Source organism: Coffea arabica, chromosome 3e (assembly GCF_036785885.1).
Source record: "Coffea arabica cultivar ET-39 chromosome 3e, Coffea Arabica ET-39 HiFi, whole genome shotgun sequence".
NCBI classification, from domain to species: domain Eukaryota; kingdom Viridiplantae; phylum Streptophyta; class Magnoliopsida; order Gentianales; family Rubiaceae; genus Coffea; species Coffea arabica.
In genome coordinates this window covers 43,674,145-43,818,323 of record NC_092315.1, presented here as the reverse complement: position 1 = coordinate 43,818,323, position 144,179 = coordinate 43,674,145, and the positions used below count along the sequence as shown (strand labels likewise).

General features: G+C 33.5%; 7 protein-coding genes, 1 long non-coding RNA gene and 1 other non-coding gene across 22 annotated transcripts in view; 3 read left to right on the top strand and 6 right to left on the bottom strand.

The window, feature by feature from the left end:
* Window positions 1-1,995, bottom strand: part of LOC113737825 (cytochrome P450 705A5-like) — a 2,133-nt gene extending 138 nt beyond the window's left edge. The window contains exons 1-2 of the mRNA XM_027264992.2: window positions 1,093-1,995; window positions 1-625 (exon numbers count right to left, since the gene is read on the bottom strand). The exon at window positions 1-625 is cut by the window's left edge and continues 138 nt beyond it. Of these exons, the coding sequence (XP_027120793.2) occupies window positions 1-625; window positions 1,093-1,995 (1,528 nt within the window). The remainder of the gene's footprint in view (window positions 626-1,092) is intronic.
* An 8,423-nt stretch (window positions 1,996-10,418) lies between these two features.
* LOC113737146 (uncharacterized) lies at window positions 10,419-13,583 on the bottom strand. 2 transcript variants are annotated; one of them, XM_027264407.2, is made up of 3 exons: window positions 13,422-13,583; window positions 12,844-12,903; window positions 10,419-11,287 (listed from the first exon to the last, which is right to left on the bottom strand). In XM_027264407.2, the coding sequence occupies exon 3, from the start codon at window positions 11,192-11,194 to the stop codon at window positions 10,589-10,591; it is 606 nt and encodes a 201-aa protein (XP_027120208.1). In that variant the 5' UTR covers window positions 11,195-11,287; window positions 12,844-12,903; window positions 13,422-13,583; the 3' UTR covers window positions 10,419-10,588. The 2 variants fall into 2 exon arrangements, with proteins under 2 accessions (XP_027120208.1, XP_027120207.1); XM_027264406.2 differs by having other exon boundaries at window positions 10,419-11,265; window positions 13,422-13,582.
* Window positions 13,584-18,676: 5,093 nt separating this feature from the next.
* LOC113737674 (uncharacterized) lies at window positions 18,677-19,689 on the top strand. The gene is made up of 2 exons (XM_027264867.2): window positions 18,677-18,704; window positions 18,821-19,689. The coding sequence occupies exons 1-2, from the start codon at window positions 18,677-18,679 to the stop codon at window positions 19,687-19,689; spliced, it is 897 nt and encodes a 298-aa protein (XP_027120668.1).
* A 915-nt stretch (window positions 19,690-20,604) lies between these two features.
* On the top strand, window positions 20,605-21,632 carry LOC113736463 (uncharacterized). Its single transcript, XM_072084014.1, has 5 exons — window positions 20,605-20,715; window positions 20,814-20,861; window positions 21,030-21,059; window positions 21,174-21,284; window positions 21,384-21,632. The coding sequence occupies exons 1-5, from the start codon at window positions 20,645-20,647 to the stop codon at window positions 21,577-21,579; spliced, it is 456 nt and encodes a 151-aa protein (XP_071940115.1). The 5' UTR covers window positions 20,605-20,644; the 3' UTR covers window positions 21,580-21,632.
* Window positions 21,633-26,497: 4,865 nt separating this feature from the next.
* On the bottom strand, window positions 26,498-32,741 carry LOC113736867 (disease resistance protein RGA2-like). 7 transcript variants are annotated; one of them, XM_072083503.1, is made up of 5 exons: window positions 27,907-32,741; window positions 27,581-27,648; window positions 27,281-27,383; window positions 26,852-26,916; window positions 26,498-26,761 (listed from the first exon to the last, which is right to left on the bottom strand). In XM_072083503.1, the coding sequence occupies exon 1, from the start codon at window positions 32,430-32,432 to the stop codon at window positions 29,034-29,036; it is 3,399 nt and encodes a 1,132-aa protein (XP_071939604.1). In that variant the 5' UTR covers window positions 32,433-32,741; the 3' UTR covers window positions 26,498-26,761; window positions 26,852-26,916; window positions 27,281-27,383; window positions 27,581-27,648; window positions 27,907-29,033. The 7 variants fall into 7 exon arrangements, with proteins under 7 accessions (XP_071939604.1, XP_071939603.1, XP_071939606.1 ...); XM_072083502.1 differs by lacking the exon at window positions 27,281-27,383 and having other exon boundaries at window positions 27,907-27,992; window positions 28,619-32,741; XM_072083505.1 differs by lacking the exon at window positions 27,281-27,383 and having other exon boundaries at window positions 27,915-27,992; window positions 28,619-32,741.
* An 8,878-nt stretch (window positions 32,742-41,619) lies between these two features.
* On the bottom strand, window positions 41,620-43,493 carry LOC140038740 (uncharacterized). The gene is made up of 3 exons (XR_011842314.1): window positions 43,320-43,493; window positions 42,253-42,406; window positions 41,620-42,073 (listed from the first exon to the last, which is right to left on the bottom strand). It is a non-coding gene; the product is annotated as an uncharacterized lncRNA (long non-coding RNA).
* Window positions 43,494-61,501: 18,008 nt separating this feature from the next.
* Window positions 61,502-92,810, bottom strand: LOC113736865 (uncharacterized). Of its 5 annotated transcripts, none has more exons than XM_027264041.2 (6): window positions 92,426-92,804; window positions 88,368-88,546; window positions 70,679-70,723; window positions 64,191-66,693; window positions 61,992-62,195; window positions 61,502-61,909 (listed from the first exon to the last, which is right to left on the bottom strand). In XM_027264041.2, exons 3-6 carry the CDS (start codon window positions 70,699-70,701, stop codon window positions 61,838-61,840), a joined length of 2,802 nt encoding a protein of 933 aa, XP_027119842.2. In that variant the 5' UTR covers window positions 70,702-70,723; window positions 88,368-88,546; window positions 92,426-92,804; the 3' UTR covers window positions 61,502-61,837. The 5 variants fall into 5 exon arrangements, with proteins under 5 accessions (XP_027119842.2, XP_027119843.2, XP_027119844.2 ...); XM_027264042.2 differs by having other exon boundaries at window positions 88,368-88,488; XM_027264043.2 differs by having other exon boundaries at window positions 62,007-62,195; window positions 92,426-92,796.
* A 5,127-nt stretch (window positions 92,811-97,937) lies between these two features.
* Window positions 97,938-98,044, bottom strand: LOC113738306 (small nucleolar RNA R71). The gene has a single exon (XR_003460092.1). It is a non-coding gene; the product is annotated as a small nucleolar RNA R71 (small nucleolar RNA).
* A 13,164-nt stretch (window positions 98,045-111,208) lies between these two features.
* LOC113736864 (uncharacterized) lies at window positions 111,209-117,793 on the top strand. 3 transcript variants are annotated; one of them, XM_027264039.2, is made up of 2 exons: window positions 111,209-111,444; window positions 114,591-117,793. In XM_027264039.2, the coding sequence occupies exon 2, from the start codon at window positions 114,610-114,612 to the stop codon at window positions 117,526-117,528; it is 2,919 nt and encodes a 972-aa protein (XP_027119840.2). In that variant the 5' UTR covers window positions 111,209-111,444; window positions 114,591-114,609; the 3' UTR covers window positions 117,529-117,793. The 3 variants fall into 3 exon arrangements, with proteins under 3 accessions (XP_027119840.2, XP_071939600.1, XP_027119839.2); XM_072083499.1 differs by having other exon boundaries at window positions 111,677-117,793; XM_027264038.2 differs by having other exon boundaries at window positions 111,209-113,340.
* Window positions 117,794-144,179: the final 26,386 nt, after the last annotated feature.

Below are 144,179 nucleotides of genomic sequence, written 5' to 3'. Positions count from 1 at the left end.
CTCGAGGAGTGCATACAAGTGATTGTTCCATAACATGAATAAACCCTTTTCTGACTTCCATATTCACTGCATCAGCTTCCCTTCCCTCTTCAATCGGCGTCCAGTCGAAGCACTGAACCATGGCAGCAACTGTAGGGCTCATTGTGTGGAAAGCCAGCATCATTCCTGGACACCTTCTCCTCCCACCTCCAAAAGTTAAGAGATCCAGCAATTGTCCTTCCATTTGATCTTGCCGAGCTAAGGTTTTCTGTGTATCCTTGGAAATCAAGAATCTTTCGGGCTTAAATTCGTTAGGATCATCCCAAAGGTTAGGATCCCTCATGGCTGCATATGTATTGATCAGTATGGTTGTGTTCTTAGGTATATCAAAGACATCAATCTTGCAATGTTCGCGGCATTTTCTTGGTATGAGAGAACCCAGAGGATGTAATCGGAGTATTTCCTTCATTACAGCTTGGAGATAGGGTAGACTTGAGACGTCTGATTCCTCAACAAGTCTTGAGTTGCCAACAAGTGAATCTATCTCTTCTCTAACTTTCTTGAAAACTTTAGGATGGTTTATGAGCTCAGCTAAAGTCCATTGCATTGTATTCGCAGAAGTATCAGTGCCTGCCACAAATATGTCCTAATTGACGAAGAACACAATCCAAATTTAGATATAATAATTGCATCAAAAGAATATGAGGAAGTTCCATATTTGGTCTTCTTCTCAATCATTTTTTTTTTAATTTTTTGTTGCGAGCACAAACTAGCAAAGGATATAAAGAAATTCTAATCTCATTTTGAGAAATGAATATCAGAAATAGATTCATAGACTAACAGTACGTATTTATGTATACCTTCGTGCTTTTTCTTTTTTTTTTTTCCCTTATTTTCTTCCTCATATTTTTTCTTTGTCATTCAGAGAAACCTTTTAAGTTAGTTTAAGAATTAACTATCCATGACTTGGTCGACTTGCCAAATCATATTCTAGATACAAATAACAATAGTAAATAACAAAAAAAAATAATAAATAACAAAATTGCTGAAGATCTGGATATCTGAAAGCAAAACAGAAAAAAGAAAGAAAAGCAAGTACTTAAAATCACATACCAGGAGGAAAGACTTGATTTGAGTTCTAGTCAGTTTAAACTCAGCTTGGTTATCATAATGCATCTCCAAAAGAACATCTATCAGATCTTTATATTGGCTAGTTTTGCTGTTTTCTTCTCTTTTTTCTTCATGCTGCTTCAATATATTCTCTAGCATGCCATCAAACCTTCTTTCCACATCCACGGCCTGCTTCCCATAAATCCAGAAGCCTAACCATTTGAATGGCCCCAAAACATCTCCAATACTCAACTTGAGAGCATGTTCAAACGTCTCCTGCACTAATTTTCTACACTTTTCAGCTTCATCATCGTTGCTCGAACAATTAGTGTTCATTGCCATCGTACAGATTATGTTATTTGTTAGCTTTGAGAGCTCAAGTCCAACGTCGACGGGCTTTAGAAGAGATGCACTCTCCACAATCTTTCGCAAGAAACTGCGTAATTCTTGTCTGCGAACCCCACTTGAGGCCTCTAATGCTTGGGGACTAAGCAACTTAGTTATGCAAAGCTTCTTCATGAACTTCCAGTAATCTCCATACTCAGAATTGAGAAAACTAGAGGCAACAAAAGTTAACCTATTTTCAACAGCAAAAGGCGGCCGAGAAGCGAATGCAAGATCTTGGGTTTTGAAGATTTCTGTTGCCAAAGAAGCAGATGATATGATAATCTGCTTTGAAGCACCAAATTGCAGGTAAATAATGGGGCCATATTTGGTTGATAGCTTCTGGAAAAACTGGTCCAAAGGAAAAGTTATGAGTTGGAGGTGACCGATGATGGGCAGCGGGCGCGGGCCAGGCGGGAGGTGGAAACGAGGGCGATTGGTTTTCTTTGAAAAGGATCGAATTACAAGTGTTGAGATGAAGGAGATGATAAAGAACGTGGAGTAGTATTGGATGTCAGTCATTTTGGGCATCTGAATTTTCTGAATTGTTTGCTTCGCTACGTCATTTATATTTCAGAGCAAGTATGAGATAAGAAAGGAAAAAGGGAATTGACATCGGCACTTTCATATTTGTTGAAAATACTCTTTTTCTTTTTTAAATTTTGAATCATATGAAAGGACAAAAATATTGCAAATTATCCGGTTGGCCATTAAACTTTTACAATCATCGAGTTTTTGTCACTCAACTATTAAAAATCTGATTTTGACCACTAAAATGTATAAAATTAAGACGGGAGGCCGTTCTGTTAGATTTAGCCTTAAGGTCGTCGATCTGTCCGTCCACGCGATTTTCAAGACAAAAGACAGGGTCAATTTAGGAAGTTCAACACTGGCCATCCTCTTACACAACTTCATCTTCTCTCCATAGGATGTTCGAGTTGTACATCTAACCACCTGCTCCTCAATTCCCAGTCAGAATAAAAACCTCTAAAAAAATCAAGAGGGGTCGATTATCAAAAATGAAATTGCTAATGTCGCGTTATAGATGGTAGAAAACAAATAATCTCGTTACATATGTTCATTTTACATTTTTACTAGGAGTTTTAGTCTAAAGTGTCGTTGATTACAAAAAGATATGTAGTAGTTGATTACATATTTATCGCTACACAACATTTCAAAGCAGTAAAATTATGCAAAGCAAGAAGTTAGGCCATGTATATTGGCTTAAAGAATTTTCAAGTTCAAAATTTGTTTGAGCAAGCAAAAGGTTTGAAATTTTCCATAATCCAAAAGCAGAGAGGATTACTACTTTTCAACAATAGCTCTCAAAATCTATTGGGCTTACACTGGAGCTCCATAAAGTTGGCGGCGCAAATGAACACCGCCGCCCTCCATTTATAAGTAGCATTACTGCTTACCATATCCTCGGGGAACTAGCTTGCCCCCTCCAAAAGAGGCCAAATACTAGCGGAGACCACATTCGCATGATAAATGGACCGGTACAAATTGGTTCAATCAGTAAGAGCAGACAACTTTTTTATAAAAAGTTGTACATTCAAATTTCGCCGTAAATGTGAGAATTATGTTGAAAGGAAATTTATAATAAACTCTGTAAGTGATCTATAATTCTAAGAAAATATCCTGTTTGTAATGATGATCGGAACTGAATACACTCAAATGTTTAATTATCAAAACAAAGTAAGAAAATGAAGGCAGTATTAATGAGGAAAAAATGAAACGTTATTAATGAGAGTCAAGAAATAGGATGCGTTAACATCTCTATTAATTACATCTAAATAAAGGCTGCGGTGGCTTTGGAAAGAGCCAACACCTATATTGTGGGCTTACGGCACCTGAAGGACACAGGACAGGGGCAGTTATACTTTTGGGTTTTGGCAGGATTGTGTTTAATTGTCGTACTTTTTACAAGTTTTGATGTATACTTATGTAGTTTGTTATATTTGGGATACAGAAACATAATTTATACTTTTAACTAATATACAATAAAATTACATGTACAATACCATAACATATGTGTACACCAATAAAATATAATAATTACAAAAATCGTATAAAATTGCAACTACGCAGTCCTACCTATACCCTGCCATTTTTCCAACTGTACTTATGGCTGTTGAAATACTTCCGACGCAAAATCTTCGAGTTACGGTTCAAAAATTGTAAAAGAAAAAGATAGCATGTACCATAGGCAATAGTTATTAAACTCTAAATCCAGATTTTATGATCTGAGGATTATATAATTATACAATTCAAGTTTGTGAATTCAATCTCAATCCTATCAAGATCTTATAGTTTGTAACATTGTTGTTGGATCACTTGAATTTCGTGGATTTAAGTACATATTATATAAAGTAAGAGATGCCTTAATAATTTAGATACAAAATCTTAAATTTCACGAATTTAGATCAATGATATTTATTTTCAAATTTTTAGCCAAAAAATAAAATAAATTCAGAAGTAATTTAAACCTTTATCTATTAGTACGTAATGCTAGAAATTATACATTTTAGTCAAATAAATTTACATTTTCAGCTGGCATTGCATTCTCAACATATATTTATACATGTTTTTATGAACAATAAAGTTATAAATAAATAAAATATTTTTTTTTTTACTTTTTTTTAAGTAGAATCGTACGATTCCACAATCCTACCTATGATTTGATCTTATGACTTCCAAAACAACCCAAGCTAGGATCTTGATTTTAAAATCTTACTATACAGCCCTGTGGTTTAGACACAAAACCCCCTTTTTTTTTGAATTCTACGTAATACCCCTGCGTTTTGGGTAAAAGTGCAAGATGGATGAAATTTGTCAGTTCAAATGTTTTTTGAGGATCAAACAGCTACGGCGTGGGTTGTAAGATGGATGAAATTTGTCAGTTCAATTGTCTTACCATTTGTCACTTGTTTTGACCCAAAAAACCCTCTAGTGGGTTAAGAAAAAAACGAAGAAAAGTTTAGAGGTCAAACTGAAATTTATACAATCTCTTTTCTTTTTCATGGATAACAAAAAGTATCTATCAACTCCACATATAATTGCATAATTGGTGGAATTGATTAAGAAAACTGGAAAGTGTAGGTGAAATTTAATGTCTTACTACAAGTCAGAAAAATCATTTTGGCAAGGGTTGTCTATTAAAGAGTTTTCCATCTATTTTGCAATTTTATCCAAAACATAAGAGGGTAGTAAGTAGGTTTTAATTTTAAAAGCAGAGAGGGAGTCTTTTGTCTAATTGCTGAATTACATGGTGCATTTACATTTACTGAATTCTACGTATACTACGGTTTTACATTGATTGATTTCTCCTTTCTTTACATTTCGATATGGAATCCATGTAAGACGCAGACCCCAACTTCCTATGCATGGGGCTGCTAGCTTCTTAAAGGTTTTAAGACACAAAAATCAGAAGTTCAACTTTCTTAACTACTGTATGAATGCACATTTGCTAACTTACGCATTCATTTGATGTAATGATATACAACATATAAGATGCTTATATAAGACGATTCTCGGGTTCGTGGTTAGGAAAAGTATAGTTAATTCGAAAAATTATCACAATTCAGGGTTCAATAAATGTGAGTGTGTGTAGTTACACAGTAATTTATGTGTGATTTTGATATTTTAACAAGTGCTCAATAGACATTCAGTAAAAAAAAAAATTCTTGATCGAACTGTATGAATCATGAAGGAATGTCAAAATCCAATGGAATCATAGAGAGTTTCTTATTTTTGACGTTTGGTTAAGTTTAACTTCCTGTATTTTGATAATTTATTGCCAAAAAAAATAAGAATTTTAAAAATATGTTGTCCGTTAATATCGTGTACATAAATTATTCAAGACATAGTTTCACAGATAACCCTTTAGGTTTATGACAATTTCACATAGGTCCGTTCAAGTTCTTAAACTTACAATTACATCCCTGATGTTCAGATTTCCTTGCCATATATGGTTCATGCCAATTAAATATTAGCTTTCAATAGGCACATGCTGAATTTTGTTTCAAAACTTACTCTCGCCATGCTACAAAAAATTTGTAACTTCATTTTGTGTCTTTTTCATGCCTTTTTTAGCTATATAATTAAATTTTTTTTTTGCTCAATGCACTTGTTAAAAAGTCTAATTTTTGAAAGGATTTTTCTAAAAAGTGCCCCAGGGGAACCTACTTCAACTTAATTGTTATTTTGAGCAAGTAAAAGCACTTGTTAAGACGCTTAAATTACACCTAACTTACCTTATGAATACACATGCTTGTATTATTTGTCTCTCCTGCATTTAGACCATGTTTGATAACCCAATTCAGCACTTAGATATAATGAATTCAGATCTTAATATGTTTAGATGCATTTGATAACCAAAAATTTAACATCTGAATTAATTAAGTAGCACTGAATTTTCTAGGCAAAACTTGTTTTCAAAAATAAATGATAAACTATTCACTTATCATTGAATGTGATATACTATTTGATTTAATACTTAATAATTCAATAAATTAATGGATTCAGATTTCAGATTTCAATTTTTAAATTTCAAACTTCAGTTTTATCAATCGCACCCTTAGATACTTTTCTAAATTAGTTTCACTCTTATCAAAAAATTAATACCTAAACATATAGGACACTCGTTAGATAAATCCATTTCAAAAACTTGAGGAGAATTATTGAATTTTTCATAAACCTCAAGAATGGTTTGTGAAATTTTTCCAGTTATAATCTTGTCGCAACTACCTGAAAGAGCTAAAAGGTAAAGTTTAAAAAGCATGTCCAATAGATCCCATTCTCATCCATGGCAACATGAAAATATCAATTCTAGTTAGTCTCGCTCAACCATGCATGAAACAACTAGTCTAATTATTCTATTGTTTACCCAAGGTATGCACCTATACAGATACTTCAAGTTAACAACATTAACTGCACTTAAATTATTGTATGTTGCAGCTGTAAAGTGCATTTAAAATATGGTTTAGTTTTATTTTTTCAACGTTTTAGGTATAGTAGCTTACACTTAACAAGAATTCTGCGACAGTGCTCATGGATTAATCTACACGAATTTGAACACCTCAACTTCTGAATTTTCAGTTAGTAGTGAAACGTTACAAGTTCAATCTCTTGTACTTTGAGGCATATTCTCACGTTTGCAAAATCATTTTTGCATATAATTATTTTAACCAGTGTAATTTGTTTAATTCACCTATAAGCTCCCATTTTAGCCCCATTCTTCATGGATCTCAACACTTCATTGTCCCATATATAGTTATTGATTTAGTTACTACAAGAATTTTGGCTTTACGGGGCACGTAAATTATGGCGTAAAATGCCAAGATATATACCGCCATAAAAAGTATTCACACTGGATTTGCGGCAGTATACCACCATCTATATGTTACATTTTAGTTTTTATTGTCATTTATACATCAACATAATGTCACATTTTGGTTAGCTTTTTTTTAAAAAATGTTTGTTTAACATGTGACCATTGGACACTCGATAAAATATATTTCAAATGCCATATTTTTAAAAATGTAAGATTAATTACAAAAAGTAAATAAATACATAAGAGGGTAGATAAAATTAAATAGGAAAATTATATAAATGTAAGGGAGGATAATAATTATAGTATATATATATAATAGATTAGATGAATTTTAGATGTATTAACGGGTGCCCATTAAAAACCCTTTTTTTAATTTATTATTGTTATTACTATTATTTTTTACCTCTCATCCCTCTCCACACTCTTTTTAATCCCAACTGTCAAGTCTGTGATTCAAATTCTGAACCTAATAGTGAAGAGCATTTCAAGAACCCTTCCCTAGTTAGCTTGTAAAGGAATAAGCCACCAAAATCTAATGATACATGTATAACTGAGAAAGAAGTAATACTACATATATGCTTAAATTTTAAATGAGATAGATATTGGCTTAGTCCCCTAGAGTGTACTGGACTAAAGTGGCCTCCAGTTAAAGGAGAACAAATTTGAGCCTTAGAGTTTATAGTATAAACTTAAAGAAAAAATTTGACAAGATCTGCATAGTTGCTGATAGTTAGAGTCACGTAAAAGTAACTTTTCTAGACAATCTTGGCTCTTTTGGTATATTTTAACGGCCATATCATTCTTACCCTAGCTAGCAACTGACCAAATTTATCAGTTGTATTTTTTTCCCCTTAAATCAGAATTGAAAACATTGGGACCATTTTCTAGGAGTAGTTGATCGTCTCGTGACATATTGCTTGAGGACACCTTTAAAAACTTACAAATGCTTCTAGAATTTCTCAATATGATTTTTACTTTGGAGGCTTTTGTGTATAAAGTGTTGAGGAATTTATGAAAGAGAAGGTGAGATAGAGAGAAAGCAACTTTGGTTGTAGTTTCTTTCCAAGTGTATGGTATTTTTATGTTTAAAATTTTTGTTCATGACTTGCAGATGACTTATTTTGCTAGGAATCTCTGAATTTCTCAATTGTCTACTTGGTCGAAAACCAAATTGGGAAAATGTTTGGAACCAAAATTGGAATTGTTGCCCACTCCATGAATCACCCTCTAGGGTCGGTGTCATAAACTCTTAAACCAACCAAATAGGGCCGAGCTTCACATGTTTTAGGATTGGGTCGAGAATGGGCTTAAACCTTGGGCCCGATTAAAATATTACCGAGTTTTGGGCTATACAAGGTTTCGGCCTAGATATTGCATACTGCATTTAATAATTCTGAAAAGAATAACCTATATGCCAAACATTTCTCAACGTTTAAACATAATAATTTTTTTAAATAATTATGCATTTGTTACCTATGATTTTATGCTTATGCACTAAACTTTGTTCAAAATAACTACATGAACATGTTTCTTTTTCATTTTATATATTCATTAAAAACACTATAATAAAAGACATCCTGTAGTCTTTAAAACATGATGGGTGGCCCGATCTTGACCTGAGGCTCATGGGCATGAATGACCCAAGATTGGGCCTGTTGCCCAACACGTGAGCAAATTGCTGGGCCAGCAAATGTAACGTTTTTACTGGTCCAAAATAACTCTCATGCTTCGAGAAAGCAACTGCAGTTGCGAATAGGGAACTTGCTCTTTAATGGGCCTTTGAGGCCCCATTTCCATTTCTTGTCTGTTGGCAACACTAGTTTGTTGGGGGCATCACGCGATGCTTGATGTTGTCAGATGAAAGCTATAAAAAAAAATGTATCAATATAAAATATGGAAGAGAGTAATGACAAATGATCAAAACTTGGATAGATTCGATTTTTAAATATTTAATGGTCCAGATTGTATAATACAATTTCACCAAATGGTTATTAGATGTATTAAAACTGAATTTACCTAAGTGCGAGCCTTAAAAAATTAGTGAAATTTGTAAAGCAATAACTAAGATAACCGCATTTAAAAGTTAGCCGGAAGTTTTGAAAACTAAAAGGCATGAGGAACAAACATACCTTTATTGTATTTCACAAAAGATGATTCCAAATTTTATGAAAGAATTTAACCTGCATGCACAAGACTCGTACATGGATTTTTTTAAAAGACTCATTGAATAGTGAGTGTGTTAAAATATACTTTTAAAGACTGAAAATCATACTTAGTGAATGCACTGTTTGTTAAAACTCTACAACTTCTACAGTGATCTACAGTAAAGTTTTAGACAAACTTCTAAAAAACTCAGGTTCAAACGGGCCTACATTCATGAAGTGCATTCTTTCAGGTGAATCATTGGTCGAGACCCATTGGAAAAAGTATCACTATTTGAATAATAACTTGGAAAACCAACGTGATTCCAAAACTAAACAATTAAACAATCAAGGTATTGAACCTAACCACCATGAATAATTAAAATGGCATCTCATATTTCAACAGCAATTACCACCCAAACTAACTAATTTATTAGCAAACCAAACAGGAAAAACGCTATTGACACATGGTCTCACATGATTAGAGTTGAAACTAATCTTGACCAGTAACATATAAAATTGAATTCACAAAATTGTCCACCCACTCAAGGTCTCCTAACACCATTCCTAACCTCAACTCCCTCTTTTTATATGCAAGACTAGATTTTATGAATGTAAAAAATACATGACATAAGTTTGAACTTGTCCGATTCAAATCCAATACCTAAGGTGTTACGGGGCGGGTGTCTGCATGCGGGTGGGTCATTGGGCCCGAGGTGGGGCGGGGGCGAGGGGAATTTTTTCGCCCTGTTTAGAAACGGGGTAGGGGTATACTCCCCCCGCCCCAACCCCCACCCCGCCACCCATTTGAAAATATATATATATATGTACATAATTATATATATATAATGATATTATCAATTATACTACTAATTATACATGTCTATTAATAAATTTTATTAATTATTTATACCAAATTTATTAATACATTTATATTAAATTCCTAACTACACTTAATACAATAACATTTTTTTTTGCAAAAAACATAATAATAATTTAGTGATTGTATTTGTATCAAATGTGAAAACTTGATTATTTTAGTTATATTTGTTTTATCATATTAAATTGTATTCAAATAACCTTTGTTTAATTATTTTTATGAGTTTCAATTTGAAGTTACAATGAATAATAATTTGGTGATGTGTTGAGTTTTAGTACTTGATTATTTGCTCAAATTTAATTATAATGAAATTATATAATACAATTTTTTTAATCTCACGGGGGAAGCTGGGCAGGGCGGGGCCGAGCAGGAGCAGGGGCGGGGCAGGGGGAATTAAAATGCAACAGGGCGGGGGTTGGGGGAGGTATCCCCTGCCCCATTGCCACTCCTACCAATACCCGAGTTTAAATTGAGTTTATATTAGACTCAAAAGAATGAAAATTTTATATGGGACGAGTTTGAGCATATCAAAAGCCAATTCACTTAATCCACTTAACAAGCCTAATCCACTCATCATTGCACTTTGGAATAGGAAATTCAGCATTTTGTATTTTATTACATCGGAGTCAATACATGAAATCCCACAAAGAAAATGCTAAAACAGAAGTTCAAGACTGATTTTCTTGCAAAGGCAGAGTGACTAACATGATTGGGTCAATCCAAAGTGTCCTGGCACTTAAGTTTTAGAACTCATACATTCTACTCAAGATTAGTATGGCGAGCACGAATGACCTCTGAACTCTGACCCAAAACCTCAGCCAATTTGAAGACTACCATCTCAAATAGCACAAACATGGCCCCTTCATACAGACTTCCCATTGGAAGCAATGGCTTAGATTTGGGATCAGCAGCAACCTGATCATCCGCCATAGTCTGAGCTGGGATATGAGCAACCACGCTCGCATGCTTGACACAAGAAGATTTTGACTCAGGCTGAGCGGTCAGCAACACTACCCTTGCCCCGTTGGATCTTGCTACCTCGCAAATTGCATCGACGGTGGAGAAACCCCCCGGTCCGGCCGAAGCAATCAAGAGGTCAGGAGAAGCGATTGGCGGGGTGGTCATGTCGAAGACGCAGTGGGCGGAGAGACCCAGATGGAAGAGCCTCATGCACAAAGCCTTCAGCATTAAACCTTCTCGTCCTACGCCGTAGACGAAGATTTGGCCGTTGCCCTTGGCTGTCGCCGCCACTTCTTCCACAATCACTTCCAGGGCGGTGGGTCCGGAGATGGGTTGTTTGAAAACAGAGCTAATCTGATTGCATATTTGAGAGGCTAGAGTTGACACTGGTGTGGGCTCTGCCATTGAAGCTCTCAGCCACTATTCCCCTCAAAACTATTTTCTCTAACTTTTATTGCACTCAAGAAACACCTTATCTGGAGAGATTGAGGGTAGGTACTGTTGGTATGTTGGCATCAGGATTCAATAATTTGGCGTACACTTACAGAAATAGTTGTACTTATATATTAACTAGAAAAAGAGAATGAAATTGATAATTTAACATGGTTGTAGCAATGAGAAATTTATTCCCTATTGAATTTCTGTCTCTCTATTGATGTTGCTTTTTGTTTTTGGGCAAATTCCACTTTACCTCCCTGTGATTTAGTATTTTTTGTATAATTCCCTATAGTTTTAAAAACTATACATAACCCTTTCATGGTTTGGATTAAAGTGTCAATGGGACGGAAATGATTATTCATAATGGAGTCATCTAAAATATCAAAAATACCCTTATGTAAAGTTGAAAATTATTTATTAACCAAGGGGGGGTTGTGTATATTTTGAAAACTAAAAAGGGTTATATGATAAAATATTAAACCATAAGGGGATTATATAATAAAACATAAACATCATACGGGGTTAGTGTATCATGTATTTATAAGGGTAATTTCGACATTTTTAGAAGTTCTGTTACGAATGACTATTTTCGTCACTTTGACACTTTAATCCAAACCATGAGGGAGTTATGTATAACTTTTGAAACCATAGGAGGATTATATAAAAAAGCGCTAAACTACATGGGGTAAAATGTAATTTGCCCTTTGTTTTTTAGTAGTAGAGTGTAGCAATCAATCTATTTGCTTATTGACAAACTCTATCTCTAATTAATGGGTAGCATAAGAAAGTATTGATTTCTTTAGGGGAACAAAAAAAAGACCAAATCATTTGAATCAATTCACTTAGGCATTGATCAACTGGCTTATTCCCCTTCCCAACTCCTTCAAGAATTGTTCTAATGTACAAATCACTAACTTCATGATGATTTTTTGTTGAAGTGTAAGGACAGCTGATATAAATGACAATTTTTATGCTCATGTCTGGAGATACTGGGAGAATTACTGGGAGAATGAGAAAGTTAATCTAGATTAAAGATCAGTCCACTTCAATATACTGGACGATGAGGTCGAGTCTTTCCCACCAAAGGCTCGAGTTTTCAAGTCAAATACTTTGTAATACATTAAATTTATAGTTGAATAGATGAATGGCAGCTGGAAAAGAAATAAAAGTTCACAAAACATAAGATGGTTAAGAGTCATTAATATTATTCTAGTCAGCATAAAATACAAGTTAGAGATTTCTTTTCCTAATTCCCTTCCTTAATACAAGCCTCTGCATCTCCTATCTACTATCTTGCCACATTTCACAATTTCAATTTGCATTAATAATTAAAGTTAAACTAAAACAACTGATATACCACTTGTAATACTTGCTAGAGTTATCAAACAAAGAACATATTTCAATTAGTACCAACACAAGTATCTAACCCAAGAAACAGATTAAATTGAAAGTATGCTTCAATAAGTAGCTCATTCCAGCCTCATTAGATAGATTAAGCCCAGTCACAATCATCTAGATTAAGGACATATTGGATAACCACTGAGTTTTTTTAAAAAATAAAAAAAAGCTGAGATACTACTATTAGCAATATACAGTAACCTGCAGATAGAAAGTACCTTTAAGTTGTACTCCACCATAGAACCTGCCTTCTTACTCAGCAAAGCCAATGCCTTTGTCTGAACAAAACTCTAGAAATCAGTCCATGCTCTAAGTTTATGCTTTTTAATGTGCCGCTTAACAACAAACATCAAATCCCAGTGTAGTTAACAGCAAAATACACCAAAAAAACTCCAGTTAACAATCTAAACTCTACAAGAATGAGCCTAAACTGGAGAACTAATCAGTGATCAGTTGCTTCCCTATTTTGTATTTAACTACCATGGGAATAACGGGTAATCATTTGCTTCTTCTTCTTCTTCTTCTTTTAATGATCAGTTCTAAGATAAGAAGAAAGATTATCCAGCTAGAAAAATCTGCTAAGCAAGAAAAATCTGCAAGCCAAATACTATATAAAGAAACCAGAAATTTAATACTATCTATCACTTGCTTGCGATTTTGACATACTGCAGGTCAAAGCCTCATGTATTTTTCATCCAAGTACAGTTTAATTTCCTAATCATGCAAGTACCACAAAAACTTTGAGAAAAAAAATACGAAAAAGTGGCAAAAGATTAAAAGAAACCAAAAGACATACCTCAGACAGTGAATAAGCACTCTGAATTCCAAATCTTTTCAGGAATAAGATGAATAAGTAGTCTCCTTGAAAAAAAAAAAAAAAAAACCTGTGAGATAGAAAGCTGTGAAGAGGAGCGATTTGGTTTGTTGGATAATTTTTTTTTTCGGTTTGATGGATAATTGGTGGAGGGGAATCGGTAGTTATGGAACGAGTAAAATTCCCATGGAGTGACGATATTGCCCTGAATTTCTTGCAATCTCACATTGTAAAAGCCACAGGAGTTGCTAAAAATTACGCTGTAACCGGTCCACCTCTGTATGATATGATATGGTATGTATCTAATAATGCATTTCAAATATAGGACGTTGCTGCAGTATGTTTAGTAATCAAAGAAGAGGTGTGGAAAGTAAAGCATATGGCAAAGAAGCAGGCACGTGGAAAGGTAAAGAATATGTCAAAGAAACTGACATGTACCGATCAAGAAGGGTTATTTTTACAAAAGTAAGTGGTGACCTATAACCGGTTGTGTTGGGATGTCACGGAATTAACATAAATATAAAGGGTCTAAGAATAAAACATTTGTGAAGAAGCGTAAGCAGTACTAATTACTAAACAAAGCCATCCTGGGGCCACCGATTATGGGCATTACATCAACAAAATACTATCTATTTATTGGTATTTTACTCTGAATCATTATATTTATGTAAAATACATAAATATTTTGGATAGCACGGATATTCACACTAGCTATCCTTGTACTAAGTTTTATGAGCAATTTACTCTGAATCATTACATTTTGGATACTACTTTGATTAGAATTTAGTTTAAAGACATTCACTGGAGTTTGGACGCATCCAAAGAGCACCGATCGATGTATGTTCAAGCGTAAATTGAAATAAATATGCAACTTAAATTTTTTAAAAATAAATTACTACTGCATATCAGAAATTTACTTTTTGGAGAGTAGGTTTAGTTCATACTATTTTTCATAGTATTTTAAAATATATAAGTACAACAAATTTTAAATTATACCTATAATAATGTATTATACGAGTATATTATGAGTACTTACTAACTAAGGTACTAACTTTTAATCATTGATAAAACATCTTATCGTTATTTCAAATAAACTTCCTAATATTAGTTTGAAATAAGTTTTAAAGTAAAATAGTACATGCGTCCCATAAATCAATAAATCTTGATTATTAATCAAATTTGCTATGTTATCAGTAATAATTACTATTTATGTATAAAAACTTACTATTACTTGAATTAAACTTACTAAGGTATATTATGAGTGCTTACTAACTAAGGTACTAAGTTTTAATCATTAATAAAAACATCTTATCATTATTTCAAATAAGCTTTCTATTACTACTTTGAGATAAGGTTTTAATGTAAAAATTGTACATGCATTCCAAAAAATGGTAAATTTTGATCCTTAATCATTTTTATTGCCATGTTATTAGTAAGAATTACTATTGATGTATAAAAACTTACTGTTATTTGAACTAAACTTACTCTTTTAAAAGTAAGTTTGGGATATCAAGTAGTAATCTATTTATTTAAAAATTAAGTTTAATATTTATTCCAATTTACCTTTTGAGGTATAAAAGTTACTAATCTATTACACTTAACTTACTATTTTAGATAGGAAACTTACTTCCATAATTTTAGGTGTTATTTTATTTAGGCGAATATGTCCAACAATAAATCAAATGATGGCTAAAAGTGTAACAACGTGTTATATCAGGTAAAAACTATTGCGCTATCATAACTATCGCTTAGTATCTATATCTAAATGTATTGCTGAGGAGGTTTTGGATAAGGAGCTTTCAAAATTATCAAAAGTCTGAATGCTATTTTAATAGAATTTTACATTTTTTAATTAAAAAATATTTATCTCTTAACTAATCATGTAACCGGCCCTACAAATCCTATAATCATACTTATATTTTTTTCACATTTCCCTTATGTTTTTTCCACTACCCCATAAAATTCAAACTCCTAAACTTTAACTAACGGATAATAACCACCCCTGTAAAATGATATCTGCAAATTCCAATTCACATCTCACATTTATTACTGACACTTACCATATCACTTAGAGTAATAACTAACCGTTAATTTAAGAAATTCGCAACTACGAAAGTCAAATATCCAAAATTTAGGAGTCTGTTTAAATTACAATTTTCACAATTCAACGTATCTTATTGTCATAATATATTTTATTCTCACAATCATTCACAAATTATAAAGGCATTAAAAATAAATAATTTTTTTAAAAAAATTAATTCAAAGGTAGTTAATTCACACACACACAGATATATACATACATATATATATATTCTCATAATGCATATATATATAAGATTATCAAATCGAATGCATAATATTGGTAAGTATTTCATTTTAAAATAAAAAAACATGAAATTACATTTATTTCTATCCATATATCATTCATTTTCTAATGTAAATTATTATTATTATTTTAAGATCCATCTTTTGCAAAAACACAATTCTTGAATGATTTACAGTTTTTGTCATATTTTGAACTATTGTTAGACAAATCTTAAATTTGAATTATGTTGGTATAATTTTTTTAACTTTTTTCAAATTAAAATGGTATAATTTTTTAATTTATTTTAATAATGTAAGTACCGTGCGTAGCACGGATATTCACACTAGTTGTCCTTGTATGATCAAGCCTGAGAGTTTGAGCATGTTTTGGTTGAATGTTATAATTCAAAATTTGGGGTTTGGAGGGAATAGGTTATATCCATTGTAATCAAAACTCAAACAAAAGTGGGGATAAGCCTGGTTGTCACAACGAACCATATAAAGTGAATTTTTTTTTATTTATTTGCAGAATGCTACCTTATTTTTTCATGCATCAGAATGGATTGATTACAAGTTGCATTTGCTTGCCTTTTGCTAGAATTTTGGCTAATTAACAAATTATACTAATTGTAGAATAGTAAGTTTGTAATCATTTTCAATTTTTGAAAAATTTGAAAGTTTGGATAACAATAACAACAAATCTTCCTAGTTACATGTAGAATATCACTTGTTTCTATATCACAATTTTTATAACTTAAAACCTATGAATATAATAAGATAAAATTATTATTTTATAATACGATAAAATTTTATTATTTTCTAAGGTTATGTGAAAGGTCAAAATATTTTTCACAAAATATTTTAAAATATATAAGTACAAAAGAATATTAAATTATACATATAATCATGCATTATACAAGTATGTTACAAGTACTTACTAACTAATGTACTAAATTTTAATCATTTATAGAATATTTTTATTGTTATTTCAAATAAGCTTCCTAGTATTCATTCGGTATAAGCCATAAAGGATTGAGTAATTTGAGTCAGTTGCTTCTGTGTTAATTTTGACTGTGGTTAACAAACTCAATGATTTAGTCCGTCTAACTTAGGTTAATGGGAAAATGGGTCACAGTTGGCTGGAATAAAATAGTAATAAACCCGTTTTTCAATAAAAAAATAAACTCTTTATGACTTTTCTCTATTATAAGAACAGAGTACCCATTTTCTTAAAAAAAATTATTTATCAGATAAAATAAAAATAAACCCATTTTTCAATAAAATCCTAACTCTTTATGCCTTTCCTCTATTATAAGAACCGTGTACCCATTTTGCCATAAACAAATTTATTTATCGGATAAAAAAAATTTTATTTATCGAAAAAATAAAAATGAACCCATTTCTCAATAAAACATCAGCTCTTTATGGCTTCCCTCCCTTATAAGAAAAGAGTATCCATTTTGCCATAAACAAATTTGTTTATCGAATAAAATAAAAATAAACTCTTTTTTCAATAAAAAACCAGTTCTTTATGAATTTCCTCCATTATAAGAATATAGTACCCATTTTTCTAAAAAAAAATATTATTTATCGAATAAAATAAAAATGAACCCGTTTTTCAATAAAACACAAGCTCTTTATAGTTTTCATCTATTATAAGAACAGACTACCCATTTTTTCATAAATAAATTTATTTATCGGATGAAAAAATAAATATATTTTTCAATAAAACATCAGTTTTTTATAGTTTTCCTCCCTTCACTACAACAAAAAAGGGTATTAGCGACAACAACTTTAGGAAGAAGTAGAAAGCTTGACGCTCTTAAGAGGCTTATAGCAAGGAAAAGGGCAATACCTCACCAAAAATTGGAGCTAGGGGTGTGCATCGAATTCGAATTCGGTAATTCGGAAGTTTGAATTCGGAATTTTTAGAAATTTTGGTACCTGATAAACCGAATTCGATTTCGAATTCACCAATTCCGAATTCGAATTCGTACCGAATTCAATTCGGAATTCGGTAAATTCCGATTTCACCGATTTCACCGAATTCGGAAAAATTTATATATTATTATATAATATAAAATTTATAATATTATATAATATTATATAAATTTTATAAATTTTATATTATATTATATTATATTATATAAATTTTATAAATTTTATATAATATTATATAGTATAAATTTTATATTACATGTATAAAAAATATATTTATATATTAAAAACGAATTTGAAATCGAAATCGGAATTCGAATTCCGATTTCGAATTGTGAATTCGAAATCGGAAATTCCGATTTGAAAAACTCCATTACCGAATTCGAACCAAATTCGAAATATATGAAGAAAATCCGAATTCGATTCCGATTTCCGATTTACCGATTTCGAAAATTCCGAATTCAATTCGAATTCGGTCGGTAAATCGGAATTTTTCGATTTTGCACACCCCTAATTGGAGCCATCATATACTCTGCGAGGGTGGCAAGGACTTTTCTCGCTTAAAATTCTCGCCAAAAGGAGAGCGGGAAAGCTTCCCTCCAAATACTGATTCTAGTGGGCCAAAGTTTCTATGTTATTGGTGAGAAATCATGGGTGCTTTTTTGTGAAAATTTCAAAATTTTGCTCCCTTTCAATTTTTAGCAGAGCCGCGCATTGAAAATTTTTTAAGCATTCTCGGCACAGCACTTGTCAAGCCTAGCACCACATGAATTTCAAGCCTTCCACACTTGCAAGGCTACTTTCCCAAATATTGTTCTCAGATCAGAGCGCTCGAAAGTTCAATTGCAACCTCCCTGCACCTTTCTCCTTCTATCTCTCTTTCCCTCTCTATCAATTTTCAGTTTCCCATAGACATATGGTTCCCCTCTTCCTCTCTAGCATCCAGATCTGAATTTATACAATCATGGACACACTTTAAAGACCCTTCCGATGCAATGGCAGACTTCAAGGAAAAGCGATGGTGTAGGTTTTTTAATATGTTATTTTAGAAAATGGGTCCGTGATCCCGATTTTGTTAGGAATTGTTGGGGTATGTAGATTGTTAATTTTGATTGCCAAGCTTTCATTTGAGCGATCAGCTTCTAAAAGGTCAGAGAGGCTGTTGAGTCTTGTATTTGGGGTTCTTGGGTTTTTCTGGGGCCTCGCGATTGTTTTGGAGATGGTTCCCGGTTGGGGTCTTGATTTTGATTTTGAATCGTTGGACGGATTTGGGAAGTTCTTTATTGCTGTTCTAATGGGCTGCATTGTGGGTCTCTTTTACATCCCAGCTACGAGGAATGCTCGTGCCTTTTGGCTTGGAACTGATCAGATTCGTTCTAATTTGTCCATAATTTCCTGTGGATGGTTTGGAAGAATGCTTCTTTATGGCAATTACTTGTTAGTTGTATTCACTTCCACGCTTTGGGTTGGCCCGTTTATTGAACTCCTCGTCTGCGATAAATCTGATGGAATCAAAGGGCTTCATTCCAATGGTAGGAACAGATATACTGAGGAGTTGATAGGTAGATTGGGCATGTTGCGATCAGATTTCTACAAGTTCAGGGTTTGGTGCATGTTCAGTTCTGGTATTTTGCAAATTTTGTCTTTGCGGCCAAATGTGCAGATGTTTTTAAATGAAGCGGTACTGTGTTGGTACCAGAGATTGCATGCCAGTAAGGTCCCTGACTTGGATTATAGCAGGGCAAAAGTTTTCTTGCACAACCATTACATGTTTCTTGTAGTTCTGCAGTTCTTTGCGCCTGCCGCGATTGCACTTCTCCTTCTTGGATTATCCCATATTGATGTTAACTTGCTGGCAGATTTCAAGTTGCCATGTAATCTACTGCCTTGCTCTGCTTTGGTCAAAGAAATGGCCTTGTTTCTGGCTTGGTGGATAACTTTTGTTTGGGCTATATTTACGTCAGTGAGCCTTACTCTTTATAGGCGTGGTTTCCTGTTCGTTTCTTGACAATCCCTGCTCTTCATTGGTGTGCTTTGTGTCTGTTCCTTCAGGACAGAGTTGATTGTTTTCTGGTTTCATATGCAGCCATGTGATTGGTCGACTAAGGAGAGTTTGTAGCAACAATTGTTATATGAAAACCATGGCCCTCTCATTCTGCGTTGACTAGTTACAATTTTCCAATGAGCATTAACATTTCTAACAGGTTTTATTCATAATCTTACTTATTTTTAGATTGAGGACAGCTTTGTAGAAACATGTATTGTATTAAAACCATGGCCTTGTCATTCTGCATTGATGAGTTGCAATTTTCTGGCAAGCTGTAACATTTTTCACAGGTTTTATTTGCAACATTCTTCATAATGCCAGTTTGTATTTTATTTCACTCCGCTTGGGTAATTCAATGAGGCAAGACATCTTTGACAATGCATAATTTTCTTAAATAATTTAGGATTGAAAATTTGCTTGCTTCTGATATTCTTCTTCATGTTAATGTTCAAGTGATAACTAATTATGGTTGATTTGGGGTTATGATCTCGGCATTGTGAGGGTAAATTTTTTATAGTCCTACTATGGTAATGCTTTAGCAAGCTAGAGGTTCTTGAATCTGATCCTTATCTGACTTACAGTAATATATTTACGTAATGTTTGTTAATGGCAACATGGGCTTAGAAGTAGGTTTTTCAACTGTTTTAGCTTTAAGAAGTTGACCGGTGAGTGGAAGAAACAATTATTCTTAGCTGTGTTGAAGTCATTAAGGGGAAATGTAGAGTGTTGGCCTTTGAATAATGTACCATTACAGGTTAAAGTACCTCTTTTTTTTTCTCTTCTTCTGGTTATTTTCATCTCTGTTTTGTCAATTGCCTTTTTCTTGCATTTTTGGTCAATTTAACAATCGCAAGAAAAACTCTATTTGACAATATATTGGTATCTCTTCAGGTGAAATCTGGAACTCTATTTGACAATGTATTGGTATCTGATGATCTTGAATATGCTAAGAAGTTGGCTGAAGAGACATGGGGCAAGCATAAGGATGTATGTGGAATTTTTTTTCCCCAAGCGATGCACAAAAAATAAAAAGGTTTAAATTACTTTCGTCTGCTTGTTGACACATGAAAATGTTCATGTTGTAGGCTGAAAAAGTTGCTTTTGATGAGGCAGAAAAGAAGAGAGAGGAGGAGGTACTTTTCATTAATTCTCCTCTGTTGCATGATGTCTTGAGTACATTTGAATTCCATTTCTGTATAGTTTGGACTTTGGACTTCCTTTATACTGCATTATTTGAACAGTGATCATTTGATTATGAAGAGACAACTTATATCTCAAACTCCTGTCTGATTTTGTTTCAGGAAGCAAAGGATGACCCAGTCGATTCTGATGTAAGTTCCTGACTAAAATGTTGTTCTCAAAAGAGACTCTTTTTGCTCCAGATTTTATCTGTGATATGTTCTTATTACGTGCACTTTCTTAATGGAAAAAACTTGTTCTTTTAGGCTGAGGAAGGCGATGATGATGATGCTGCTGATGAAGCAGATAGTGATGATGCAGACGCCAAATCAGAAACAAAGGAAGATGTTACTGCCGCAGCTGAGGAAAATGTTAAAGTAAGGGCTTTGTCTGATCCTTCAGTGCTGAGTTAACCATGATGATTTGTTATCAGAAATTTCAATTGTTTTAACTCTCTTACTTCCACCCTTTTGCAGGACGAGCTGTAGGAAAATACGTGCGAGTGCTGTGGTTGGCCCAACATGCTGCTGCGAAGAAGAGCTTTGTTGGCAATTGAGCTCTCGACATTTTTCATTTTTCTTTTGGCTTTTAGCTGTAGAATTGCTGTTTAGGGAAAAAAGATATTGGCTTTTGGCTTTTGGCTTTGAGTATCTTTGTGCTTTGTACCGTTGAAAAATGGTTGAAAAAAAAAGTAGCAACTACAGTCACAAAGCTGCTTTTGGCAACTTTCTTGTAAGAAAATCATTTAGTTGCATTTGATCGTCTTTGGTAAGGGGTCGATGGTTTCTAATTAAAGAAGTTACTTGTTTATGACAAAATGGGCACTTTTTTCTTATAATGGAAAAAAGTCATAAAGAGTTGGTGTTTTATTGAAAAATGAGTTTATTTTTATTTTATCCGATAAATAAATTCCTTTTTACTTTCAAAATGGGTACTCTGTTCTTATGATGGAGGAAAGTCATAAAGACTTGGTGTTTTATTGAAAAAATGGGTTTATTTTTATTTTATTTGATAAATAAATTTGTTTATGGAAAAATGGGTGCTCTGTTCTTAAAATGGAGGAAAGTCATAAAGAGCCAGTCTTTTATTGAAAAACGGGTTTATTTTTATTTTATCCGATAAATAAATTTATTTATGGAAAAATGGGTACTCTGTTCTTATAATGGAGGAAAGTCATAAAGAGCTGGTCTTTTATTAAAAAATAGATTTATTTGTATTTTATCTGATAAATAAATTTATTTATGAGAAAATGGGTACTCTGTTCTTATAATGGAGGAAAATCATAAAGAGTTGGTCTTTTATTAGAAAATAAATTTATTTTTATTTTATTTGATAAATAAATTTAGTTATAAAAAAATATGTACCCTGTTCTAATAATGGAGGAAAATCATAAAGAGCTGGTCTTTTATGGGAAAGTGATACTTTACACAAAGTGACCGCAATTTGGTTTATGAAATAATCCCAAATAAAAATTTAGAATGAATTTATTTGTTTTGAAAGTTGTATAACGGTCGTTAAAACTCCAGAGATTGGCAAAAAAATTTTGGGGCTGCATAAAGGCAGAGCGAAGAAGGAGAAGAATTGAGCTTTTTGTCCGTTACAATTGTTCCATTAAAAATGGCTCTATTCGATTTTACCCATTTTTTGTTGGGTAAAATCGTTGGTTCTAACGATCAATTCTTCATTTCCCGTCAATTGTCCTTAATTGGCCAAAATTACGAAACTTTGAGAATGCTATATGTTTGGGGTGAAACTTTGAGGATGAAAAGTGCATTTTTTCCTATAAAATATTTAATCAAATGTTATTTCTTGTCTTAATTTTTGTTATGACTATATTACATATTTATTAAATAGACATACCTTTATAATTAAAGTTAATATTTGATATTTTAGGATGCCATATATTTAAATAGATGAAAATTATTTTGAATATAACATATTAAAATAATTTTATTTGTCAATCATTTTGGCCCCCCCTCCAAGGAAAAAATCTTGATTTCGTCACTGCTTAGGAAGAAATTGGGGTCTATTGCTAATAAAAGATTGTGAAAATTTACCTTTATATCCTAATTATTTGAAAATATCTAATGAACAAATTTTGCAAAAAAAAAAAATCCTTGTTTCTTACCAACAAATTAAGTAACTAATAAAATCACCTGTAATGTTGTTTTAACATATTTAATTTATGTTAAATACAAATTTTACCAGTTTCTCTTTCGTAAAAATATAAGTATAACACCTTTTCAATTTTAGTTACAAACATTTATTTATTTTACATAAATATAGTGATTCAGAATAAAATACCCATAAATAGCTAGTATTTTGTTAATGTAATGCAAAAAATTCATAAAGAGCTGGTATGTTATGGATGCAATCTTTTTTACTTTCACATATTTAAATTTTGTTAAATACAAAATCTACCAGTTTCCCTTTGGTAAAAATATAAGTATAATACTTTGTCAATTTTAGTTACAAACATTTATGTATTTTACATAAATATAATGATTCAGAGTAAAATACCCATAAATAGTTAGTATTTTGTTGATGTAATGCAAAAAACTCATAAAGAGCTGGTATGTTATGGGCAAAAACTTTTTTACTTTCACATATTTAAAAATTGTTAAATACAAAATTTACTAGTTTCCTTTTTGTAAAAATATTAGTGTAACACTTTTTCAATTTTAGTTACAAACATTTATGTATTTTACATAAATGTAATGATTCAGAGTTAAATGTCCATAAATAGCTAGTATTTTGTTGATATAATGCAAAAAAAATTATAAAGAGCAAGTATGTTATGGGCAATTTATTTTTTACTTTCAAAATCAGTTTATGCTAAATACAGGACAATCAGTTTACCTTTCACAAAAATATTAGTGTAACAGTTTTTCAATTTTAGTTATAAACATTTATTTATTTTACATAATTGTAATTATTCAGAGTAAAATGCCCATAAATAGATAGTATTTTGTTGATGTAATACCCATAATCGGGAGAATTAATTGGAATCCATTATTTCTCAGTCTTGGACGCTTTATGTAAAGTAGAGATATTTGTATTCAATTAAATATGAAACATGCAACAATCTGTCTTCCCATGAACCCAGTTAGAAAAATGAGAAACCAAAAGAAAAATAACTCAAATTTATTAAAAGTCCAAAAAGAATTTAGTACTTCAGCTCTAGAAATCCTCCAAATGACTATATATTAGAACAGCGATAATCAAAATAGATTACATAATTAAAAAACTTAATGTTTCAAACATTTATTTTCTTAAGTTTCACTTTTTAAAGGCTCTCAACTCGTTATTCAATAATATCCATATGTTGCTTCAAAACCAAGCATGGCTGTGTTTAGTACTGCTTACGCTTCCTCTTCGGTGTTTTATTTCTAGACCCATTATATATATGTTAATTCCGTGACACCCCAATACATTTTCAGCTTCTGCCATACACAACATTTCCAAACCGGCCCGTGCCTGTTATAGGTCACCATTTGCTTTTGTAAACATATTCCTTTCATCATCCGTACATGTCAGTTTCTTTGACATATTCTTTACCTTTCCACGTGCCTGCTTCTTTGCCATATAATTTACTTTCCACACCTGTCTTTGAAATATGTGAATACACTACAGAATTTACCTTCAAATATAAAACGCACTTTATTCATGTTACGAATTGATTTACTAATTTCAATTTCCACATACACTTGCCGTTCCTAAAGAATGTTTAAAAATTCAATCTTTCTCCCAAATGATATACAAATTCTTGCAAGTGAAATTATTCAATAAAATTCTGGAAACAATTTATAATTCAATAAAATAAATAAAGAGAGTTTAATACTACAGTGTTCGACTTTTTTAAACTCATTTATTTTCCTGCTGCCATGCTTGTCCATGTGCCTGTTTACATGTCTTATATATGTACAATTCTTAGAATGTTGCCGGTTATTGAGCTTGTCTTTAATTTGTGTCTTAAATAGTTTGAAATGAGCATTCCATTTCTCCAAACCAATGGGGAGGTCAGAGGGATTTACAGTATAACATGAACAGATGCAAGAACACTATTAACATGTTCTTCAAATGAGCATGTTTAAACATTGTTTGAAAGTAGTTTTAGGTATGGGTAGAGCTGTTAATCGAACCGGGTAACTCGAGAGCCGAGCTCAACCTGGCTCGATAAGGGTTCGACTCAGCTCATTTATTGAGAGAAACGAGCCGAGCTAGAGTTCAACTTAATGCCCGTTTAATAGACGAGCCGAGCTATGCTCGACTCGTTTAAGCTCGACAGGCTCGAATAGTAGGGGTATTAGCGTCATTTCATTGTGTATTTGATACTCTACAGGCTCGAGTTTGAACTCGAAACTACTATAAATAGTAGGGGTATTAGCGTCATTTTTATTATGTATTTGATACTCTACAGGCTCTAGTTCGAGCTCGATAAGTTCGACTCGATTTTGAACTCGAGTTCAAGCTCGAGCTCGAGTTTTCTATCGATCATATCGAGTCGATCTCGAATAGTTTGTAAAGCTCGAATTACTAATCGAGCGAGCTCGAACTGACTCGATTAGGGGTTCGAGTCGAGCTCGATTATCACATGCTCGAGCTCGGCTCGGCTCGTTAACAGCTATAGGTATGGGCTTTGTTGTAATGATCAAGAAATAAGTTTTCATACCATTAAGCATTCAACTTTTAGGTAGATTAATACTTTGAAGTTGTAAGTGGACAGTCCATTGCTTTTACGGGCAGAGTCCATTCCTTTCCCCTTCTACTCCACTCAGTTGCTGTAAAATGAAACTCAATGATTACTGCAAAGTGAAACTCTACTCGGTTAACTTCTGCTCATTTCTCCTTCCTGTCAAAAGGACTTGTAATTCATTTTTCCTCGTGCCGTCTTGAAACCGCTGCAATCGATAATTCAACATAGCTTCAACCTTGTACCTCAAAATAGGCTTTCCTCTTAATGCTTCATATCAGAAATGGTCCAAGGACCTCATAAGTGTAGTACTGTGATACAAATCATTGTGATTAAATGCATAAATTTTTGCTTTTATTTGTTTCAAGAGATCTATCGATCAATTCCGATTCTTTCTTTCTTTTTTTCCTGATTCTTTTCCGATCGAGATGTATAAATCATGTTCATAGATTACGGAAAATGTGCAAAAGTTCTATTTGCCTTTGCCGTTCTTTGAGTCTCTTCCCTTTTACATATGGCATTGCCACACCTTTTGGCAGCAACATTCACTAATTCGGAACTTAAATTGAAAGCCATATTTTGACCCGGACATTTTCGGGATACTGTTAATAACATACTGCTATCAGCTTCAAGCCTGCTCTATCTCCACCTAAATCACATTCTCACGAAAGTGTATACCAGATTTCCATGAGGATATCTATTTGACATCCTCACCAAAAATCAGAAATGAAATGGTTTTGGTGTAAACACTAACTAACAATTTTGACTTCTGAATCACCCGTAAAGCGACGTTACTTATCACCTCTAAAACTGCGTTTTTACAGCGTTAAGTTGCCACCTTAAGAGCAAGACTCAGCTTCCAAGCTGGATTAGGTCTTAGGGCAGTAGTTCTTGCAATTTTGGAGGTCCAGATCAATATCCTAAACTGAAAACCATGCAACATGCACATTGGTACAAATCAGAGTCCCATTGAATTGAATAACCATATTTACACTGAATATACTGGCGCTGTCTGAGAGAGAGGATGAAAGACTCAACAGAAGGGAGTTGAATTTGTTTCAAGAGAAATGTCAGCTGTTCATGCCAGACACCTTGTACTTCTTCCTTGGACTTTTCCTGTAAGCTTCTTCTGAGCACATTCAACCCTCTGTTCTTCTCCATCTGAGATTAAAAGCAGAAGTTCTTCACGCATTAAACATGATACTTTAAATTGAAAACCTTTCAAAGTAGGTCAAAATAAGATGTTCTGACCTAAGAAGAATCTTGGCATTTGCCATCTACAATATTCCCTGGCAAAAGATGCGACTATTCTGGTTCTGAATAAAGTAACAGATGCAAAGAATCAGCAATCTACGTCTCCTGAATCCTGACACAATTAATATGAACAAACTAAGACTAACTTAGCCCAACTAACAGGAACTTTTTCACATGCCCGGACCATGCCAAACTTTGTATGGCACAAATACAGGAAAAGAAAAAATCTGCATATCACTTGAATACAACACAGCCAGGAAGTTATTGGCTATTGTCAGGTTTTAAACATTAAACTTTAGGCGTTGGTTTTTCCTTTACTTCAGTAAACAAAAATATTCCACCTCCTACCAGTATTAGCGACTCACAGAAAGTCACGTTTTCTGTCACATAGAGAAAGAAAAGCACTGTGACATTTGTATGACTTACCAAAGATTGAAAACTGAATAGATCAACACCTTACTAGTGAAAAAAAAAACCATGCTCATCTAAACTCTGGACTCTGGACAAATCTTGTTCCATAATTTAATTTCTGCAGAGGGATAAAGACAATGGCACTAGTTCAGGTGCGCACATATGATGGAGGAAGAATACACTTTAATACAGGGCAAACGTTTTGACCAGTACATCTGTCTCAAATTATAGGTGAATTGACTCACAGAGATAAAGGACTTTTACAGGCAAAACTACAAGAAAGCCAGTCCAAGGCAGTAGAAGTAGTCTACTTACTGAGAATCTCAGGGAGTTGCAGTGCCAATCCAACAAAAGCTTCAGGAATTCCTGGTCTATGTAATAACCTTCACAAAGAGAGCTTGAACATCAGTATTTAGTACTCTATATCTAAGTAGAAGAAATACAAGGAATGAAAACAATCAACAAAATCTTGTTCCAACAAAGTGCTAGAGCAGAGCCCTTTGATTTGTATGTTTCGAAATTGCTTGATTTTGGCGACATATAGTAATAAAGTGCCAGTCCACTAATTCTGAATGGAAAGTTCTTCAGGAATGCTTATAAAGTGTAAGATGCATAATAATTTTGTGGCAGAAGCTTCGTACCTTATTACCTCTTGTTATGATTCAAAGCTCAGGACTAATTCAGCTCCTTTACCTCAGTCTCTTTGAAAGCAAACGTAGCCCTCCTTCTGCTTATTGGGCATAAAATAGTCATTACACAGTCAAAAGTGAAAATACAACTCAAGTTCTGAATTAAGGAAAGATTATGTTTATTGATTCTGTGGGGACATCTTCTCAGTGCGTAGCACCGAAGGTTAAACAGTTAGTAGGATAGCCATCAAAGCCTCAAGGGAATATGTCATCCAAGCATCAAGGAAAGTATGAAGTTGGAAGCTGGGCAAGGCAAGGAACTTCAGTGAGACAAGTAGATTTTAAGAAGAAAGTGCCAAAAAATTGAATCATGGGAATGATTATGGATTTATAACTGTGAAAATATTGAAAAAACAGAAATGCAGTCGACCTGGCAAATGTCTTTGGAGTTGGAAATTTATGTAATTGCACACTTATCAAATTGACATTGAAGAGAAGTTTCATTATCATGAGATTCAACCCAAGGCATTCATGGGAATATATATAAATGCTTAAAACAAACAAATTCAAGGTCAAGGGACCAGCAAAAGATTCCCAAGTTAAATCATGAGATGGCAGTAGAAGGAACAGTAACAGTTTGACAAACAGTGTAGTCAAAACAACAAATTGTTGCATTCATTTTTTGGAAGACAAAAATTTTATCATATTCAAAGGAGCACTAAACCTGGTGTGGTAACCTCTGAATGATGAGGGTTCAGCCTGGCAAGTTTTGGACTTAGGAAAGGCAGAATTAACTGGAAGAAAAATCAGATTTCCATAATTCTAATTGTAGATCTTTGACCCCAACCAGAAACAGGGAAATACTCCCCCCAAAAAAAAAAAATGTTGGCCTGAACAACCGCTCTTCCCTTGGTATCATCAGCAAGGCTATCCGTTTCAAATAATCTACTCCTCTGTATCTTTTAATCATAAAGAACAAAAAGTAAAATCCCAAGCAAAACCAGAACAAAAACAAGAGTCGAATCTAACATTAAACATGATAAAAAAATGTTTTTTTATTGCAAATTTGATATTCGGAAATAAATTCAAGGTAGATACTTGGAGACATAAAGTCACATCATGGTTGGATATGAAGAAGTCTAGAGATAAATATTAGGAATATGGGCTATCTTGGGCCACTCTTCGCCAGTTCCTCTGGTGCATCTCTCCTTCAAATGGGGACATCTATTGATTCTCAAAGTGTGTAAATCTGCAAGACATTCCATCGCTGTTGAAGGTAAGTACTTCAGGTTCTTGCATGCAAAAAGCTCCAACGTTTGGAGAGATTGTAATTTCCCCAGCCACTCTGGAAGAGCCTCCAACCCATCAAACCTGATTATTGTTAAATTAGTCAACTTGGAGAGGTACTGCATTTGCTCAGGCAGAGATTTGATCATTGGCCACCCGTACAATTGAAGGGACCTTAAAGAGGCACAATGTTCTTTTATTCCATCAACAGATCCCGAGAAGGTGTCGGGCAAAGGAAAATAATCAATGTTCTCGGAGAAGCCACCAAGGTGCAAGGTCGTGAGGCTTGTCAATTCATAGATGTCCTGTGGCCATGTGGCAGGGTCGGAATAAATGTCTAGGAACTCGAGGGATCGAAATTTCCCAACATTTTTTAACGATAAATTCAACGACTCGCAACTTTCAATTTGCAGTTTACGCAGGGATTGGAGGTTTTGAGTGGCTGGAATAGCTTCAAGATTGGGGCAATTGCTTATGCATAGATTCTCAAGAGATAGAATGCCATCTTGCCATGTGGAATCCTCCCATAGATGGGTCAAATTAGGGCAACCGATCATCTCCAGCTCCTGAAGAGTTGCAAGGCTATTCAGATTTGGTAAACTTGTCAAACTATGGCAACAAGAAATTTCCAATCTCCGAAGACAGGTAAGATTGCTCGTATCCTCTGGTACACTTTCCAACTTTGGAAGCCAATGCAGACGCAGTTTCTCTAGTTTAGGGAACCTCTTGGTTGGAGGGAGATCTTCAAGCTCATCCAAATGCTCCAATTGAAGCTGCACTAGATTATGCAATGACAGTAGATTTTGTCGAACCATCCACTGAGGGAATCTTGACCCTTGGAAACCAACAATCTTTAGACTTCTCAAATTGCTATGAGGTTTGAGACCCTCGAGCACATCTTTATCATTGCTATTCTTGTTTGGACCTTCCCAGTAGAGTTCCAAACTTTGGACTCGAAACTTCCTTGACAAATTTGCCTTCAAAGCAGATTCATAGCTGTTCACGTTTTCAAGGCCATAGATTGTTAATTTACCTCCAAGATTGTCCAAGTATTCCAACTCTTCAATTTGACATCCCTTTTCTTGGCTCACCGAAAAGAAAGGCAATGTTTGAAGATTAGTCAAATGCCCTATCCTTGGAAGCAAAAGATTCTGTGGAGGACTACGACGATATTGCTGAATGTAAAAGTGCCTCAAGTTAATGAGTTTGCCGAACCCCTCTGGAAGCATTACCAGATCAAAGACCCTTAATGTCTGCAAATTGTAGAGCTTTGTAAAGGACTGCGGCAGAAATCTGATTCTGGTTCTTGAGATGTCAAGATACCTTAAATGTTTCAATCTATCAGCAGTCTTCGGTAAGTTCTTGACAGCCTGGTCTTCAACTATCAAGACACGAAGACCTGTGAAGTTTGTGAAGACATCTTCAAGGTCTACACAGCCCCCTACAACACAAAATGTTCGCAAATTGTTGAGACGTCGATCAGGAATCTTGCACAGCGTCCATGTAGCTGAATTATTAAATGACAAATGTACAGCCTCAGCATCATCATTTATACTCATGTCCGCTGTAGAATTACTTTCGAGCCCATCGAAAACAGAGGAAAAATTATGTGACACATATAACGAAAGGTCATGCACAATATTATGCATCCCACAATGTGTGATATTATCATAGTCATCCTCTTGAGTGTCTTGCAACAGAGAACTGTGTAGCAATATATTGATATAGCTGCTACCAACGTCCTCCAATGTCAAATTTTTTTCATTAGGAGAACTAATGAGTCCTAGTGCCATCCAAATTTGTTTCAGCTTCTCCTTTTCTATGAGGGTGTCCTTGGGAAATATGGAACAGCATGCAAAACATTTTTTCAACCACGGTGATGGTAAATTATAATAACTGAGCCGCAATACAGAAAGGACTCCATTTTTATACCAACTACCGTTCCCATACGGATGACCTGCAGATCGAAAATTCCAAATTTCACTTTCTTCAATCCTGGACCACTCAGATTGATCTTTCTGGGGATACATCCAACCGGCTATTTTTGTTATAGCTAATGGAAGACCCCCACACTTTTTAACCATCCTTCGACCAATGTCTACCAATTCCGGATACTTTCCTGCACTCCCATGTCTAAATGCTATTTTCTCAAACAACTCCCAGCTGAGGTCCTCTGGGAGAGGCTGTAGCACGTAGGGACAAACATGAGATGTTCGCATCATTGCAGCAACTCTATGACTGCGTGTAGTTATCAGTATCTTGCTCCCTCCACCAGACATTGCATATAGCAAACAACTCTTCAATTCATACAATTTTTCTTCACTCTCGGTCCAGACATCATCGAGCACAAGGAAACTTCTTCTCCTGGGAATGATTTCTCGAAGCCTCGACACTGGTGATTCTTTACTAGTTGTCTCAACGCGGGCTTCCCCTAGAGATTGCAGTATGTCATTCAAGACTCTGTTCACTTCAAATTTCTCAGATACGTGTACCCACATTCTCTTGTAAAAGCAATACTCTACCCGGGGATGGTCGTACACTAGCCGAGCAAGGGTCGTCTTACCAACACCACCCATTCCCACTATGCTAATGACCTCTAAGTCGTCTACAGAGTCGTCCAACATGCTTGTCAGCACAGAGATATCATTCTCCCTTCGTACAATTGCTTGGTCATCCAGAAAGGAAGCCATGGAGCGTGTTTCTTCCAGCTGAGTAGGCCTGCTCATCAAATCCACTCTAGTAGCCCGGATACCTGAGAATTCTTCATATGCCACCTCTAAAGATAATATAGTATTTTTTATCATACGAGCCATCTTTCCACGATATGAAAAGGGAAAGAAGCTGAGCACCTTATTATCCGAATCGTGGATCTCACTCTGTTGGCGAAGACATTCAATTATCGAGGAAAAAACAAGTGGAGAAATGGGAGCAACAAAGCCGCTTACCTTGTCGCCCCAATTTCTGATCCCAAACTTTCTGATCCCAAACTTTCGGCGAAGAACTTCATATGCAATCTCGTCCACCAAGGTCTCAGTGTCGGATAATATCTGTTGGAGCATTTTCAGCCAAAGCTCAGTTTGTCTGCTGTGATATCCATCGCTGCTTTGAAGATCAAAGAGAACAGCTTGCAACTTAAGTAGCATAGTTGCCATTTTTTCAAGTTCTTTGTGTAAACCCAGTCTCCGATCGTCAGATATCGGAGGTATCTTGCTCAAGGTTCCAGAAAAAAGCACGATCAAAGTTTCAGCCATTGTCGTTGACCTTTGTGTGTCCGAGGAAAGAAACGCTTGCAGGTGTTGAGGGAATCCGAGGAGTTGTTCAGGCACTAAAAAAGGTCTCTCTACTTATGAGTTATGATCGAGAGCCCTTGATCATTCCAATCTGAAATCCTGACCATTAAGACAATTCACTAGAAGACAACAACGGGTCCCAGACAAGCTGGGAATTTCGTCGGTTGGGGCAAGTGCACCAGTTTGATGCGAATTTCTTGGGAAGTAGGCAGTGCTGGAGCAAGTGGATGGGCCTCACGAGTTCATTTCAAATAAGTTTTGCTCCGGATGTATCATGTAAGTGAGTTGCAATAATAAATTGGCGTTAAATACATGATGGAGATAGGACGGGGATGATCATCAGAAGGACCGTTTTGAACAGTTTACGATCAGAATTTGATTCATAAAAATTATATGGTTTAGATTACTTTTTATATCTCATTTTTAATAATATATGTGGGACTCATAAAAATTTGTTCTAAAATTACACGTTATACAAACAAAGTTACACGGTGTGTAAAATGCATAAAACCAACCGTTCCTGCTCGTGGTACATACATGATACACCCAGGATACATACTAACAAACAAAGACGCATGTTATTTAATTTAAATTTAAATTTAATTTTCAAATTTTATACATGTAACACGCATTCGTATTCATGTACACAAGTTTAATTGAATAAGTTATGAACAGAGTGTGGATTAGTTACAGGGTAATGTAAAATAATTTGAAATGACCATTTTACCTTGAAATGTAATGTAATGGAAGTTGTGAGGCCCCTAACCAACTGAAAGCAACCACGTTTCGGCTAATTTCTTAGATTATACGTAAAAAAAAAAAACAATCCATCAAATGCACCTCTGACATTGGGTGTTTCTTGTTCTATAGCGGCCGTGCTGAATCAGCACGGTCGCATAATAAAAAATTCCACCGTCTGCAAAAAATTCAGTTGCGCAGCAGTGTCAGGTGCGGACGTGCTGACTGGGCACGTCCGCACCTGAGCAAACAGACTGCTGGTCTGCGCAAATGTCAGGCGCGGACGTGCTGACTGGGCACGTCCGCGTCTGAGGAAACAGACTGCGCTTGTCTCTGTGTAACTTGCAGCATTACTTGCGCTGAAAGGTTTCGTAGAGTTATTAATTGATGTCAATTGCGATACCTTTTTTATTTTTATTTTTATCCTATTGTTTGTTTGGTATTTTCCCTTTATCCATCCAAATTCAAAGGCTTAAATTTTTTTTTTGTCAAAAATGACATATCTATTTTATTTTTTACAAGATTACTGGCATAAGATTTTGTTTACACATTTATCCTTTTACTAATCTAGTTTGTACGTAATGGCAATTTAGAAAGACATTATTTGAATTGTCATTTTTAAAATATTTTTATATTTTTTGTGAATATACTTTTTCAATTACCTTTTTACTTTACATATATCATGTCGTTATGATAAATTTATTTTTTCCCAAAAATCCTAGAAAATAGCAACCTAAACGGCTCTTATATATGTTGATTTGATGTTGTCATAGTAAGTCGATTTTGAGACTAGTCATATTATTGGGTCGGATCTTACCCAAATCCAATATAATTGGATTGCATTTTGATTTAATTTCTTAAACTCAGACCCAGATCCCTGTAATTCCATACCAAAATCCAAACCCATGTATATATAATTAAATACTAGTGTGTGTGTGTATCTATACATATATACTAGTAAATATATAAAATAATATTGGACATTGATATAAAACTTTGAAAATAAATAGAAGTAGTTAATTTAGTTCATAATATTGCACTTCACTTCTTGAATATTAATTTTATTATTTGAAAGTAAAAATTGGATGATATTTATATTATTTTTGAACTCTACATGTTTTAATAATTTTTTATTTTAGTATGTTTAGAAAAACATAACGAATATCCGTTGGATATTATAAGGTTTGAGTCTGAATTTGCTTTTTAGACCCATAACAGTTTGGATTTGGGTTTGGATTTAATCAAATTTAATAGATCTAGATTTGGATAAAAGAGATTACACTCAGCTTGTACCTATTAACATGCCTAATCAAAAGAGAGAGTAGTTTCTTCAAAAAAAGAAAAAAGAGAGAGAGAGATAGAGTAGTTAAAAGAGAAGAGTAATTATGGGAGAGTGCCAATTTGTAGTCTGGCGTCTTCAATAAACAATAATAATGTCATACAACGTAAATTAAGTCAACGTAGCTTCCAAGATACTACTTAACCCCCCAAAAAAAAAAAGACTCCTTTTAATACACTCCTAAGTCATGAATGGTAGCATATGTACAAGTATAATCCCTTTACTATTTAGAAGGGAATTATAATCCCGCAGACCGGAAGTCTGTTTCCTCAGGCGCGGACGGATACGGGGCAGCCTGAGCGGTCCTCTCACAAAAAAAAATGAGAGGACTGCAATAGGCCACGTATAATGGGAGCAACAACAAAGGAAAACGACGTTGTTTTAGTAAGTGAGTAGGAAAAAAAATAAAAAAACATCTGAGGGGCTAACGGGCTCCGTTAAAATACCTCAGCTGTTCCGTTCCAAAAATTCCCGCTCAAATTAATGAGGCACGACTCTTCATCTGAAATTTTCAAATGAAATAGAATTTTGGTCTCCCTCCAAAAACATATCTTGTGAACATTCATTCACAATTCCAGAGTATCAGCAAAATAATATCCCTACCCCAAATTGGGAAGTTTTAGATGAGAGGTTTTTGGAGAAAGTGTATAGTGTTGCAGAAGTAACTGTTGCGGGACAAAAATTTTTCATGAAGGCTGCAACAAGACGGAAGTTGGTGAGATCTAAAGCAAAGATAGGCTCAATCGAATTGGACTAAACCCCAAAGGTAAGAATATTGCAAACTCATTGCACTATTTGGCTTGTTTTGCGACAGAAGAGGGATGAATTTACTTGCATGATTTTGTTTGTACAACTCGTTTAAGACAGTGTGACATGAATAATGAAATTGAAATTCTGGCGAAAACTCCTAAACAAGGAAATCATATGGGTAGCATAAATTAGATACATTGAGAGCCAACTTAAAGAACGTATGCACAGGGAACTTATGCATGCCAAGTGTTTGTAAATTTGACTCAATTGATGAATTAAAGTTCTCACCTTTTAAAATCTGGTTGCATAGTATACATATATCTTGGCTAAAAGAGGTTGAATGGGGTGGCTTGCGTAGCAAAAACTATCAGGGTAGTTGATAAGTACATGTCTATCAAAATTTATAACCGCATGGCGAGAAATTTACATAACTTAGTTGTTTCTTTGAATTTGCAATTGGGTGTTGGTTCATCGGTAATGTTGTCTACATGGCACATAATATGATATTAAAATTGCTATACAGATGGTTAGTAATTATGTTGACTTCATCGTAGTGTGTATGTGTTGAAATGGGCCAAACGTGTACATAATTAATGACTTATGTGCAATCTTTTTGTTGATGGAATGAGTAAGTGCAATGGTTCACATTGTGATGACTGATGTACACGTGGTAATTGACAGAAAATGCAGTTGTTGATAGCAACAAGTTGACAGAGGATGGGATTCCTAAAACAGGAATGGGGTTTGATGCAGAAGATGAGGCTTATAAATTTTACAATACATATGGTTTTGTCATGAGTTTCAACATCCAAAAAGACTACTTGAACAAGGACTAGGATGGCTTGACAACATCAAGAAGGTACACTTGTTGTAAGGTATCCCATAATACTTGTGTATGCTTACATGGTCATAAATTATAGAAGTTAGCTTATTGTTTAAATTTGCAATTAATTATTGGCCCTTACATACTATCACGTACATACACATAATGTGAAAATGAATTTGGGTTAATATCAGAAACCTCCCTTGAGGTTTCTTCTAATCACATCTAGCACCCCCATGTTTTTGAAATCACACTTAGCACCCCTGGAATGACAACTTTGGTTTCTTGTCAGCCCCTCTATTTGAAAATGGTAGTAAAAAATGAATTGTAGGAGAGAGACTTTATTTTTGTTCCACTTTTACCCAAAGCCCAAAATGATTAGTGAATTTTAGAAGATAAAAATAGAAATAAATAGGCATATGATATTAATTTAGAAGCTGAGGGTGTAAAAGTGTAATAAAAAGAATGTTATAACTAATTATCAGAGATTTTGGCGATATAGAGATGCATAACTAATTATGGACCTGGGGCCGGAACGGTTGCACTCCGGAAGCTTGTGTGCATTTTGCACACGGTGTAACATCATTTGTACACGTTGTAACACTAGAATAACAGTGAGTAATTATACTACCTTTAACAGCAGTAACCGTCCCTGCCCCTTCTCCACTAATTACATAGTCCATGATACTACATTGGATCAATCTAGTAACATGATACGTAAGCCTTATATTGCAATCCAATTCTGAACAAAAACACCATCTACAACTAGTTGTTTAGATGGTGAGGATTGCAATGCACAAAACTATACACAAGTAGTTCTAAGATTAGTCAAACAGCACCATAAGTGGCAGGAAATATAAATCAGATGCACATTGCACCACTTATCAAAAAATTGTCCACAAAAGCTAACATTGCTTCAGTATTGCTGGGAGCTAAGAAGACTAGTACCTAAACTACTTCAGATACCACAAGCAAGGATTGCGGGGAACCTTTAGCACTCTCAAAACATCATAGAGAAACTGCTGGTTATAGTGTTAGAGGCCACTATTGCTGCAGTATTAATGCTAACAGAAGCTTCGGCTTGAGATCCACCATTTAGAGTAGCTTGAGCATTTGGTACAAAGGGAATTATACCTTGCTTGTTTACAGCAGCATTGGTTTTCATTGAAGACCTTCCTCTCTGCATCAGAAAAGAACAAATTTAAACTTTTTTGCTGCAAAACTTTAAATTACTCCAATAGTGCACTAGTTCTGAATTTTGCAGCAGCAATGTATGACATTATAATGCTTACCCTCTTAGTAGAAGTGCTTGTGCTAGCCTGCAAATTAACTTGCACATTGACAACTGCATCTTGTTGGCGAAAACTTGGATTACTCCCCTGACTTGAAACAACCACTGGCACATTTCCTTGTACCTGATCCTAGATCACAGAAGACATGATAAACAAGTTAATAATATGTGCAACGTATATACTTTGGTACATGATCAGATGATCAGATTGAACTTAGTTACCCAAAGCACAGCCCCTGCCAATCCCGTGTTAGCTATGCCTCTACCAGGCTTTCCTCTCCTTAGAGCACCCTGCATTGTAACAACTTCAAAATTGAGCATATAATTATCTAGCTCCTACAAGTTAGCTAATATTTTGTGATTATCAGGACAAATTTGGTCCCTTTTACATGTATACATAGTCAAGTAACTAACACCTAACGTGATGTATATTTTTGTAAACTGATTGTACCTCATAAATTATCCTGTGTAAAGTACTCACAGATAAGCAAGAACTACTCATACAAGTAAAATTACATATCTACTATAGGGAGATGCACAAATTGATCAAAGGGCTAAATAACCATTCGAAATTTATGCGTATACATGCACTACCTTTTATAGATATACACAGTCAAGTAACTAACATCTAACATAATGTACATTTTTGTAAACTGATCGTACATCATACATCACCCCTTGTAAAGTACTCATAAATAAGCAAGGACTACTCATACAAGCAAAATTACACATCTACTATAGGGAGATGCATAAATTGATCAAAGGGCTAAATAACCATTCCAAATTATGCGTACCATTACACTACCTTTTATAGATATACATAATCAAGTAACTAAGATCTAACATAGTGTACATATTTGTAAACTGATTGTACCTCATAAATCACCCGTGTAAGGTGTTTATAGGCAAATTGTGCGCCAAAACAATGGCATTTTTGTTATTTTCTGGTTTCCAATAATTTTTCTTATTCATTATTTTTTTCCAGCATTTCCCCGCTTAAAACTTTGCCTGGTGTTGGTGGTTTTTGGGTAATTTCTCACCTTTTGATTAGGACAACCTGTCACATCCTATTGCCAGGGGTGCTAAGTGTGATTTCAAAAACATGGGGGGTACTAGATGTGATTAGAAGAAACCTCAGGGGAGGTTTCTGATATTAACCCAATGAATTTACTATATAGTTGTTCGCTGGTTATATAGAATCGATATAAGCGTACAAATTGGGATCTAATATGTTATACCCTGCATGCAATTGTTAATACATTATATCTTGTTCAATTTATTTTACAGCATACCAAGGATAAATACAGCTTCTTTTCACAAATTAATGGATATCAATCAAAGGTGGTAGAGCAAAGAAGTTAGATTGGATAATTAGATAGTTTTTTTTTTATTTTGCCAAACTCATAACACTCATTAGAATATATTTACACTTAGTTCTTAGTGCATTACCACATGTTCAATCTATTTTATAATGTACTAGGGGAAAGAAAGGTTAAATTGCTAATTTTAGATTTTGTTTATTGATATTGCTAATTTGCAGTTATTTGTCCACATGTATATCGCAACCACATGCATAGTGCAATGGTATGCATACATTTGGAATGATTATTGGTGCTTTAATCCACCTGTGCATCTCTTTGCAGGCTACAGTGGGTGTGTAATTATATTTGTATGACTAATACTAATTTGTCTATAAGCAAATTACATGGGATGATCTATCAGTACAATCAGTTTACAAAAATGTACATCATATTAGATGTTAGTTACTTGACTGTGTATATCTATGAAAGGTAGTGCAATGGTATGCATAACTTTGGAATGGTTATTAGCCATTTGATCAACTTGTGCATCTCTCTACAATTGATGCATAATTTTACTTGTATGAGTAATACTAGTTTGTCTGTGAGTATCTTACACGGGGTGATCTATGAGGTACAATCAGTTTATAAAAATGTACATCATGTTAGGTGTTTGTTACTTGACTATGTATATCTGTAACAGTGAGATTAGATATAGTGCAATAAAAAGTAGCCACCTGAGTTGGAATGTATTTTAGAAACTTTGGTATAATGCTATTAGTATTTTTTTGTGAAGTGTACACGTTGTTAGTAGGTACGGAGTAGTGCTATATGTTATGTATGCTTACATGGTCATAAATTTATAAAAAGTTAGTCTATTATTTAAATTTGTAATTGGTTGTTAACTCTTACACATTGTCACGTACATATACATAATGTAAGAATGAATTTACCATATAATTGTTTGCTGGTTACATAGAGTTCATATAAGCATACAAATTGGGGTTTGATTAGCTATACCGTGTATGTAATTGTTAACACATTATATCTTTTTCTCCTTATTTTGTAGCATGTGAAGGGCAAAGATAGCTTCTTTGACAAATCAATGGATTTCAATCAATGCTGGTGGAGCAAAGAAATTATATTGGATAATTAGATAGTTTCATTATGCTAGACTCATAACACTCACTAGAATGTACTTACATTTAGTTCTTAATGCATTATCACATGTTCAATCTATTTTACAATGTACTAGAGGAAAAAAAGTTAAATTGCTAATTTTAGATTCTATTTATCAGTATTGTACATCTAGTTAGTATTTAAGTAGTATTTGTTGTTAATTTTTTTTATTGTTAGCTCGATTTGTTTTACAATATATCCAAAGTAGTAACTTCGATTCTATGAATTGGTAAAAAAAAATTTCTATTGCTAATTAGTAACATCCCGATGTTGTACCCCATGTTAGTATTTATTGACTTTTTGTTGCTATCATCTTACAAACGGTTTAGTCCATTTTATGATATGTTTTAGGAAATAAAAATTTTTGTTTTACAAATTGGTGAAAACTAGTTACATTTAGTTATTTATAAGTTACATACATGTTGATTAAACACAAATTTAACTAGTCATATACCACTATTATGGAAATAGTAGCTTTAGGTAAAATTTTAGTTGTCAATATATTATAATCTCAAAAAGTAGTAATTGCCCATCAGTAAATTTGTTACACTCAATCATAGTGTCACTCGTTTCTGTTTTTATCAAACCCCAAACTAAAAACCTTAAAAACGTGGTTGGAATATCAATTTTGGCATACTTCTATCATTTAATTGATCTTTGAACAAATATCCTTAAGTTTATTAACTGTGATGCATATAAAAATAAACCAAATGAATACTCTAGTTATAACATTATGGACAACAATTCTAATGGATATATACAATGCTTCAAACAAATCTACAAATTGAACAAAAATCTACGATGATTACAATGATATCTACAAGGATTCTTACCTATCACTACATAACATTTTGTATAAATCGAAATTGAAAATTTACAAATATTGTGCTAACAAAAATCTATAAAAATAAATTAAAAGAGTTATACAATGCTGTTAACTGAGTTTCACTTGCTCCATTTCTTCTTCTCAAGTTGATTTCTTCTTTTTCTTTCTAATTATAAATGGTGGGATTGGTTCTGCAAGGTCAATAGTTCCCACTTTTTATATTTCTTCCTTTTCATTTGGATTCTTTTTTATCCTTTTCCGTGCCATCTTGCCACTGCTCATGCAAATTGTAAAGGCTATTTACTTTGTTCAATACATATCAGTTTGACTATTAGTGATAGATGACTAATTAAATTTTTATTCAATCAGCGTGTATGTAACTTATAAGTAACTAAGGGTCCGTTTGGTTGGATCAAAATGGAAAATATTTTCCTAGGGACAAGGGAAAATATTTTCCATTGAAGTCATTTTCCTGAAAAATCACTTCTTTCTCCATAATTTTCCAGTGTTTGGTTATTAAGTGAAAATATTTTCCAAATTCCTTTTTTCATAATTTTCCAATGTTTGGTTTATCAATGAAAATATTTTCTAATATGTTTGTTGATATGTTGCAAATATTTTTCTACTCTTAAAACTTTCATTTCGTTAGAAGTTAATTTTAGTTTCTATCCATTATAATCATATTATCATTTCTATAAAATATTTATTCATATTACACCATGAATTCTTAAATGGAATTATTAATGATACTAATGAATTGGTTGGGAAAGAAGAGTTAAAAACCAAACAAAAACCTAGCTGAACACTATTCTTTATTGGTATAGTATCATGTCATTATGTTGTTCCTTTGAAAAGGGAGAAGAACCTAAATGCAGAGAATCCTATATTGGAATATAAACCAAGATTTCAGCTCCAGAATCAAAAATCTTATTCATGGTACAGAGTTAGAACCATTGGTACATACAAGCACCCTAATCAAGCCTAGAGTGATTCAAATCCCTGCTTTAAATGTTGTTGGCCTCAGTTGGATCAAAAATCTGGAACAATTCAATACATACAAAGGCAAATATAAGCCAAAATATAAAATATTGCTCAACAAAAAGGAAAATCACATCTCCAAATGGAAAATGGTCCCAAAAATATCAGTTGCCTAGGTAGTAAATCATGGATACAAAAGGAAACATCTATACAACACGTCACCAATGTTCATGTGAACGTTTTACAGGAAAAAATTTAGTGACCAGAGCTTTGAACAAATCCAGTTGGCCTGCACCTACAAATTCCCAAGGCCAAGGCAAGTGGCAAGGTACTCAGTCAGCCCTCCTTTTTTCCACTTGTAGATCACCTCCAAGGTGATGCTGAAACACAACAGGAAAAATAAATATCTTAATACGTGATAGGATCTAGTTCTTTCTTAACTAACTGATGCTTTCTTTTTATTTTAACCTGCCACATGCGTTGATAACTTAGCAATGACACAATGGACATTGTGAATAGCCAGTAAATAAACCCTCAACAAGGATTTATAATGACTTACCTTACTATCTATGTGACATACATATGGGCATGTTGGACAAAAGAATCTGGCAGGGCGGTCCATATGCGGCAATTCATACTGCAATAACATCCCACAAGTCCGGCAAAATTCCATTGCAGTCTCTTTTAGGATAATCCACTATTTATGTATGTCTCTACAAAATTAAAACAAGGGGAAAAAGCATCAGAGTAACATAATATTAGCACACAAACTTAATCTTCACTTGATTGTTTCATTCACAATTTAAAATAAATAAGTAATACATATGCAAGATGCGCAAAAATGAAGCACTAACACAGTGGCCATAAAGAAAGGAAAACAGAAGTATCTAGATGATTAGAAAAGAAAACAAACTCTTTGATTTGACTCAAAATGATGAGCATTTCATTCCTTTCTATTGTTTACCTTTCGACACACACGCTCTCTCCTTTCTCTTCTTTCTTCTCCCTAATCCCAGAAGAGTATATGCGCAACTGAATGAATATTTAAGATACTAGAGAACCTCACCTTGCGAACGTCTTAACAACTTAACCTTTACCCCAATCCCAAAACATAAATCCTAAAATTTAAATTCTCTAGACAAGAAATCCCAACATTCAGTATTCATATCGCTCAGAGAAATCAATAACAGCCATATACATTTAACAACAAATTTCTCAATAGAAAGACAAAATCAAACTCTAAGGACACCAATTGATTGATAATTTACAAAAAAACTACTGAAGTTTCTTAATCTATCAATCAATTGATACAAAAACAATCATGCAAGCTCAAGCCCTTACCTCAATAAGAATCGTCAGAAAATGGGAGTGGAGCAATAAATTTTACCAGAATTCCTAGAGCTTCATATAATTATAGAAAAAGAAAACTGAAAACTAAAGATAAAAGAAACATCTTTAAAAAAAATCCAAATTCCTCTGTGAAACTAGTGCCACAATTCTCAAGAATTATAGCAACAAAATTAAAAAAAAATCGATAGAATCCTAGATTGGAACAACCGATTTTATCAGATTTTTTTGGAAAAAATAAAAAGATATTCAAGACAAAGCCCTAAATAAGAATCTCACCCAAGGCACCTTGCCAGAGTTGGAGATGGCTGCCATCAGAAATGATCATATTGTTGGTGATTTCTGAGTCTCTCCAATCTTCATTGCCCACTCTCTGTATCTTTAGCCGCAAAGTCTTTGTTTGTTTTTGTTAGAATGTGGGTAGGGAGCTCTATTGTGAAGTGCAAGAGCCGCTCGTTTTAATGAAGGAAAATAACTTCAGTAAGTCAAAAGATGAAGTTATTTTCCACCAAGTGAAGTAAAATATATTCCCCGCATAAATCTTTTTCCAAGATAAAATGATTACCAAACACAGGAAAATTTGGAAAACATTTTCAGGAAAACATTTTACATTCAAACAAACACACCCCAAATGTAACTAATTTTCACCAATTTGTGAAATAAAAATCTTTATTTCCTTAAACATATCGTAAAATAGGCTAAACATACCTAATGTCTTTGCTTCACCAGTATTGATTGATATCCATTAATTTGTCAAAAGACGCTATCTTTGCCCATGACATGCTGCAAAATAAGGTGAATACGATATAATGTGTTAACAATTATATACAGAGTATAGCTAATCAAACCCCAATTTGTATGCCTATATGAACTCTATGTAACCAATTAACAACTATATATTAAATTCATTCTTACATTATGTGTATGCATGTGACAGTGTGTAAGGGCTAACAACCAATTACAAATTTAAACGATGGACTAACTTCTGTAAATTTATGACCATGTAAGCGTACATAACATATAGCACTACTCCATATCCACTAACAACGTGTACCCTCAACAGAGAAATTTTAATATCAACTATACCAAAGTTTGTATAATACATTCCAACTCATGTAATTACTTTTTTCTGCGTTATATCTAATCTCTCTTTTATATATATACATAGTCAAGTAACTAACACCTAACATGATGTACATTTTTGTAAACTGATTGTATCTCGTAGATCACCTTGTGTAAGATACTCACAGACAAACAAAGAGTATTCATACAAGTAAAATTACACATCTACTATAGGAAGATGTACAAATTGATCAAATGGCTAAATAACTGCTTCAAATTTATGTATACAATTGCACTATCTTTTATAGATATACGCATTGAAGTAACTAACATCTAACATAATGTACATTTTTGTAAACTGATTGTACCTCATAGATCACCCTGTGTAAGGTGTTTATAAGCAAATTAGTATTATTCACCTAGATAAAATTACACGCGCACTGCAGCCTGCAAGGAGATGCACAAGTGGGTCAAAACATCAATAACCATTCCAAATGTATGCATACCATTGCACTATGCATATTGCTGTGATGACTAATTGCAATATGCATGTGAACAAATAACTGTATATTTAACAATTTCTATGCATCGTATTGATGAATAACATATTGTACATTCTGATAAATATGGTGTACATCACACACCTTATCTAGGCTAATAACCATTTCAAAGTTATAGATACCATTGCAGTACCTTTCACAGATATACACAGTCAAGTAACTAATACCTAACATGATGTACATTTTTATAAACTGATTGTACCTTTTAGATTACCCAGTATAAGGTACTTATAGGCAAATTAGTATTACTCATACAAGTAATATTACACATCTACTGCAGCTTGTAAGGAGATGCCTAAGTTGGTCGAAACACCAATAACATTTCCAAAGGTATGCATACCATTGTACTATCTTTTATAGATATATACATTTAAATAACTAATACCTAAGATGATGTACATTTTCGTAAACTAATTGTATTTATACATCACACTGTATAAAGTGTTTACAGACAAATCAGTACTACTCATACAAGTAAAAAAATTTACTAAAAATCAGTACAAGTTGTGGCTGCAACGGCTAATTGCAATATGCATGTGGACAACTAACCGCATATTCAAAAATTTGTACACATTGTATTTGGTCGGTTACACGGTGTACATTATTTCAACCAGATTGTACATTCACTAAGTATGTATGTACTGGCCATTCATTGAAGTAAACTATCTATCTAATTTAATGCACTCTCATAAGCACTAATTGTCAATTTCATAGACAATTGGAACAAATAACCATCTAATAAAAACATCTGATATAAATGTTATTAATGACTAACATGCTATATGTTCCAATAAACATGGTGTACATCACATACGTTGTCTAGGCAAAATCTTACAAGTTATCAAAATTTTCACCATACTTTAAAAGCAATTACAAGTAGTAAAATTTATACCATGCAACAAGTTACACCATACTTTAAAAGCAATTACGAGTAGGCAAATATTATTGTAATCATGTTATGGGATACCTTGCAACAAGTGTACCTTCTTGATGTTGTCAAGCCATCCTAATCCTTGTTTAGTTAGACTTTTCGGATGCTGAAATCTATGACAAAATCATATATGTGAGTGATGGTCACATAGTGTCACAATTGTGCACAATAGGTTTCCGATAATATACATGTTGTTAGATGACAGTTACGGTTTATAGTCATAAATGTACGCATTGTGAGTCAGGCATTGCAGTGTTGTACTCCCTATTTCATTAGTGTAACTCGCTTTACTTAACTTTTATCTTTGTCTACTGTGATGTAAGCGTCCATACACGGTCGGTAATACAGTTTAAACTATACGGTGTCACTGCTATTCTGCAACAAGAATAAAAAAAAAAGCAAGTAACAATTACCTTCACACTCTCCCTGTTATTTTATATACCTGTAAATATTCTAAGTCATTTAATTCGTCTATTGAGTCAAATTTACAAACACTTGGCATGCATAAGTTCCCTGTGCATACGTTCTTTAAGTTGGCTCTCAATGTATCTAATTTATGCTACCCATATGATTTCCTTGTTTAGGAGTTTTCGCCAGAATTTCAATTTCATTATTCATGTCACATTGTTTTAAAACGAGTTGTACAAACAAAATCATGCAAGTAAATTCATCCCCCTTCTGTCGTAAAACAAGCCAAATAGTGCAATGAGTTTGCAATATTCTTACCTTTGGGGTTTAGTCCAATTCGATTGAGTCTATCTCTGCTTTAGATCTCACCAACTTCCATCTTTTTGCAGCCTTCATGAAAAATTTTTGTCCCGCAACAGTTACTTCTGCAACACTATACACTTTCTCCAAAAACCTCTCATCTGAAACTTCCCAATTTGGGGTAGGGATATTATTTTGCTGATACTCTGGAATTGTGAATGAATGTTCACAAGATATGGTTTTGGAGGGAGACCAAAATTTTATTTCATTTGAAGAGTTCAGATGAAGAGTCGTGCCTCATTAATTTGAGCGGGAATTTTTGGAATGGACAGCTGAGGTATTTTAACGGAGCCCGTTAGCCCCTCAGATGTTTTTTTATTTTTTTTCCTACTCACTTACTAAAACAACGTCGTTTTCCTTTGCTGTTGCTCCCATTATACGTGGCCTATTGCAGTCCTCTCATTTTTTTTTGTGAGAGGACCGCTCAGGCCCTGCCCCGTATCCGGCGCGGACGTGCGCAGTCAGCACGTCCGCGCCTGACATTTGCGCAGACTGACTGCGCACGTCCGCGCCTGACATTTGCGCAGACCAGCAGTCTGTTTGCTCAGGTGCGGACGTGCTGACTGGGCACGTCCGCACCTGACACTGCTGCGCAACTGAAATTTTTGCAGACGGTGGAATTTTTTATTATGCGGCCGTGCTGAGTACAAGAAACACCCATGTCAGAGGTGCATTTGACGGATTGTTTTTTTTTTACGTATAATCTAAGAAATTAGCCCCACGTTTCATTATAATCTGGGAAAATGGTTAGTCAAACTTAATCTACAAAATTTGTAAACCATGATGCATATATCATTTGATTTTTCGTCCTTCATGTATTTGTTTTGTAGTTTTTACGTCGCTTATACATGAAATGATGGTTTTTTTTTATCTTCAAAAATGAAAAAGCACATTTTTTTTATTCCCCAATTCATTTCTACTCACATTCTTGTCAAAAGATTGCAGGAAAAAGGTCCATCTCATTTCTTTTTTCTTTTCTTCGTCCTATTTTCCTATCTAAGAATGTGGTAGCAGCTATGGCTACATCTAGCCGTCATACTCCCAACTTTGATCATAAAATTTTACCAAAATTCAAGCCTCTGCTCAGTTTAGGGTTTGTGAAATTTAGTCTAGTAAATAAGAGGATACTCTAAATTACATTTTATTGTGTTCCATATATATATTTTTTCCTTTTTCCTTTCACCATTTTATTTTGGTTTTCTTTCCCATCTCTTCTTCCTTCGATCAAATTCTCCCAACAAAATCCATCAAACAAGTCAACCCACCACCACCGCCACAGCCACCCTGCACCAACTTTGCAGCTGAATCCCTCCATCATACTACTCAAGAAAAGAGAAACTTAAATCCTTTTCTTCCGTATTTTTCTTTTGCTTTTCTGCCTCAATTTCAGAGCACTCCAGAGTGGATAAGGAATAGGTTTACATGATCAGGTCACTTATTGAAATCTAGTCTACCCTTCTTGATACCTCTGTTTTCCAAGATCCCTGCCTTGAATTTCTGAAAAAGATATTAATGTTATGGAAATAAAACAAAGAAACCAAGAAAATTTTGGCGATTTCTGTGAAATCTTATTTGTATAGATTCTTTTGTTGTCAATCTTAGACTGGTTTTTGTTAAGAAATGCTGCGTTTAATTCGTTTTTTTTGTTGTCAATCTTAGACTGGTTTTTGTCAGGAAATAGTGCGTTCAATTCGTTGTTTTTTAATTCTGAAAATTAGAGAACAAATTGAACGCCTTGGGGATGTTTGTGATAATGGCTGAGAGAATTTTTCTCAATCCCAATTCCAATCGTGCCTTCTCCGTGGAAAAATGTGAAGAAGGCCGAGATTTCCCAATTGGTAACTAATCATCTTGAATCCTAGTGCTTCTTAGCTTAGCAGAATCCCTCTCTCGTGATGGAAACCTGTTTCCAACTTCCCTTCCTTATTATATTTGTTAGGAATTTTCAGCCACTAAAGAAATCGTCCAAGATGAGAAAGAATGAGAGCAATTCTTTGACCTTGAGATCTCCTCCACCTTTGTTTTCTCTATTTCGGGAGCTTTATTCCTTTTCTTCGTCTTCATCCTCGCCTTTGTCATCCCGTCGCCAGCGTCCTATTCTTCTTTGCCCCACAATATCTCAAATTTCGTGTCTAATTTGATGTTGTTTGGTGCTGGGATAAAAAGCTGGATTAGTTGAGGAGAAAAAAAATAAGAAAAAGAACCCAAATTTCTCTTTATATTGCTCTGTTTTTTCAAAAATTAGTTTTTCAAATATCTGTTTGGATTAGCTATTTTTTGGGATATTTTTGAAAAGTTTTGCTATAACAGAGTTTTTAGATTATATTTTGAAATATTTTTAGAAAATATTTAAGAGTATTTAAGAGTATAAGGGTGGGGATTGGAGCGGGGGCGGGGGAGTACCCCCGCCCCATCCCTCGCCCCGCCACCCTTTTGAAAAATGTATGTATATATATATGTACATAATTATATATAATGATGTTATCAATTATACTACTAATTATACATGTCTATTAATAAAAATTGTTAATTATTTATACTAAATTTATGTTAAATTCCTAACTACACTTAATACAATAACACTTTTTTAAAAAAAATAGTTAGTGATTGTATTTGTATCAAAAGTACTTGATTATTTTAGTTATATTTGTTTATCATATTAGATTGTATTCAAATAACCTTTGTTTAATTATTTTTATGAGTTTCAATTGTGAAGTTACAATGAATAATAATTTGGTGATGTGCTGATATTTTAGTACTTAATTATTTGCTCAAATTTAATTATAATAAAATTTTTTTAACCCCACGGGTGCTCCCGCGGGGGAAGCGGGGCGGGGAGGGGGACGGGGCAGGGGCGGGAGGAATTAAAATGCAACGGGGAGGGGGTTGGGGGAGGTGTCCCCCGCCCCACCCCCGCTCCTATATAAGAGTTTCTAAAATATATTTTGAGATATTTTTTAAAATTTTAAAAAAATTTAAACTAATTTTTAGATTATCTTTTAGAGTACTTTTGACAAATTTTTATTGTATTTGAAAAACTAGTTTTTGAAAAACACTTCCATCCAAACAGAAAAATTTTTAAAAGTACTCTCAAAGGTATTCTAAAAAATAGTTTAAATTTTTTTTAATGTTTAAAAAATATCGCAAAATATATTCTAATAATTCGTCTACTTTTAAATTTTTCAAAATATTTTCTAAAAATATCCCAAAATATACTCTAAAACTCTGTTACAATAAAATTTTTCAAAAATAACTAATCCAAATGGTGGTGTTGGCATGAGCTGCACTATTGTGGGAATTTCCATATCAAGTAGAAAAGGAAGAAAAAATGAAAAGAGAAAGAATCAGAAAGAAAATTTATGTTTTTTGGTTTAATCTTGCAAAGACTAACACAGCTAGTAAGAGGCCAATTTCCACGCCAATTGAAATCTCCAGAAGATTACATAGATATTTTGAAACTGTGAACCGGGCAATTGACTTTCGCTGAAATCACAGGGAGATTCCCTATATTTTACCTTTTTTCTTAGTTTTCACCCACAATCATTCACTTTTGCAAAACTTAATATCAAAATTAGATTTTACGCAAAAAAAAGGGAATGAAATTTTAGTAAAATTTGTGATCGAAAGTGGTAATGGCCTACAGTAGGGGTGTTCATGTCTGGGCAACTAGTCTATTTGTAATTTTGCTGATCCTAACCGCATATACTAATTTCGCAAAATTGCAATCCGTATCTTGACCCAATTCATTCGATTAATCTATGGAATAGGGTCGGGTATATATAATAACTTAACCTTTTTCTACTTATAGGGAACAAAGATTAGATTACCAAATCAAATAATACAACATTTTTCCAAATCCATAAGAGCATTTAATCCAGTAACTCTAAAATCATAACAAAATAGAAAATCAAAACACAGAATATTCTAACACATTTGTTTTTGTTTTCTCTATTTCTTGAAAGTCATTAATTTATTTTTAATAAGGATGATAGGTTACTGCACAACCAAACATGCAAGCTTTAAAAATTAAAAAATAAAATAATTAGTCGAGTGATGAAGTGGATAGAATTTATGAGAAATGAAAAGAAATTTTTGAGAAAAAATAAAAGAGAGTAGCAGAGTAAATGAAATTAGTAGCGATGAATGTAGGAAATGAAAAGGGTAGATAGGAGTTAGGGTTAGGTAGATAATTTTATAAATTTTGAAAAATAAAATGTATAAAAGAACTTTTTTTTACCAAGAAAATGATGAAAGTCATATTTTATGATTTAGAATTATTGATGAGGTTTTTCCTTCACACAAAATTTTAAAAACCTAAATACCTCTATTTTTTGCAAATATACAAATTGTTTATTGAGTATAGGGGATACTAGGTATCGATGCCACAGAGTAAATTGTCAATTATCGATGGTTTTCTAACTCCTTTATCATTTACACTATCATAAACGCGAGAAAATAAATCTATATTGCAAGCATGAAATAAAAGGAGTAGAAATAAAAATAAAAACCCCCTAAGATTATGAAATTTCTAATTACTTTTCCAAGTGAATCTACAGGTTAATTGAATGTTATTAGTTTGGCTATTTATGGCATAATTTTATAATATCTATGAAACCTACTCTTGTAGTAATCATCTATACTTATAGTTAAACTATTCCTATTCTTAGAATTATCAAATTAACTACAAGTTCATTAAATTCTATGAAATTATATGGAATAAGCCATCAAGACCACCAAAATGTATCTCTATTCTCATCAGTGTATTCTACAGGTTTAGCCTTTCTTTGAATTAGTGTTAAATCCCAATTTACATTGGAAACTTAACATCTTGAGATTATCACAATTAATGATCAATTAATTATGATTATAAAAGCAAAACTGCTAAATAACTGGTTCAAAATAATAGTATTAAGTAACCAAGCAAATTTCACAAACAATCATAAAAAGTTCATCCATAACTTTAGGTATAAACTTTTAAAAACACATAATAAAAATCAAAGAAAAGACCACACTTATATTATAGCTAAACATGAAATCAATTACAATAGAAAAAGTAACATGAGAGAGGTCACTCTTATCATATGAGTTCCAATTCTCCATTTTGTTCCTTAACTCTTCATCCAAATATAGCTACAAGTGCATAAGTAGCTGAACTAAACCACATTACCCTATTCTACTCCTAAACTAACTACTACGAGCTTGTAGTTTAAGAGCTACATTTTTTGTGTTTCTCTTTATTCCAAGCTCTCTAACTTATGCTAAAATAATAAACACAAACTCTATTTATAGATTCTTCAAGCCTTTTTGTGTCTTTTCTAATGTGAACTCTTGACAAAATTGGCTTTTAAAGTCAAATTTTGTGGCTCCATGGAATCTTGATGATTTGAGATGAAAAAAAGATGTTTTTAAAGTTTCTTGAGCATGATCTTTCAGTCACCAAAATGTCTAATCAAATCTCCCATCCAAAGCAAGAAAGTGCATGCATCAAAGGAGTAAAGTGCATGCATAAGTCCCTCGCAGGACTTCAAAAGTTGCCGGCTTTTGAAGTTACTGTGGGGATTAGGTTTATTTGCAAAAAACATGCTTACTTTCGTAAGAAAATGTCAAGGGAAAAAAAAAAGGAGTAAAGTTGCGCAACTTGGGCAAGTTGTATGTTACTTTTTGGCTAAGAGAATCCCCAGCTCAAAACCAGTACATGCAATAGCCAATTTTGCTTCGACAAGAATTTCAATTTCCTTAGAAACTAATTAACTTGCCATGATTCCCTAGCTCGGACCGGTTCTTGTCAAAAACTGGTAAGATATCAGGATTAAAGAGCCACGGTTGTCATATTCTTTTGCAACGGAAGCTTCCTATTGGATTGCACGGATTCTTGTCAACAGAGGTGTATACTTTAGTATGTGAAGTAGCTAAGCTCTTTCAAGATTTGTGTTCAAGAAAGCTTAGATTGGAGGAGATTGAGAAATTAGAAGAGAACATAGTAATGATATTATGCAAGTTGAAAATAATCTTTCCGCCAACTTTTTTTGATATTATGATTCATTAGCTGTTCACTTATCCCGTCAAGCCAAACTTGGAGGGCCGGTCCAAGATAGGTGAATATACCCCTTTGAAAGTTAAGTATGATTCTTCTTAATTTGACCTCCTAAACATATATTAGCTAAGTTAGATCACTAACTGCTACACATACTTATAAAGAAAGCAAGTGCATTTGAAACTATGCCATCATTTTAATTATTCTCTACATATTTTCTCAAAATGTGATCTCGAAGAAGAGTGGCATGAATGAAGTCTAGAATAGCGACTTGTATTTGATGGACCAAATGTTCCACGATAGCAATTCTCCATTTGCGCAAATTTCACTCCCAAATACCATTACCAGCTATATGAGAACAACTGCAAGACATCACACTACAAAGTATCATTTTGCATTCTCGCACCTCTTATCATTTCTTTTTTAGCAAGAGGGAGTTGATTTGGAAGGAAAGAAGAAGGTATTAATGAAGTCAATATAAGATAAATGTTTATACTCTTTAAGAATTGTGTATAAGAGCTGATAACATTCCTCACCCATAGTGTCACTGAACTAGAGATGCGACCTGAACTAACCAAGAAGAAACTTCCATTTTAGCGCCTAGAGATGAGGGCAAGATTGGCGCCTCAACTTCTACACCATTACCTCTATCCTCACGGTCTACGTGGCAGAGAGTGTTAGAAACAATTGGTTACACGCAGACACCAGTGGTGGAGTGACTTGATAGGATAGATGCTCGCCTTGATAGGCAGGATGTCTGCCTATGCCACATCGAACATTATTTAGGCATTTTGCCTCCTCCACCACCTGATTTGGAGGATGGAGGAGTTAACTTGGAGGATGCAACTGGAGAGGCAATTAGATGACCCAAGGGAGCTCGTGGAAGAGATGATCCAATGGCTTAAGATGAATTACTTCCAGATGGCCTTTTACAGCTTTTATTTTTTGACTTTCTTGTTTCCTTGAAAATTTTAAACTTTTATTTGTTATTTGGTTTTTACTACTAATCATTTTTTTTGAACTTATGATGTTGCTACTTATGAACTATCTGCAGTGCTAGTAGATTTGTAGATTGATGGTTTATGATTCATAGTTGATCAGGATTTTAACCATTGACATTTGGGATCATTTCTTATTTTTGTTCATTTATCTTTCTCTACACATTGACAACAATGTGTATACTAAGTCTGGGGGGAAAAACTTGTGATACATGCATGATATGTAGATGTGTGTTGTTGGAAATGTTTGAATTGCTTGGACTTGATGGAAATATTATTATGCTTCTGAAGTTGTTGAAAATTTGCTAACTGGGAGTTTCATCCAATTATAAGACAAAACTCTATCAAAATTTTTTCAAAATCTTATCTAAAATTACAAAATTGGCTAAAATATTTTTTAATGTAGATGTTTGTTGTTGGAAATGTTTGAATTGCTTGGACTTGATGGAAATATTATTATGCTTCTGAAGTTGTTGAAAATTTGCTAACCGGGAGTTTCATCCAATTATAAGACAAAACTCTATCAAAATTTTTTCAAAATCTTATCTAAAATTACAAAATTGGCTAAAATTTTTTTAAAAAAACATTTTTTGATTTAGCCCAAAGGTCAAGAAGTTCTAACCAATATTGACTTGAAAAATTCATTTTTTATTTGATTTGGAAATAGTTATTATGTGATTAGGATTTTTGAATTTTAGAAAATAAATTTTGTAAAATGGAAAAAATTATGCCTAAATTTTGCTAGTTGAGTGAGATTTCTCCCCTAAGTAAGAGATTGATATAATCAATGAGAGTTATCTTTTTCCTATGATTTATGCTAAAGAGGTATAAAAAAAGCAGATGAAGGAAAAATAAGAGTTGTTCTACTCCAATGATTCTAGTATTGAGCAATCAGGGATTGGCATCTATAAACATTAATTTTCGCATCAAAAGATGTTTGAATTATGAGTATGCTAAACAACTCAAATAAGTAAAATATTGAGTAACCGGGGGTCTACATCTATAAATGTCGATTTTCATGTCAAAAGATAATTTCATTATTTGAGTAAGTTAAATATGAATAAATCCCTCTTAGTGTTGGAATTTGAGAAAAAGATGATTGAAAAAGGAAAAACTATGAATTGACTATATGAGTTGTTTATTTGTGAAATTCGGTTAAGGTGAGAGATTAAATTTTACTTGTTAAAATTAGGGTATGATTATCTCTCTTTTACTTGATATTATGAGCATTTAAGACAAACTGAACAATTACATAAGTTTCATATGATTTAAGACAAATTGAACAATTATAAAGGGTTGAATTTTAAAGTTTCATATGATTTATTTCAAAACTCTTAAATCATTATTGGTTGATTTTTCCTATTGCTTGAGGACAAGCAATGATTTAAGTGTGGGGGAATTTGATAAACGTTTATTTTGCATATTTTTATTGTGTTTTATGCTTAACTTTTGGTGTGTTTTTAGGATAAAAATGATGACATTTGGCTCTTTAAGCTTATATTCCTCAGGTTGCTAATTCTAGTCAAAACTTGCATTTGAGCAAATTACTGCATGAGTTTATAGTTTTTTAGGTTTTGGATGATTTATTCGAATCAAGTGAAGTCGAAGTGATATACTAGGAGTGATTCGAAGTCAATTTAGGCATGAAGCAAATGCAGAACATGAGGAAAAGTCAAAAAATGACCGTGCCAATGGATACTTGAAACGTGCCTCATGGATCCAGTTCAAGGATTCAAAATAAACCTCTATGAAGAGGACACGTGAGCCACAAAATGTGAAGTATGCCTCATGGATCCTTGATGTCGCATTTCATCATCTAAGAGGTAGAGGAACTAATCCGCAACCTAGATCCGTGAGCTACACCTCGCGGATCCATGTTGCATGTCCCTGGGTTAAAGGCAACTTGCAGACTTTTCACAGTTTTTGGGACTATTTTCTTTAATCAATTTCAACTAGTTTCTGCAAAGTAGCAATGGGAACTTGAAAAGGCAACATTTTGGAATCTCAAGGAGCATCTTTTGTAAATCTTTCTTCTATATAAACACTTGTTTTAAAAGGATTAAGGTGATTTTAGAAACTCTTGAGAAAGAGCTATAGTTATGGAAAGAAAAGGTAGAGAGAGCAAAAGAAAGTGAGATTTTCTTTTGTGGAAGAACAACTTTGTTCTAGAACTTGAAGAATAATGTGTAAATGTGGAGCTTGAGGAACTTGCTTCATCTAATTAAATAAGATTTATTCAAATTTTACTCTCAACTTCTTGTATATTATTCATGCATTATGACAATAGGTTTGGGTGCTTTAACATTTCAGACTTTATGTCTAGCTAAACCATTTTCTCCTACGGGTAAAAATGAACTTGTAGCTTCTTGATTTGTGTTGACTTGAGTTGATCATAGCTATCTTGTAAACCTATTAGTTCATATATTTGCACATTATATTTGTACTTGTTTGATTAGTTGTAAGGAGTCCAATTGTGAAACCTGGTCAATAATTAACTATTAGAAAATTTCTATTTTTTGGCTCTTTTGTTAATGCAACTATGGCTAGACGTAGACCAACAATGGGAGGTACAATAGGGGTGAAAGTGCAGGAGGTGGTGCTGTAATTGAGGGAGAAGTTAGTGGGGCTGGTACAAGAAATAGGGCTGATGTAGGTATACGGGAACTGAAGAAGATAACAAAAATGGTAGCAACTCTAAAGGAGAGCATTTGACTAATGATGAAGGGTTTTGCAAAGATGATCAAATGCTTGAGAGTGAGAAACTAGCCCCTATAGTTGAAGTTCTCCCTCCTGTTGTGAACACTATTGAATCTACAATGTATGAGGAATGGGATATAACAAGCTTGGAAAGTGATGCACAAGGAGGTGGTCAACATGCAACCCCAGTTGGCAAAGAATCACAGGCAGCTAATAAAGCATTTGGTGGTAGCAAGAGAAATAAGAAAAAGTATGTTAGAAAAATAGCAAGAGGGCCAAGAAAGAGCACAACAAAAAAATAAAATAAAATAGATCATCACATATAATAATTCATCATCACAAACTGATCAGAATACATCACCATAGGCTGATAAAGGACTAGAAGATGCTAATGATGAAGATGTGTTGTAGGACAACATGATGAATTAAGACCCATGGACCACTCATGGTTCTTCTTATCAAGATGATGATGTGCATAAAGAAATCATATACACTGACCTCAATGCTAAAAAAATACATGGGAAATCCATATTTTCAAGTAGCGATAAGGTTTATATCATTAGTTGAGTTGAAGACTACAATCTAGAATTATTCTATTGCTAATGGTAGACTTGTTTGGTACTACACTAATGAGGAATTTAGAGTGAAGGTAAGATGCAAGGATCCATGCAACTGGGAGTTTTATACTTCTCAGGAGAAAGCACCTGGACCGAATGATTTTGTCGTATGATGTGCATGAAAATTGTAGTCATGCTTGGAAAAATAAAAACATGACTGTTAAATAGATAGCTGAGGCAACAGTGCATAAGGAGTGCAATTACAAATATCAAACAAAAATAATTAGAAATGCTTAGAAATATTACTATTGACAAAATCAAAGGTTATGCAGTAAAATAGTACAAGCATATCTGGGAATATTGTTAGGGGATTAAGAAAACTCACCATGATTCTACCATGGCAATTAAGTTCACTTCATTTAGAGAACTGGGTTGCGATTCATCTAGGTTGCATTTATTGGTTCATGAGGCAGTATTATTGTTTGGGTGCATTAAAGGAATAATGCAAAATGTGTAGGCTTGTGATTGTACTTGATGGATGTCATATAAAAGGGTCATACCCTAATCAACTCTTATCAGCAGTGGCAATTGATCCCAATAATGGCTAGTGGCCTATTGCTTGGGCCATAGTAGAGAAAGAAGCTACTATCTAGTGGGAATGGTCCTTGGAGCTTCTCAAAGTAGATCTAGAAATAGATAATTAGTTTCAGTACACTTTCATCTCTGATTAACAAAATATGAGTATCTTGTTATATAACAATTGGTGCATACTAGTAGCCACTTCAAGTACTAATGTGTAAAGTATTTTTGTGGGGGTTGGATAGAGCATTATCCGAAGTGCTACCTAACTCTGAGCATAGATATTGTGTATAGCACATATATCAAAATTTCAAAAAGAAATATCTCAGTAAGGCACTTAAAGGAATGTTATGGGTAATAGCTAGAAGCAGCACAATTAGAATGTTTAAGAAAACTGCTGAGAACTTGAAATAGTATGATAGTGAAGCATACAAATAGGTGGAGAAAGCACCTCATCCGAGCCACTGGTTTAAGACTTTCTTTTCTCCTCACATTAAGTGTAATATGATTGTCGATAATCCGTGCCAGTCTTTCAATTCACACATACTAGAAGTTAAGGATAAGCCAATTATATCTTTATTGAAAAATGATAGAGAATTGATGATGGAAAGAATTCAAAGAAAGGCTGCCATTACTAGAAATCCACACTTACCAAGGCCTTTGACTAGAAAATTTATTGATGATAGAAATGAAAAGTTTTTTCACTGGTTACCATAATTCAATGGAATTGATGGATATCAGGTAAAGGCCCAAGGAATGCCAATTTATAGTGACTTTGAAAAAGAAGCAATGTACTTGTTGGATTTGGGAAGTATCTAACTTACCTTGTACCCATTTAATTGAAGCAATTAAGCAAATAGAAGATGATCCCCATGAAATGACTAATGAATGTTACTACAACAGCTTATTTTTGTAGGTTTATAATAATATCTTCTAGCCTATCAGTAGCTAGGACTGTCAATGGGGCTAGGCCAACTCGAGCTTGGTTCATTCATCCCGACAAAAAGTCCAATCAGCCTGACCTTTTAGTGAGTCGGTCTGAGTTTAATTAAATATGAGTCGAGCTTGCACCTCATTAGGCTCAAATCCGACATAGGTCCGACCCTTTAATTACCTATATATATAATATTTATATTTTGATATTATGTACAACTATATATCCAAATATATTATTACTAAATACTAAATGTCTATAAATTACAAAATACAAAAATACATCTGAAGACTCTCTTATGAACTTTCTTAAGAGCCAATATTAGTAATGCATAACTGAATCTCTAACTTTTCTTATTGGTCGAGTAAATTTTTGTGTTGGCATAATATTAGTTGATTTCTTTTTGGTCTAGAAACACAAATCATCAAACATGTTTGGATTCAAATCACAAGGCTATAAAAAAGTTTCAATTTTTAAAGATGTATTGGCTTATGACCGTATGTTTTATTAATAGTTTTCATGTATTTTGAACAAATTAAATATAAATATTGTTGAAAATTTTTTGGTTTATATACTTTTTAAGAACTATTATTTGTTCATGTTTAGTTTTAAAATTGTAGTCTTGTAAATGTTAAATTAGTTTTACAACTTAATAGTTATAGTAATTATATTAAGAAAATTAAGGAGTAATAAGTGAGCTTGAGCTAAATCTGAATAAGGCTCACAACTCGAATATTATGTGAACCGAGTATGAGCTTCATGTTTATTAACCCGACACTCATAGAACGAAACTCGAAAATATTATAAATTAAATGAGTTGAGCTCAAACTTATAAAAGTCCAGTTCATTAGGCCCGATTGACAGGCTTATCAGTAGCCAAATACTTTGGCCTAAGTCTACCAACATGGAACTTGATCCTCCAATTTCTACTATCCAACAAAGTATGCCAAAAGAGGCAAGGAAAAGGAATGATGTAGAAGAAAAGAAACTTGGAAGAAAGCTCAGAACATGTCACCATGCATTGTAGGAAATGTGGAAAAATATGGTACAATGTAGCAACATGCAAATAGATGACTTCGAATCGAGAAACTGCTTAACTAATGATGAAGCAATAGCCTATATGTATACATATAGTTTTCATGCCAAATGTCTTACCTTTGTTAACCAATACACTTCCATTTATACAAAGTTTCAAAAAGAAAACAAAGGGCAAAAGAGTGCATGAGGAGGGTTTATGAACTCAACAGCAGTAGTAGCGGTAGCAAACTCTAGCAGTTAACCAGCCAAATCTACCAATCCCAACAATTCAGCATTCAATCCAGTGTCTCAATAGCCAAATCCACCATCTCAGCAACCAATATTAGCAGTTCAGCATCCAAATCCGGCAGCTACAAGTTCTAGATCTAGTAGAAAATTCTACAAAAATGGTAAATGGCTATTAACTAAAGCAAACAAAGGGATGATTAATGCTAATTAGCCTATCTGGGAAAGGAAACACCCTTCAAGTTTGGTGGTAGAAGGGTAAAAGAGATAGAAATACTAGTAGATCTGGATTAACAAGAGCCAGAGGTGGCCCTACAAGTTAAATGGGATTGGATTGTGTTTTGATGTTGACTGAAATGTAAATGACTTATCCTCTAATTGATAATAGTTTATTTAAGTGTGGCTATTAAAATAGATGCATTATAGGTTAGGGGATCCACTTTATGTAAATAGTTGATGGCTTTTAGTTTGTTATGATGAATGGCTTTTGTTTTTTGTCCACTGTCTTTTTGTAATGCATCTTGGAATAGATTCTATGTACTAGTGGAAATCAAAAGCTTTTACAGTTGTGTTTATCCAGTGGTTATGCTCCTTTTGTCTTGTCTTTTCTACATACACGAGTACTCAATTTACTGTGTTATAATACTGCATGCACAAGTGTCCATTCATTTAGTGCAAATAAAAAATTACTGCAGGGATTCCATTACAAAACATACCAATGGAGATCTCACTACAATAGACAACATGTTTCATCTTCTTGGTCTGATTATAGAAAACACTGCCAACTTGACACCTAATCAACTTTACTACGCCTACTTGTCCACAATCACCCTATAGCATTCACGATCCTTTGATGACCAAAGTATGGGCACTCTCATTGATAGTCATAAAATACAAGGGGATACAAAACACCAATACGAAAAATCATGCAGCAAGAAGAGCTCTTGAGAAATAATGCTGTGTAGTTTTGTGTTTTTTCACTTCAACCTCAAATTTTGAACCTTTAAACTCCAATTTTTTAGTTTTAGTTTCCCATCTTCTTGCCAAGGTTTCCAGTTTCTCTCATACAATTCTATTCTATTCATTTTTCTCAACAAATTAGGAATTATGTGAGTCAATCTTTTGCACATTTTTGGATTGCACCAATCCCAAATGCCACATCCCTTACCCTGCATTTTACATGGTAGGACTAAATTCTCATGTTATAACATCTCCATTATAAATCAAACACCTTACCTCTCTTAAAGGGCAAATAACATATCTTCTTGTTGGGTTCTAGTTTGTCCATGAGGGCTTCATCGTTTTTTTGTTAATCTGCATGGGCATCTAGAAATAGGTTGAGAAGAGCGCCTTAACATTCTTTGTCTTCTTTGCACTTTGCCTGAGGAATTTATGGCTTCAAATTGACTCCCTACTTCTTTCCTGAAATAATTTCACATTTGGGTATAGGTTTGAGGAAAGAAATAATGGGGAGAATAGGATCAAGTTAATTGTGGAAAAAATATCCCTATATTTTGCTATGTGTTCTGATTATTTGATAAATTAAGAGCAATAATCGATGAAATGGCCATGGGTGTGCTGATTGGTTAATTTAGTGGCCAACTTTTTTTTATAAAAATTTATTTGATGGCCAATAGTTGATGCAAGCAATAGTTTAATATCCACTGAAATATTTTGCCCATAAAATAATACCATATCCCTCAAAGGCAGAGCCACTTTTAAGTGCCCACCCACCAAAATTTCTGAAGTATCCCCTTTTGATTTACTTTGTTCCTCTAAGTTCTTCAAATCTATAATTATCACCTACTTTAAAAATGATGCCTATTAGAAACAAAACCAAGTGCTAGTTAAAGAAAAAAAAGAATATTGAACATAAAAGCTTTTTATTCTATAGTACAAAAAATAATTATCATTCAGCTTGTGCAATAATGTCATTATTGTAAAATTCAATACAACTTTAACAAAATTGACTCGACTATTATACTAGTTATTTATGATTTTCTATATAGTTATTTTTGTATATAAAAGTTATCTTTTTAGTTGTACTGCGTTGTACACAAAAGCAATTGTCCCCCAACTTTGTGTTCTAACTCCATCACTGCCAGCCTTTATTCAATAAAGAGGGCACAACTTTGAATACGTATGACATCTGTGTTATTTTACAATATACAATTTATCACGTAGAATAGTAGTAGTGTATGTAGTACCCAAGTCAATACAAATTGTTTTTAAAATAAGCAGTCAATAATACGCACCATTCATCAATTAAAGATCCAAATGCACCCTTTTCAAAATTTTCCTGCAGACAATCTCTGTAACATCATATTGCAAAGCCACAGTCATGGAAAGGACCTTGCACTCCTTTGTACAGTGGAAAACAAAGAAATTCGCTGAACAACTTGTTAAAAAAGATGCTAGTCTGCTCCACGAGCAGTTCCTGAAGTACTTGCTTCATCCGAGAATTTTGGCCGGTCAATAGCATCTACCTGGAATTTAGAGGTGACAATCACTTTAAACCAAAAAGAGTATTACTACTTTATGAGCGCCGGAAAGTTATAGAGAAATTACCGTAGCTCTATCTACCTGCTGATCAACAATAACATTGGCTTCTTCATGAATATCAACTCGACTCCCATTTGTTTCTAAAGGCTCTCTTATCACCACACCAATATTCCGGGCTTTATTTTTAGGCTTAAAAATTGCAAGTCCCTTCCCTTTATCTTTCCTCCTTGCCTGAGAGTTTGCATTAGTTGTTCGACCTCTAGAACGGCCCTGAAAAATGTGAAAGTCCCCGAGCTGTAACATCCTAATCATTACTTATATGTTGTTAAGCAAATGACATATTTGACCAGCTTCAGGCTGAATGGGGAGTGGATACCTAGCGTTAGGCAACTAAAGATGGTGCTTACTCCATGATGCCAATGGATGATTTGACGTTTCCGGCAATAGCATAAAATTATGTTGATAACATGACATATGCCATAAAATGACTTTTCATCTTTTGCAAGGAAAATAGCAGCATTAAGGACTAACTTGAACTGGCATATTTAGCAGGTTATACTAAGTGGGCACCTATGCTAGGCTAATTTTTTCACTATCCCCTTTGATTCCAGGTCCAATGGAGATTGCCCCTACTGCTCCCACCAATGTTTATACATGTATAATTTTTTAAGTTTGTCCCAATAGATGAAGTTTATTCCTCCATCTATTAGCAAAGTGGACATGCTTTGAACTACTTGTCTATAATTTCTGATGATGAACTTCAATTGTCCGCATGCCCCAATGAGAATGTAAGTAAATGGCATAGATAGCCACCAAATTATTTCCAATTTCACGTTTTGATCATTGAATTTTTTGTTTAGTCAAAATGGTGATTCAACTAATAAATTGGTACATTTTCGATCACTCAACTCATCAAGACGTACATATTTATCATGCATCTAATGAAAATGTACACCAATTGTTTTCAAAAATGTATATTTAAATTAGTTGAATAACTATTTTAGCTAAATAAAAGGTTTAGCAACTAAAACAAGAAATGTTGAATAATTTAATGATCATTTTTGTCATTTGATCGTGAGAATATTATCTCTCTTTAACTACTAGTACAAATACTCTATAAACTCCTTAATTAGTTAAGCTCACAAGTACAAAGTTCACAATTACATAATAATCGACTTGTATACAATTTTTATTTAATATTATTCTTTGTTTGTCATTTTTTTTCCCGCCAACTCAACACACTTTTTTTGAGTCAACACACTTAAAACAAAATAACAACCCATTTTATTTTTTACATTTGAATCAAGATCAAACAAGACACAACTTTACCTTTATGATTCTTCTCCTTTCTCAATGTGCTCTCAATACACACCCATTTGCAAAACTTTCATATTTTCTCTACACATTAAAATCCACGTAAGTTGTTACCTTTTTTTAACATTTCACCACTAAAGATAGAGATATTTTTTTTATATTGTTATGATTGTCATAATTGACTTGTTATTTTTTCAATACTCTTGCTTCTCTCAACGGTAGTCCCTCTCTCCATTCTAGTTGCCTCTCTCCTCCGTGTCGTTCATTCTTCTCTGTTCCCCCCTCCCCACCAAAAAATCCTCCTCCTTGTTTTTAAACCAAAATTTCTCTTTCATTCCAATGTCGTTGAATAATGATGTTAACTCCAATTAAAAGAAGATTGGATACATTTTAAGATCAAAATAATTAAGCACATTTACCTTCAAGTACAAAATGAATAAGTTTGTTTTTGTTCTTGCACTTAGTGGATATAGACTCAATTTTTTCATTACTTTTCCAAATTAGAAAACTGGTGGAATTGTTAAGATTGTATATTCAATTGCTTTGGTTTCTTAGTCCATGCGTTTGTCAATTGTGCTACCGTCACATATTTCACAGTAAAAGTTCAGGAAATTCTCATACAAGTTAAAAACTCACAAAAGGCCTGCCTCCTCCTTCCCTCTCGAAAACTAATTTTCTACTTCTCTCTAGATCAAAACCTCCTCCACCTCTCAATGGGAGAGAAACCAAACAAATCTGGTATCTGAATCAGAAATAGTTTAGTTTAATTATCATTTCTTTGTAGGACTTTAACATTGTACTGAGACGGATTTTCAAGGGGTAATAAATTAGTAGATTTTCAAGTATGAAACCAATTTATAAAAATCAAGAAATATTTTCATAGTAAGATAAGTAATTTTGTACCCTTTTGGTGTTTGAAAAGGTGCTACAGATTAGGTAGGAAAGGCTTACCTCATTATCTGATCTCGGAGACTGGTTTCCTGTTGTTGGATCATGAACGGCAGCAACACTTTGATTCGGAAGGGTTATTCCCTCTCCCCTCAGTTGGACGGGATTCCGTTGGTCCAGTGATTGGGATGGCCTGTGAAGAATTAACTTAAACTGACTATTTTTGTTCTTAAATTCAAGCACCTCTGCTTCTATTCGATCAACAATGCGATCACTGCTTCCATTTACTAAGACAATAGTCATCTCCTCGAGCTTACTAAGCTGATCAGCTGCTCCGAGGGGAAATATTACCCTTCTCCCTGTTGTGCGATAATTTGGGCGCCGCACAATACGCTCCCACAATCTTGGCTTCGGATTAGGATTGCACATTCCCGGGGCATATGAAAACCTTAAGCACCTTAGGCCAACCAAACTGCTGACTTCTTCTGGTAAACAATGGATTGAGGTGTCTCGAATATCAAGAACTTCGAGCTTTGTGAGTTTCACTATTTTAGATGGGAGCACAGTTAGGTCACCGCAATTGTTGAGGTATAAACTGCGAAGCTCAATCAAGGAGGAGATAGAGGATGGCAACAATTGTATTCCGGTGCTGTGCAGGTCCAAAACTCGAAGTTCCTTCAAAGTTGTGAAGAACGGTTCCTTAATGCTTCTCAAGTCTGGGTTAAGTTGCAGAAATAGCGTTGATATGCCCCCACATTCCAGGCTCACAGGTAATTCCTCCAATTGGCTTCGTATTAAAGACACCCTTCTGGCCATCTTCCATTCGTCGTCTTTTAGGTGTCCGTCTATCTTTGGACCTGACCTGACAAAGGATGTTCCAACTTCCTCCCCGGGGAAAGTTGTACGAATTGCAAATCTCCTGAAGAGTATTGGCATCTTAACGTACTGTTCAGAACAGCTCTCTAAGAGATAATGCCCAGTCAGCTTGTGCAGTACGAAAATTCCATCTCCTCGGGCCTTAAGGAATGTAGGAGCAGGACAGCAAAGAAAACCTTCAGCTTTCCAACATTCGACTAAAACATTAATGGGAATTGTGAAGTCTTTAGGAAACAATGCTGCATAAAGTAGGCAACTTTTGCAACGATCCTCTTTCAAGCCTTCATAAGCTATCTCAAAAGCCTTAAATAATCCTCCTAGTCCCAGATCTTCAGATTCACCAACATCTGCTGTTAATTTGTCCTTTATAGTTCCCCAAAATTCTGCATCTATTTTGCTTTTTAGCAACGTCGCAATGAATGAGATCACCCCTGGAAGCCCGCCAAGCTCTTTAAGAATCAGCCCAACCAGATCACAGCACTCTTTACTTAGTTTTTCACCTTCCATGATCTTATCAAACAATTTCCTCGAATCATTGTATGGTAATTTTTCTACTTTGATTTTTTGGTCGAAACCAAAACTCCTCAGCAAAACTGGATCTGTAGTTTCAATCACGACTATCCCGTGCTTATGTTCTTCGGAGACTCCAATCTCCCTAAGCTGAATTGATGAAGAAAACCCCTCAAAAAGCAGCAAATACGATTTTTCACGTAATTCTGTAGATATTGTATCTTTATTCTTATCAATTGTACTAATCTGCTCAGTTAACTCCAAACGCCGAAGAATATTCTCTTGTATGGTTTTGATGACATCCTCTTTCTCGTGCAGATTAGTTGGAACAGTCACCCAAATGACGTAGTCGAGTTTCGCTGAAGGAGGGCATGAATCAAACCAGTTATTCAAGTTCTTCATGATATTTATTTTTCCAACTTGCGCTTCTCCACAGATAGCAATCCTCTTCAATTTTGCTTTTGCTTCTGCTTCTGCTTCTGCCTCTGCTTCTGCTTCTGCTTCTGCCTCTGCTTCTGCTTCTGCTTCTGCCTCAACTCCACAGGGCAGCAGTTCACGAAGGAGTTCAGCAAGTTTGTTTTGATGCGAAGGCACAACATCTAGGTCTTTAGCATCTTCCATTCTTATAACAGCTTTTGGCTTCACTGGACGTGTTAAATCCGCAAGTGGTATGTCTTTTCGGGCTGAAGCAAATTTATCCCTTAGCTTCATAACGTCTTTATCGAGCCTTGCAAGCTTGAAGAACTTTCGGGTCCATAATTTGTGCTTCCCTAAGTGGGAAATATCCGGCAGTTCATGGATCAGTGCATTTGTGCTGCTCTCATCCACATCCGCTTTGTTCGAACCTTCCGCTTCCTGGCGCCTTTGGTTTCCAGTTGCTCCTGTCATCTTTCTGTACTTCGCAATTATCTTACTGTAATCATCCAACAACCGGGATACTACCTTCTTCCACGCTTCATGTTGTCGACTTCTCTGTATGGAGGCTGCTCGACGATCGATATCTTCTTCATTGTCATGCCAACGGCCATAAAGAATACCTGCTTCATCTCCAAGATATTTAAGATTGTCGAGTAAATCTTTCACGTGTCTTCTCCTGTGCTTCATGTACACCCATAAATCTTTGAGAACCGCATATGCAAATGTTAGAGATGACCCACCAAGTGCGGCATCAACAGCCATCCTGCAAACTCAAAAACTTTTCTTAAGCCGTCCTTGAAGGTTCCAGACTCGGTGTAGTAAAAGTTTAATCAAATTCATTGGAATGAATGAAATAGGACGAGATAAATCTTCAGTCTTCAGTGCTTGGGCAACCTTAAGCCAAAACAAAAGATGTTTTAAGGTAATCAATTTTGAATAACTTAGTGTATTATGTTTTAATCTAAACCAATGTTCGTCTAAAATATTTAATTTTCGTCAAATTGGCCCTCAATGTCCATAAAAATGTAAGAAAATTTATTAACATGAGATACAAAATACATAAAAATTCAGAACAATGATAAAATTTATGGACAAATAATGGGAAACCGTAGAAACTCGGTAAGATATAATATAAGTGTAAACCATCCAATTTTTTACCAAATTAAAAAATTATATATATATATATATACCTAATAATTTGCTAATTGAACAAATCCGGTGCTGTTTTTAGCATGTATGATCTCCATTTAGTTATTTTCTAAACTTAAATATAATAATTCATTAAACAATATATTTTGTACATAGTTATTACAAAAATTAGTTGTAAAGTTTTGGTTTCCATTATTTTTATGGTGTAAGTAATATAATAGTATACAAGTTGTAAAGTTTATAAGGTGTAAAATTTATTACTCAATGCTCTAGTATTCAATGCACAAAAATTATGTAAAACAAACGTCATGACCTCTATTTTGCATTTTGTGACTTTTCACAATTTTTGTAACTATTCTATAATTCTAACAAATGTATTTTAAGCTTTATTATGAGTTTTAATAATTTTTTTTAACATTTATAACCAAAATGGCCGAGTTGAATACCTGAAGGACTACAATTGTTTAAGCGGAAATATTACAGATCATTTTCGTCGATAAACAGTTTCGGAACAACATTTGGTATAGTTGGAACATTTGGGACTAATTTAATTAGTTCACAGAGGGGGCTAAACACACACACACACAGAGACATATGTTAGAGAAGCCAACAATGTAACAAAAGCCATCTTTGCTTACTTTTGCGTAAGAATTCATGTCATTCTTCCCCTTGGAGGAGGAAAAATAAAAGGTTCCTTAAAAAAAAAAAAAAAAGAGTGTAATTTGGAGTCTCACTTAATAGTTTTCGTAGGCGATAGTGCCCATCAATTAATTTAGGAATATAAAGTGCAACTAGGGTAAGTATGATCCTAAACTCATCAATTAATTTAGCAATATAAAGTCACTAGGCGCACATGCAACTGGGGGTTGTGTGTGCCAAATGACTGCTCTGGTCTTGGAAGAAGATTCTGAAACTTAAGAGTTTTAGCCCAGCCTCTCATTAAGAAAATGGTGGGAAATGGAAGCGAGAATTTTTCTGGTTCGATAATTGGCAACCAACGGGGCCTTTGTATCAACATTTTTCACAGAACTTACTCTCTTGTTTTAGATGTCAGAGGCAAGATACGTTGAAGAAATGCGTTGCTGAGGGAACTCGGACATGGCCAACTGGGAGGAGAAGGAATCAGAGGTCAGGTTGCTAATGCAACAGACACCTACACTCTTTGTACTGTTTGTTGATGAGGTTGAGTAGAGTATACAGACACCTAGCTTCTTTGGATTGTTCACTGTTAAATCAGCTATGTTGACACTCAGTTCACGGGGTTAAAAGGTTTTCTGATATCATCTGGTTTGGGAAAAAAAACTATGTACCTAGATGCTCCTTAACTTATGGTCGGCCTGTAGAATGCAACTAAATACTAAAGTAGATTGCAGAAATGGGATTTACAGATCTTAGATACTAAGTGCCTGCTATGCGGTGAAGTTGATGATCATCTTTTCTTCAGCTGCAGAGTGTCATGGATGTGGTAGAAAACACTAAATATGTTGGGATCTAGCCGCGTGACAAACTTCTATTGAGACGTCAAATAGCTAGCAATTTAATAATAAATAAACTATAAATATAAAAATAAACGACACTCAAAATTTAGTATGAGCCGACGTCCACAAAGAAAAAATCCTTCTTTATTATGAGAGAATAAACCCCATATAAGAATATAACCTAAACTCAAGTCCAACCCTTGTATAATTGCTCTCTCACCTCCTAAGAACACATGTATAGACTACATGGCTCGCACCGGAATGGGTACTGTCCTTAGATCAGTTTTGCTAAAATTCTTGTAGTTGTTTTGTTCTATGTAGTTAGGGAATGCCCTGGTGTGTAGATATCATTGGATATCGTCAATAAAGAGCTTATTTTTTCCAAAAAAAAAAAAAGAGTATGATTCTAAACTGTCTTTCTATTCATTAATTTTGCTATATCCATATACATACATAAATATATACATATATATGTATTTATATAACTATATAGATAAATATGTTATGCATAATACATATATACATACATACATCATATGTAGGTACTTATAGATGCACATGTCTATGTATATACATATCTACATGCATACATACATAATAATTAAAGGGATAATTTCACAAACCTCTCTTGAGGCTTTTAATGATTACAGAGAGCTCCCCTTAGATTTTAAAAATAACATATACCTCTCCTACTTTTACTGTTTAGTAACAATACAGGTCCAACAATCCAAATTTTCTTTCAAAAATCCAAAATTGTCCTTTTGTACACAATTAAGAAAAAAAATATAGCATACTCAATCATTTTCTTCCACACTTTGCACAAATCAACAAACATAATCCCTAACAACCATCCAAACACAAGTTTTAAAACCAAATAGCTGCCCAATAGATCCCAAATTGCATACACAATACCAATACTTGTCGCATAAAAAAAAATAAAAACACATACAAACCCCATTGACAACCAATTTTATACCCCAAAATTAAATATCAATGCTTAAATACCTTTTCAATATAAGTTAAATTGACCTAGAATTACCATTACAACACTCTTATGGCCTTAAAAATATTAATATTTGAAAAGTAGAGAATGAATTCTACCACTACAATAAAATTATAATAAAAAAATTTCTTATCCAATGAAAGAAATCCTTATGTAATTATTGACATTTTATAAAAAAAAAAATTTTTTTTGACATCAAACTAAATATGACAAATTTCACATCTTTAGTCCTTCTTCCTATTTTAATCATCAATTTTATTATTTATTTTTTTATCACTGCTAGTCTCTTCATTTACTTTTAATTTGACACATAATCTACTCCCTCTGTTGATATTGTAATTTCAATTTGCTAATATCCACAAAACTGAAAATAATAAACATAGGTTATATCAATTAGAAAAGAAAGGAGCAAAAATAGACAAGAGACAGAAAATAAATTTATTTAGGTTTTGAAAATTTATTGCCTTAAATTTAAAATTGTCTATCAAATGGAGGGCATTATAGGTATTTTACTATGTTAAGGGAAATAAGTATAATTTCTTAAACCTGAGGGGAGCCGAATGAAATTGTCGGAAACCTCAAGGGAGGTTACTGAAATTATCCCATAATTAAATACATACATATGTGCATTTGTACATATCTATATGTACAAACACACACACATACTTTATGTACATGTGCACATATTTATGTACACGCATATATACATACAACCACACGAATACACACACACACACACACATATATATATATATATATATATATTGTAACTATTTTTTCAACAAATATTCTCTCCTTGCATCTTATTGATGCACGGGTTTAATCCAGTTGTAAATGACTACATTTAAAATAGATCTCAATTGATGCAACATAGGATGCATAGAGATCTATTATATGAACATATAAATGAAGACGAAATAGCAATTGACACAACTAATGATCTACAAGGATCTTTCAGAAAAACATACATTCATTTAACAAAAGACATGAAAATGGTTATGAATGATATTGGACTTCTTAAATGAGGTGAGAAATTTTTTTCAAGTGAACTATTTTTTCTTCATTGATGATTGAGAAAGATACTAAAAACTACGAAAGAAAATGAAACAAAAATTTACCTCGAAGGATTATGATTGCTCATCGATGATGCTGAGCTTTGAACACTGGTTATTAGGAGCAAACAATTAAAAAAAAAGCATTAAATCCTAATGAAAACATCAAACAACGGCATTAGGAACTAAAAGTGTTAGTGGTTGTTTATATTTAACTTTTGGTGAAAAACATCACCTATTAAACCCAAGATCTTTATGGCCATTATTAAAAAATAAATCAACAGCAAAATTGTGGAAATATACCTGGATTCATGTTAACAAACTAGCACTTGAACCCATGAAAATTTCTCTATGTTGTCAGGATTTTCTGACGATGGGATATTGAGAAAGGCTATTTTGTGGTACTAAAGAATACGACAATAAGATACGTGTGACCTGGAACCATAATCCTATTTATAGATAACTTTCCTGTTATCTTTTTGGATTCCTATTTTAGCCCATCCAAGAAATAGAAAATACCTTTAAATCTCTATAAATTACAAGCCCATATCCTATTAGATACATTAAAGCCCAAACCGTAATTGATCATTTTAATTGGACTTAACCTTATTTAACAATCTGCAATATATAATTATTCACATAAAAATCCAACGTTAGATTAAAGATCCAACAAGAAGATCTCACATACAAGCACACACATAGTTACACACACACACACATATATATGTATTTATGTGTGTGTGTGTGTATAATGTGTATGTGCACAATAATATGGTTTAGCAGAAAAAATGCTTTTATTATTTTATTATTTTATCAATATACTTTAGTTGCATTTTTTTCGGGTGTGTGCACAACAATGCAGTTTTGCAGAAAAAAATGCAACTAAAGAATACAGATAAAAAAAATAATAATAAAAGCACAACAAGAGAAAACACACTTTGTCATAGTTTGCTAGAAACGCTAATGATAGGAAAAGTACAATTCTTGAGAAGAAGGGCAAAAAAAAAAAAAAATTGAAAGCAAAAAAGATGAACATTCTAAATGCTACTTTTGTTGAAATGGGTCAACGAGAAAGATATTTTTGTGGAAAAATAAGGCTAGAAAGGAATGCAAAAGATAATTCCCTAGGGTTGTGGATGGAAACAAATGATTCACACTTGTAATTTTTATTGCAAGGAATAAGCAAAGAACCAAGGAGAGGAAAAATTATGGAAAAAGTTGTCAACATAACAATCATTAGTTGATGAAGAATATCAAATTTAAGAGAAAACAAAAATTAATAAAATAACCTGAATAATGTTGGACGGTAAAATTCTCATAATTATACACATTGCTACTAGTGCACATAATTGGTTTCACCAATGAAAGAAATGTAGATAAAAGAAAATGTACTTTAGATCCCAAAATTTAGGATATTCAAGAGTTTCATAATACATTTGAAAATTAAAAATGTTGATTAATGTAAAGAGAAGTATGACCTAAGTATTTTGGATGCTTAAATGATTTCCTCTCAATAAAAGTTTCTCTAACTTCTCTTTACAAGACTTTCAACAATTCTTTTTTCTCTATGAGAGGGAGATTTTGGTCTCAAGTCAATATCTCCCTCCTTCTGCTCTTGTTTTATGTTCAAGAAAATCTCTTCTAAGGTATCCTACTAAAAGTTTTCACTCTTCTAGTGCTTACATGTGAGAGTTTTCTGCTTTCATAGGTTTCTACATGAGAGTTTTATCCCCTCATTGAGGATGGTAGTAAGAATTTTTCTTAGTTTTTTTTTTCCATTTCTTTATTAGATTTAAGAATTTTTTAAAAATATGTATTTCAAATCTGAGATTTTTTTTGGTCCTAAAATCAAATTTCAGTATCTAATTTGAACTTGAACTAGTTGTATAGCAAATATGATATTATTGACATATTATCTGGATTTGAAATATGTTGAACTTTCACAATATAATCTTTATTATTTTTTAAATCTATTAGATCTAGTGATTTTTTAGATTTATTGTATCTGTGACATGTTCAATGTATTTTTGCCACTAGTATAAATTTCATGGAATAAAATTATATCTTTTTTGTCAAAAAAATTAAAAAAAGTCACATTAGTAATTAAGAAAATATTTATTCTTATGAAATCTTATTTTTTAGAACAACTTAAAACAATATGGCTAACTCTTCTAGATATGAAATAACTGTTGTCAAATTACCAGTGCGTGATAGGTCATAATTTGTTGCTAAATTTATAATTATTCTTCCCTTGACTTTAGCCAAATATTATTTTAATTGTCGGATTCTACTTATATTTGATATTTTGTGCTTATTTAAGGAGCGGGAATGAAAAGTGCTTAAATGAAGATTTTCTAGTGAAAAACATCTGATGGTTGCACGTGGGCGCGCCTAAGTTCACTACTCAAAGCCGAAAAGTCGGGATTGATATTAGCCAATCTCCAAATCCGAATCAGTTTCCTAATTTGATAGTTATCAGGACCTTCCTGATTTCGCGGGATCATCCTCAAGTCATTGGGAGAGTTTTTAAGAAATAAAATTGTGATAGAAATCTTTTTAGGAAGTTGATTGGTATCAAGATATCAACCAATTAGGAGAAAAAAGGAGGATTGTTGTTCGGTTTGGGACTTTTGGCTTCTTAGCAAAAAATTGGATAGAAAACAAAATAAAGGGGAGGACAAAAAAGGCCAGATCCCTCGTGATTAAGAGTTCGGCCAGCAACAAATTCGGGAGGAACTCTTTGAAGTAGAACACACGGCCGTCACTTGCTGCGGCTGATTTCGGCTTGCTCTTAGTTAGTTTGTGGAGAAGGAACCAATGGTTATGAAGGGAGTCCTGCAGATTTCCCTTGAGGATGTGTAGCTAAATCTCCATCTTTTTGTCAAGGGACAACTGAAGATTTGATTCAATAATAACTGTGAGATCTAAATTATTTTAACTATTTCTTTCATTTATTGGTATTTGTATGTTTTCGGTTTATAATTGTTGTTATAGCCATCGTGTATGATTGAATGGGTGTGCAATATTTAGTTATTCACGTAGGCTATTTGCTAATTAGGGGTAGTTGAATCCGTAATTGTTTGATTACCTCTATCCTAATAGCAACTGGCATAATTGGGTTTATGTCAGGGAAACATACGATCTAATTTAAACAAACCCTCGTTGCGTATTTGTTAGTTAGGATTGGATTTTTCTAAATCTTAATGCAATCTAGAAATTAAACCCTACGGTCGTACCTAAGGTTGTTTCCGGGTTAGAAAAATAGTTAGCGGTCGCACCTTAACTATCGAAAAAGTAAGGAAAGATTGGTTGTTTATTGCGTGTATGACAACTATAACCAATCTATTAATAAATATTGGAATTACCTTGAATCAATGATTAGTTGCATGAACTATTTCTGAAGTGTACCCTTGACTAGAGTTCTCCCAATTATTTCTTTTAATTAATTATTTTATGCGTTTAATTTATTTAGTTAGCATTTAATCCTGAAAAACCCTATTTGTCTTGACTCGAAAGGAAACAAATTTCTCCCCAATCCCTGAGGAGACGATCCTGCTTGCCATTGTCTACTAATTAGTGAATTTAGTCAGATAATTAATTCTGGTATATTGTATTAAGCAAACTTTTCGGGAACAATGTGAATCAAGTAACCCATTATACACCTAAAGTTCATGCTCCAGTACTTAGAATTAATTATTGACTGCTTTTGGTAGTAGTTAGGTTTTATTATTATTATTGCATAGGTTCGGCACTTGTCAATTTTTGACGCCGTTGCCGGAGACTGGCGCCTGATTGATTTGTTTCTTTTTGAATTCATCTTGTTTTTTTTTATGTTTCTCTTATTTTATATATATATATATATATATATATATATATATAGTTTATGGCTGCTAACATTCGGTATTTTGGTGATAGACTGGATTTTATTTCTAGAAGGGGTTATGAGACTCGCGTTTTATCTAATGATCAATGGGATGTTGCAAATTGTGAAACTTATTTTACCTCAGATCATTCAATCGGCATATGCCCTACATTCCAAGACGGTCTAAGTGCTCCAATTGATACTTTTAGAGATTTTTCACCTCAATATCAAACGTGATATGACCCTTATTCAAACGGGTATGATCAAGGATGGTGGGATTATTCTAATTTTAATTATGCGACCAGGCCAATGGATTTTCAATAACAAGAGTCTCAACAACCATCATCTATGTCAGGTATGTCTCTTGAAGAAATGATAAAATCAATAGCTGCTAACACATATCAACTTCAACAGGAGACAATGGATTTCTATCAGGAGACAATAGATTTTCATCAGGAGACACAAGCGAGCATGCATAACCTGGCAGATCAAGTGAATCAATTGACATTTAGGATAACGCAATTGACTTCTCAAATGTGTGAAGAATTGCTCTCACAGACTATTATCGACCATGAGGAAGATGAGAGTGCAATTATCTTGACAAATGACATGGAACTGCAAGAGTCTCAAGAAGACAGATCTAAAGATGCAGTTGAAAAGAAAGTTGAAGTGCAAGAAATGAGACCCCAACATTAAATTGCTCAAATGAATGAATCCAATGAACAATCACCGAATGCGATGACATCTCCTCCATTCTTTAATCAAGATTCTCCTAACTCTTATTTTTTAATTCCTGTTAGTGAGATTGATTTTATTATACCAGACGATTTTGAGTTTCATGACAGGAATAAGTTAAGAGTTGCGATGGCAAAATATCTCGAACCAGTAAGTGTTCGTGACGGAGGAGTGAGTGAAGAATTAAGATTCTTGTTGATTTGTTTGGCGTCATCTACTAATCCATGGAAAACCATACCTCGTGTGCTCAAGAATTACTCTATTTACGAGGGTTATCAGGGATACATAGAAGATGAAGCACTGAAACGAGTTACACGATTTTATCCTCCATGAATAAATATAGCGATGTCTAGCCAAAAACATTAAAGAAAAGCGCTGCTTGGGAAGCAACCCAAGGCTTTTTTTGTTTTAGTTTTCTTATATTTTTGGAGTTTTGGTTAAGTGTTAGTGTCATTTAGTGATTTGTTATTGTTATGGCAGGAAACTGGCAGTTAGACGTGCCCACGCTAGGTGATCACGCCTAAGGAAGGAAGTTTTAATTTGACGGACAGAAGACTATCCAGCAGTTAGGCGTGCCCGTGCCAAGTGATCACGCTTAAGGAAGACAATTCACGTCGGCAGGCAGAAGACTCTCCATTAGTTAGGCGTGACCGTGCCAAATGGTCACGCCTAAAGAAAGCAATTTTCGTCTACGGTTAGAAGACTCTATAGTAGTTAGACATGCTTACACCAAGTGATCACGTCTAAGGAACTCAATTTCTGAACATTGGTCAGAAGACTCTTTGGCAGTTAGGTATACCCGCGCCAGGTGGTCACGCTTAGAAATCTTAATTCCGGACGGTTGGTCAAAAGACTCAAGGACAGTTAGGCGTGCCCACGTCTAACGCAATGGATCTAAAAATAAATTAAAAAAATTTCTCTCTCTTCTCTCTTTCTTTCTCTCTTCTTTTTCTTCTTCTTTCTTTCTTTCTTCCATCCTTTTTCATCCGAACTCCATCATTGCCAACCATCAACATACGTCGAGCTTCACAATCAATTGCCCCTCACCGGTAGCTGTCCACAGCACCCTCAGTTATCAAGGAAGTTTCGTTATCCCCATTACTCTTCTTTTACTCTTTATTTTACATTGGAGACAATGCAAGATTTAAGTGTGGGAGGAGTAGTATATTGATAATATATTAAAAAAAAAACAAGTGTGGGCATTTTTATTGGAATTTTTTGTTTGACTTTGTCGAATCTTATCCAATTTTTGCCACGTCTTGTGCATATTTGTGATTTTTTCTAATAAACGACGGTAATATGTTTCAAAATTTTCTATTGTTAAGGTTTTACACTCTAAGATATTAAGTATGACATGGTTAAATTTAAGGGTATCTTTTCGGTGAATATTTGAGATTTTGTGACTTTTACACTTTTTGGTTAACTTCTCTAAATATTGTAAATATTTGTCTAGCATTTTTTGTGCAAATTGGTTCAACTATTAATCTTAGTTCTCCATGTTTAAGAAATGAAGCGGGTTTGTGTAATTTTTAATTTTAATTTGGTACTTATTTATGAATAGTATTCGGCTATATTTCGCTAATATCGTTGCCTAATAACCGGACGTCTTCATCATAAGTGTCGATTTTCGTGTCAAAAAGCAATGATAGCTATGAGTATGTGGTCCTTTAGCGATAAAAGTTGAGTACCGGACTCCTTCATTTGGCCAATGTCGGAGTTCGCGTCAAAACGCTTAAATGGCTAAAGACTAAGCATTTCCCTTGAAGAAAAAAAAAATCAATCAAGTGTGGGGATATTTTAGAAAAAAAAATGTGCTAATAGTGAAAAATGTAGAAGTGTTTTGAATGAATTGTTAGCCCGTTGATCGATGAATTTTAATGTTGAGATTTTGCTTAATAGTCAAACCATTTGCTTATGGATGCTGGTTGAATTTTTTATATTCTTAGATTAGTTAGTCATAAATTAAAAGAGTCCTTGATTTTGAAAACTAATTGGAGAGATATTTTTTGAAAATTGTCACTGATACTTGACATATGTTTTAATTGTATCATGGCAATAGAAGATTTGAGTAATACCATTGTTTGAATTTGATTACTTGATTTGTGTTCTCATGCTTGAGGACAAGCATAGTTTAGGTGTGAGGAAAATTGATAGGTCATAATTTGTTGCTAAATTTATAATTATTCTTCTTTTGATTTTAGCCAAATATTATTTTAATTGTCGGATTCTACTTATATTTGATATTTTGTGCTTATTTCAGGAGCGGGAATGAAAAGTACTTAAATGAAGATTTTCTAGTGAAAAACATCTGATGGTTGCACATGGGCGCGCCTAAGTTCACTGCTCAAAGCCGAAAAGTTGGGATTGATATTGGCCAATCTCCAAATCCGAAATCAATTCCTAATTTGGTAGCTATCAGGACCTTCCTGATTTCACGGGATCATCCTCAAGCCATTGGAAGAGTTTTGAGGAAATTAAATTGTGATAGGAATCTTTTTATGAAGTTGATTGGTATCAAGATACCAACCAATTAGGAGAAAAAAGGAGGATTGTTGTTTGGTTTGGGACTTTTGGCTTCTTAGCAAAAAATTGGATAGAAAACAAAACAAAGGGGAGGACAAAAAAGGCCAGATCCCTCGTGATTAAGAATTCGGCTAGCAACAAATTTGGGAGGAACTCTTTGAAGTAGAACACATGGCCGTCACTTGCTGCGGCTGATTTCGGCTTGCTCTTAGTTAGTTTGTGGAGAAGGAACCAACGGTTATGAAGGGACTCCTGTGGATTTCCCTTGAGAATGTGTAGCTAAATCTCCATCTTCTTGTCAAGGGATAACTGAAGATTTGGTTCAATAATAACAGTGAGATCTAAATTATTTTAACTATTTCTTTCATTTATTGGTATTTGTATGTTTTCAGTTTTTAATTGTTGTTATAGCCATCGTGTATGATTGAATGGGTGCGCAATATTTAGTTATTCACGTAGGCTATTTGCTAATTAGGGGTAGTTGAATCCGTAATTGTTTGTTACCTTTATCCTGATAGCAACTGGCATAATTGGGTTTATGTCAGGGAAACATACGATCTAATTTAAACAAACCCTCGTAGCGTATTTGTTAGTTAGGATTGGGTTCTTCTGAATCTTAATGCAATCTAAAAATTAAATCTTACGGTCGTACCTAGGGTTGTTTTCGGGTTAGAGAAATAGTTAGCGGTCGTATGTTAACTATCGAAAAGGTAAGAAAAGGCTGCTTGTTTATCGCGTGTATGACAACTATAATCAATCTATTAATAAATGTTGGAATTACCTTGAATCAATGATCAGTTGCATGAAGCATTTCTGAAGTGTACCCTTGACTAGAGTTCTCCCAATTATTTCTTTTAATTAATTATTTTCTGCATTTAATTTATTTAGTTATCATTTAATCTTGAAAACCCCCATTTGTCTTGATTCGAAAGGAAACAAATTTCTCCCCAGTCCCTGAGAAGACGATCCTGCTTGCCACTGTCTACTAGTTAGTGAATTTAGTCAGATAATTAATTCTGGTATATTGGATTAAGCAAACTTTTCAAAAACAAGGTAAATCAAATAACCCATTGCACACCTGGAGTCCCTGCTCCAGTACTTAAAATTAATTATGGACTGTTTTTGGTGGTAGTTAAGTTTTATTATTATTATTGCACAAGTTCGGCACCTGTCAGTGCATTTGGATGAGACATTACACTTTCATAGATAAAGGTTTATACTTTAAGTCTATAATTGGCTTAAACTGTAATTATCTATCACAAGTCTCGGTACAATTTTCAACGTCACATGTTGGTAAGGCTTATAAGTTCCTTTTTTAATTAGGATTCAGCAAGGGACTATTTTGTTGATTCATTTTAATTTCTATCAGGGGCGGATTTAAAGTGGGGGCACGAGCCCCCACTGCCCCCCTTAATTTCCTATAATACATCTACAATTTTGATATAATTTTAAAGGTGCTCCCAGAATTTTTTTTAGAAAAAATGTGAAAGAATGAGTCACAAAATTTATATCATTCACTTTTCTCCTCCAGTTCTCATTTTCCCACCAACAGGGCCAAGTACCAATTATATCAGTCATTCCTTTTGGTCCCCACTCCCCACGTTCCCTTTACTCATGTGGTCCCCCATTTCCCTTCACAACCGGCTCCTCTTCTTCCACACCCAAGCCAACTACTTTTTCTTTTTATCACTTCATCCAATTATCATTTACTTCCTTTGTCCCCACTCCCCAATTTCCCTTTCCTCATCTGGCTCTCGGTTGTCCCCACTCTCCAACATACATAGGAGAGCCATTTTTTTTTCCACAACCAAAGCTTGTTTTTCATTTTTTTGATCACTTCATCCAATTTAGAGATTGCATTAGAATCAATTGATCCTCTAGGACTTGGGTCCGCCACATTTTGCAGCTCTTTTCACCAACTTTAGGAGACCATCAAAATCAGATTCTAAACAATTACTTATTATTATTATTATTTTAAATTTGTTTGCAAGTATATTTCTAAAGCATGAAACTATTACTGTTTTAAAGAAATTTGAAAATTGATTAGTTAATGTAATAACTAATAAATGGGTTATTTGATAAATATTTTAACTTGTGAAATTGTGATTTTATGCATGAGACTTTTTTTTTTTCTTAAAAAATTAGAAAAAGAGTAGATAAAAAATTTTAGTGTTATTTTTGCCCCCACTAAAATTTTTTTCTGGCTCCGCCCCTGGTTTCTATGTAAAATCGATTAACAACTCAAAAAACTAGGGGGTATAGGGCCTCACAAGTTCCACTTCAAACCAGTTTATGTTAGAATGAGTTGATAGATGTAAATATCTTTTTAAATTTGAGAGATATGATTAGATATCAATAATAGATTAGGATAGATTAGATGTAAATTCAAATTTATCTAGGTTCATTGTATCTCTTCCTAGTATAAGCCTATAAGTATGCTGATGTATCATTTGTGAAAGGTGAGAAATATAGAAATATTTCCCAAACTTATTTCTTTTCTTTACATATGGTATTAGAGCGGGAATTCTAAGGTTTCTACTCAAGTACTATTCTAATATAACTTTGAATAAAAAACCATGGCAGAATCATTTGAAATGGTGAAACATAGTGAAATTGCCCCCATCTTAAAGGACTTGATTGCAAGAATGATAGAAGTCTTAGTTAAGAGCTGGAAGACCATGCCAAAATAGCGATTCAACAATGACAAATATTTGCATTATGTTGGATGCCACCAACTATATCTTATGGTTCCAAGTTATTGAGAGTATATCTCAAGCAAAGATAAATTGGGATATATAATCTGTGAACTTCCTCAACCTTCACTGACAGATCCTATATAGCCACAGAGATGGACTGAAAACTCTATCCTAAACAGATAGTTGATAAACTACATGGATCCATCCTTGATTAGTAGCTTCATTCATTTTCTAAACGTGAAAGCAGTAAGGAGTCCGGTTGTTAAAACATATTTCAATGGCGTTTATACACTCCAAATGTATGATTTGCATAGGAAGGTAAGTAGGATGAGATAAGTTTGAAGATCAATTGAGAAGCACTACAACCACCTTCAAGGCTTGTAAAAGGAGATTGATTTTTGTTAGCCTATCCCAATGGAGTGTGCTATCGATATCAGCAGGTATAACTCTCTAATACAAAAAAAGAGAGTATACATTTTCCTTGATGGGTTAGATGACCACTTTGGACAATATTCATAGTAAGGTATTGCAACTGAAACCATTTTCGATGATAGAGGAGGCATATGCCTACGTTTGACACGAAAACACCAGACAAACTAATCGAGGTGCCAACCAAAGAAGATTGTTGCACTTATTGTGGGAATAAAAAACATTCCCTCGACACTTGTTTTAAGCTGTATGGATATCAAGTTGGGCGGAAGGATTATAAAGGACAAAATCGACAAATTAATCGGGTGAATATTGTTGATCAGAATGGAAACTCTAGAAGAGTAGCCATAGCAGCTGCTAATCAAATAGCATTAGCCACAACTCTTATCATTACATAGGTACATTCTATCCTTTCTTCTGATACCTCAATGACTTGTCAGTGTCAAGGTAATTGTAGCTGTAATTGGTGTGATAGTAACTAGATTATCAATTTAGGGGTTACTAATCATATGACTTTTGATCCAAATGATTTTTCCTGTGTCACTCAACGAATACAATCAATGATCTCTAATACAAATGGTGTTATATATTAAGTTTCAAGAGTTGGATTTGTTCTTCTATCATCATTTCTTTCTTTATTTGACACCTCATTAATTCCTCTCTATCAAATAATTTGTTGTCTGTGAGTCAAATCATAGCCGATCTTATTTGTGTAGTACTGATATATCCAATTTTTTGTCTACTTCAAGATAATCTCACTAAGAAAATAATCAATCATGCCACGAAGAGAGGGGATTTATACAACATGGATAATTTTAGTTCAGGGAAAGCAAATCAAATAAGATGCACAAAGAATACTAAATAGCGTGAGATCTAGATATGACATCAGCAGTGACGGCATGCATCATTGGTTATATAAGGCATCCATTTACTGATTTGTTCTCTATTATACATATTACTGATTTAAAATGTAACACTTGTATTCTAACCAAGAGTCATAGGTCCCTTATCCAACTAACTTGAATGACAGAAGTGTACTATTTGCTTTAGTTTATAGCGATGTATAGGGACTCTAATCAATTACGTCATCCACTAGTATTTGTTGATTTGTTAAATTTGTTGATGATTGTATTAGAATGACTTGGTTTTTTTTTTTTTGGTCAAAAAATGACTTGGTTGTACTTGTTGAAACATAAGGATAAAGTTAGATGCATGTTTTCGAGGATGAGCAAAGTGGTGTATTAGTGAAATTTGCTCTGGATCTTATCTCTAATTAGGCAGTGGTAGATTGAAATAGCTCAAAACCTCTGTTTTGTAAGTTGCAACATGTTGGGCTAATTGTAGAACTATGACAAAAAAATAGAATTAATTTGGTAAATGACCAATAGCTAGGACTGCAAATATTCAAACTGGAGTCATGTTTTGCCTTAGTTGAACAGAGCTCAACTTAGGTTTATCAGGATTAAACTCGAAAATTCAATAACTAGGATCTATAGTAAAAGTTCCAGCTCAAACTCATTCTTGAATCTAAATGTAATTATGTTTGAGCTTAAGCTCGAGCTTAATTAAATTTGTGTAAGAATAAAAGTAACTCTAGTATTTTTTCAAAATGGATAATATAGAAAATTTCGCCATAAAAAGTAATTAAAAAATAAGTATTTAAGTAGTTTTGGCTCAAAGAACTCCGAATCAAGTGCGCCTATAGATGCTAATTTGCAAGTCTGCCAAATCAAGTCGTAGCCAGTGTAGCCCAGATTTGGGTCCCAAAATTTCAGTTCTCAAAAAATACAAGAAAATTTTATTTTGAAATAAACGCCCATATCTGACAACTTAAAATTAGCAGTCCAATACAAACTCCTAATTGTAAAACCCATGTTTCTTTTCAATTTTTATTTTGCTCAACTAATTAAATGGTAAAATTTTCTATGGGTAAAAGTAAAGATATTTGTAGAATATGTTAAAGGGTAAACTGGGGGTTAAGGAGGAGATAAGATAGAATAAGAGTTCAGAACAAATTAAAACTCTTATCTAAAGCACCAAGTAGTGGGTAGTATTAGGTAGGTAGTATTAGGGATTTAAAATACCTATCTAAAGGTTTAAAGAAGTAACGATATTCTTATTTCTCGTTATCGTCATTTCCTTAGAGCAAGACTGGTGAGAGAATAGAGAAGGAGAAGGAGACGTCGCTGTCAGACAAGTCAAGCACGCAACTAGGCATCTCGATCTGTAAGTTCCAAATGCACTTCAAAACTTTTCTTTTAAGTCTTATTAGTTTCATGAATTATTTTAAAGATTTTATGTATATGTATATTTCGATATATATGCTTGCATGAGAAATTTAGGAAGATTCTTGTCTGGATTAATAGAAATAGAGTGTTAAATTTTAATTATGGGATGAATAGAATCTACCCAAATATGTTGGAAAGTAAAATAAAAAAAGGGGGGAAGTAGTAGCTAGTTGCCGCTGCTGTTGGTTTGTGCGCTGCTGCTGAAGTTGAAGCTACAGCAACGCAACAATGAAGCAAAAAAAAAAAAAAAAGGAGCAAGTTTTCGCCAACAAGTGTTGGCGACATTTGATCGAATAAAGGGTTTGGCCAAGAGGCCAGCCAAAGGGGAAAAAAAAAGATAGCAAATGAGGGTCATCAGACCCTCCTCTCTTAACTAGTTAGAAGGGCAGCCAAAGGGCCGACCAAAAGAAGGAAAAATTATGAATAATAAAAATAATGATAATACTAATAGAATTTGGAAAAAAATTTTATATATATATAAGGAAGGAGATGACCCGCTAATTGATGGATTAATGAATCGGGTAGTTCTTGCAGGTCAGGTACGAAGGAAATGAGTTGGATCAAAATTAATTAGCTATATGTGTGGGTTTGTTTAATTGGATCTTGGGCCAAGCATATAGGAGCGTTGCGTTAAAACTAGGGTAAAACATGAGAATGTTTGGGTTTAAGGGCATTGGGCCATTATAAAAAAATGGCAAGTATATTTGGGTAAAAAATATAGTATGTGCTTAGTGAATGTCCAATAGATAAATTTTAGATATAACTAGGTCATCTTCTATAGATTGTCATAGGTATTAAACTTCAAAACCCAACGTAAATAATTATAGGCTTCAAGGATTTAGACATTTAGACTTATGCTTAAATAATTAAGGCTAAGATACTTAAATAGAAATCTAAAATATCTTAATCTAGCCTTATTAGATAAACTTATACAATGTAAGATAAGTCCTAGATTGTTAAACGAAACGTTTAAAATAGTAGTAGTAGTAGTAGTAGTAATATAAATATGGATGAAATAAATTAAGGATATAAACGAGAATAAGATAAAATATAAATAAAAGTGGAATAAGTTAAGATAATAATTGTAATGGTAAATAACTATGGGATAATTTCAGAAACCTCCCTTGAGGTTTCACATAACTTCACTCGACTCTCCTTAGATTTAAGAAATTACACTTACCTCCCCTGGCATAGTAAAGTACCTAAAATGCCCTTCACTTGGTAGACAATTCTCAATTTAAAACAATTGATTTACAAAACCCAAACAAATTCTATTTTTTTATCTCTTGTCTATTTTTGCTCCTTTCTTTTCTAGTTAATATACTATACCTTTTTTGTTATCTTCTATTTTATGGATATTAGTAAATTGAAATTGCAAAATTGACAGAGGGTGCAAATTATGTATCGAACTAGAAAGAAATGAAGAGGCTTGCATTAATAATGAAATTGATTATTGAAATAGGAAGAAGAACCAAAGATGTGGAATTAGTCATATTTTGCCTATTGTCAAGAAAAATTTTTGTAAAATGCCAATAATTGCATGAGGATTTCTTTCATTGGATGAGAAATTTTTTGTTATGATTTTATTGTGGAGGTAAAATTTATTCTCTGTTTTTGAGGTATTAATATTTTTAAGGTCATAAAAGAGTTGTAATGGTGGTTTTAGACTAGATGAGCTTGCATTGAAAAGGTATTTGGGTATTAAGATTAATTTTGGGGTATAAAATTGGTTGTCAATGATATGTGTGTGTATTTTTTGTATTTTTATTTTTTAGCATGGCAAGCATCAATGTTGTATATGCAATTTGAGATATGTTGGACAGCTACTTAGATTTGGAGTTTATGGTTGGATGGTTGCTAGAGATCAGGTTTGTCGATTTGTGCAAAGTGTGGAAAAAATGATTGAATACTATATTTTTCTTTCTTACTTTTGTAGAAAAGGGCAATTAAGGATTTTTGAAAGAAAATTTAGTTTGTTGGACCAATATTGTTATATAAATAGTAAAATAGGGGAGGTATATGTAATTTTTAAAACCTGGTGGAGCTCTCTTCAATTATTAAAAACTTTAGGGGAGGTTTGCGAAATTATCCAATAACTATACATACGTATATACATGAATAATAATAATACATACATAAGTACAAAAATGAAAATAGAACAAAAGATAATAATAACTAATTAGCCAATATATGTATATATATGTATATAAATGAATGAAAATAAAATGAAATAGTGCCGTTAAGGACAATAATAATAATGATAATAATAATAATAATAATAAATGTATATGTATTGTAAGATAATAGTCAAGGCAATAAATATTATTTTGAATAATTATTTTTAAATTAGGAAAGTTTACAAAAAAAAAAAAAAAGAGGAAGCTTTCCAAATTAAGAAACTTTCCAATTTAGAAAACTTTCCAAAAATAGAAACTTTTCAATTTAGACAAACTTTGCTAGGGTTCATATAATGGTCTAGACCTGAATCTTAAACTTGCTCAGAGTTTATATATTTATGCATCTATAAGGAATATCAACTAATTAGGAAACCTATGCATTTGATAGGTATGACATAAGTTTAAAAGATCTAAGGTGGTTCTACTCGAACAGCCAGACAAAGGTAGGTGGTACTTACCCTTCTGAGATTTCAAAAATTCATAATGAAATTTTTATTGTTAATCATATTTTGATGTGTTAACTTGAAATGTACTTGATTAAATGATCTACTTAAGTATTTATGCAAATTTTATTTTTGCTATACAAAGATGGACCATGTGACTTATTTGAAATATTTTGATATGTTATGCAAGAAACTATGCATGTGACGTGTGAAATGACTCTGTATCAAGTAAAACTCAAAATAGTCATCAAATAGATAGTAGGGGCTATAGTCCTGCCTAATAGTCATGGTAGCCTGGTATAGAGTCCGGCCGATTGACAAGATCATGATAGTTCGGTATAGAATTCGGCCGATTGACCCATGTATTGATGAAACCAATCAGTAGTCATGAAACCTATTGGTTGTCCATATAGAAGAAATTTAATCTCTAGACTGAGTACTCAGAAGCCAATCATTGTATGTACTTATTATAAGTTGATATGAAATGACTTATGACTTTAATACTTTCATGTATATTTATGAATAAGATGTTTATCAACTGTTGTGTCACTCATTATTACTGATTGTTTTACAAATAACGTTATTTTTCAATAAATATGGATGTGAATGATGTGCAAATAATTTGATATGTATGTATATATATATATATATATGTTCGTGTATATAAAGTTATGGTTGCATGGTCCAACAGAGGAGTAGATACTACCTATTGAGCGATTTGTCGTTCAACCCAATTTTTACCACTTTTGCAGATTCTGAAAAGTATGAGTTGATTTACGTAGAAGACTCTGAGGATGATTTTTATTAGCTCTAAGTGGATAAGAATTAGCAATCTAGATGCTTTTAGCTGTTAGTTTTATTTAATTTCTCTTCCCGTTGTTTGGACTAGAGAATAAATGTACGAACTTATGAGATACTCATTGATTACCTTTCATTTGAAATTTATACAACACTTTATTTAGTTATACTATTTAGTACTTTCTAAGTTTAGTCTAGCTTAATGTTGCCTTGTATTCTTGATTGTAACTTGAGGATACGGTGGATGTTACATGACTGGTACGTGCGGACTAGGGGCATGACATTTTTAGTAGTATCAGAGCCAGGTTATGAAAAACGCCATGAGATAGAACATATTAAGAAATGATCGGTAGCTACTAGAAGATTAGGCTTGAAAGGATCTGTGTACCTTGGAGAGGCTGAAATCATTACTAATAGTGTTCCTTTTGACCTGTAGGAAATGGTCGAGCTGGTACATAGGGAGCATCAAGATTGCGACTGCCCAGTTTATGTGACGGGTTATGATGTGACTTGCCTTAGGAAGAGATTGAAATTCTATAGGGACGTGTATCTCGAGGAGTTAGAGCGAGCCATGGATAGAGCTAGGAAGGCTACTGCGTTGGCTGATCGAATAGTTGACCAAATGCACGAGATCTCTAAGTTAATAGTGTCGAGGGAACACATAAGGCAGAGCAAGGAAGGCTGGCATAAGGAGGCCCTCCGTCTACAGGAGATCTATTGGAGGTTGGTGTTGAATGTTGTTTATACTGTGACTGAATTTTTTATGGAGATTCAAGCCCGTGATGGCATTGGAGATGACAATATTAAGAGCTTGGTTTAAAGGAGGCAATGAAGGAAATTAAACCAAGCTATTTTAGTATTTAATTTCCTAATTCCTTTTGGTATGTTATTTGTTTAGTTTACATATTAGATTAGGAAATCTCAAGTCAATTTTCAAATAAGTTTTGGTTTACAATTATATTTATTTTAGGAAATTTTAGAGTCTATAAATACTACTAGTCTAGTAGGTTATTAAGTGAAGAGATGTGGAGAGTTGAGTTGAATCTAGAGATTAGACTTGAGAGAAAATCTCATAGTTAAGATTTGTGAATTGTCGTGAGCGAAAAGCTACGACTTAATATTTGTTTTGAGTTAAATAAATTATTGACTGTTTGTTCTCATTCTCTTTCCATATATTTTTTATATGCATTAGAATTGCTTCCGCTGTTTGCACGGGGATTTTTCGTGCCAACACGGATTCATATGCATGTTGTATTTGCAAGGAATATAAATTCACCAAGGTAGACTGGGCTGCTACTAGTAGGATTCAATCTAAACTGCACATTTCAAATTCTAGTTTTTTCTTTTTATTTGAAAGATAAATTTGAGCAACACTGTTTAAGTCAACGCTCTGATTATATTGTGACTACAATTACAGTCCCAAATCCCTCATAATTGCCCAACTACAAATCTATAGTGATTTTTTAGATCTATTGTTTATTGATTTCAGATTTATATATATTTATATTATATTTGATTTGATGTATTTTTGATATTAATACAAATTTATTGAATGAAATGATCTTTCCTATTGAAAAAGAATAAGCAATCTCAGATAGACCAGGGAAGACAGGCAGTTGACTCCACGCCTAAAGATAAATAAAAGCACCCAGCTAAAGATGAAGGTACAATATGTGAGATATTTAAAAAAGTACTAGCTAGTTCTACACCACGCTACGGAATTAAAGATTAAGCAACAGAGTATTTGGAAAGATAGACAGAAACAGTAATGTTAAGCTGAATCTCAACAAGCATGCACACACACCTGAACTTTGATGCAGATTTCTCCTGAAAAGCCGAACTATTGTGCTGAACCCAGCAATAGTCCGCAGCACATTGCAGGCCGAGGTACTCAAGGATTCCCTTCGAAAATCCTTCGCAGAAAACTGCTAAGAAGTTGGGACTTGGGTGAAACGATTGAATCTTGGAGTCAACACTATAAGCCTAGAGAGATTAAGGTTCATCATCAGCATCTTTGATTAAAATAGATTGACAGATTGACAGTATCTGAACTAGCCCTTCTGACTCCCATTCTTGTTTCATCTAGCTCTTTAAATTTTTTTCTTTTTCTTTTCCTTTGTTAATGGTTAATCAAAAAGTATCATTATATTTTTCTCGTCACCCGTGTACCTCTTTTACAAGAACTGCAACTTGCTTTACTGATGCTTTTTTTTAAAAAAAAATTTCTACAATCACCATTGACTTCAAGTCTTTTTGTATCCATTAGATTTTGTAGTTTCCTTTGACCTATTGCATGTACGATTAATAGTTTTTTATTTTAATATCGAAATTGATTTTACTTTGAAATGGACATCAATTTGATGTTTGATGAATCAAGAGATGAAATTGGTTCAAATTTTCAAAAAAAAAAACTCAAAATTTCAATTTTACCAATTGTATTATATCATGTTTTGCTGTATTCAGATCTATTCTCACCTCTAGCCTTGCGTATTTTGGTTTGGTTGGGTTTTCTATGATCTCTTTTGTTTAGTTAGAATAAACATGATTCTGTTTTTGATGGTTCATCAATGGTTATTACGACCGTCAAACATTTCATGAAGATGACTCTCTTTCTCTGCATGGACTAAATCAAAGATTAGTTTTCTTCCAATTTCTTGTTAGCGAATGATTGAACTAACTAATTCTTCATTGCTTAAGTCTATAGATGATGGCCCACCATTGGCAACTTGGAAATAAGACAATGGTTAATTCTGTTTTCAAAATAACCTTTTGTTTAGCAAATATGTTTTATATTTTGAACTGGCGGCAGAACTGGCATCCTGCAAACTGCAAATTTATCCTGAGCAATCCTAGGCTGGGACTTTTCAATGATTCCAAACATCAGTCCCAGCACGGGTATATATATAGCTCTTATATATATATATATATATATATACATGCAGAACATATTTCGGTGTTGTAGATTGTTTGTATTTTTGTTTCGCTAGGTAATTATTTAAGGTGTTATTCCTAATTAAAGTTACATTTCTTATCCAATTTTATTTGACAAATCCATTGTTGTGTGGAAATTTGAAATTTTACCCATACACTAAGCTATTGGGGGGAGGGAAGTTAGGTGACAAGTAGAGTCTTATTCTTTTAAATAAATTTTAGAATACGATGTTAGAATGTATTGAATCATTGAACTTTATAATCAAGTGATAATTTAATCCATTAATTTTTTCTAATTAGTTTACATGACCTTAGATAGAAAATCTACTTCCACATATATAGAATTTACGTATAAGATTGCACATTGATTTTGCCAACAAATACATTTTTACTAGCACAAACACATACACTTTCTTTTGCCCTAGCATTCATGCCACTTTTCCCTTTTCTTGTTTAGAAGAGAAATATTTTGCAGTCATTCTTTTATCTTAAGCTCCTGAATTAGTTACTTGCACATTACCTTCTTGAATCCACTTTAGTTACACTTAGCCCCTAACCAACGTAATAGGCATTTTGACCAGGTAAAAGTTTCTTCGAATACATATAAAAAACAAAAATGACGTCGACACTTCTGTACATTAGATTTGTGAAATAAAACTACTCACTTATTTCATTTCTAATGTCTTTATATACTCCTCTGAATCTTTTTTTTTTTTTTTTTTGGTTTGAGTCGATTAGAGTATTGCAAAGATCATTCTGTTTTACTTAATCAAACTACACATCAACAAAGTTGGTTTCTAGAACTAAGTACCAATGAAAGGAAAGGAACGTTCCCAAAACCCAATTTAGTTAGTAGAGATATTAGATAGGTGATTAGGCATGATGTCAATGGATCGGCTTTTACCCAAATTCAATCCAAACCCAATGTACTTGGGTAGGGTTTGGATTTGAGAAATTAAATCCAAATCCTATCCAAATTCAGACGTTATGGATTTGGGTGGGTCTGATTTTCTATAATCTATATCAAAATCCAAACCCATACAAGACTCTACCCAATCTCATGTATATATTATTAAATTATATATATGTATTTGTAAATTTATAGAATAGGCTAATATTCTATGATTATTGAATCAAATATAGTAAGACTTTATAATTGTTTTCTTTTTTTAACCTAATCTTGGTTGTCATTGTAATTAGTACAAACCTTTTCAGAAAAAGGAGAAAAAGTAAAGGCAAATAAATGAAAGATTTGATGTAGATACAGTTGAAGTTTCAAAAATAAATAGAAGCAGTTGATAGTAGTTATTTTTTTGAGTTCATAATATTACATTTAACTTCTTGAATATTAATTTTATTATTTGAAAATAAAATTTGGATGGTGTGTATATATATTTTTTGAAATCTATATACTTTTAATATATTTTTATTTTAGTGCGTTTATAAAATACAATAGATACCCATTAGATACCTAGATCCAAGAGGGTCTGGATTTAAACTAATTTTTTCAGACTGATAAGGGTTTGGATTTGGGTGTAAGTCTAACTAAATTTAATGGGTTTGAATATGGATCAAAAGGATCTAACTCAGACCCTACCCATTAACACGCCTATAGGTGACCATTAAATCCCTAATTCGACTCTTAACTTCTTTTCTTTTCTTTTTTTCATTTTGTAGACTTGAAGTCCTCAATGATTATGAATAAAAATTTAAAAAAAAAAAAAGGAAAATTAATGGGACACCTTCCGGTCTACGCTCCATATGTATGCACCGGGCTGCTCCCTCCCCGATCCCCACCCATTCCAGCCTATGATTGCTTCCCCATTCGAGTTATCTTCCAGCCTGAAATACCCGATAAACTTTTGCTTCGGATCAAAGGCTCGCGGCTTCGGATCCTCTGTCCAGTTTAAGTCCCTGTCTAAGTACGATTTCATTTCTTATCAAACAACTGATAATGAAGCTCTCAGTATACTACAAAGCTTTTCTACTTCAGAATCGACACCATAAAGAACACTTTCTCCATTGCTCTGTAATTGCTGGTCTAAGAACGCTCTCGCCATTGATCAAAAGAAGTGAAGAACTATTATTAGAAGCCATCATCATCAAAGTCTAGACTTACTTATTCTACGTAATAATTGATAGCTAAGAATCAAAAGAAATCAATCCCACAAGAAAAGAAAGGCAACCTCTATATACCCTACAATCTCCTACGTACTAGTTTGACTGGTCTTTCAACACTTCTGCTTTAATTACCAAACAAATTTTCAACCAAAAAACAATTGATTAGATGGAGAAACTTTTGTTTACCATTGAAGAAAGAGATTGAAAATTTGCCTCAATGGAAACGATCGATTAGCACTCCTGATCCAATGCACTCCTGATCAGAACACTGACAAAAAGAAATTGCAACAATTGGTGTACCACTTTGCCGTCTCCTTAGTTTCTGGGTTAGAAGGCTTTGAGGTTTACCAATTTCCACCGTAAGAAAGTAAGTATATGTACATGAACTGGACTGAGTACAGTCAGCGGTTCAACTGCAAATAGCGACGCGCAGTCCATATCGGGTTGCTAGTAAGTAATAGGATTCAATCTAAACTGCTCCTTTCGAATTTTAGTATTTTCTTTTTATTTTGAAAGATAAATTTGAACAACTACTGATTAATTCGATGCTACGATTAGATTTGTGAGTACAATTAGAGTCCCGAATCCCTCATAATTGCCTAACCAGCAATCTGAGGTACGGTAGACCAAGAGGACAGGCAGTTGACTCCACCGCTAAAGATAATTAAAAGCACCCAGCAGGAGTTGAAGCCACAATATATGAGAGCTTTTAAAGTACTAATTATACGGAATCAAAGAATCAAGCAACAGCATTTGGAAAGATAGAAGTAAAAAATGTTAAGCTGAATCTCAAAAAGCATGCACACACACCTGAACTTGAAGCAGATTGCCGGTCTATTGTGCTGAACCAATATTGCGCAGCAGATTGCTCGCCGAGGTACTCGAGGATTCCATTCCAAATTCCTTTGCAGAAAACTGCTAAGTGGCTAAGACTTGGTGAAATGATTGAGTGTCGGAGTCAACGCTGTAAGGCTAGAGATTTTAAGGTCCATCATCGGCAATTTTGATTAATAAAGATATCATTAACATATTTTTCAACCATCATCTTTTTATATCACATAAATCACATCAAGAAAATATTATAATATTATTTTTAAAAATTTATTTCAAATAATCTATTATCCAAACACAATATTTTTCATTCTTGTGGTGGACAAATCATCTGCCACAAGTGTTTTGCTTTTCCCCTCAATTGAGGATCACTTGTATCCAAATCAATCAGTTGCTACTCCCAAAAGGTTTCAATGTATTTAAAACAATAGATCGTGGAGATTTGTGGCACTTTGCTCTTTCTTTGTAGGGGTAAAGTGTATATATCTAAGAGATCAAATGTGACTATCAACAAATTACAAGGTATATAGTATAATTAACCCCATATTTCTTTAATTGGTCTGGTGTTGCTGTCTTTCGCTTTCGGTGGACAGCTTCGTTGTCAAATTTTGTCTGCATCACTTTTTGTGGATAAGCTTCATATTCAATTTTGTCTGCATGACCATATTTTCTCCTTTACAAGAAATGCAACTTGCTTTACGGATGCTTTTTATTTTAACTTTCCCCAATCACCATTGACTTCAAGTCTTTTTGTGTCTATCCATTAGATTTTGTTGTTTTCTCTGACTTACTGCATGTGCGATTAATAGCTTTTTATTTTAATATCGAAATTGATTTTACATTGAAATGGACATCAATTTGATTTTGATGATTCAAGAGATGAAATTGGTTCAAATTTTCAAAAATAAAAAAAAAAACTCAAAATTTCATTTTACGAATTGTATTGTATCGTATTTTACTATACTCAGGTCCATTCTCACCTCTAGCCTTGCGTATTTTTGTTTGGTTTCTGTGATCTCTTTTGTTTAGCTAGAAACAAAAATAATTCTGTTTTTTATGGTTCATCAATAGTTGTTATGGCCTCCAAACATTTCATGAAGATGACTCTCTTTCTCTGCATGGACTAAACCTAAGATTAGTTTTCTTCCAGCTTGTTGTTTGCTAATGACTGAACTGAATATTTTTTCATTATGTTAAGTCTATAGATGATGGATGGCCCACCATTGACAACTTGGAAAATAAGAAAATGGTTAATTCTGTTTTCAAAATAACCTTTTGTTTAGCAAATATGTGTTTATATTTTGTTAGTTCATCAATGGTTGTTAGCCTTTTTACATTTCATTAAGGCAGCATCTTGTTCTTTGCAGGAACTAAATTATAATTAATTACTTTTGTTCCAATTAATTATAAATCAATAATTGAACTAAAGAATTATTTAATACGTCAACTCTAATACACGATGAGAATTATTTATGGGTCATGATGGGCACTTTGTCGTGGGATTATCTGTTTAGATGGCCTGATAGATATTGAGATAGATAAGGTAGTTGCAATTCGTGAGGCAATTGACTTGATTAAAAATGTAAGAATTCTTAATTACACACTTAATGGTATTAACCACTTGCATGACGAGGAAGAGGTGCTATCAGCCAGTGGTCCTACAATTGAGAATATTCGGCTGTCCATGTTAGAAGCAAAAATTGTTGTTGTAAAATGGGTTCCTAGGGATGCCAATAAGGTGGCACATAAATTAGCTTTTCATGCTAAATATTCACACCTTATGAAATTCCTCACCCAACTTTGTTAAGCAATTCATGATGGACCATTTCCAGCAATTTAGTTAATAATTTTTTTATCAAAAGTCGAATACACGATGGCCCATCTTTGACAACTTAAACAAAATGAGGGTTAACTACTGTTTTCAATTATTTCATTTTGTCAACCATAAGAAAAAAAAATTATTAGGGATGTAATAATTATTAGGGAAAATAATTAAATAAAATAATTATTTTATTTTTACAAAATAAAAAATAATTATTTTACTTTTAAAAATAAATAAAATAATAATTTTTATTAACAAATAATAAAATATTAGGGATATATATGTAATTTTATTATTAAAATAAAAAATATATATAATCGAGCTCGCGAGTCGTTCGCGAGTTAACGAATTTAATATTTTTGAGCTCGAATTTGACTTAATTACCTCGAACTCAACTCGAACTCGATATTGATCGAATTTGACTCGAACTCGTATTTGAGCCGCCCGATCGCGAGCAGCTCGATTTGTTTATACCCCTAGCTGAAATGCAAAATGAAGAACTGAAGTATGATGATCGGTGCTGGTCATTGGACTAGACATCATGCCAGACATCACCAGAAGTTGGAATTTGAATAATGCAAAGCAATGACCGGTGTCATGATTGGCGTCGTTTATCATCGGATTATTATCATGCACTTCTTTTTTCAGCTCTAAGAAACCTATTCCAGCTGGGATTCAATGGTAACATGTAGTAGCTATAAATAAGAGATCTTTGGAACAATTAGGGTTGGAAAACATAAGCTTAACTTAGTTTAAAACATATTTTCATAGATTTTCTTAAGAGATCAAGATCGAACTCATGCGAATCAAGAAGTGTGCAAAGAGAAGATTGGAATGTGCAATTGAGAAGTTGCTTTCTCTTATTCTTATCTTTATATTAAAACATTGAATTTGTGGTTTTAATTTTTTTCCATCATGTTTAACTAATTCACTTCTAGGATTAGGGTCTTTATGAAGGAAATTGATTAATTTTTCTAGTTTAACTTCTTAACTTTTGCTAGGATTTGTCTATCTTGATTTTAATTTCGTGTTTATGCCGAATCAACATGAACATAATTTTTGAGTTGTATTAAGCTCAAAAGTGACATGCAACTGTGCATTAGACAGATGACATGCTTAATCTAATCATGAGTAGAGGTTAAGGTTCGCGTGACACCATTGATAAGTGAATATTTCAAAGGTGTTTTGCATGGTTACATGCAAGTTATTGGTGTGTTTTTAAGGGACCACAGCGAATTTTTAGTCCTTTTTGGTGAAATTTCTTCAAGTATCGCTTATTGAACTAAATGTGTGAAATGAGTGGATTAATACATAAATTTGTGGTGTTTATAAGTTATTGGTGCATGAAGCAATTGTTTGAATTAAAGAAGATGCAATGTACTTCTTGGAGGATAATGCATAAGTGAGACAAGAAGAGAAATTTGTGCAACAAAGGAAGAAAGTTGAAGCTAGAAACAGGGGAGCTGGATCCGAACTCGGATTGGAGCAAGAGAGCAAGGATCTGAGCTCGGATATACTTTTGTAATCAGGGTTGTATTCGAGGCCATGATTCAAGCTCAGATCCCTTTTAGAGAGGCCTCGGATCTTGCATGCAAAATACGTAAAAAAAATGAAGAAATCTTACATTCGAGTTCGAATCAGTTGGATACCCTTTGGATCCTAGGGCTCGGATCTACCTCTCTCTTTTGCAATTTGTAGAACAACTTATGCAGATTTCACACTTGGTTTTTGACTCTTGTCTCACAAGGAATTTTGGTTGGAAAGCTAACAAAGCAACTTGGACATTTGAAGAAAGAATAGTGGAGATTCCAATGAAGGGCTTTTTGGGAAGAAAAGGAAAAGGAACTAAGGAGTATATGTAAAACATAAGGAATCAAAGGGAGGAAAAGCTTAGAGATAGAAGTTAAAAAGAAGAAAGTAGGGTTTTCTTTAGTTTTCTCACTAGTTTTAGTGTTTTGTCTATCTTTCTTATTTCCTTAGAGAACCTTGAAGAACACATGATGTAATCAAATATTTGGTTGGTTATGAAGTTGATGAAATTTGGAGATCTTGTTTCTTCATTTGAATGAGTAATTGCTTCTCCCTTTTCTCTTTATTTGCTTTAAAGAATGTTTGGTTCCATAGAAGTTATGAGCTTTATTGTGAAATACACTATGTGTAACTAGATCTTCTTGTTCTAGGGGTAGTAATTGCTCATCCCTTTTCTCTTTATTTGCTTTAAAGAATGTTTGGTTCCATAGAAGTTGTGAGCTTTATTGTGAAATACACTATGTGTAACTAGATCTTCTTGTTCTAGGGGTAGATGAAGCTATTTATGCTTTGATTATGGTTAGATCTTGATTATTACTATATCTTGTACTTGCTCATGCTTTAACACTTGTAAGTGCTTGATCATCATTTGCAAGTCATCTTATTTGTTGTTAATCTATGAAAATAGTTGACAATGATGGAAAATGAATGAGTGGGACTTAAAGAGTAGACACACGAAAGTAGTGGTGCACTTGGGTGGACTTGTATGACATTTCTTGTCCTTGATCTAGTTGATACTTGAGATTTCACCACGAAAGTAAGGAAACTTAGGTATTAGCTAACTTCGGTTCATCGGCAAAAATGAGTTCCGATTGCCTTAGTGAAATGCATCCCTAGCAAAACAAGAAAAGTAGTATTAATTGATTGTTTCTTCTATGTTTGACCATGATTAGTGGATTCTATTCCCTAGAACACTTGTGTTATTTGAGTTACTCCAATTTAGATTGTTAACTTTTGAATTGTTTTATCATTATTGTTGTTTAATGATGATTAATTATTGTGTAGTCTAGCTAATAGAGAGTGTGATTAAGCCTTAGTAATTCAAAAGTGGTTCTCGTGGGATTCGACTCCCTTTCCTTGTACTACGATTCACAACCCGTGCACTTTGGGTTAACGAGAAGATTAGATTTAAAATTCGAGCACAGGTATACACCTCGTCAAGTTTTGGCATTGTTGTCAGGGAACCATGGCAATATTAGAGCTAAAACAATCTTTATTACTCTAGACATTGTAGTAATTTGTGAATATCTTTTAATTATTGATAGAGTAGATTTTATTTCATCTAGTTTGTTTAGTTTGTGGTTAATTTCTCTTTAATTATGATTACAGCAGTGCATGCACCGAGTTCTATGTGGAATGGTCTGATAGGATCTTGAAATCAAAAGAACTCTACGGAGACGAAGAGGGCAAACACTGCAAGACATCAAGGAGACACAAGATGAAGGTGAAACTTTCGTCAAAATTCCTCCAATTAATACAATGGCAGATAGAAGGGAATAGACGACCTTTAACAGACTTTGCATTGCCTGGAAGGAATAAACTACAAACTAGCATTGACCCATGGTAAATGCTAATAATTTGAAAATTAAACCTGAACTAATTCAAATGGTGCAATAATCTCAATATGGAGGTAATGCTACTAAAAATCCTAATTCCCATTTGTCTACCTTTTTGGAAATATGTGACACAATTAAACTTAATGGAGTTAGCGATGATGCAATTAGGCTTAGATTATTTCCTCTTTCTTTGAGGGACAAGGCTAAGATTTGGTTACAATCACACGCTCTTAATACTTTTATAACTTGAGCCAATTTGTCCAAGGCATTTTTAGATAAATTTTTTCCACCAGGCAAGACTGTTAAACTCTGTATGGATATAATTAGGTTTTCTTAATAGGATAGAGAATCTCTATATGAATTTTGGGAGCGTTTTCAGGAGCTTTTACGTAAATGTCCACATCATGGTTTGCTAGATTGGATCGTGGTTCAAACATTTTACAATAGACTCACTTATGCGATCAAGACTCATATGGATATAGCGGCCGGAGGTGCATTGATGGGAAAGAGTATAGAGGAGGCTCAAAGTTTGATTGAAAAGATGGCTACCAATAACTATCAATGGGCCAATGAACGAGGTAACACAAGAAGACAGCAGGTATACTCGAACTTGATAATCTAAATGTGTTAAATGCCAAGATGGATAATGTGGTTAAGATTCTTAATAGACAGGTTGGTTCTAGTCCTAGTCAAGGAATAAATGTTGCCTATTGTACTATGTATGGAAGAGACCATGATGACTCTATTTGTGCAAGTGTTGAGCAGGTACAATACCTCAACAATTATAGCCAGCAACCCGAAAACAATCCGTACTCCAACACTTACAATCTGGGGTGGCGAAACCATCCTAACTTTGGATGGAAGGACTAAGGGAACCAACCGCGGCTAACAAATCCACTGAACTTTCAACCGAAACAACCGCTTGTGGAGTCTAAACCGGTTTGGGAGTTGGCAATTGAGAAGCTAGCAAATGTATCAATTGATAAATTTGAAAAGTTAACTAGTACAACTACTCAATTGTTTGAAAGAATTGAGGGAAGAATTGACCAAATTACCAATATGTATAGGAACGTTGAGGTCCAATTAGGTCAAATAGCCAATGCTATAAATAATAGAAACCAAGGGGAGTTGTCTAGCAAAATTGAGGTGAAGCCAAGAGAACATATATAAGGCTATAACCATCTACAATGGTAAACAATTAAGTGTTCAGCTTGTAGTTGAGAGAATGAAAGAAAAAGAGAATGAGAGGAAAGAAGATGAACAAGAGAGTGAGGTAGTAGAAGAGAATGAGCAAGGCAAAGAAAAAGAAAAAGTAGATGTGAGCAAACTATCAACTTCTGTGATGACCCTAATTCCTCCACCGGTTCCATTTTCATATAAATTGAAGCAATCAAGAGTTAATAAAGAATTTGAAAATTTTGTTAATATTTTTAAACAATTACATATTAACATCCATTTGTTGATGCTATTTTGTAGACTCCCTCTTATATGAAATTTCTCAAGGAAATTGGAGGATTACGAGACTATTGCATTAACGGAAGAGTGTAGTGCCATCATTCAAAACAAATTGCCACCCAAGTTGTAGGAGGGCAGAGTGGTGGCGGGCAGAGGAGAGAGGAAAGGGATGATGGAAAAGTTTGGGGGTGGCAGGGGAGGGAGAGGGAGGGGGGAGAGGAGAAAATAAAAAAAAAAAAAGAAGAGAAGTGGTGCTGGCGGAGGTGCTGGAGGTGGGAGGCAGAGGTAACGGGGAAGGGGGAGGGGGAAAGAAGAAGAAGAAGAATGTGGCGGCCCCACTTCCCCCTAAGGCGAACCAAAGGGTTGGCGGGGTCGCCTGCTTAACTCTCGCCAGAATTCACTCACTCTAACAACTAATTTCACCAAACATAAATCGAAAATAACCCTTACTTTTCGAGCAAGCTAAGTACTTAAATAAATCATGCAATTCAACTTATACAACCCAAAAATACAATTCCAAGTACCAACGAAAATGTCGAGCTTAAAATACTTAATTTACAATTTAAAATTCCTAATCCAGGGCACAGAAGCACCACAGGATTCACATTTTCCCAAAGGCACAAAAAAAAAATCATCCAAAAGATATTAAAGTATCTCCCAAAGTACAATTACAAAAGTGGGCATTCAAAATATAACATTTCTTTTCTAGTTCTCCAAGACTTCATGCATTTCAGAACCTGTCAAGGAAAAACAAATTGGAAGGGATGAGCCAATAACTCAGTGGTGCCTCGAAACATGCAATTCACATAGGGTAATTTAACAAATACAAATGGACAAGTAAGCAATTAACAATTTAGGAAAACGAAGTAACATGACAAGAAAATGATACGGGGCTCTCAGGAGCCAAAGTCCTCGCGCTCGATCAGGTAATTTATAGTAGTTGACACTTCGTCAACTTTCACTACCTAATCTCCATGTAGACATTTTCCCTAATCTACACGTCTCCTAGCAACGACTTCCCCCTTATTTTCGGGCCCGACTCCAACACGAATTTTGCAAGCACTTTTACCAAGACGGCAGAGAGGTACCTCCCACTCTAATAGAGCGTGGTACGTGCATCCGTTTGGTTTATTTAGTCGACGAGACCACGCTCCAATCGACATTGCAACACTTGTACTTGTGGCATTTCACGCAATCACATAGCATATAACCTTTCGTGATAGCTCTAGCAAGTACTTTTAACAAGTAGTTCAACTAACAATTAAACACGATTCATGCAAGAGACACTTCACCTCAAGTGAAGTGTCTAAAATTCCAAACTCTGATCGAGATTGTGCTCTTCACCAACTCCTAAAATCATACAAATAATTCACATAAATTTCCACTTTTGAGTTGGCGAATTTAACTCGAGTCAACTAACATTTAATTTCACTCAAAAAAATCCCAAACTAGCACAAATCGTTTTCTCAAAGTGAAATCCACAAATTGAGCTATACACACCCCTTAACTAAACACAAGTCAAATTGGGCTCATGCTAACGTGAAAATCATTCAACATGTCTCATGCAAATCTGGACAAATTTTCAAGTGCATTCGGTACAAGCAGTCCATTTTCTCTTCAATTTGTCCAAAATTTTTCAACTACTCAAAAGCTACATTTTTACCCAAACAATACTTCACATATAGGTTAACATGTTTACAGCTCAAATGGTTCAAAAACTTGTCAAAACCAAACCCCAAAATTCGCCCAAAAATCTGGAAATTTTCAGAATTTTTTTTTTCGGACAGCTCAAGGGCATTTTTCACCAAAACTACTCTACACATATAGGTGAACATATACATGATTTAAATAGTTCAATAACTTCACAAAATCTAGCTCAAAATTTGGGTAAAAATGGAAGAAAATCAAGCCTGTTTGTGCGGCTATAGCAGAGCAGAATTTTCTCGTCTTTTTGCTCAACCATTTTCAACTTATAACTCATACTTTAAGTCCATAACAATCACAACTAATTAGTGTAACCTCCCAACAAGCAATCCAGTTCATTACCTAAGCAAAAATTGCAAAACAACAACCGGTAACAAAGCTGGAAAATTGCTCCCTCATCCGGCCAGCACCCCATTTTCATTCTTAAAAATTTTTCCAACATTTAACCACCACAAAACACACATATAAACATATAAAACACCTCTAGCTTCATCAATCATTAGCTTAGAGGATCAGCAACCCAACAAGTTTCATCAACGCAAGCTAAAATTTCAAGAACCAAAAGCTGCAAAAATCTGAAATTCTGCTAAGTGCTAGGCGGAAGTTTTTGGGTTACCTTCAAGTGATTGCTTACTAGCTAAATGAAGTGCCTAGTTCCCCAAGTTTGCTCCTAGAATCAAAGAAGTCAGTCGGCACCCTTGCACTCTATTTTTCTGCTTGTCTGACCTGTCACCGCAGCAGCACAGTAGCGACCGAAGATGAAGAGGACTGGGGTTCTGGGGTTTTTGGTGAGCTTGGGGTGGTTCTGTGGTTGGTGGAAGGAAGAAAAATGAAGCTGGTTTTTCTCCTTCACCCTGGCACGAACAACCCAGCAGTAGTAGTAGCGGCAGGAGCAACAGCAACAACGATCTTCTCCTTCCTCTTGCTCGATCGAGGCAGCAGCAAAGAGTGAAGGTTGATGCTGGAAATGGAAGGTGAAGGTAGGAGTTGAAGGTTGGCGAAGATGGAGGATCGGTGGAAGCTGTGGAAGAGCAGCGGCTCCTGTTTCTTTCTTGCACCCGAAGATCAGAATTTGGAGGGAAGATATGAACTTGAAAGCTGGGATAAGATGGGTTGAAAATGAAGGTAAGCTAAAGGTATAGGTTTGTTAACTTTTGGGCCTGCCATGAAGGGTGGGGAAATTTTGAATTGAATCGCGTTTAGGCGCGAGAATTTTATCTAATGGTAAGAATTCCCCATTTAACATTTCCTTAGCTTAGTTGTACATTTTTATAACCTCTACATACCTAACATTTCAACTTAGGGCTACATTGCGCGTCAGTGCGCAAAAATTCATCCTAATGCTTAGCCGAACGCGAACCATCAAATAAATTTTTAAAAATTCATGTAAATTAAAATATAACATTTATATAAGTGAAAACATCATTAATAATATAAATACACATTATTAAATATAAATACATATTATTTAATAATTTCAATATTTAAATAATATTTTGATTTTAATTTTCAGAAATTAATGCAATTTTGAGATCCTCACAAAGAAGAAGAGAGGAAAGAAAAGAAAAAGGAAAGAAAGAAAAAGAAAGAGAAAGAGAAAAAGAAAGAAAAAAAAGGAAAAAATGTTTTTCATCTTACAAAAATTTCTATAAAATTTTTCACATTACAAAAACTTCTACAAAAAAATTTTTCACCTTACAAAAACTTCTACAAAATTTTTTCAAAAACATCTACAATGCACTATAGTAAAGTTTTATACAAACTCCCAAAAAACTCAGGCCCAATGTACGACAAAAAAACCCCCACAAGTACGACAAAAAAACACACGTCAGAGCTAGGTCCATGTTCAGACCACAAGAAGTCGAAGTAAAGTCAGTGAAAAGCATAATGAACTCAATAAATTGCATTCAACTTGGCTGCAACCTCGGGACAAGGGGCACGGACGGTTGCAGGTGCAGGTGCAACCGTCCCGGACGGTTTTGGCCATTTTTAACTGCGCGTAACTTTCTTTGTACATGGCGTAACTTTTTTTGCACATCGCGTAACTTTAGAGCAAATTTTTGTGAGACCCACACATGACGTGGAAATTGAATTACAACTTATAATTTCAGCCGCACAAATTTTTGAGGCCAGATCATGGCGATTAACCGTTTATGGACAGTCATACCCCATTTCCGCAACCTCGTTAGACAAACTTTATGAGCACTAGAAAGGTCAAAAAGTACATCTTATCAGTTGTCACACTGGCATCAATTCATGGATACCTTTATGGTAGGAATGCATTGACCGTTCCTACCGTAGGAGGACAATGTGGGCGAGACACGTGTGAGAAACATTAATAATGGCCACCTGCGGAGAATAGTGGCAGTGGAAGTTGGACGCGCATGAATGAATTGGTAGGAGGAAACGGTTTGGACCAAAGCATAAGAAGAATAAAAAGTTGAAAGCAGTGTGTAGATTATAATGGGACAAATACGAGGAAATCTATTATACTAGAAATTTATTAGTCCATATTTTCTAAAAGATTTCTAATAGTATGATGTATTCTTGAATTATCTTTCATCAATTCAATTAATGTAATTTAATAGTTATTAGTTTGTTTAGTTCAAATGTTTAAATCACTATATTTTAGTTAGAAAAATATTTTGTTAAACTAACTTATCAAAAAGCCTCTTTAAGTAAATATTTTATTTTAACATTTCCTTTACACATAAAAATCCTAGTTAAACTAACTTATCAACAGCCTTTTCTAAGTAACATTTACTATATTTACTACTTTCAACTTTTCCTTTTGTTGCAAATGACAAATAGCATATATATACTTCAATATGTGTCATTTCTCAAGAATTTTGAATTATTTTATCTTTTAATTAATTTCAATTAATGTCATCTAATGATAATAGTTTGTTTAATTTACATGTTTAAATCCCTATATTTTAGGTAGGAAATATTTTTGTTAAATTACCTGATCAAAAAACTTGTCTTTATTTTAACGTTTCTTTTAGGCAGAAAAGGCTTGGTTTAACCAGCTTATCAATAATTCTCTCCAAGTAAAATTTTTTACTTTAATGTTTTCCTTAGCTTCAAATGACAAATAGCATGTATTGTCATTTGTAAATTTTTTTGTATATTAGGATATTATAAATTTAAATAAATAGTTTGACAAACTGATAAATATCAATACATAACTGTCGTAAAAATGTAAAAACGATACATTTTTCCCTCAATCCTGTTGTACAAATTGAGAATTTTACTTATTGTCTTATATTTATATATATGTAATAGATTGAGGGTTTTTCATCAGAAACCTTCACATATCTCCAAAATCCCAATCCCTTTTTCCTAGAATTTCACATTTATTTTAATTCACACACATTGGCTCCACAATTTGGTACAATCAAACCATTTCAAATTCTTTTGTTTGTCACCGGTATGCAAATTAAATTTTCACGATTTCCAATTCCTCCCCATGTCTACTTGACCCTAACTCACAGATTCAAACTTATATAAAACTTATCCAAATAACATTTGCAAAATTTTAGACTGATAACACAAAATTTAATTACAATTCCCACGACTCTATATTAATTAACTATTAACACCAATTATTTACAATTTTAGTGTAGACCTATTTAGAGAGCTCCCAACTCCCCATCTTTTTTCTTATATTTTTTTTAATTTATTTTTAATTAAATAAATAACTTTCAATCTTTGCATTACATAGTTACCATGGATGCGGTCATAAGTTAGTTACATTTTCGAAATATTAACAACATTCAAAATACTAGCACAATTTGAAATTACATACTTCTCATATAGGCATTTATGAATGAGTAACATTTCTAAAAAAAATTAACAAAACTTAACATACTAACACAATACCAGACTTATAAATGATTATTGCTAATAAGGAAATAATATTTGAAATCCTTCAAATTGGTAATAACAAAATGAAAACAACTTATCAAGTATAAAAGATAAAACAAACTATCAAATTAAAAAAAGAACTAACATTTACTCCAGTCATTCTTTTAGGTAATTCCAACATAAACATTTATTATTACCTTTGGTAATTCTAACTTAAATATGTATCTGCTCTTTAAACATTAAATTGAAATGTCCAATTTATAAACATACAATATTTATATTGTCTAAAGTTAAAAATCGAATGGAAGTATTAGGGGATTAATTTCTTTGATTCAATAATTTTTAGAGATTGTAATTATGAAAAGAAGAAAGAATTTTTTGAGATTCTAACTATATTATTAATATATGTAATAAATTTGATATTTGTGCGAGTTTTCTTGTCTTTTATTTTCGGCAACGAAATTTGCTCAAATATGGTAAAACATCCCTCATATGTATGTCATGGACATTTGAGACTTTGTAAAACAAAAAGTGTTGTTGTTAAAATAACTTTGTATCACAGTGCCCTAATTATTTTTGGACCGTTGTATACGTGAATTGAATTTAATTTAAATTATACAAAACATTTGTACGTGCAAGTGAATTTCATTTAATTGTTGGATCTTTTTTTATATGAACAATCTGGCAAGGAAAAAAGTCCAGAACACAACAAATTTCTTTATATTGCGTATTATACCAATTTTGTCAATTTGTTATTGTTGTACTATTTCTTACATTGTTTGGGCTTTAACTCTTATTAATTCTTGTGTCCAGATGTCAATTTATTAAAATTGTATCATCTTAGTATATTCGTAGGTGTTAAAATATAAAAATTGTTATATATAAACAAGTGATATTCTATATATAAGTATGAAGATTTGTTGTAATTGGTATTCAAACCTTCAAACTTTTTAAAAATAGAAAATTATTAAAAACTTATAATGTGACACGTTGTTAATAATTTTTGTCCAAGGTTATCAACAAAGTGAAACTTCTTTTCATAGAATTAAAAAAAACAAAAAAAATTAATTAATATCTAAAATCATTTATTATATAGGTATATTATGAGTACTTACTAAGTTAAGTACTTACAGCCTTAATGACTAGTAACCTCTTATCATTATTTAAAATAAGCTTCATAATATTAGTTTGACAACAGTTTTTAATGTAAAACTGTACATGTATTGCAAAAATCAGTAAGTGTTAATCGTTATAAAATTTACCATGTTACTACTAAGATTTAGTATCAATGAATAAAAGCTTAATGTTAGTTGAAGTAAACTTACTTTCCAAAATAGTGTGAATTTACCGAAACCGACTAACAACCATTCATAATTAAATTTGGTTGAATCTGATGTTTTATTGGAAAACAGGTTTATTTTTATTTTATCCCATAAGTAAATGTGTTTACGGGTTTATGGGCATTTTGTTCTTATAATGGAGGAAAGCCATAAATAGCTGGTGTTTTATTGGAAAACGGGTTTATTTTTATTTTATCCCATAAAATAAAAATTGATCAGGGGTTTATGGACACTCTGTTCTTATAATGGAGGAAAGCCGTAAAGAGCTGGTGTTTTATTGAAAAATAGGTTTTTTTATTTTATCCCATAAATAAATGTGTTTACGGCTTGATGGACACTCTGTTCTTATAATGGAGGAAAGCCATAAAGAGCTAGTGTTTTATTGAAAAATGGTTTTTTTTTATTTTATCCCATAAATAAATGTGTTTACGGCTTTATGGACACTCTGCTATTATAATGGAGGAAAGCCATAAAGAACTGGTGTTTTATTGGAAAACGGATTTATTTATATTTTATCCCATAAATAAATGTGTTTGCGGGTTTATGGGCACTCTGTTCTTATAATGGAGGAAAGCCATAAAGAACTGGTGTTTTATTGAAAAATGAATTTTTTTTATCCCATAAATAAATGTGTTTACGGGTTTATGGGTACTCTGTTCTTATAATGAAGGAAAGCCATAAAGAGTTAGTGTTTTATTGGAAAATGAGTTTTTTTTTCTATTTTCTCCCATAAATAATCGCGTTTACGGGTTTATGGGTACTCTATTCTTATAATGGACGAAAGCGTCTATTATGGGAAATTGATACTTTATAGAAAGTGACTGCGATTTGGTTTATGAAATTATGGGAAATTCAGCTGTTTCTTTCCCTTTTAGACCAACTGTTTTGACTTTGTGAATTTCTGTGCACTAGGAAAACAATTGTCGATGAATTTTTTTAAGAAATGCAAAAGAAATAAATTAATTATGTATAAATTTCAAAATTACTAAATTATTCACCGGACAAAATCACAGTAAAATTTCTAGTGAATAAATGGGATTAATGTATAATACTCGTGTTCCCAGAAAATTACTATTTATTTTTGGCTTTCCTCCATAAAGTGCTCATTTTCCCCTTTTCCATGTCATTTTTTTAGTGGTTGAATCTTATATTTGTGAACTATTTGCAGATGAAAAAAAAATTCCAGACTATACTAATTTTATTATACTTACTCTGTTATTCTTATTATTGTATTAATTGTTATGCTATTTCTCTCATTTTGTTAGGTCTACATTAATACAATTTTAATTCTTATTATGTCTCGTGTCCCAGAAAATACATATTTTCCTATTGACGTGGATATGTCCAACAGGTAATCAAATGGATGCTAAAAAATTTAGAATGAATAAGTTGCTTTGTATAACGGTTCTAAAGGTTCCTTCAGACTTTATAAATTAGGTGTCTTGAGTTTGCAAAGACAATTTCTTGCATATCTTTGTAGTGGAAACGGAGTTTAAACTTGCTATAGGTTAGTTTCCTGTTTTCCATTGTATCCTAAAGGGTAATTTGCCATTCAACCTAATTTTATTCTGATTTTATCCAACTAATAAATTAGCTAATGAAAAAATGGGAAAATGGATAATTTATGGAGGAAAGCAATAAATAGCTGGCGTTTTATTGGGAAACGGGTTTATTTTTATTTTATCTGATAAATAAATTTGTTTATGAAAATATGGGTACTCTGTTCTTATAATGGAGGAAAGCCATAAAGAACTAGTGTTTTATTGGAAAATGAGTTTATTTTTATTTTATCCGATAAATAAATTTGTTTATGGGAAAATGGGTCTTAAAGAGCTCGTATTTGATGGACAAATGATACTTTAGAATACCAATGGATAACAGTTAAAACACAATCATAGATTTGACATTTTAAATAATGAAGATTGGTTCTGTTTGGATTAAATAATGAAGATCATAGTTAAACACAATCACATGTTTTAAATTACTTATATTAAAACTTCATCGTCTTATTATATTCATGGGTTTAAAATTATAGAAATTATATAGATAAGTGATATTCCATACATAAGTAGGAACATGTGTTGTTATTATTATCCAAACTTTTAAACTTTTCAAAAATTATTCAAATGTATAATACGACAAAATTTTATTACTTTATAAGGTTTTGTCAATGGTCGAAATATTTTAAAATAAATTGACCCAAAATTTTTTTAAATTATACATACAATCAAGTATGTATACAAGTATATTAAGAGTACTTACTAAGTAAGGTACTCAGTTTTAATCATTAATAAAACATTTTAGTGTTATTTCAAATAACAATAAAATATGGGCTTGGTATAAGTTTTTTAAGCAGAATAGAATATTTGTGCCATAAATTAGCATGTTTTTGTCATTAATCAAATTTACTATGTTATAAGTAAAAATCACTATTTATGTATAAAAACATACTATTACTTGAAATAAATTTACTCCCTCAAAAGTATATTTGGGATATAAAATTGTAATTTATCTCTTTAAAAAGTATGTTTCATATTAATTTCAATTTACCTTTTGGACTCCCATAAGTTACTAATTTATTACGTTAACTTACTATTTTAGATGAGAAACTTACTTCCTTATTTTTACCCATAATCCTATTCAAGTGGATAAGTCCAACAGGTAATCAAATGATCGCTAAAATTATTATAACCTATTATATCATGTCTAAAACTGTTTTTTTATCATAACGATAGTTACTATACCATTTTCTCGGATGCTTAAGCTGAACACTTGAGTACTAAATTTATATATGTATATAAATATAATGAAGGCTTGAATCCTTTTGTGTTTCGAATTGCCGCGGAACTACTACGTTTACCTCCACTTTTTCTTCTTCCAAATTATTATCCCCTGCATGTGTGAGATTTATATTTATTATTTGTTAAAATTTCGATACTTTCTTCACGCACATTTTTCGTTGAATACCAAAATGGGAGAAGTGAAGACAAAACTTAATTAAATTCAAATGAAGAATTGCTGTGGTGTAGAATTTTTCTCAGGCGTGGCGAGCACTCCTTGCCAAGCGCGTGGTCTGTGCTTCTTAGTCCAAATGGTTTTGGACCACAAACAATTCAACCATGGCCAGACCATGATGTGTCGATTTCTCGTCTGGACACGCATTGCAGGCCAATGGCAGGAACGGTCAATGAGTTCCTACCACAAAGGTATCCATCAATTCATCTACAAAATCACTTATGACCAATGTTTTAAAAACCGGACCGTTAATCGAACCGGTGAAGTGAAAGGGTCGAGATTCAACCGGTCGGACCGGTTCAATCTCGGTTCAATGAATTTTTTAAAAAATAATTTATATAAATATATATGTGCACAAAATAAGACATGTAATGGATAATTTAATACTTTATATGATGAAAAGTTTACTATTTTTGAATAACTTGGATTTTTAAAAATAAATTTTTTAAATTATAAGTTAAAACAAATAAATTTCATCTCAATTTCAATTATATCTACCAAAAAAATCTTAAATATAATCCAAAAATATCACAATATTTGAAATTATACAAAATTCACGTCTATGAGAATTTAGACATTGTGAACTTAAATTTTAATTTACATTTTGGAATTTAAATTTACAATTTAAAAAAGGAAATTTGGAGTTCGAAGAAAATCAAGAGAATTGAAAATAGAAATGCAAATTTGATAAGAAACAAAAAATTAGATAAAAGTGAGTGGTTGTGGTATTAAATAAATTGGGTTAAAGAAAAATAATTCTTTTTTAACTTTTTTAAATTTAATGGACAAAAACAAAATTAAAATATGGAAGAAAACATCAATAAATTAAAACTAAAGAGGTTTGATTAAAAAATGAGTGGCAAAAGAAAAGATGATAGAGAGAGAGTGTGTGTGTGTTGAAGATTAAAAAGAAAGAGTCATGAAAGGATGATATTTTGTGAAAAAAATGGAACAAAAGAAATATGAGTGTTTGTTTTATATAAATAAGTTATCAAAAAAAACTAATAAGATGTGATAGTGCAACGGTTACTACATTGGTCTTCTATTACAAAGGTCTTAAGTTCGAATCTTGATAACTACATTTTGCAAAAAAAAAAAAAAAAAGGAAAACTCAAAAACCGGAAATAACCGGTTCAAATCCGGTTCAGCGGTTTAGCGGTCCGACCGGTTTCTTGACAAAGTCAAACCTGGCATTGAACCGGACCGGAGCCATGGCCGGTTCGCGGTTCAACCGGTCGAACCGGCCGGTCCGGTCCGGTTTTCAAAACACTGCTTATGACCAGTGGGACATCATGCACCAAAATATCTGCAACTTTTGTACAAGACCAGATGGGGCACCAATCAACGTAAAATTAATAGAAAAGGAGAATTTTTCGTGTGCATCGCGTCTTGTAGCATCACATATGTTATCAACAAATGCCAGGGGCTTTACAGCTGCTAATAACCTTGTACCTTAACTCTATGCTCATTTTTTTGGTTAATTTGCTTAAAAGCCAAAATATGCAAGGGAAAAAGAAATCACACAAAGTGGGGAAAACCTTTTTCTTTTTTTTTTTATTCAAGAATTAGCCAGTTGCATGAAATTTGATGAGTCACTTGGGACAAAAATTGAATTCCTTTCCCAGAAAAAGAGAACGAAAAATTATTCATTTTAGGAGGAAAAGCATAAGTAGCAGCAGGTATGTGGGGTTTTGCGGTTGGAAGAGATGTTGGAGAGTGAGTGGTGGAGGAGGAAACCCAACATAATGGAATGGACTTGGAAGACAAGAGATGCACCTTCTTCACACTTAAAAGGAAAGCCGCCCTCCTCACGCTTCTCCTTAGACACGAAAGTCCGGCTATTCTTTCTTTCGGAGCAACTCCTCGTCATCTCCATTTTCTTACGCTTTGCTTCATTAAAGTACCTCAATTCAAGGGAGAAGACTAAAAAAGGATTATAAAAAAGAGGAATAAGTCAAAAAAGAGGGAGGCTAAGACTGTAAAATTTAGAATGTAAAGTAAAAAGTAATACAAGTTTAAGGGTGTTAAGTGGAGTTAATCCTGTAATTTTTTTTTTTTTTGCCTAAAATCAAAAGCTAGTATAGGGACAGTAAAGTTTAACAAAAAATTACGGGACCTCGGGGAATAAATAAGAAAGTACTTAAGGGATGGAATAGGCAATTCTCAAGTAAAAAAGAATATAAAAGAAGAGGAAAGCAAGAAAGAATATAAAAGAAGAGGAAAGCAAGAGGCCGGACCCAAGTCAGGCCAGGAAGCAGTACGCTGAATGACAAATTATTGGCACGCGACATACGCTAAAGCGTACAAAACGGTGGTTGGAACTCAGAAGTAACGGACTGTTGGCTTCCTCATCATTGACTCTCTGATTGCTCTCTTGCCTGCAGCTCGGCAAACAATCTCTCTGCTTCAAAGGATTATTGAACTTACCCTGTAAGTATACTACCTTTTCTTGATGATCTAAGATTATTGAAGATTCTTTTTCCCGTTGTCTGGTGACTATAAGAATCGTTTGCTTTTGCGTTTTAAAAAGTAGAAAGGAAAAACGTATGCTCAACTTGCCTCTTCTGAATTTGATCCTGACATCCGATAACTTGGATCTGCTTTGTTTCATTTGTATTCCTTCTAAATACGGCGTGTATATCTACATGTATGTGATACACAGGGAGAAGAATCTCACCACTGGATCTTGCTGCAAGATCTTGAAGTACCATCTAATCACAGTTATTTTGATTCCACTTTATGAACCTGAAAACCTTCAAATACAGTTTCATTTGGAATGCTTTAGACCTTTCTATTTTCACAGTTTGGACAATTAATTTCTAAATTTTTTATTTGTTAAAAAATTGAATTTTGAGGTCCAAATCTGGGCTACGCTAGCCACTAATCAGCTTCAATAGTAACTCCCCCTGATTTTAGAGGCCTTGGATCTCTCCTTTGTGTATCTTGGGGTATTTTAGAAAAGAATTAGCTGAGCATTTGGCAGAGTTATAGATAAAACAGTAGCGGATAATCAACTGTACATAATAAAAGTAAATAAAATTATTAATTACTTTGTTTTTGGGATATACTTTTAATTATTACGTAATTTAAAGTTCTAGTATACTAATATCTTTTTACATATTCAAATTTCTATTAATATACACTTTTTGATTATGATAGGCATATATCAATTAATTATGCCATATAACTTATATGAAACTTTCTAATAGTGTAAATAAATAAATAAAAAAGAATGAAATTATAAGTAAAAGATGATTACAACATTGTAATAAGCATACAAATTAGTAATACTAATAGGAAAGTGAAACAAAACAATGACATGAAGAAGTGCAAAAAAGGAAATAAGTAAAAAAATAAATAAATAAAAGAAATTAGTGGAAAGGAAAAACAAGGGACTGAATAAACAAAAATAAAATAGTAAATGTACTTTTGTCTTAAAATATCAAATAGGGGCACAAAGTGCATATTTTAATAAGTTCAAAGGGGCAAAACATAACTAAGGGTTAAATTCAAGGAGGTTTAGTGCATTTAACCCAAAAGTATATTTTAGTTTTTGGTTATTCTTATCGAAATTAGATAAAAGTCAAGCATGAGTTCAAGCTTGATTATACTCAAATTCAAACATGAATCTCAGCTCGAACACTACTTTATAAGTTCCTCAATTTTTCAAGTTCAGGTTTGAGCTTTGATAAATTCAAGTTGAACTTGATAAGATTGAGCAAAAAGCCGAGTTAGTTCGTTTTCGACTTGTTTGTAATCCTAGCCAGATATCTGGTCATTACCAAAATTATTTTGTGTATTTATTAATAGTTCCAAAAATCAGGCCAACATGTTGTAGTCTTACCAACCAGAATTCGAGGGCAATTTCAACCTGCAACTTCAAAATTGTCTACTCCGAACCTGCAACTTCCGGTAGAAATTGAAGTGTTCCACTAAAGGCATTTAAGTAATTAAAAATAAAGGAGGAAATATGCTATAAAAATGAACGATAACGTACTGGAAAAAACTATATGCAATAAGTTATTTTTACCAAAAATTTGCCATTTCAAGGAATTAAAATTACTCTTTAAAGGAGAAACTTTAAAGTCTCCATTTGAAGTCACAACTTTCGAAGTAATTTCTTCAGATACTGAAGTTTATATTTCAAGAAGGCTTTAAAACGTTGGACTAGTTTGGAATTTTGAATTGATGTTGGATGACGTATCAGTGGGTCGTATGACAATGGTGTATTGTTAAAAGCCCATTGAGCTTTATTATTACTCGCGTCAAGACAGATTACACACATGCCAACCCATGTGAGGAAGCAGTCGGGGAAGGCACGTTGAGGTAAGGGTGTGCAACTATCCCTCCTCCTCCTCCTCCACCTTGTCTCCTTCCCCCTTCACTGTTGATAAGTTACTATATATTATAAAGGCACCATTGGATTAAAGGAAAAGGAGATGACTCTAGTGGAAGGGAAAGGAAAATAGGGAAAAGCATATTACATTTATTTTGTTTGGATTAAATACGAAAGAAAAAGAAAGGAAATATTAAAATCATCTATTGAATAGACTTGCTCTGGTCCTATAAAGATAGACTTGCTTTTCTTTTATGTCTATTCCAAATTGTAGGCTTCTTTCCTTTTTTAAAGAGTAGTTAGTTTGTTATTTTACTAATAATATACTCATATTTAATGTACATAATTATTAGCAAATGCACTACTCCATTAGTTAATGATTCTATTTGGAATATTAAATGCAGTACTAATAACTAGATTTACTGTTTTTCTAAGGCATAGTAATATGTATCTCTTACTTTGAATGAATGATCTAGCACTAATAAAGGGTATTTGAGGAAAGTACAAAGAAAAAATAATTGCTGAAACTATATTAACTCAATTTCTTAATTTGTGTGAAAAAGAAACAAACCTATCTTTATGGTACGGAGGAAATATCTTATATCGTTATTATACTCTAAGTGGGAGTTGCGCATAGTGGTGTGGTGTTTGGTTTCCTTAAATTCCAATCTTATTTCAACTCTTTTTGATTTTCTTAAATTCTAATAACTACTAATGGGGAAAAACCCTAAATTTAACCGACTAACAACAAAAATATCACAGAAACATGGGAATTTTATGAATTTTCTATTATATTTTTTGTTTTCCTATAATATATATATATATACATATATATAGCCTATTGTATTCTATTTTTTATCCTATTGGTAGTTATTATAACTAAAGGAAGCTTCAAGAATTACAGTAAGATCTTTGTGACGAAGATATGATAATACAATAGAATGTGGGGCAGGGAATGGAATAAGAAGTTGAACAAAAGATTCATTGCACTTTTAAACCTACGCAGCTATGAGTTAATTTTGAACATGAAGGACGCGGAAAAGCAAGTTTTCTTACGTAGTTTCACAATTTAATTTTGAAAATTTCATTGCGCTTTATCACATATAGTTTTCGTAAACTCGAGTTTTTGAGTTCCTAAAGTGGTGGATATTACGCGTCTATGAATCTTCAAAGGTTTGCTTACTATGGTCTCTTAAAGGTTTTGCTTAATACAAGTACTGTTTTCCTAACCTTCCTGCAGTTTGTGTTTCGGTTCAAGTATGGCGCTGGTGGATAAATCAGGTGGCATTTGGCCTAGCAAACTAGAAATGTGGAGACTAAAAAAGAGGATGTTGCGGCAGATTGAAGTGGCTAATGACCAGCTATCAGACGATATAAATCAAGTTGAGGATGCGATAGACAAAGCACTTGAGCGGAACAAAATTTCAACTGCACTCTTCATTGGCGTACAAGAAGCAAAAGAATTTCAAACACACGCTCGTGATGCCCTGGGGAAAAAGAAAAAGACTGGGAGTCGTCACCTCAACTATACTGAACTGCTTGAGAAACTGCTCGTTTTGTACTCCCAAATTCAACAATTGAAGGAGTTTGATAGGAAAGATGAACAACACTTTTACGCGCAGGGACAGTATGTGAAACGAACTGAATTCAGTTGGCCAACTCGCAAGGATACAAGGAAGTCATCAAAGGATGAAAAGGTGCAGAGGATGAAATCCGGGAAAAAGCTCGAAGACAGTGCTAAAGGATGGCAAGAATTCTCACAGGAGACGTTGATCCAGAGCCAAAAAACTAAAAAATTGGAGGAGATTTACCCGAAAGATGATGTAAACAAAATTGGACAATCGTCAGTTCGAGATTCTTCCATGGAGCTGATACCACGGCCACAAGAATCGAAAGAAAAAGACATTTCCTTGGAATCTAAAGACCAACAGCACGTAGGAGAAAATGTAGTCAAGTCCGATTCAGCTAAAAGTTCAACGTCGCAAGATGAGGTGGAGCATCAGGATGAAACAGAAATGTTTCCCCCTCCTACTGATTTATCTGCTGCACCAAGTGAAGAGAAAGTTGGGCAGAAAAAATTGCAAGTATACGAAGCAAAAGGTGATCATGAAGCAGGCTCGATGAAATTGTCACCTAGCATTCAAGAAGAGCATGGGGCTGCTCAATTTCCTGGATTGTCTAAGCCCGTGTTACAGCTTGAGGATGAAGTCGTGTCTGCTGCTTATCCTTCTACACAGATGGAGCCTAAAGCCACCACTCCGGAGGTAGAAAGGATTTTACAATTGGAGCAGGTGGACGGTGGATCTGGTTCTTCTCAATCAAACGATACTCCAGGAACTGCTTTCAACATACGAGGTGACATTTCTTCTGGAGCCGAAAGTGGTAATAAGCCCCCAATCCTGAGCACCGATCCAGAAACCACAACGCTAGTCAGCATCTCAGTAGAGGGCGAGTTATCACAGTTCATGGACATCAGCTTGGAAATCCCTCGTGGGACTTCTTTGAGTAAATGGCAGAATCTAAGTAATGGATTCTTGCGCTGGGATTTTCTTTCAGGAAAAGAAAATTATCGCATTCTTGCAAGAGACAAGACCGTGGAGTTGGAATTGGATCGAGGCAAAAGTTCAGATACAGATTATTCATCACCAGAACCCCTTGAAAGTTTTAACCTAGCCAATTCCACCCTACCAAAGCATCTAGTCTTTAGAAATGAAGGTGATAAAATGAAGAAACCTCCAAATGAGGATCAATGGAAACAAGCTGGTGTTATGGACTTGACAGACACATTCCCTTCACTTCCAAAAAAACTCTATTCACTTCCACAAAAACTTTATTCTCCTAACCTGGTACTTCTTTTCCTCCAAAGGAATCCCAGCTTAAGACCAATACCAGAGTTACTTTTTAGTGCCATGCCTTCTCTCAGAGTTGTAGACCTTTCTGACAACAGATTTCGATCTTTGCCATCTTCAATTTTTGGGCTGCACAAGCTTCAAGTTCTTATTTTAAGGGATTGCAGCTTTATCTATATGTTTCCACCAGAAATCAAAGGACTTGAACACATTGAAGTTCTTGATCTATTGGGGACTGAGCTCGAAAAGGCTCCTGACGAATTAGGGCAGCTGACAAATTTAAGGCACCTGCAGATTTCATTTTACGGAACTGATGACGGAAGAGAAAGTGATCACCTGCCAAATGTCTTGCTTTCTTCTGAAACAGTCTCAAAGCTTCAACATTTAGAAGCATTAACCATTGTTGTGCATCCTGAAGATTTACGATGGGTAAAAAATGCAGAAGCTATAATGCAGGACATAGGGAACTTGGAGCATCTGAGCTATCTACACTTCTACTTTACAAAGGTGGAAATCATGGAACGCTTTATAAGGAGTCCAGCATGGAAAATAATCGGCTCTAATAAGTTCAAGTTTGTTGTAGGCCAAGATGTTAAACGCATTGTGGACCGAGTCTCGGGTGATGTAGAACACAAGTTCAACGAGCAGGATAGATGTTTGAGGTTTGTAAATGGAAAAGAAGTACCAGAAGCCGTTGAAAATGTTTTAAGTTATGTCACGGCATTCTATTTGGATCATCATTCTGCTGTTTGCAGCCTCTCAGAATTTGGGATCACCAATAGCAGACAACTGTCATTTTGTGTGGTGAGAGAATGTCCCAACATCGAGTTCATCATATCTGAGATCATTGATGAACCTGCCTATCCCTCTCTCGAGTACCTGGGGTTGCATTATTTGTGGAAACTCGAGAGCATCTGTAAGGACCAACCGCACAAAGGAAGCTTTCGTGCCCTTAAATCATTGACAGTTGCCACATGCCCTACGCTAGAGTACATTTTCTCTGGGTCACTGGCTCAATGCTTTTGTAATTTAGAGGAGTTAATAGTTGAGGATTGTGAGTCTCTAAAGGAGATAATAGAAAGGAGTGATGAGATGGATAATGATGATTTCTCTGCCCTTCCGCGTTTGAGAAAAATAAAGCTTTACTATTTGCCTCAACTGTTTAGGCTTCTATATGAAGGGGAAAGAAGTTTGGAGGATCCACTCCCATCGAGAGACTGCCAACTTGAATCTGTAACATTGCACTCATGTCCTAAGCTGGACCGCAGTTTGCTCAAGCAACCATTGGTGAAGGAGCTGATAGAGGAAGATTATAAGCTTGCTACCTAAGCCTTTCTGCAGAATAACAGTAAAAGAGACATAGCTTTCGACTCCTGCGGACATATTGCTTTACTAGCAAGCTAAATCACCATGGATCCAACTCTCACAAGTTGAATTCTGTCCGGTTCATACGGATCATGTAATTCTTAATATACTTGATATAACTTGTATAGTTTTCGTGTAATTGTAAATTTTATACCAATTTTGTTGTACAAGTAACACTTCATGTGATTTGCGCATGATTATACTATATCAATTATTTTTTTTGTCAAAACATATTGTCATGTATCATGATACAATATCTGTATTATTTCTTTTACTTTATGCAATTATTTTTAGAATACATTATTTTAAAGTCATAGATCTAAGATTTTTCAAACTTTCGTAAATGGTGAGGTTGATTTATAGCTTAAATTGTGACACAAATATTAACACCATTATGCTTGCCAAATTTATTTATATTCATAATGTCGTTACACTTATTAAAACATAAATGTTTAAGTTATTATACACCATACAACATTGTTAAGTAGGAAAAATAGATGCACAAGTCAAAGATGGAGCTGTAAAAAATATTGATAAATAATAGTAAAATAAAGGCTCGAATCGTAGATCAACTTCTGGAAGGGCCTTAGAATAAATGAATTGGTATGTACAATTCATGTTAAAGATTTGATGAATAATTGAAAAATAAAATGACCAAAATACAAAAGGCATTGCCATTAGTATTGATTTTCTTAATGATTGGTACAATATTAATATTTATGACATTAATTAATATTTTATTTTACTAAATGAAAAAGATTTGAACAATGTAATTAGAATGGGGTTATAGATTTTTATTTTTAATTTGGGCTTGGGTGACCAAAACTGCCTTGCCAAGTAATTTTTTTTTTTTTTTTTTTGCATAATATAGTATATAACATTGTTATTTTTCGTGCTATGTGAGTTGGAATGGTTAGTCGTTTGGTGAATTTGTTCAACATATGACATGATTTATTGTTTCTTAACTTTAATACATGTACATTCTTTGAAAATAAAAAAATGGTTTACATTCTTTTGAGCATTATTAATTAATGAAGGGAATTAATTATCAAAAACAATTGTTTTTGCCTGACTCTTCATTCTCATTAGTGGAAATTTGGTTGACAGAGATAGTTGGGTTTTCCTTTTTTCTTTAAGTTTACATATCCTTTGGTCTTTCAAATTCTTATATGAGGTTTTAGGTAAATATTTTCAACTTTAATCCAAGTTTCTATCAATCCACCAAACAAAAAGTCTAGAGTGAGCTTAATTTGCTTTAATCCAAATTGAGCTTCACCTAGGAATAACTACGAGGGGGAGTTGGAAGGTTGAGAGTTATGGTATTAAGACTGGTGATTAAAAGTAAGATACATGTGGGACTACCCATTGAAAGTGTCATACTTTCTATTTTGGAATGTTCCAAAACAATTGTTTTGTTAGAAAAATCAAGCATCTTTAAGTCTCTCTTGCAAATATAGCCCTTCTTTCTAATCATATACATGTTACCATTCAAATTTAAATTTTGAATTTATGAGGGTAAAATCAGAAAGAAAGTACAAACATCACAAATCAAACCACTATTCTTAAAATGTTGGATTCTCCAAACATGACTAAATAAATGGAACGGAGGAAGTATATAATTGATAAGTATTTATTTTATGTACTTTTTGTGTAGTCATTTATATGTTTTTTTAGTGTGTTTTTATGTAATTTAGATTTAAATAATTAATTTTATAGTCAAAAGTTGCATTTTGTGGTATAAATGAGAAAGTTGCATTTGTATGGTATTAAATGGTGAAAACGTCATGTTTTTTAAGCTTTTAACGTTTCAATCATCAATTGGAGTTAAGTAAGAAGTATTCAAGTGAAACTTGATGATTTGAAATGTATTTGAAGTTGACATGGGGTACGAAAAGCAAGAAATGAAGTGCGCGTGAAGAATCAAAGAGCAAAAGGAATAGAGGATGTGACATATTTACATACTTTGGCAATAACTTGAGTAACAGAGATCGAATTGAGATAATTCTTAATTCATTTTGAATATAAGGCAATGCTCTATAATTTAATAACATAAAAGTCCAGTTCTCACATTTTCATAGCCAATTATTTGAATTACTGAAGCATATTTTAGTAACAATACTTGTCTAAGTAGTTCTTAGTATTTTGAACATGTCTCAACATCCAAACCTCCAAATGACCTAATTCCTACACCATTGGAAAAATAACTTAAAGGACTACAACTTTTGTGTTTTGTAGGAAAGTTGATTCAAATCCAATGTTGATTATTAGGGCTAATTTGTGATGATCAGAAGGGTTGTGAAACAGTGGAAGAAACCGATTCTTGACAAGAGCCGGTTGGAGCTGGCAATTCTCGGCACACCAGTTTCTAAGGAAATTAAAATTCTTGTCAAAGAAAAATCAGTTCACAAAACCGGCTCTTGCAAGAACTGATTTTGAGCTAGGGATTCTCTTAGCCGAAAAGCAATATGCAACTTGCACAAGTTGTGCAACTTTACTTTGTTGATGCATACACTTTCTTGCTTTGGATGGAAGATTTGATTAGACGTTTGGTGGCTGAAAGATCATGCTCAAGAAACTTTAACATCTTCTATCCTCTCAAATCATCAAGATTCTATGGAACCACAAAATTTGACTTTAGAAGCCAACTTTTGTTAAGAGTTCACATTAGAGAAAACACAAAGAGACTTGAAGATTTCTCCATAAAAAGGGGACTGTGTCCTTCATTTGAGCATAAGTTTGAGACTTTGGAAAGAAGAGAAACACCAAAAATGAAACTCTTAAGCTACAAGCTCCTAGTAGTTAGTTTAGGAATAGATAGGGTAGTATAGTTTACTTCAACTACTCTTGTACTTGTAGCTAGCTTTGAACGAAAGCTAAGGAGAAAAATGGAGAGTTAGACCTTATGTGACAAACGTAATACAACAAAAAAGGGATTTGGCAAAAAACAAAAGTCCATGCCAAAAGCTTTGACTTCCTCACCAATTAGTTTTAGTGAGGAACATGCTTCTTTACCAAGTTTCTCGCTAGATGCTCGTCGCTAAAAAGACATTAGTGAGGATGCTGGTGCCTTTCTCGCCGATGGAACAGATCAATAACAAGGATGGACCTTCTCGCTAATGGCTCAAATACCATGGCGAGGAAAACTTTCATTTCCACTAAATTCAGAAACTCCCACAAAAACAAGTAGTTCGTTGCGAATAGTCAAGGTGTTTGGTGAGGAAAATAGTGCATCCTCACCAATAATATAGAATTGGTAAGGAGTCTTCTGACAAAATTGCAATCCCCTAGACCAATAAAATGTTTTTGGCTAGGTAAGTTTTGTGAGGACTCGCAAATTTTCTTATTTTAAATTCCTATTACGAGCTCATTTAAATATTTATTTGGCCGTTTACTCCGAATATTTTATTTCAATCTTTTTAGACCTAATTACATGGAACTATGACTTACTTATATTTTTAAAATGACTCATTTCAAAATTTAATTTTTAAAAGCTCGTTAAGTGAGAATAGTGAATACGCGTTTGGCGTCAATAATCGATTCGAGAATACAATAAAGTTGAAAAATTGGAGACTTGTATATTAGTCTTGGAATAGGTAATTTTATGTTTAAGTGTTCAAGTATTAGTTAGTGATACTATCGTTATAAGAATTTCTTGAAATTTTCACTTAATCACGCACAAATTGGAGGTACGCGTTTTTCGCGTGCGCAATTAATCGAGGGGGTTAAGACCTTTATTTTGGGACTATTAAGAGTGAATAATAATAATATGAATGAAAGTGCATTAGAGGTTTAGTACACTAGTGAAATAAACTTGAGAGGAAACGAGCACGAAACACGTGCGCACATGCATTATTTTAGTGGACAATCTTGAGCAATTTTGGGCCACAAGTTATAAGCTTCCTTTAGAAGCCAATAACATCAGATTTCACTCCCTCTCTCTTGCTCTAAGACAGCTGGCCAACCCAAGGAAGAAGACAACCCAAAGCTCTTCCATTTCTTGCTCTATTTCTCACCCAAATCACCTCAAAATTTACACACACCTTACAAACCACTTGGAGATCAACTCAAGCTAGGAAAGGGGCTTCATTTGCACGGTTTTCTTGAGCTTCAAAGGACCGAAATTTTCTGCTTTAGTCATCTAAGAAGGTAATCAACGATCAACCTCTTGAATCTTAGTTTATGGAAGTAGTATTGCACTCATGAGCTCTTGGATTCTCATGGGTAGCTTTAAATTGTTAGAAACTTGGTGAGTGGACTCTATGAACTCCCACTATGGCTTGATAGACTGATTCGATGAGTTTTGATGTTATTAGTGTTGGATTAGTGCTTAATTTAGTAGAAATAAGTGATATTGTGGATGGAAACTCAAAGGAAGTGAAGAGGGGAATTTTTCCGTTTCTGCCCCTGTCAATGCCGTGACCCTTAGAGCATTTTTTTGAAGTTCAATTGACTTTTTTATGATTTATATATGTTGTGTGGGCTATGTGGAAGGTTTCCACAAAAAATTATGTGATTTGGTTGGCCAAAGGTTGAGATTTCGAAAATTTCCCAAAACTGGAATTGTGTCCAGTATTACTCTGGCAGTGATTTTGTTTCGGCTATAACTCTTTGCTCCGATGTCAAAATTGAGTGTCGTTTGAGGCATTAGAAACTAGACATTTCCAGTTTTCCAACGGTGTAAAATGCATGCCAAGATTCCACCTGAGTGAACCATACCAATCGTCTGAACCTGCCTGTCCTGTTTCACATCTGTACCAGAAGCCCTGTTATGAGCTGAGCTTTGATGCTCAAATATGAGCTAGTTGTGGACAGATTTTTAAAATGATTTCTTCTAAGAAATTGTATCCATATGAATGTAGTTTTCAACGCCACCAACCACGCTCAATTCCAAGTTGAATTGAGTGAGTTGTGACCAAAATCCGAAACTGACTCAGTGATGAAAAACCCTCTTTTGGCTAGTTGGATGCCTAAATTTTGATTGGGACTTGTTGTTTAGAAATTCTTGGTGTTGATCACCTACCAAATGTATCTTGGATGTTTCTTAGACATTTTCTGCACAAATGGACCGTGTTTGAGACATTTTGTTGGCCAAACGTTTTGAAAACGGAAAAATGGAACCCCAAGGCAGTTTTGTTTTGGAAGTTCATGGAGCTTTAATGATCTTGTTAACCAACTTTCCATAAGTATTTTTCTATGAAATTTGACAGAGGAATAGATCTTATATGGTAATATAATCATACCAAATTTGGTGCCATTCCGAGTCCATTTCGAAGCTCAAACAAAGTCCCGAAGTACATGATTTAAACCTGGAATTTGCTTAACAATTTCACTTTTGCAGCAACTTTGAGCTACCATATCTTGGTACTCAAAACTCCGATTCTTGTTTCGCTTGTTTTGTTTTAAACTTTAATTTCAACTCTAATTGAATTTCAAATCTGAGAGGCTAGTTCGCATTGTGTGAATTTTGCCAAATTTCCAAAGTTGGCCAAAAACCAACCCCGAAACTGTCTTGGCATTTCAAAACAGCCACTTTGAACCGAATTTTGAATGTTTTCCATTTGAAATCATGGAAAGGTGTCTTATAGGAACTTTTAGTACTTTGGAAGTAGTTTCCAACAGTACCAAGTTTTCAAATTTTGGACTTGTAGAGAGTGAGATACGATTTTTCAAAATATGTGTAGCAAATCTGAAAATTCCTAACTCAAAGGAAATGGAGTTTTTCAAACTCATCTTTTTCCTTCAATATCACTTGATCATTTTACACTTGATTTCAAAGATAAAAATTCAGATTTCGCTTGTGTTGTAAAAACCCCACTTTTGAGTCTCGATTTACGAGTAATTCAGGCTCATTTTCGTGAATTTTTTTTTAGATTGTACAAGTGTGCAATCTTCCTTGATAATTGGGGTTTACAAGTGATAGTTCATTATTAATTGCTCAGGCACTCAAGAGGATCTTCAAGGGGATCTCACGGGAGACGCCTAAACAATCACTTGAACTTGCTTCTTGATTTACTTGATGAGTGTCAAGTGTATGTTAAATGCTTATGTGATTGAGATATTAATTGTACGAGTGTTATATATGATACGTAAACTTGTCGAGATGAGAGTGTACCTTATCTCCCTCGTTCTCTTTCTCATGTAACTACGTGATACTTAATACTTGAATGAATATGATTGGTAATTGTACATGGATATTACGTGCAGGAATAGTTGAAATCCTATGAACTTGATACGTGCGTACTTGTTATCAATGATTTGAGAGTTTGAAAATGGAGTCGAGTGTGTACTTTATCGCACTCGTTCTCATTTGAAATGAATGAATCATGAATGACTTGATTGAAATGAAATGAATGATTGAATGGATCGTATGATTGAATGGAATGATTAATTATGCAATGACTGCATAAGTCGATTGGAGCGATGTCTCATCGACCATTGAATGATAGTAAGTACCACACCGATTTGGTGGGAGGTACCTCTCGAGTCGTCTCAGTACCCTAAACCTTTGAACGATAGTAAGTACCACACCGGTTCGGGTGGGAGGTACCTCTCGAATCGTCTCAGAACCATAAAGCATTCTAAGTTGATTGGAGCGATATCTCATCGACCACTGAACGATAGTAAGTACCACATCGATTTGGTGGGAGGTACCTCTCGAGTCGTCTCAGTACCCTGAACCTCTGAACGATAGTAAGTACCACACCGGTTCGGGTGGGAGGTAACTCTCGAATCGTCTTAAAACCATAAAGCATTCTAAGTCGATTAGAATGGTGTCTCATCGACCTCTGAACGATAGTAAGTACCACACCAATTGGGTGGGAGGTACCTCTCGAATCGTCTCAGAACTATAAACTGAACGATAGTAAGTACTACACTGATTCGGGTGGGAGGTACCTCTCGAGTCGTTTCAGGAACATAAATGAAATACGTGAAGTGTTACGAATTTGTTTACCTACCCGGGTGACGTGGTGTCGTCACGAGAAGGTATTGAATTGAACTTGGGCAAAGTAAGTAAAAAAATTAGCTCCTGAGAGCTCCTGCATCCTACTCAAGGGTGTTTATTATAAATTGTGAATTACTTGAATGTTACAGTTTTTATTACTGTGTAAGTACCATTGTTATTGAATTACGTGTCTTACATGTTTTCTTGGCCTCACGAGCATTCGCTCACCCCATTAGATTTGTTTTCCTTAACAGGAGCGGATATGTGAGGAATTATGGAGAAGTTTATTTGGTGGCTCATTTGATTAGAATTTTGAATGTATTTGTTTAGACAACTTTTAGGAGTTGTATATTTTGGAAAAAATAGTTGTAAGTTTGAAATTGTGATGTAAGATTGAATATTTACATATGGAAATAATTTCATACTTTTATTCCAATTTTCATTGTTAGTATTATATTTTAAGTTTGAATTGGAATTGTCTCGAGTTCTGGGGAAAGTTGGGCAAGCGTCTCGCGGATACCCTTGGGTTCGCCCTTGAAAGAAGTGGAGGCGTCACAAGTTTCCTCTCTAACAAGCCATAGTTGATTCCCGCCTAACTGTTCGGTGGGAAAATATTCCCCTCTAATGCTGTTGTGAAGATTTCTTAATCCCATTTTAATATGCTAATCTTAATTCCCTAAGCTAATTAATGGGTCATTTTGTTAGAAAATTTAGCCACAAATAGCTTCAATTTGGTTTCTTGTGTGTCTGCTTTACATTTTCTTGCTTCTTGTAACTTATAAGTGTCAAATTGGTTGGCAAAATTTTTTTTTTGATGAATCATTACTAACGTAGATGCTCATTAAATTTAAACTCATAAGCCCTGGAATTTGATAGTTTTTTTGAATATCACTTGAAGCCAACAAGCCCCTTTTGCTACTTTGATAAACATTCAATAAAGAACTTACAAAAGCTTCTGTTAACTAAAAATAATTACTAACAAAGTAATACATCAAAATCCAGCTCTTTCAATATCTTGAGCCATACAGTATGAAGTGCTTGAAACTAATTGGCAAACAAAAATTGTCAACTATCAATGAGAATAAATCCAAAAGCAACAAAACATTAATATCTGAAATCAGGGTTTACAATAAGTGCATAAAAAGAACCTAAATTCAAAGGGCCTATTTTGAAATAGACCAAGTTTAGTTCAAACGTAAAAATATCTAGTACCATGGACCTGCAACTTCAACTCCAGTAAATTGCAAGCCAGTATTATGATTCTATGAATCCTGAAATCACCCTAAAGTACTCTTGCCTCCAACACTTAGCATGCATATAGTGGCTCACCTGTTCTACACACTTGTAGGTAAGTTTAGAAGAAGGCATTCAATGGAACTACCTTGATGTGGCTCCATCTTAGTACTGCCCCTTTTTAAAGTTTAAATCTCATTTGATTAAGCTGCACAAAAAGGGACAATTAGATGAAATGGAGAAATTTTACTAATTGCATATGAAAACAGGAGCTTAAACCAACTAAGAAAAGTAAAGAAGTTAATTTCAACCAACTAGGAAACAAGATGTAGAAGTTAGAAGTTGTTAGCTTAAACCTCAACCAATCAAAAACTGCTATCTTTGATATTTAACACACAACCCACTTGTTAGCACAAACAATCATGCAGCGGAAGTAACATTAAAATTTTACAAATAATAAATAATAAGAAAGACACGGGAGGAAACAAATATTCTGTTTCAATTCATTAATTTTCCTCAACTACAAACTTAGGACTCCAAGTCCTTAAATAGAGAAATATAATCACAAATCCTATTCTAATTATAATACAAAAATATGACTCAACGTATTTCCTAAATCGACTATAATACCAAATATAGTATAGTTACCAAATAAAAAGATATAATTCTAAAACTACTAAATTTCCAAATATTGCTTAGTTTAAAATATATCAACAATGTTTCCCTTAAACCAAGCTCTTGATGTTGTCATTTCTTATGCCATCACAAGTTTCAATTGCCTTTGCAGCCTTGTAGCAATATAACTCAAATGCAACTCCAATTTGTAACTGATACCCATCTGCATATTTACATGTGGAAGTGGACTATCTGTATTCAATTTTGCTACAAATTCTCCTCGATCAAAAAATTCAACCATGTTGACCCTTTCGCAATTAGAGCCACCATATTTTCTTGAAGAGCAATCTACATAACTTTCAACTAATAAATCATGCATTTCACAATCTTCTTTATGGTAACAATTTTCACTATTGCCAAATTATCTCTCCATGATAATTCACAACAATTTACATACCTTCACAAAATTTTTCTTCCTTGCTTGAATTTCTTGGCTTCCCTGACTTCTTACTTGATCAAACAGCATTGTGACAATCAACAATCCGACAGTTTTTCTTTGATCAGTGCACAACACCAATAATTGCAAACAGAGTCATTTTTTTTAGACTTCTGTCTTATTAGGGCCACTTTTCCCTAATTATAATCAACAAACAAGTACTCCAAGACAAACTCTTGTGGTTCAATTCTTCAATGTACGAGTATTCTACCACAACCTCTACATCTTTCTATGGCATAAGTTTCTTTATCACAAACTCGGCACACCCTTCAGATATCATAGATACCCTAAGATCCAACTCACCTAGAGCTATGATACCATTTGTTAGCATAAAAAATCACGCAACGAAAGTAATGTTAAAATTTTACAAATAATATACAATAAGAAAGGCACCGGAGGAAACAAAATATTCTGTTTCAATTCATTAATTTTCCTCAACTATAAATTTGGAACTCCAAGTCCTTAAATAGAGAAACATAACCACAAATTCTATTCTACTTATAATACAAAAATATGACTCAACCTATTTCCTAAACCAAATGTAATACCAAATCTAATATAGTTACTGAATAAAAAATCTAATTCTAAAACTACTAAATTTTCAAATATTGCTTGATTTAAAATACATCAACAGCCCACATAATTTAACTTCACAGAATCCAGAAGCATGGTTGGAACTCAATTTTCCTAAAATTGTGAGGAAAATAATGCAATCTTAGAAATCTAACACAAATAACGGTAATAAGAACACATAAGAAGGGTATGAAGACTTACAAAATGGCACCAAAATATAGATCTAACAGTATTTGAAGCAAATGGATGAAGCATTGAAGTTGTTTTGAGGTTTTCGTATAGCAATAAAACCTAAGTTCCTTCACGTTTAGCGAATCTTATGAGATAGACAAGTGGGTTTCTTTTTTCTTTTTTTTTTGGTTTAATCTGGTTTGTTTTTGGACTAAAACCACCGATCTTGATCCTTGAGAGAAGAACAAATACGTGCTTCTCAATTGAGAAAGATAAGAGTGGAGTGGCCTTTCTATATGTGTGTGTGTTGTGTGTGTGTGTCTATATATATAATCTTAGACTCTGAGGAGCATTCGAATTTTGAGGGAAGGACTGTGACGCCCCCACTTCTCCCAAAGGCAAACCCAAGGGTATCCGCAGAATGCCTGCCCAACTCTCGCCGGGGCTCACTACAATCCATAATTCAAAACTAGAATACTTCAAATATTTTTCAATATACATCTAAAGTACTCCAGAACACAATTAGTTAACCTTCAAACTTAAATACAACCCAAAAGAATATGTACTACAGTCATCTGCTATGTACAACTTAAAGTCTCCAAAAGAAAACAATTTAGTACTATTCGCGCGCACTCTCGTCTTGAACCCTGTTAAGAAAAACAAAAGCGTGGAATGAGCTAAACAACCCAGTGAGATTCCAAAACACATAAGCAGTTCTAATAAATCAAGTAAATTGAGCATAACACATGTATGGTTCAAGGTTTCACATTGGCACATTAAAATGAGACATTTATCATTGTATAGAAATAAACACACATTAAAAGGATACGATGTTCATGTGGAACCATTTCGGTCAGCTTCATTTTATAACTCCAGTAATTCTCCCGGTTGTCTGGCCATCGTCTTATTCCTCCAGTGGTAATACTCGAGTATACCGAAACGGTGGCCCAGGGTTCCAACCTACCCGACCGAATCCAGTCCTGGCTCGAGCAGGTTAGTAACTAAGGGCAGGGCCCAGTTCAGCTAAGAGCTTACAACATTCATAAGTAATCAAATAAACTGGTAAACGGTAGAAATTCACAGTTAAACGGTAGAAATTTGTTATTTTAGTAGGTCAAGTGTGATAAAGTACGTACTCACCTTTAAAACGGTAGAAAATTACATAGGAGCAATTATAGGGAGCATTTAACACTTAAACACTCAAGAATTATGAAGTAAACATGTAGCAAAACTATTCAAGTCCCAAACACCTACAAGGAACACTCACCAAATCAAAAGTAAGTGAGTAAATAAATCCTTTAGTGTTCCGCTCTGAGGTTTCCTTCAATATCATCTTGAGCGCCTGAAAAAATAGTGATCGATTATCACTCACATATACTCACAATCACCTAACATACAAGGAAGGAAATGTATTTGCTTAAACTTAGAACAATGCCTCCAAAGAGTTTCACTCTAATGAAATTCAAGATTCAAAAGTAAGAATTTAAAGTCACAAGGGAAAACTTGTATCCTCCATGAAATCGGGTTTAAAATGAACTATCAATATCAAAAGGATGTTGAATGTTCTTAAAAGTTTGTTTCTTAAGAAATTAGAAAATTTCAGCTTTATGCGACAAAATTTAGAAAATCAGATCTTGAGTTTCGTATGTCCAAAAATGGAAAACTTTACACCGTCGGAAACTAGGTTCGAAGTAATAAAAGTTCTTAGAAGATAGTTTTCCAAGATTCTAAACGGAAGGCATTCATTTTTCAGCTTAAAGTTGCTGATTCAAGAAAGCAAGACAGAACCAGTCTTGGTTTTCGGCGATGTTTGGAAATTCGGCAAAATTCACAGAAAGTGAACTAACCTTTGAAATTCGTAACACAATAAGAGTCCCATACAAAGTTTCAAACACCAGAAGTGAAACTAAATTCGGATTTTTGAGTATCAAGATATAACAGTTTAAATTCGGCTGAATTTTGCAAACTGATCAGTGAATTTCCACATTTGAAGAGCCATCTTTGGGGCATTATTTGGGTATCGAAATGGTATTGAAATTACACCAAATTTGGTACACTTAAACTCCCATATGTGGACTACTTCTCTATCAAATTTTACTCAAAAACTCATGTGGGAAGGCAGTTAACAAAACTACGAAAGTTTGAAAAAATCTCAAGGCTAATCTGCCAACTCGACCCCTTTCTTTCCTTTCAAAAGTTTAGTACAATGAAATCAGCCCCAAATCGATCCATTTTTGACACCAAGGTTCTAGAAACATTTAATAATCAATTTATGGGTAATTGACATCAAAATTTTTGAAACAAAACATCCCAAAACAAATCTGACCATTCGGCTAGCAAGAAGGGAAAAACTTTCCAGTTTCCCAGCTTTATTGTACTTTCGAAATCAGACCACATCTCATTCGATACAAGTTCAAATTAAGAATGATTTATGGTGTTGTAAATTAGGTTCAAAATGCTACATTTCATCAGAAAAAGTCATTTCCAAAATCAATTCACAAGTGAGAGAAAACAAAGCCACAAGATGCAGCTTCTCCATTCCTCTCGGACAGACAGTCACAACAGGGCAGTCAACTTTGCCGAATCACTAGGGTTTTCAAAAAAGAAAGAAATCTAGAATAGGTGTTCTGTGTAGCCAAACAGTAGTTATTTGTCTGAACGTATCTCTTTGTACAAAAGTCAAAATCGAGTGCCGTTTGTGGCATTTGAAACTAGACATTCATAGCTTTCTAACGGTATACAAATTACCAGCTAGTTCATTTTGAATCAACCATAGGGTACGTTTGGATTGGTGTTTTTGAGCCTGTTTTTGAAAAACTGTTTTTCACATTCCAAATGCTACAGTAAATGTGTATTTCAAAAACAACTTCAAAAACACCAATCCAAACAATATATCAAAAACAACTCCAAATATATTTCAATTATGCATATTTAATTTGTATATTTTAATAAGTATATTTCAATCTGTATATTTTAATTATGTATTTTATATGTATATTTCAATTATATTTTAATATATTTTAATTATATATTTTAATATGTATATTTCAATTATGTATTTTAATATGTATATTCAATTATGTATATTATATATATATTATATTAATATAAATATATTTATTTCAATTATGTATAATATTATATATATTATGTCAATTGAAATAAATATTATATATTTATATAAATACATTTATTTATATATAAATTTATAAATATATTTATGCAATTTTGTTTTATAATATATATTAATATGTATATTTCAATTATGTATATTATATATAAATTATATTAATATTAATGTATATTATATATATTATACATTTCTAATATTATATATTTACATATACATATCATAAATATTTTATTTTATTTAAAATATATTTTTATATATTTATAATATATTTACATAAATATTATATGTTATATAAATTATATATAATATAATATATAATTTATTATACATTTATATAAATGCACATTTATACATAATATATAAATATTTATGTATATTTATAATATACATTTATATTATATATTATATATAATATAATACATTTATAATAAATTTATACATTTATATTAATATACATAATATTAATTTTACATTTATACATAATATTAATACATGCATACATTTATATTAATTATATTAATACATTTCAACATAATATTAAAACATATTTATAATATATTAATTTATACATTTATATAATATTCATTTATAATTTATACATTTTTAATAACATACACTTATACATTTATATTATGTTATATTATATATAATATAACACATTTATACATTTATATTAATATACATAATATTAATTTTACATTTATACATAATATTAATGCATATATACATTTATATTAATTATATAAATACATTTTTACATAATATTAATATATATTTATAATATATTAATTTATACATTTATAATAATATACACTTATAATTTATAATATATTTATAATATTAATTTATAATTTATACATTTATAATAATATACACTTATACATTTATAAATATATTTATATTATGTATTATATAGAATATAATACATTTATATATTTTTATATGAATATATAAATATATTTATTTATAAATGTATTATAAATGCATAAATGCATATTTATATAAAAAATATCATTTATAATTTATACATTTATATAATATTCATTTATAATTTATAATTTATAATAATATACATTTATACATTTGTAAATATAAATGTATTATAAATGCATAAATGTATATTTATATAAAAATATAAAAATTATAATATTCTAAAAATACTCAAAAATATGTTTCAAAAATACCTCTAAAAATAATCCAAAAAAATCTACAGTAAAAGTTTTTCATATAGTTTTTGAAAAACAACCCCAAATCCAAACGGACTTGTTTTTCAGATTCGAAATGCTACAGTGGTGTTTTTGAAAAACAACCCCAAAAACAGCTAATCCAAGTTTTGTTCAACCAAATGCAACGATTCTTGGAAGACACTTTGTACACACAATATACAACATATCTCTACCAATTTCACAGCCAACAAGCATCAAAAATTTTGAAATATAAACTGAACAACATGGACAGAATTTTCGGCTAGCTCTCTTCCTCTCACGGTTTCTCTCTTTCTTTCTCCTATTCTAATTTCTTTTATTAAAACTCATCACAAACACACTAACACACACATAAACATCATGGCAGCCCTCATTTAACCAAGGTGCCAGTTCATAGAGTCCACTTCAACCAACCAAATCCAAGCAACAACAACAAGAAGGAAGCTACAAGCTTCAAAGCCAAGAAATGAAACAAGAAAGCAAGAGTTTTGGTGGGAGATATTTATACCTTCAAAACCCAAGAAGAAACCCTAGATGAAGACCAGATTTTCCACTAAAAACTCCCCAAGAAACTTGTAAGGATCAAAGACAACCAAGTGAAAGAGATAAAGATCACAAACATAACAATAAGTAAATAAAAAGGAAAGAGTTGCAAACCAATTAACTACCCAACTCCTCTTGAGCTTGTAGATTAATTAAAACAAGCTACTTCAAGTTGATGAATTACAATCACTCTTGTGTACAAAAGAAGGTTCACCTTCTCCTTGCCCCGAATTTCACTTGGTCAAGTCAGGACGTTTTACTATCCTTCAGGACAACCCTCACAGACACTCATGAAGAATTCACTCACAAATGAAAAGCTTACAATGAACCTCATACTACTAAGACTACAAATCTTCTTTGAAGAGTATTTTCTCACTAAAATCACTCTAGATCTTTTGTATCTTCAGTGTGTCAAAGTTGTTTTAAATATCTGACCAACCACTATTTATATAGGACCAAGAAAGTGCCCCATTAATGCTTCCAACGGATAGAAAGTAGCTGAATAGTCAACTAGTCGTTGGAGTGTCGGACGTCCGATAGCCCTGTTTTATGCGTCCGACAGCAGGCAGTGAGTTTAAGAGATTTTCTTCAATTCTTTCGGACGTCCGGTAGGCTAATTTTCTGCGTCCGAATATATGATGTAAAACTGGAAATTTTTCTTCAATTCCTTAGGACGTCCGGTAGGCTGGTTTTCTGCGTCCGAAGATACTCAATGGTTGTTGGACGTCCGATGCAGTCTTTTTTAGCGTCCGACAGCTTTCAGCAACCTTTGTCTTCTTTCAATAGCATTTGTTCATGGAATCAAATAACTTCATAACTAAAAATATTTTTTGGAGAGATATTAGTATTATCCATTGTTTTGTAAACATCAAAAGCAAGGGACCAAAGCCAACATTCTCCCCCTTTTTGATGATGACAAAACAATGGATGGAAGAAAGAAAAAGATAGAGCATATGAGCATAAGCTCCCCCTCACTCGTTGCATCCAAACTTATAATTTCAGAAAAAAAAACTCTCCCTTACACATAGCATCCATCTCTCCCCCTTTTTGTCATCATAAGATGAGAGTAAAAAATCAATTATCATAATCCAGCAACAATAACAGAGTATAAAAACAGAAAAATGACAGCAATCACCAGCATATCACAGAGAATTTGATATCAAAAGAAGTATCAACATATGACAGAGAGTTTTGACAAAGCAAATCATCTTTAGATCAGAATTATTCTTTTTTCTCCCTTTTTGACATCATACAAATTCAGTAAAGAATCAATAAAAACTCAGTTCAAAACATCAGAAACATCAAAAGAGAATTACAAAAAAAAACATTATGAATAAGAATCTCATTAAACTTATCAATATCTGCTACTTGTTAGAGTTAGCATCATGTCTAACTGTCCACATGCATTTCATGCCCTTTTTATATTCTTTCTCACATAGCAATCACTTTTCATGTGACCTTTTTGACAACAGAAATTACATATAATTAAGGAGTTATTTACATGAACAGCTTTAATAAATCTTACTTGTCTTCTCTTATAAATAGCAAATTCGTTGGAATTAGAATTCAACCTATTCTTTTGAAAACAGACTTGTTTCTTGTGTTTGAGCAACTCATTTAGACCATCCATTCTTCTTTTCAAATCACCTTGTTCCATTTTAAACAATTCACAAAGATTTGTTTTTCTATCAAGCTCAAAGTGTAAAGCAGTCTCACTCTTTTTGAAGTAATCATTTTCAGCTTTCAACTTTTTATTTTGTTGAAAAAGATTAGCATTATTTCGAAGCAAAAAACTAATTTTTTGTTTTAACTCTTTGTTTCTAGCATAAGATTCTTTCAAATAATCATGCAATTTTATAATGAAAGATTCAAGATCATCATCAGTTTCATCATCACTTTCAAATTGAGAGATAGAAGATGTTACCTCATCATCTCCAATGGCCATGAAAGCCAATTGAGCAGATTCTTCATCCTCTTCAATTTCACCATCGGAGTTGCACTCATTCCATGTGAACTGGAAATTGTTGATTCTTGATTTTCTTTCACCTTTTCTTTTCTTCATTGGACACTCACTTACGTAGTGTCCAAGTTGGCCGCATTCAAAGCACTTATCAGTTTATTTTTTGTTGAACTCTAGCTTCCCTTTGTTTCTTGAGTTGTTGAACTGATTTGGGAATGAATTGCTAGATCCATCTTTTCTGAATTTTCTCTTGTTGAGTATTCGTTTGAAACTTCTTGTGATGAGTGCAGTATCACTGTCATCACCTTCCATGTCATCTCCATCTAAGGAGGTTGTATCCTCTTCATCTTGTAAAGCTTTCAAAGCAATACTCCTCCTCATCTTTGTGTCATCTTCTTCCTGCACCTTGAACTTGAGTTTCAGCTCATAAGAAGTTAGAGAATTAATGAGAGATTCAATAGGTAAGGTATTTAGATCTTTGGCTTCCTCAATGGCAGTCACTTTACTCTCCCAATCCTTGGATAAGGCATTCAGAATTTTTCTGTTTTTCTCACCTAGAGAATATTCTTTTTCCAGCACCTCCAAATCCTTAATGAGATCATTGAATCTACAATACATCTCATCAATGTTTTCATGAGGTTGCATTTTGAAGGATTCATACTTTGTAACTAGAATGGACTTCTTCTGTTCTCTCACATTTTCACTTCCTTCATGTATTTCTCAAAGTTTATCCCAGATTTCTTTTGCAGATTTGCAGCCCTTGACTCTAACAGATTTGTTTGAGTCTAAATCACAATATAACACATTCATGACTTTTGCATTTAATGTGAGATGAGCTCTATCCGCAGCAGTCAGTTCACTTCTTATTTTTTGTCTAGATTTCTGAGTATTTTCATTTATAAGAGAGACATCATATGGACATTCGCTAATAATAAACCACAATTCAATATCAATAGATTGCAAAAAAATAGTCATTCTTTCTTTCCAACTCACATAATTTGACCCATTAAACATAGGTGGTCTAATCACAGAATGTCCTTCAAAAAATATAGCATTATTGGTTGTCATTTTTATTCCCAAGCCGATTGAGCTTAATCTCTAGGAGACCAAACTCTGATACCAATTGTAAAGATCGAAGACAACCAAGTGAAAGAGATAAAGATCACAAACATAACAATAAGTAAATAAAAAGAAAAGAGTTGCAAACCAATTAACTACCCAACTCCTCTTGAGCTTGTAGATTAATTGAAACAAGCTACTTCAAATTGATGAATTACAATCACTCTTGTGTACAAAGGAAGGTTCACCTCCTCCTTGCCCCGAACTCCACTCGGTCAAGCCAGGACGTTTTACTATCCCTCAGAACAACCCTCACAGAGCTACACTCATGAACAATTCACTCACAAATGAAAAGCTTACAATGAACCTCACACCACTAAGACTACAAATCTTCTTTGAAGAGTATTTTCTCACTAAAATCACTCTAGATCTTTTGTATCTTCAGTGTGTCAAAGTTGTTTTGAATATCTGACCAACCACTATTTATATAGGACCAAGAAAGTGCCCCATTAATGCTTTCAACGGATAGAAAGTAGATGAAAAGTCAACTAGTCGTTGGAGTGTCGGACGTCCGATAGCCCTGTTTTATGCGTCCGACAGCAGGCAGTGAGTTTAAGAGATTTTCTTCAATTCTTTCGGACGTCCGGTAGGCTGGTTTTCTGCGTCCGAAGATACTCAATGGTTGTCGGACGTCCAATGCAGTTTTTTTTTAGTGTCCGACAGCTTTCAGCAAACTTTGTCTTCTTTCAATAGCACTTGTTCATGGAATCAAATAACTTCATAACTGAAAATATTTGTTGGAGAGATATTAGTATTATCCATTGTTTTGTAAACATCAAAAGAAAGGGACCAAGGCCGACAAAACTCCGCAAGATGTTGTCTTTCTTCAAACTAGAGGTGATTTCCAAGAGGTGTGGAAGTTGGATGAAGATTTGGAGCAAGATTTGTGAAGCTTTCTTCCTCCTTGTCTTCCTTGGAGCTACAGCCGAAAATGGAAAGGTAAGAGAGAATGTGTGTGATGGTTTTGGCTTGTCTTGGAAGCTTGGAGAGAAAAGTAAGGGTTAAGCAATCCAAAAATCAACTAGGAATAGTTGTCGCGCGAGGGTTTCGTACCACAGTTTTCTCTCGAGTTTGATACACTCTTGCACTAATCCTCTAAGATACTTCCTTTAACACTATAATTACTCACTTTTACTAGTCTAATATAAATTCCTCAAATTTTCAATTAGTCGTACCGGCGCGACTTTCGGAAAACTATTGACACGCACGCGGTAAAAGCTTAATTTGAATTCATTCACATCTAATCCCTCAATTAACTTTTATTAGTCTACTATTGTTCATTCTTAATTCTCCAAGGTTATTGCACTCTCGGACTGAACATAGCCTCGAAAAATGTGTACTCATTATTTCTCGCTAAACGAGCCATAGAAAAATTAAATTTGCTAACGAAATGTTTTAAAAATATAAAAGGGATATTTTTGCATACAAATGGACTTGAAATGGATGAAATAAATTGTTTGGGATAAACGGGTGAATAAATAATTAAATACGCCAGTAAAATAATATAAAAATAAGAAAAAAAATTCGGGTCCTCACAAGGACATGGCAGGACAAATAAAATTCTTGTAGGGAATAAAGTACACGTGTCCCAAGTTCTGAAACGATGACGTTTTGATTGTTGTAGTTAAAAGTTTCTAAGAAATTGAGTATATTATATAGAATGAATATTGAGTATTAGAATTATATAATTTGAAAGAAATCATGCATGAGAAAATGAAATTAATGAAAATATTCTCAATATACAGCTTCAACAAATTAACTAAGTTTGATAAGATTTGCATTTAATTTTCAGATAGAAGCTTGTTGTATGATATGTAATTGCCATTTCTTGAAATTATTTGTCACTCTTATATCTTTTGCTAAACTTCAAAGAACTCAACTATGTATAAAATAGAATGAAAGGAATGCTTTTAGGTGTGCTAGTCAGTAAATATTCATATTATAACTGTGCTAATACATATCCATATGTATAATTCAAAAAATCTTATGTATTTCGTATACGACTACTTTTTTCAAGTAATCATATAAAAACACTTATAAGTGCTAATAATTAGATGATGTGGTTTTAATTGTTCTAAAGTTTTATACACAAGGATAAGGGATAAATTTGGTATGGATGTAGTATAATATATGAAAATCATATTAAATTACCTGTAGTTCCAACTCCTCAACTTTGAAATCTATTTTGTACTGTTCTCATATGAACTATATGTGTTATTTTGCTAAACTCATATTTCTATGATGAATTTTTAATTGTAGTTTATAAAGTGAATTTTGTGTAACAAGTGCTTCACAGTGCCTAGCCAATTATTTTTGAATCATTAGAAAAGTATGTAATTCATTGATTAAGAAAAAAGTCTTGTGTAATAGGCTTAATCTCTCTTCAATTACAAAATTGATTGAAATAAAGTACTTTAGAGGTTTCATTGACTATTAATAATTGTAAACCACTCCATTTTTATTATTCTAATACCAACATAACAAATCTGACTGAACTATTCCAATATTGTCAAATACCAATGCATATATAGATTAATTAATTTTTTAATATTATTTGTGATATCATTTCCCCTTGTTTCCATATTAAGTGAAAAGATTCAAAAGTACTCCATCCGTTCTAATATTAGAGTTGTTTTTTGGGAATCTAAAGCTTTGTTTAATAACCCAGTTCAACACTTAAATTTAATACATTCAGATCTTAACCTATTCAGATTGTTTGATAATGAAAATTGAACATTTGAATTAATTAAGTGGCACTAAATTTCGTAGGCAAAACTTGCTCCCAAAATTAAGTGATAAGCTATTCACTTATCACCGAATATGATATGCACTCAAATGTATTAGATTTAATACTTAACTATTCAATAACTTAATGGATTCAAACTTCAAATTTCTAATTCAAACTTCAATTTTATCAAACACGCATTAACTTTTTGTGGAGACATAGTAATCATTATTTCTAGATGAGGTAGTATTGATGAATTTACATTTATATTCTTTGAATTCAAAATATTCTTTTAATAGATATGTATTGGAATTTTAAAAAATTGCTTTTTCAAATGGCAAGATTGAAAATCATGTGTTAAATTTGAAATAGTGACTCTTATTTTGGGATATAAATAAAATAAAAAGATGACAATAACAATGGGACGGAGGAAGTATGTAAACACCATTTTCATAAAATTTGAAGTTCTTTGATAGAGTTGTGAAAGTTAATGAGCCAAGTGTAACACTCTTCCCATGCTTGCATTGTTTGGCTGGTAGATATAAAATTCAAAACCCATAAATATGCCTGATTTAAAGTATTTGGTCTATTTGATTCTCAAAGTTTCAAAAATCATGGATTAATAATAAAGGTAAATTATGCAAAAATTGAAACTTAAAAATGCAACAAGCATAAATTAGGATGGAAAAAGGGATGTGTGACATTTGATCATGATTTAGCACCTATGACCAAAAAGTTGAAGTCATTACTTCTAAAGTACATGAACACCAGCTGTGCTTTTCCAAAATAACTAGAGTTTATAACCACTGTCTAAACTAAATTTTAGCTTCCAAAAGGTCCTATCACCTACTACATCCCAAACAAGCTGCCTAAACATTTTAAACACTTTCACAGTGCCTTCCAGACTGTAGCCTATTTCCAAATTCCTAATGTTTACCTTCACCAGAAAAATCACATATTAACAAGTTAAATTCAAATCAAAGCAAAAAATTAATTGCAAGCATTTTTAGAAATTCAAAACATTTGTCAAGAGGACAAATTGCAACATGGAACAAGGAAAACACAGATGTAAACAAAAATAAGCTTATCTTCAAAATATTCTACCATCTACCACATCCAAAACACGCCAAACTACAAAAAACAATTCGAGCTCAAATGGCCCCTCCCAGATTGCATAGCCTATTTCCATCCAAAATCTCCAAAATCAACCTGGAAAACAAAAATTTAGGGTCCGTTTGGTTGGGAGTAAAATGTTTTTCTTGGGAAAATATTTTCCATGGAAGTAATTTTCCAGGAAAATCATTTCTCTTTCATCATTTTCAGGTGTTTGGTTAGCCTATTGACAATATTTTCTTACTTCATTTTCTAGTGTTTGTTTAACTTTTGAAATATTTTCCAACTTTGAAATATTTTCACTTTTACCTCTATCTTTTCTTTCTACATATTATAACCACATACTTCTTCCCATGAAAAATAAAAAAATTTATCTCATTGTTTAACTTTAAAAAAATCTTAAAGAAATGTATATATGAATAAAAAATTTCTCCTTAAGCAATAAACAAATTGCTAGCTATTCATTGTCAAATATCAATCACACGCAATGCTTATTGTGACATATATCTTGCACTCTCATGGCGGAAAGCTTCTCTAGAAAATAATGTTCCTATTATACATAATTAATTACTAGAATAGGGTGAGTAGGGTGAGGCTTTTTATTTTTTAACATACTACAAGCTTCGAAAGTTTGATAGATACCTTAATTAGACGAGACGCGTGCGTTTAGGAAAACAACTTTAGTAAGTTTGAAAGGGAAGTTGTTTTCCCTAGGATGAGTGAAAATCTTTTACACAGTAAAATATTTTCAGTAACTTTTGTGCAACCAAACATGGAAAATTAGGAAAATATTTTCTTGGAGAATATTTTCACCTGAAACAAACAGACTCTTAACGTAAGAGATTTTCCAAACATAATGAAATTTTTTACTAAAACCATTGTGCCTCAACAGCATTTCTTAGTTCTAAAACTTCCAATAGATTTGGCTACCCACTAAAACTTCCAATAGATTTGGCTACCCACGCATTGCTTCCCAAAGCCACATATAGCTTGCACCACATCCGTTCATCATTTCATCATAGTGTATTACCAGAAATAATAGAGAACAAACTCTATGCATTCATATTATTTGAGATCCGTATTGACATCATCACACAAAAGTACAAATTGGTGACATCACAAAGTCAACTGTTTGAAAGTATGATGATACAACTAGATATTTTAGCTACTAACTAGGATTCAAAATTTAGAATATCTTACCATGTTAAATTATAAAATTAGCCATTGGCAATAAATATAGTCCTGCTTTTTGTTTCTGCCATCAACCAATCTATTGAATCTTGTAGGCGCTAAAGTTGAGCTTGTTGTTCCTCAATTTTAGAATGTGCAGCCTCCAATTGTGACTTTTTCTTAGCAATGATACTCTTCATTTGTCTATCATTGCCGCCTGTAGACACCAAATATTCCATAAATCATCTTATTAGTTGTTTATATCTATTATTTATTTATTTATTGTTATTTTTTATCTCTATTTCTATTTTTATTCTTTATAGGAAAAAATCATCTCATCTCATTTGATCTTCATTTAATTATTTTTGCAGAAAAATTAGAAAGAAAAGAAAAGGAAAGACAGAAAAGGAAAAAAAATCAAAATCAGATGTTTGTAACAAAAAAAAAGAGTTCCTCACACGTGCGTGCGTCATCCCTTTCTTCTTCATACAAACCAAAAGCAATGCACCAGTACAAGGTGTAGCTTTCGAGCATATTTTGGCTCGATTTTTCGGCCTCTTCTTTGTTTCCTAAGCATTATCAGTATAATGCCGTCTCACTCATCAAAAAGTATCAAGAAATTTCTGGAACAAAAGCCGTCAAATAGCTCTAAAATGCCTAGCAAGCCTAGCTTTAAAAACAACCCTTGAGATGAGGTTTAGCAACTTTTGTTTCGTATAAATACCAACAAAACGCAGCTATTAGGGTAAGAAAGAGAGGGGAGAGCGTCGGAAAAAGAAAAAAGGGGGAAAAAGAGAGAAAATGGAGAGAAAAAAAGAAAAAAAGAAAAAAATTCTGAAAAAACTCTTCTTGAGCCAGGGCTGATTATTCAGCCATCTTTTCCGATCTTGTTAAGACTTCTCGTGGGAAGATTGCTGTTTCTGGAAAACTACGTCTGTTGAGGGGCAACTTCTCTTCAAAAATAACAACTCTAAATTTGTTGAATCGAGGCTAGAACTCGCTACCCTCACAACCCTTGAGCTCTGAAACAAAGCTTCATTAGTTTCCTCCATTAGCTTTTAGATCTGTTTTCTCGAGGTTTACCGCGCTTGTCCGAGGCATCAAAGGTAGTTCCCTTCATTTTCCTCCTCTTCACAAGCCTAGACCTTCACTAGATGTACCAAAGATTTTGCTGCACTTTGTTCTTTCCTCTACTTTTTCTATTTTTCTTCCTCTTATAGCAGCCCACTAGTTGAGATGTATAGCATGATTTGCTAGTTGATCTTGTATTTGGAAAAGGAAATTTAATGATTAATGTTTGGGTTGATTGATCTTATCCAAAGCTGCGTAATCAGCCCCAAGTGTTTGCTGGTTTTTTTTTTTTTTTTGTCAAACTTCAACTGCATTATATAAGTAATTGATTACAAATTAGTCTGCACAGCAGATTTACAAAAGACTGGCAACTGCCAGGAAATCATTGTGGGCTTCTTTGTTAAGCCACACAGGGAAGGATTGCTTTCACCTAGTTTCTTGTAACAAGTTAATTGCTAACTTAGCTAACCCATGACTACACAGGTTCAATTCTCTCCTAATGTGAAAGAAGGAGCATTTCCAGAATGAGAGACTCAATTGCCTTATGTCTTCAATAAGCATGTCCAGAGAGGTTAGGCCTTGACCTCCTATATTGATTCTATCCACCACTGCTTTGCAGTCCGAGAGAATCAATAAGGATGTCATATTTTCCTCAATAGCCTTGCTCAATGCTGTTCTAATAGCGATAGCCTCCATTTCAGCTGCATCTCTACCTCCTGGATGCGGAATAGACCAAGTTGCCAAAATCCTGCCATCGTTAGCTTTAGCAATGATTCCCACTCTTGCTTTCTTTCTGGCTTGATTCGTTCCTGCATCCATGTACATAATGGAGCTATGTTGTTCCATTAGTCCAACTAACATGCCCTATCTGTCATCTGGTTGGGGACCCGCACCATTGGTCACCTCTGCATTTCTTCCTGCGTCATCAAACTCTATCCATTCTTCCATTGTTTTTTTGGAAATCTAGTCACCTTCTTTAAGTTCCTGGTTAAAGCTCCACCCATTTCTTGCCTTCCAAATTTGCCAGAGGAAATTTGCTGTGATTTCAATGTGTTTATTCCCATCTTCCCTTGATCTGGCACCCTGCATATGTTCCCATCATTTCCAAAAGTTCCAGTTATGTTCTTGAATGCCGTCCCAAGAAACAGGAAATGTTGCCCAAGCCAGCACTCTAGATTTGCAGTGAAACAGTTCATGTTCAGTCGTTTCTGGTTCTTCCCCGCAGCATTTGCATATCGGATCACCCTTGCCTGTCCTTCTAAAAATTTCCTCATTGGTTGGGAGGATACAATGGAGACATTTCCACAAGAAATGTTTAATTTTATGTTTGATGTTCAGTCCCCATAGTTGATTCGAGACCTTGGATCTTTCTTTGTTTGTGCAAGAGTTAACATTCGCCTTATTCTTGTCACTACTCTCTTTGAATCTCTCTTTGGCCTTAGCATACCCAGATTTATAAGAATAGCAGTCATTCTCTGTATATTTCCATTTGAATCTGTCCTTCTTTTGGAATACACTGAGGGGAATAGCCATGATTGCCTCTGCCTCTTCCTTTGAAAACAGTCCTTGAATGATTTCTTTATTCCATTTCCTCCCCTTGATCAAACTGCTAACCTTGGTCAGTTGGTAGCCATTTGGTTTTGGGGAGGAGACTCTTCCATTTTTTGAAATATCTAACCATCTATCTTCCCATATTTCCACTGTTGATCCATCCCCGACTTGCTTCCAGATTCCACTTTCAAGCATCTTTAAAGAACTATGCAAACTTTGCCAAATCCATGATGCTCCAGCTTTAACTTTGGATTGAAAGATATTAGATTTAGGGAAGTACCTATTTTTCATAACTTTACTTACTAACAAGTTGGGACAGGTAATTAGTCGCCAAACTTGTTTGGCTAGCAAAGCTTCATTGAAACAGAGCAAATCCCTAAACCCGAGGCTACCATTTTCTTTCCTATCAGCAATATCATTCCATTTCTTCCAATGTATTCTTTTTTCCCCTTGATCATTTCCCCACCAAAATCTGGCCATTAACCCACTTAGCGCTTTGCACAGGCTCTTTGATAATCTGAAAACGGACATGGCATAGGATGGGAGAGCCGTAGCTGTAGCAAGTGTTTGCTAGTTTGGTGAACCTCCAAATGTAGAACCCTTCGTTGGTTCTTGCATGGAAATTTAAAACAATTGCAAGTTGACCCCTCAACTTTTGTATAATTACACTAAGGCCCAAAAGTTTGTGAAAATGAATCAAATCTGCCCTCTTCAAATTTTGATACTCTTTTGTATATTTTATACATGTTTTTGAGTGAATTATTTCCGGATTTTAAGACATAATGAGGGTTTAAATATTTTTGTTGAATTTAATCTCCTAGTTAAATATTCTCTTTTAGTTTTTTTTTGGGCTTGTGAAAATGATTTAACAGTTGGGCCAAGGTTACTTTTTAGGCTTGAAGAGTGGGTCTGGTTTTATATTTTTCTTGGGTTATGGCCTGGGTTTTGTGCCCAAAACCCAGCATTACGGTTGGACCAGAAGCCAGGTTAGCCC

What these genes read in the sequence shown, in the direction of transcription:
- LOC113737674 (XM_027264867.2), top strand. Translation starts at nt 18,677, where the DNA reads ATGGCAGACTTCAAGGAAAAGCGATGGT. An exon ending in CTTCAAGGAAAAGCGATGGT is followed by an intron (nt 18,705 to 18,820) that starts GTAGGTTTTTTA and finishes TTGAGCGATCAG; the next exon opens with CTTCTAAAAGGTCAGAGAGG.
- LOC113736463 (XM_072084014.1), top strand. Translation starts at nt 20,645, where the DNA reads ATGTATTGGTATCTGATGATCTTGAATATGCTAAGAAGTTGGCTGAAG. An exon ending in CATGGGGCAAGCATAAGGAT is followed by an intron (nt 20,716 to 20,813) that starts GTATGTGGAATT and finishes TTCATGTTGTAG; the next exon opens with GCTGAAAAAGTTGCTTTTGA. An exon ending in ATGACCCAGTCGATTCTGAT is followed by an intron (nt 21,060 to 21,173) that starts GTAAGTTCCTGA and finishes TTGTTCTTTTAG; the next exon opens with GCTGAGGAAGGCGATGATGA.
- LOC113736865 (XM_027264041.2), bottom strand. Translation starts at nt 70,701, where the DNA reads ATGAGCAATCATAATCCTTCGAG. An exon ending in CTCCGAGATCAGATAATGAG is followed by an intron (nt 62,196 to 64,190) that starts GTAAGCCTTTCC and finishes CACATTTTTCAG; the next exon opens with GGCCGTTCTAGAGGTCGAAC. An exon ending in AGCAGGTAGATAGAGCTACG is followed by an intron (nt 61,910 to 61,991) that starts GTAATTTCTCTA and finishes TCTAAATTCCAG; the next exon opens with GTAGATGCTATTGACCGGCC.
- LOC113736867 (XM_072083503.1), bottom strand. Translation starts at nt 32,432, where the DNA reads ATGGCTGAAACTTTGATCGTGCTTTTTTCTGGAACCTTGAGCAAGATA.
- LOC113737146 (XM_027264407.2), bottom strand. Translation starts at nt 11,194, where the DNA reads ATGGCAGAGCCCACACCAGTGTCAACTCTAGCCTCTCAAATATGCAAT.
- LOC113736864 (XM_027264039.2), top strand. Translation starts at nt 114,610, where the DNA reads ATGGCGCTGGTGGATAAATCAGGTGGCATTTGGCCTAGCAAACTAGAA.